The sequence below is a fragment of the Cavia porcellus genome, unplaced genomic scaffold (assembly GCF_034190915.1).
Source record: "Cavia porcellus strain 051 isolate PalLab524CR breed Dunkin Hartley unplaced genomic scaffold, mCavPor4.1 scaffold_16, whole genome shotgun sequence".
In the NCBI taxonomy this organism is placed as follows: Eukaryota; Metazoa; Chordata; class Mammalia; order Rodentia; family Caviidae; genus Cavia; species Cavia porcellus.
In genome coordinates, this window is record NW_026947499.1 from 18,269,385 (window position 1) to 18,411,233 (window position 141,849).

General features: G+C 46.0%; 3 protein-coding genes, 2 long non-coding RNA genes and 1 pseudogene across 10 annotated transcripts; 2 read left to right on the forward strand and 4 right to left on the reverse strand.

The window, feature by feature from the left end:
• Positions 1-3,800: 3,800 nt before the first annotated feature.
• Positions 3,801-10,530, reverse strand: Iscu (iron-sulfur cluster assembly enzyme). Its single transcript, XM_003477828.5, has 5 exons — positions 10,365-10,530; positions 8,614-8,727; positions 7,543-7,653; positions 5,819-5,897; positions 3,801-4,312 (listed from the first exon to the last, which is right to left on the reverse strand). Exons 1-5 carry the CDS (start codon positions 10,476-10,478, stop codon positions 4,230-4,232), a joined length of 501 nt encoding a protein of 166 aa, XP_003477876.1. The 5' UTR covers positions 10,479-10,530; the 3' UTR covers positions 3,801-4,229.
• A 1,129-nt stretch (positions 10,531-11,659) lies between these two features.
• Positions 11,660-42,265, forward strand: Sart3 (spliceosome associated factor 3, U4/U6 recycling protein). 2 transcript variants are annotated; one of them, XM_005007227.4, is made up of 19 exons: positions 11,660-12,197; positions 17,832-17,958; positions 19,350-19,454; positions 20,179-20,363; positions 21,933-22,038; positions 23,234-23,358; positions 27,190-27,345; positions 28,039-28,177; positions 28,665-28,772; positions 29,359-29,436; positions 29,554-29,612; positions 30,548-30,657; positions 33,774-33,886; positions 35,179-35,255; positions 35,951-36,116; positions 38,232-38,686; positions 39,305-39,457; positions 40,407-40,597; positions 41,231-42,265. In XM_005007227.4, the coding sequence occupies exons 1-19, from the start codon at positions 11,886-11,888 to the stop codon at positions 41,403-41,405; spliced, it is 2,940 nt and encodes a 979-aa protein (XP_005007284.1). In that variant the 5' UTR covers positions 11,660-11,885; the 3' UTR covers positions 41,406-42,265. The 2 variants fall into 2 exon arrangements, with proteins under 2 accessions (XP_005007284.1, XP_003477885.1); XM_003477837.5 differs by having other exon boundaries at positions 11,661-12,197; positions 21,987-22,038.
• Positions 42,266-43,519: 1,254 nt separating this feature from the next.
• Ficd (FIC domain protein adenylyltransferase) lies at positions 43,520-48,917 on the reverse strand. Of its 5 annotated transcripts, XM_063225803.1 has the most exons (4): positions 48,764-48,837; positions 47,936-48,078; positions 47,040-47,381; positions 43,520-46,277 (listed from the first exon to the last, which is right to left on the reverse strand). In XM_063225803.1, exons 2-4 carry the CDS (start codon positions 48,000-48,002, stop codon positions 45,202-45,204), a joined length of 1,485 nt encoding a protein of 494 aa, XP_063081873.1. In that variant the 5' UTR covers positions 48,003-48,078; positions 48,764-48,837; the 3' UTR covers positions 43,520-45,201. The 5 variants fall into 5 exon arrangements, with proteins under 5 accessions (XP_063081873.1, XP_003477893.1, XP_012997643.1 ...); XM_003477845.5 differs by lacking the exon at positions 47,936-48,078 and having other exon boundaries at positions 48,764-48,917; XM_013142189.3 differs by lacking the exon at positions 47,936-48,078 and having other exon boundaries at positions 47,040-47,359; positions 48,764-48,897.
• A 26,096-nt stretch (positions 48,918-75,013) lies between these two features.
• LOC106025297 (uncharacterized) lies at positions 75,014-103,350 on the forward strand. The gene is made up of 3 exons (XR_001198868.3): positions 75,014-75,203; positions 75,680-75,763; positions 100,436-103,350. It is a non-coding gene; the product is annotated as an uncharacterized LOC106025297 (long non-coding RNA).
• A 14,981-nt stretch (positions 103,351-118,331) lies between these two features.
• LOC100730957 (BRISC complex subunit Abraxas 2-like) lies at positions 118,332-120,670 on the reverse strand (annotated as a pseudogene).
• Positions 120,671-122,052: 1,382 nt separating this feature from the next.
• LOC134470658 (uncharacterized) lies at positions 122,053-124,529 on the reverse strand. The gene is made up of 3 exons (XR_010039688.1): positions 124,429-124,529; positions 122,940-123,059; positions 122,053-122,647 (listed from the first exon to the last, which is right to left on the reverse strand). It is a non-coding gene; the product is annotated as an uncharacterized LOC134470658 (long non-coding RNA).
• Positions 124,530-141,849: the final 17,320 nt, after the last annotated feature.

Below are 141,849 nucleotides of genomic sequence, written 5' to 3' on the forward strand. Positions count from 1 at the left end.
GGGCTGAAGGGCCCCCCACAAGGACCTTGCCCTCCAGCAGGCCCCCGGGGACGCCTGGAACGCTGGGACTTAGTCATCCATGGTGAGCCTCCCGGGCAGCTCCTCTGCTTGGGAAAGAGTAGGAAGATGGAGTCCCAAACGCAGCCGGGAAGTAGACTGTGAGGGACAGAGGTCCCCATGCAGGACAGCCTGGAGGATGGAGAGCAGTGCTGGGGTGCACTGCTGCCTGTCACCTCCCTCAGCCCAGTCCTGACTCCTCACCCCCTTCCACAGGCCGGGCCCGGGAATGTCCCGAGTGAGGGCCCGCAGGTCCATCTCCATCTCGGGGTCACTTCCTGGAGAACCAGCCTGCCACAACGATGGTGATGTCGGAGGTGGGTGACGATGGTGACAGCGGTGATGGTGACACTGCTGATTATGGTGATGGTGAAGGGCGGACATAACAAAATGCCACAGAGTATGTGGCTCATGCATTGGAAATTTATCTTCTCACCCTTCTGGAAACTGCCACGTCCCAGATCGAGGCTCCTGTGGGTTCTGCCTCTGGTGAGAGCTCCTTTCTGATGTGTGTGGTTGCTGGGTTCTCACTTGTGTTTCTCTGGGTGTGTGTGATCAGGGACCCCTCCTTAGAAGACCACTGAGCCACTTTGTTTTGCCTTAATTTCCTCCTAAAGACTCTATCTCCCAACACAGATGCATGAGGGTTAGGGATTCAACACATGAAGTTTTAGGGGGCCCAGTTCAATGCACAGCAGAGCTCTTGACCACACCAAGCAGCACGGCTGTGTCTGTGTCAGGGTGGCAGTGACCGCTGATGTTTATTGAGCACTTACTACACACCTGGCAGCGCACTCTTTCCATTTCAAATGGGATAATTTAGTTAGTCCTCACAACAATCCTCTGACCAGGGGGCCAGTATTACCCTGGCTTTTCAGAAGGGGAAACCAAGGCTCAGAGAGGGTAAGTACTTGGCTAAGTATCTGCCATGAAAAAATCAGGGCAAGAGCGGGGGCTCAGAACTACATTTCCCAGTTCTCCCTGCTGTTCTCTAAAATCCTGCTCCATGGGACTGTGATTGGGGTTGTGTTTGGGCAGAGGTGGGTCCTGCCCAGCTCACCCACTGGAGCTTCCCTGCCGGCAGGATGGGAGGTGCCAGGGAACTCCTCTACGCAGGCACATCTGGCGTGGCAGGTGTGTCCTCACCCGGGGACTTCTGGAGGTCCTCTGGGAGTTGAGTTTCTCTGAAATGAGGCCAGAGGCCAGAGTCCCAAAGCCAGGTGGGTGGCAGCAGCGCTGGCGGTGCTCAAGAGCGGTGGTGGGGACCGGCTGTGCGGTGGTGGGGCCCGGCTGTGCGGGCTCAGGGCCATGCACAGTGCAGCAGGCATGCTTGGCCAGCTGTGTGTGTCAGAAGCTGCACTGGTGAGTCCCCGCGTGGGTGCGGCCAGGCCACAGCTTTGCATACTTTTGGAGACCTTCTGTGAGTGCTGACACCCTGGGTTGGAAAACTTGAGGTTAATGATTTATACGGCAGTAGTAATGCTAGTTGTAATAGTATAGGCTGCGACAGGAGGATTGGTGTGAGTTTGAGGCTGGTCTGTGCTACAAAGTGAGTTCAAGGCCAGTCTGAACTGCACAGTGAAACCCTGTCTCTCAAGGGCAAAAAAAAAAAAAAGTTAACAAGGGTTGCTATCAGTAAAGCAGTCACAGTAGTACCAATCACAGCAGCAGAGATAACACAGCAATAGCAAACAGTGTGCTGGGGCTGTAGGGTAGTGATGCCTGGGGTCTGCTCCCCCATTTTCTGACTGTGGTCTTCACCTTGGACTTGCTACCCATCCTTTTGTACTTGCTTTGCCTGTAAAGGAAGATCACTGGGGCATTTAGGGTTTTGTGAAGAGTGGGTGAGCATATAGGGCATCGGGTGACAGTGCCTAGTGTCAACTCTATGGGACCAAGTAGGTGCTATCATCATCATCCCCATTTGGTGGATGAATACACTGAGGCTCGGTGGGGGAGGAGGGGCTGTGGTGCCTGGCAGTGAATGCACTGGCCCTTGCTGCCTTGGTTCACTGTCTTGGGGTAAATGTGCAGGGAACGGGAAGCACTGCTGTCCTCTTTGGAGGGAATGGCCAGACACGAGGGCTTAGGTCCCTTAGTACAGGACAGCTGGTCCGAGAGAATCAGTCTCCTGAGCTAGGGGGTTTAACACTGTCCACCTCAGAGGTTTGGTGGAGAATTGCAGGGATCTGACACAGACCATGGGTGCTCAAAGGGTCATTTTATCTGTCAAGACCACCCATGGCAGGGTTTAAAGATGCCAACAACCACTTAGAAATGGAGAAAACAAAAAAGAGCAGGTTACCTAGGGCCCCTGCCTTAGGTGACACTAGACTCTGGGTGTGTTCAATGTGTTGACGGATGTACCTATTTCTTTTAGGGACCCTCCACAGTGAGGTCCGAGGTCCAAGCTGTGCTGTAATACTGTCTGGCTGTTTACTGGCTGCTTCTGACGTGTGGGATTCAGTTTCAATTTTTGGAGGATGTTAACTGGGACAGAAATGTCTCATCTAAAAAGTTGCAGAGAACAGAGCTGGGGAATTGTGGTGTTGCCACATGGAACAGGGGAGAGACAAGCACAGCTTAGCGGCCGGTGAATTACACAGCAGAATGCGCCGCGCAGAATTTGACATGGTCCACCCAGAGTTCTAATTTGAGATTCCAATGAGGCCCTGGTCTGTGGTCTTCTCTACGGGCTGGGCCCTGGAGGGAACAGACTTTGAAGTTCTCCACCAAAGCCTAGACCATTAAAAATATGCGTTTAAAAAAATGCGTTTTTTTTTTTTTAAACAAAGGAGGTATATTTAAGAGGTGACCAGCCTATGCCTGAAAAAACAAAAAACAAAAAAACCCTGAAATCAGAAAAACAAACGTCTTACTCCCCTTTCCTCTATCTCTGAGTCCCCTCATCGATGGGATGGGGGAGCTCACAGTGGGTGGGACAGGGACTGAGTGTGTTATTCACACCTGAGCCAGGCGGCCTGCAGCCACCTTAGGGGCACGGCGCATGTACGGCCGGTTCAGAGGGAGCCAGTGAAGTGCCATCCCTGCACAGGACAGAGGCTCACGAAAGCTGCATCCCCCTGACTCGGCCCATCTGCCACCATACAGAATCCAAGCGGCTCTCAAAGTTGGGGGCGTCAGAGCCCGGGCCTAGAAATCTGCATTTCCACTCATTTCCTCAGTGCTCTTTGCATGTTTGGTCCACAGGCGGATGAGGTGGTCTTAGCCAGCATCTCTCAGATTTCATAAACCACTGACACTGGGAAAACAATTTTCAAGACTCACTTTTTTAGGTATCTTTTTTTTTTAAACTGGTACCGGGGATCAAACTTACGACCGCCGGCTCACAAGGCAGGTGCTTATGCCACGGAGCTAAATCCCCAGCCCCCAAGACTCACTTTTGAGCCATCTCTCGTTTGTAAAGAGCAATGAAAAGCAAGAACCCAGGCTGGGCGAGGCGGCATGTGCCCATTCGCCCAGCTACGTGGGCAGCTGAAGCAGGAGGGCTGTAAGTTTGAGGTCAGTGTGGGTAACTTAACAGCTCTGTCTCAACAAAATGACCGTCTCCTCGCTTCATGAAGCACTTACGGCTGTGGCAGAATCTCTGCTCGTGGCCTTTATCATTCCCTTTGCTAGGAGAGCTGTGCGTGTGTTCGCCATTTCCTCTTCAGGAAACTCGCGGGGCTCTGGGCAACCCTTGGGGGAAGGATCCAAGATACCAGGCTTACTGGAGACAAGCATCATCTCACATTCTTTTATTATAATGTGTATATATATGCAGATCTGTTTTATGTACAGTAATTGGTTCTATCAAGTAATCAGACCAAGGCATTGCCCTGGCAACCTTCCCCAAATAGACTCAGGCAGAGTAAGACACTTAGGCACTTCCTGGGCTATCAAAACTGAGACCTCGCTGATTTCCACTCTGAGGCCATGCATGTAACTCAAAATATACACTAAGTGTGCTAAGGTGGTAAAGGTGAGCTGAAAGAAACCACAGGACGCAGGACAATTAAACGGTGTATTTGGCTTGCATTAAGGGCAGTCTGCATGGGAAATAGTGTGCGTATCTCACAGCTTCTTTTTCAGTAGTGCGAGGAGCTTCTAGAAGTTGAAAGTGTTCGTGCGGCGGCGGGCAGACCCGTGACCTGCTGCAGCTCAGCCAGGGCTCACTTCTCTGCGTCTCCTTTCTTGGATTCTTGCTTCAGTTTGTAATCGGCCAGGGCAGCCTTGATTGCATCTTCTGCCAGCACTGGAAGGGATGGAAGGAGAGCACCTGAGCGCCGCCGGGAGGAACGGCCTGGGAGGAAACTCTGGGCTGCAGGGCGCTGGTGCAGGGGGCCTTGTCGGAGCCACTCAAGTGCAGGGTGGAGGGCTGCACACACGGTGGGTCTCCTGCTTCCTGGGCCGTTACTGTTTGGACTGGGGTTTATATACCTGAGATTCTAGCCTACTTCCTTAGCCTCTCGGATCCATTCTCTCTTTGGAGAACTAGGGTGGTCATATTTTCTAGCCGAGAGAGTGAGGGGATTCCAGAGAGTGGCTGACACTTAGCAGGGGCACGATGAAGGTTAGTTAGTTCTTGTCTACTCTGGTGAGAGTCTGAGCTGAGCACAGAAGATGCTGGTTAAACTAAGTGGCTGACTCTAAGTCCCACGGGGCTGATGGCTGCAGCCTGCCACGTCACCCTCTTCTGATCCCAAGTCTGAAAGCTTCTGTTTAGGAACTGATACAGAATGGGAAGCTATGGGGGAACATAAAAGTTGGGGGAACATAAAAGTTGGGGGAACTGGAATGACTGAAGAAAGTAGCCAATAGTAGAGAACATTAAAGATTTCAGTGCAGTATCTAAGGAGCCTAACAAGAGGCCGAGGTTCTCCTGCAACCCTGTGAAAATGTTTACAAGCCATGACCTTCCCTCATGGGTACTTAAAATTCCAGTTCAAGTGGGAAGAACCGGGCCCCAGCAGATGTCCTGAGGCCGCATCAGTGCGCCCCCGCCCACACCAGCTCTTCAGTATCCGCATGAAGCTGCTCTCTGAGGATCTGCTAACTAATTTGGTTAACAAACCTCCATCTATCGATGTTTACCATTAGGCAACTGTTTCCCGTTTCCTATGACCCTGAGAGGCTAAGAGAGGACAGAAGAGCACTTGATTTAATAGCAGTGACCACAGAGAAGGCCCAGCATCAGCCTCACAGCCCGGCCCGCGGGCTCTGAGGACAGTGCTGTGGGGATGCTGCCAGCAGGCCATGTCCCTCCACGTAGGCAGGTGCAGCCCCCACCAGCCACAGCACCCAGACAGGCAGTGATGGAGGACTCAGAGAACAGATGGTGGCCAAACTGGGTTTTTGCCTCTGCTGGTCCTGACTTGGCTACAGCACCATGCTGGCATCGAAGACTGGGCCTCAAATGCTGGCTCTCCCACTTAGTAACTGTGTGACTCAGGCGCTCTCCCCTGAACCCAGGATTCTCTGCAAGAGGGGTGTGATGATGTCTCCTGTGGACTCAAGGCTGTTTCTGAGCCCGATGAGAGCTCACTGTGGCTCCTAGGGCACTCAGGCCCCTGACGAGGCTCTCTGGAGCCCTGGGCTGGGAGGCTACGGGGTGCTGGCCCTCGGAAGGTAATAAAGCTCCATGAGCTCTGATCCTCTGTGGGTTATACGGATGGCTGTGTGACCTGACAGGACTGTCACCAATGCAGCAGAAATCACTGTCAGTGTCCCCATCAGCTGGCACCCCAGAGGGCAGACTCACTGGAGCAGTGTAGTTTCACGGGCGGAAGGCAGAGCTCCTTGGCAATGTCTGTGTTTTTGATGGTCAAGGCTTCCTCCACCTGAGAGACACAAGTGAAAGATGAACGGTTTTCTAGAAGCTTTATCTTGACAGGGTCGGACAAAGAAGGAAGGCCCAAGAGGACAGGTTGGTGGGGAATGATTCTGCCCAAGAACTGAAAACAAAGCCCTGTTGCCTCTCAGGATTCCCACTCGTGTGCCAAACCGCTGCTAGGATTCTCAAGTGCGAGGTGCACACCTGCAGTGCTGGGCTGGGAGAACGAGAACAGCTGAGCACAGCCACAATCTGCTCACAGCCAGCAACAGAGTCGCTGCTTAAAGGCAATTATCTCTGCTGCGCTGGCAGGTCTCGGGCTGATAGCTCATCCTTTGCCTAACGTAGAGAATCTTCTCTTAGAAAGGCTTCAGAGGATGCTGTTAGTCTGGGTGGAGGCCTTGGGATGATATGAGGCAGGCAGGGTTTTGCTTATGTGGAGCAGAACCCGTTGCATTAAGAAAGGGCAGATCTCCCTAACAGCTGAGGCCCTGGCTAGCTCAGGAGGATTTCAAGGGTAAAGCCGCTCTGCTCCACTTCCGCTCTTGACTCAGACCCTCCTCCAGGCCAGGTCCTGGAAGTGCATCCTATCGTGTTTCCCCAAACACTGAGGCTAGTTCTTGACCTATCACTTCTGAGCCATCTCCTGTTAAAACACATTAGGCCCGTACTTTGGGGGCCTACAGAGCTTGCCAGGCAGCAGGCCCTGAGCCACTTGGAAGCAGATGGCGTGTTGTCTGGCAAAATGCTTTACGAGAGAGCTGGGCACACTCCAAGCATGTGCCTCGGTGACTCAGCTCCCTGAGCTGGCTCCCCAGAGTGCCCTGCAGGCTGGAGTTTCACAGTGGTGTTGCAGCAAGGGGATTTCAGGGTTCAGCTCTTCATAGAGCTTCTCTCCCAGGAGCTGCTGGGGTGAGAAAAAACATGGAAAAGATGTTCTGGCCTTCTTGTTTCCACCCCGGGCCAGCTGACCAGCCACCTGGATTCCTGTTTACTCTACCGTCACTCTTAAAATGTTTTTTATTTCTAGTATCTCTTTTAACATATGCTAGTTTATTTCACCAGTACTTATAAGGTATCAGGGATCCTTCCTGAAAAAACAGGATGGGAGGAAATAAACAGAAAAATAACCATTATACAACACCCCTGACCTGATTTAAGATACCTAAGAAACCTAACAATATCAGTAACCTTAGAGAAAAAGACTTCAATTTCTCTTTTTTGAGAGAGGGTCTCACTACATAGTTCAGGCCAACCTTGAACTCACTACGCAGCCCCTGAGGCTGGTCTCAAACTCACAGCCTTGATCTTCCTGTCTCAGCCTCCAGAGTGCTGGGGTCACTATGCCCAGCTCAACTGCATTTTGTCAGAAGGATAGATGAGAACCTTTTCTTTTCCCTATGTAATTAACAAAAAACTCCCTGAACTCCCAAAGAAAAACGATCAACAAAAATCCCTGCACAATACCTAGCAAAACGGTCTGTAATTTCCAATGTGAGGAATGCAATCAACAGCTGGGAAAGGAAGGGGTTAAAATAAAAATTTTTACACAATATTTGGGAGAAATCATGGCTTTTTTGGGACTCACTAGGCCCTTCAAGAGCCACGAAGTCGCAGAAAGCGCAATGTACCACCCTCGTAAGCAAGCTTACCGTCTTCCCTTTCACCCATTCCGTGGCTAAGGAGCTGGAGGCAATCGCGGACCCGCAGCCAAATGTTTTAAACCTGGCATCTACAATCTTCCCCTTTTCATCCACCTGGATCTAGAAGAGACAGTTAAGTGGTGATTCCCGGAGCTACCTTCTAGAACCTAGGAGCCTGGTACTCTCGGGGGCCTACAGGGTTCTTCTGCAAAAACTCTTGAGTTTTGTCTACACTAGAAATTCAGCCATTCATTATTGATTTTGCTGTTTCAAAGACCTCAGTGATGAAAAATAAGACTTAGCAACTAGACAAGATGAGCTGATGATTATGTCCTTCCACACTAGTTTTTACTTTGTTTGCAATCCTAGCATACTTTTTGGCTATAAAGTTCTATTTGAAGAAGTCTGCTCAAAGCTGCTGGGGCAATTTGTCTCCATAAGCACTGGGAGACTCTATAACCAAGGTCTCTGGTTAATATTTTTTTCTTGGATATCAAACTGCACTCAGGGGTTCCCCTGCCTTGTCTTTTTCAAGATAGCTATGAAGGATGGGGATTTAGCTCAGTGGCCCAAGTGCCTGCCTGACAAGCACAAGGTCATGAGTTCGATCCCTGGTACCAAAAAAAGAGATAACTATGAAGATCTCTGGCAACCTATCTGCCCACCAAGAATAAGACTGTGGCTAAAGTGATGGTTTATCCAAAGTGCAATCCATTACCTTTATGTCACATCAAACTTTGTACAGTTTTAGTTTACTGCATTTTTTTTTCACTGAGGAGTGCTAGCTCACTAGAAGTTTCCTTTGATCAGCAAATTCCACAAACTCTTTCATTTAGCTCAAGGTGAAATTTAAACTGATACAGTGAATTTGGATCCATTTCCTATTTCAGAATAGGACAATATAGTATACTAGCTGGAAATTGAGGCCTGAGTCTCTGCTCTAATCATCTCTGATACTGACTCCATCTCATGCTAATAAAGACAAAATGAGATGCTATATATGCAAATGCTCTGCCCACTAGGAAGCACTGTTTAAGTGAAGGGGGTTCTTCTTATGAGTAAAGATGAACCAGGTGGTACCTGCAATTTCATGACATCACCACATGCTGGAGCACCCACCAGTCCAGTTCCAACATTTTTAGAAGTCTTGTCAAGAGACCCTACATTTCTGGGATTTTCATAGTGATCCACAACCTGAAATGACAGGGTGAGAGAAATCATGATCACTCTGCTGGCAGCAGTCTCCCTTAAGGTCCTCAACCTGAACCAGGCAGTGTAGCAGGTAGGAAGGCCTACGCTTCCCTCAGTGAGAATGATTTGTGATCCAAATTCTTTTTGTATCTCCTAACCACTTTCACGGATTAGAGACACTAAGATAAGGTAAAGAAATCATAAAAGTCTTGTTTTTAGCTCCTTAGGGTTTTCAGCAACAAATAATCACTTGGCTCTTACCCACCTACATCAGATTTGTACTTAAACAATGCTTTCTTTCCCAATAAGACCCACTGGCAAAAGGAGAATGATTATTTAAAAAAATCTAAAAGAGGGGCTGGGGATTTAGCTCAGTGCATAAGCGCCCTATCTTGCAAGCAGGCAGTCGTGAGTTCGATCCCTGGTACCGATAAAAACGAAAAAAAGACAAAAAAAATCTAAAAGAAATATGGTCCAAGGGTGGACGCTTTCTCAGAAGCCTCAAGGTGACTTTTATGGAAAGATGATGTTATGGAACGAATCCCTTTCTGTCTCTGTATTCAGAACACCACTATCCTTGTGCAGGACCCTGAAGCCATCCTGCTGGTGCAGCAGCGCACCCTGGTGTTGAAAGGTTCCAAAAACAAATTCCTTCAAGGGATCACTGTCAACACAACACACCTCCGGGTGGGGCAGAAGTGAAGCTTTGACAGAAGTGCTGAAGTCAGAACGGAGTAAACATTCACTCACGCTGGTACACCGAAGACTTTACTAATCTTGAGGTTTGTTTACCAGTTAGCAGTAAGTATCCTGACCTTCCAGTGGCCCCCTACTTTCCACCTGATCACTGATTTTGACTCCAAGTTCCAAAGACCTACAAAATACCTAATGGGGTCTTTTATTTATTTATTTATTTATTTATTTATTTTTTCGGTACTGGGGATCGAACTCACGACTGCCTGCTTGCAAAGCAGGTGCTTATGCCGCTGAGCTAAATCCCCAGCCCCGGGTCTTTTATTTTTTAAACCTCGTTGATTTATAGAATTCTTTAGTTGTTTCAGGAGTGAGTCTCATGTGAAGACAAGAATCCCCAGAAGCAACTTCCTTCCCTTCCCCCGCCAAGAAACCAAACATTCTTGTTAGGCGTCTAACTCCCGAAGGCCATGCGTCCCTAAAACAGTAACAGCATCGTAAGTGGCCTCAATACGCCAGGCACCATGCAGATAATTCACATATATTCTCTCATGTAGAAGACTGCTGCCCTCTGCTTTCCCAGCCGGGGAATCCTGTTCAGCGAGGGGCCCCGATTTGCCCACTGTCACTTGGCTACAGCAGCGCCCTGAGCTGAAGCCGAATCTCGCGCTGGCCTGTGTCTTGACGCAGAACGATAACTCACAACAGAACCCTCCCGCCTGGGCTGCCGGCGAGTTTAAAGCTGGGACACGCAAAGTGGCGGACAGCAGCGAGGTTACTGGAAGTCGCCGCTGAATCTCTGGCACATCACCGGGGGACAGTATCACTGCCTAGCGGGAGAAAGTGCATGCAAGTGGACATGGGGGCGGGTCGTCCCTTCCGGCCCAGGGACCTGCGTGGTGCCTGGATCCCTGGGGCGGTCCGCGTTCCCCACTGTCCATCCGTACCTTCTTATGATAGAGCCGGGCCGGAGCTGACAGCTCGCGGGCAGGCAGGCGGGGACTCCGAAGGAGAAGGGCGGAAGCGGCCCGCCTCAGGCGACCCGCTCCAGCTGCCGCCATCTTCCCGGTTTGCGCCTGCGCCGGGCCAGAGCGCTAGGCGGGGAGAGGGGCATGTCTGCGAGTCGCTCCGAGGGCGTCGGGTCCTCACGCATGCGCCTTCCGACTCCGCGCACGTGTCCGCCTTTTGGCCCCGCCTTGCCCACACCCCCCTAGGGGCAAGGACTGATTGTGGAGCGGGAAGGTCTGAAGTCGCTGGAGGGTTTGTTCCAGGGTGCTCAATTGTGCACGGGAAAGCGTAGGCTGCTGTACTACGGGATCAAAATTCACATTCGGAAAGTCACTGCTGGAATGCGGTGCCGAGGACCCCCCCAGCTTACTTTTCCTAACCCTATTTTGTAGCGAAGGAAGCTGAAGCGCAGAGCAGTTTAGTAACTTGTCTAAGATCTTTCATGAGTTAGGGATTCGAATTTGGATAATTTTAGGTTAGATTACTGGTTCTGCTCCTTGTTTGTGTAACCATAGACGAAGGACTTTGGCTCACTAATCCTTGATCTTATCCTTTTGTACCAGTCCAAGGACAGTTCATCCATTGAGCAAATACGTGTGGAGTATCTTCCCACCTTACGTGTCAGGATGCACTGGTAAATCTTTTGGATCCTACGGAAAGCAAAATACATACACTTCCTATCTCATTAAAGTTGTTAATGAGGGGAAAAGGCGAGACTTTTCCTACTTCAAAAAAGGGATGGTTAATTAAGCGAACACTATTCCCTTATTCTAATAAATATATACAGTATCCGCCGTTACATATATTCCTGAAACAAAAGCAAATTCTCAAAAATTTTACAACGCAAGGCAATTGAGTTTCAAAAAATGCTCAGAAATGTAATTTATTAATATTGACTTGCAAAATATGATCTTACAAAACCAGAAAGTTCACGTGTATTTAATGCCTACTAGGCATTATATAAGGGGAAGGAATCATTTTGGAAAACAGATTTTTCTTTTGAATGGTGCAATCGATCTTTTCATGAGGACTGAGGATTTGTTCCAAATTTGAGTCTCGGTTCCTGGGAAACTAAACCACGGTTCAGGATGGATTATACTTCAGGGCTTTGAGAATCATTTCGACCTTCTCAAGATGGCGTCAAACACTTTACTATAGGCATCATGCTCACATTATGACTTCCTGTGTGGCCTGCACTTCCGGTTCAAGGCCTAACTTCTGTCCGAGGTTGTGACGGCACGTACGTTATATTAAGAAGTTTTTTTCTCCGACAGAAGGTTTTAGAAATATGTAAAGTGATAATAATTACATGTGTTTCTTGATTTTCCTATTACACGAGGCTTCTAGCTTCCTCTTCGGGGGCAAGAAAATGGGGATGTGATCAGGCGCCCGCCTTGGACGACTATTTCAGCGGGTCTTCATCGGCCGAGGGAAGACCCGGGAATCATTGGAAACGCAAGATGGCGACGGCGGCCGCAACCTCGGCTGCCGAGCCGGAGACCGAACCCAAAGCTGGGGCCAAGGCTGAGGGAGAGGAGGACGAAGTTAAGGTGGCTAGGACGAAGAGAAAAGTGTTATCTCGGCCTGTGGCCACTGCGACGTACAAGACTATGGGACCGGGGTGGGACCAGCAGGAGGAAGGTGTGAGCGACAGCGATGGGGATGAATACGCCATGGCTTCCTCTGCAGAGAGCTCCCCCGGGGAGTACGAGTGGGAGTACGACGAGGAGGAAGAGAAGAACCAGCTGGAGATCGAGCGGCTGGAGGAGCAGGTGGGGCCCCGGGGTGGACAGCAGGCTGCTTCTCTTAGGTCCCCAGGTCTCGGCCCGCCCTCTTGGTCCTCAGCGGCCATAAAGCCGCCAAGGCTACAAACCCACGCTTACCTTGTATCTCCTATTACTTGAGCTCTTAGAGCCTGCAGGGTGCTTTGCCAGGGTGTGTCATTGGATCTTCTCCCCGACCCGTGAAGGAAGTGGTGTTGTTGGCTGGGTTTTACGGGAGGAGCTCTTGTGTTAGCTGTGCTTTAAAGCAACTCCAGAATCCTAATCTTAACCGCACAGTTAAACAGTGCTCGACAGCTGAAACCAAGTTTCATTCATGAAAAGTTGATTTTCCTATCGGGATAACGACAGTGTTAACATAATGGTGTAGGAGGAAAAGTGTTGACCAGGACCATAGTAGAAATAGGTTGAAAATACGGCCGAAGGCTAAGGTCTTTAATCTTAGACATGCCATTCTTTCTGTGCCTTTGGGGGAATTTTTCTCAGCTTGGGCTTCCTTCTCTGTATAGTTGGAGCAGCAATTCCTCTATCATGTAATTGTCCTGACAACCCAGTGTCTGACCCCCAGTAGTATTATAGTTTCTGATCTGTAGCTTTGTGAGGTGGTGACATCTCCAGGACCCGGGGTCCTCTCAGGAAATAGGTGGCGGGTTCAAATTAGAAAAGATCTATAAAGGAATGTCTGTATTTATAAAAGTGTGGGCAGGGGAACTAGGAGTGAAAGTTTAGTATTCCATGGCTATTAACAGTAAGACTTTGTGTCCATGTTTAGGCCAATAAAGGGGCTGATTAGTTATCTGAATAGTTGAACGTAGAGGGCGAGTAAGGCTGTTGAGAACTTTGGTCAGGGCTGGTCATGAGTTTCCTGCTTCCTTCCCGCCACACTTCTGCGGGAGCCTCCTTGTGGGAACCAGGGAACTGGGAAACCCAAACTTGCTGTATGCTTGACAGGAAGGAGAGGGTAGAGTGCATTTCGATCTACAAGACCTAAAAGAGCTTGAGAAGGAAACAAGGTTCAAACCAAACGATGAAATAATTTGTTTAACGACACCCATAGTGGGATTTGTGTTCTTAGAAGTTGGCTATGGACCGCGTGCCCTGTGGGATGTTCATTTACTAGAGGATGTGAAGTTGTGAGGAACCCAGGTTGTTTAACCTTGCTGCTGTCAGTTTCCTTGAAATGCCCCCTCTAGCACTGATGTTTTCTTATGTTCTGAAATGGTGATGCTTAGTTTGTTTCCTTTGTCATCGCATCTGATTGTCAAATGAACCAGTTGGGGGAGGCAGGATTACCATTCTTTTTTTTTGTTTTTTTTTTTGTGGTGCTGGGGATTGAACACAGGGCCTTGTGCATGTGAGGCAAGAGCTCTACCACTGAGCCACATCCCCAGCCCCACCATTTTTACTTTCTGTGAATAAGCAAGTGTTAATGCATTTCAGCAAATACAATATGATATGGGTGCCAGATTGTGTTGCTACCCTCGTTGGAATAATTTCTTCAAATAGCTAGCGCTGAACCTTTTTCTGAGTGTGTATGTTGGGGGGGAGGGGAGATGTGTGTTAAAGGCATAGGATCACTCTTTTTTTTAATTTTTGGTACTGGGGATTGAACTCATGACCTTGAGTTTGCCAGATAGGCGTTTATAACCACTGAGCAAAATCCCTAGACGGATCACTTATTTTAGAAGAGGGTGGGGGAGGTTGGCGCCTGAGACTGAAACCCTTGGTGAAGGAACTCTGCTTCCTGGGCCCCACCAAACAGCTCCCTGCCTCTGGTACCTTGCAGCTGTCTGCTCCTCCTCAGCTCATTGGCCATGCTGGATGAGACTCAAGGTGATCCAGAATCTAAGAGTCTCCTGCCCTGCCCTCTTTGCCCTGGGTTCTAGAGCAGGAATATTTAAATTTTTCTCTACTTCTGTCACAGTTTGTCTTAGTCTCAGACTTCTTGTTCCTGCTCTAAGTACTCTTATGGTGGAGCATAATGTCAAGATAGGTCTGTAAAAAATCTGACCCTGCTGTATTTACAAGTTCTCATTCTCATTTGAATATATTTTATGAAAGCTGGCTTTCATAGTGGTATTAAGCCACATAATGAGCAGGGATTTTTTTCCCCTTTTTTGAGTTTGCTTTAGGTGCAGGATGGGGTACAGCTTTCTGACCTTGTGTGAATGCTAGCCTTCCTGCTGTGGTGGGAAGATTTTATGCAAGTTCCTTCAGCTGTCTGAGCCTACTATGTCCCATTTGGTAAAGTGAGTGTTGGGATAACCTTCTGTCAAAGGGAATGGGGTGTGTAAGTGACACAACGCACAAGGAGCTCCCGAGGTAGTTGGGAACATAGTGGGTGCTACATAAGGGCCTTTTTTCCATCTTGCGTTCCCCCTGTTGACGCCAGCTGTTTCCTTCCAACCTGGCCCGTCTGATATTTCTCAGCCTCATTCCTAGGTAGAGACAGGTATGGTACCTTTTTCAGAGGGAGTTGCGAGTCAGTTTGCACATTATTTTGCGCTTCTCTTTCTTTCAAGTCTCCTCTTTCTTTGAAGCATCTCATGTCATTAATGCTGTTGTGAGCCCAGCGTGGACCGGCAGAGGGACTCACTTGTTGGCATTGGTTGAACAGTACAGTCACGTCTCTGCAGTGCGTGGCAGTATGTGTTTACGAGCACCTCTCTTTACTTCATATCTTCCTTATTTTGGCCCCCAAAGACGTTTAGACCAAAAGCTACTTTTGAGCAGTCTCCCTACCTCAGGACTTTCATGCCCTTTTTTTGGCTAACCTACACTTGGCATTCATGTGAGGGGCGCTTGCATAGACATTTCTGACCCTGACCAACAGGTGTTCTTCCGCTCCCCCGTTTGTAGCAGAAAAGCATATTTGGACTCCGGTGTGTTGACATGGTAGTGTTGGGAAAAACTTTAATGACGAAAGCATAGCTTTCGTTGGCTTCACTTAGCTGCTGTGCTTTTGTGAGACACACTTGATACTCAGTTTTGAAACATCATTGTGTCATAAGCCTCTTGAGAAGCAGAGCTTGACTCCAGATCCTCCATGGTATAGACGACGAAACAGAACCAGAGAGGGTCGGGTCACCAGGGCCGTGATTGGGGGTGGACATGTCAATCCATCACGTGAACGAGGGATGGGTTCAGTTTGTCATGTTTTGTAGAATAAGCAGGAGAAAATTGCTAAAAGTCATAAGGAGTTTTTAAAAATTATTGGTTATGTTCTTAGTTATTACTGTTTCTTCTTTATTCTGCATGTTTTTGCTACAAAGCAGTTTTGTCTCTGTAAAAGTTTCTCTTAATCCTGTTTTTCAAATTAAGGGGGATGGGCCATGGGCTAGCAAATGCAAGCTGTGACACCTCTATTGTGTATTTCCCACTCACTAGCTCTGTTTCTGGGCTCTGTGTCTGTTCTGTTGGTCAGTTTGTCTGTCCAATGCTAATGCTACAGTCTTTTACCGTAGAGGCTTGCTGTCTGATAAGACAGATTTTCCTACTTGATTTTTTTTCCTTGCAATGTGGTTTTTCCATATAAATTTAGAATTACTTTGCCAAGGTTTGTTGGAGTTTGATTGTAACTGCATTGATTGTATAGATTATTTGGGAAAAAATTGACACCCTTGCTATAAATATAGTTACGTGATATGTATATACTTAATTTATGTAGGTCTTTAATATCTTTCAATAAAGTACAAAAATATTTTCATACAGATCTCACATCTTTCATTAGATGTTCCTAGGCATATTTTAGCTTTTGTTTAATATGCTAGCCTATTAATATTCTAAAGCTTGCCAGTTTATAGAAATGATTTTTTATTGAGATAAAATCATACGGCTCTCTTAAACATTTTAAATGTACAGTTTGATAGTGTTAAATGTACTACTGTTGCTGTGAAACAGATCTCCAGAACTTGCAGATCTGCAACACAGAACTTCTTGAGGAAATGCCGCTCCTCTTTCTCAAGCCTCTGGCTGGTTGGTTGGTTGGTTTGTTTGAGGCAGTGTCAGGCTGATTTTGAACTCACTCTCTAGCCTTCTGCCTCAGCCCCGTGTGCTGGGATTACTGATGTGCAGCACCATGCCTGGCTTCCTCAAGGCTCTGGTGAGCACTGTTTTTCTTTCTTTTCTGTTTCTGAGTTTGACTTCTTACTGAGTTTCTTTCCTGTCTAGGCCACCTCAAACCTTAACCTTAAACCTGAATGGAAGGTGATGTTGGAGTCTTCTGTCTTTGTAAAGGGTATCTTCTAGTGTTTCTCTGGTAGAAGTTGTGTTTATTGTAGGTTTTGTAAGTACCTTAAAAAGAAACATTTTAAAAAATGTAATTCACAGGCTATAACATTTACCTTTTCTTTCTTTTTTGCAGTGCTGGGAATTGAATCAAGGGCCTTGTGCATGCTAGGCGAGCACTCTACTACTGAGCTGTATCCTGGCATACTGAGCTATGTGCCAAACATACTCTTACCTGGTTAAGGAGGTTCTTTTCAATTCTTGCTTTGATGGTTTTAAAACTTTTTTTTTTTGGTACCAAGGATCGAACTCAGGACCTTGTGCTTGCCAGGCGGGTGCAGTGCCGCTGAGCCATATCCCTGGCCCTAATTTTAAAAATTTTTAGTCACAAATGGGCATTCTTATCAAATGCCTTTTCTGCATTGAGATCACTTTGTTTTTTCTCCCTGGGTTCTGCTAGTGTGGAAAATTACGGTGACTACTTTTCTGATGCAAAGCCACCTGGCCATTTCAAGGATGTTATATAAACACAGTCATACAGTATGCAACCTTTTGGGAGAATCTTTTTTCACTCAAAATGATTCCCTAGTGATTCATCTGAGGTGTGTGTATTATTAGTTCATTCCCTTTTAGGACCCAGGAGTATTCCCTGGTGTGGATGTTTCACAGCGAGTGTAACCATGTGCCTTTGAGAGGCATCCGGGTTGTTTCCATTTCCGGCTGTTAGGAATAAAGCTGGTAAAGCTGGTGTGAACACTCAGGTACAAGTGTGTGGGTGAGCACACTTTTTATTTCCTGGAAAGTGACCAAGAGTGACCTTATTGAGTGATAGAGCGTGGTGTGTTGCGTTTTATAGGAAACGACTGAACTTTTTTCTGTTTTTACCTAGTGATCTAGTTTTAAGTATCTTCACCAGCATTGGTGTCTCCATTTTTTTATTGTTATTTTCATAGCTGTGTAATGATGTCTTATTGCGGTTTTAATTTACATTTCCTTGATAGCTAATGATGTTGAACACTTGACTCGTGTGTTTATTTGTGATCTGTTTGTCCTCTGGCAAAATACTGTTTTGCTTGTTTTCTAATTGGAGTTTTCTTTTTAACCATTGAGTTTGAAGCTGAATCTTTTAAATACCAGCTTTTAGTTGGTTTACAAATACTCTTCTGTGCTTTGTGTTTTTATCCTTTTAACATCTGTAAAAGAGCAAAAGTTTTTAATTTTGAAGAGGCCCAGTTTATCCATTTTTTTATTTTATGAATTATGTTTTTGGTATCAAGTCTAGGAACTCTGGTCTAGCTGTGGATCCTGAAGATTTTCTATGTGTTCTGAACATGTTGAGGTTTTTGTGTAAAGTGAAGATTAAACTAAAATTTTAGTGTCTGTTCTTTCTCGTTTTAGCTGTCCATCAACATTTATGACTACAACTGTCACGTGGACCTGATCAGGCTGCTCCGACTGGAAGGGGAGCTCACCAAAGTGAGGATGGCCCGCCAGAAGATGAGCGAGATCTTCCCTCTGACCGAAGGTAACGCTTCTGTGGTCGGACTGCTGTTAGGGACGTGGAACTTTGAGGTGTGTGCACTTTTTTCTGACGCTGAAAGTAGGATATTTCCTTGTGGAAAATTTGGAGCAGGTAGCATAGTGGAAAGAAGAAAGCCCATCATTCAAAGTCAAACTATTTTTAGTTTGTTGTTTTACAGTTTTTTGCAAAACATAGTGTGGTCGTACAACAAGGATTCAGTTTTTGTTTTGTCTGTCATGATGGGGTCTTGCTGTGTGGTTCAGGCTGATACTGAATTTAGGTTGTAGCCCAGGCTGACCTCAAACTCACAACAGTCCTCCTACCTCAGCCTCCCGAGAGTGCTGGGATTATAGGCTTGCACCACCATGCCTGACCTGGATTCACATTTTTTTTTTTTTTTTTTGGTCTTTTTTTCTTTTTTATTGGTACCGGGGATTGAACTCACGACCACACCCTTGCAAGGCAGGCACTTATGCCGCTGAGCTAAATCCCCAGCCTCTGGGATTCACATTTTGAACTGTTATTCTTTGTCCTAATACTGTGATGAAATTTTTCTGTGCTTTTAAACTTTACCCTGACCTCTGTTTCCATTCCAGTAGGCATGTGTGTATCCTGTTCTCTCAGAACCAGCAAATTGTTAATATACTTAAACTCACATAGTTTTTAATGCAGATGTTTCATACCTTCATTGTTCCACGATAGTTGCATGATTAGGTTATTTCTACATATGTGCTAATTAGAAATGTGCTAATTGCCTGAATAACTTTGTAGTTAAATGTTTATGAGTATTTATAAGTGATCTTTTGGGCAGGAGTTGTAAAACCTTGGTTGTAGTCAGCTGTCTCCCTCCTGCAAAGCGAAACTGCTAAGTGAAGACAGCTGAAGTCAGATTGCCCAGGTTAGACTTTTTAACTGTAAGCCCTTAAGCAAATGATGGAAACAATCTTAGACTCAGCTTTCTTAGCTGTAAAATCAGTGTAACAGTTGTTTATGACAATAGAAGGATCTAGTCTGTGTGTAGCAGTTAACTCATTCCTGACAGAGCTGAGATCCTTAAATTCCTCCTATTGATGCTATCACCTATCTTTCAAGGTTGAGATACAGATTGAATGAGAAAAAATATTTTGCAAAATATAAAAAATGTATTTCACGAAATATAAAACGTCCAACAGCTGTTTGCTATTATTATTTGAATGACTTTGTCTTATTTTCTTATTTGGAAGCATAAAACCTGTGTGCTTGCTTGACTGAGTGTGTAAGGTTTGAACTTTGTGAACGGGCCTGGGTTGTGTAACTGAAACGTGTGAAGTGCTTGTGTACTGATGTCCGGTAAGGCCTGGCTCAGCTGCCCCCTGGCGGGGAGCTGGTACTACAGGAGGCCCTATTGTCCCTAGAGCTCTGGCTGGAGTGGCTGCACGATGAGATCAGCATGGCCATGGATGGCCTGGACCGTGAGCACGTGTACGACCTCTTTGAGAAAGCTGTGAAGGACTACATCTGTGAGTGCCCTGTGAAAACGTGCGCCCCAGAAAACTTGTCGGGATTCCCAAATTGGCTGCTTTACTTGTTTAGTATTTCTGTTTTAAAAAGTTAATGGTAGGCCCCTAAAATTATTTACTGAGCCCTGAAATGTGACTTATTAGACAAAAATATGCAGTAAGAATGAGGCCTTCACAGTCTACTCAGTACGATCTGGAAGGCTCAGGAGTGAGGAAGAAGGAAGTGAGAGGAAGCAGGCAACTGCGCCGCTTCTCTTTTTGAACATCATTGAAAGGAGAGCTTTAAAATACAGATTTTATTAATAGGATCAAGGCTTTTAATTTTAGTTTTAGACCAGATGACTTAAAAATCAGGGTTTGAAAGTTGAAAAATTTCAGGTTTTTATCATTGAAATCTGTTTCTGGGCTCCTTTAGAGGATTTTTTTCCTTTTTTGTGCTGGAAGTCAAGCTGTATTCTTTACTACTGAGCTATAGCTCTAACTTTCTTTAGTTTACTAAATAAACCTTATAATTGTAATTGTCCTACATATTATCAGTTGGCATATGCTGTTTATGCAGTAAAATCCCAGTGACTACACTTGGTAGCATATTTATTAAGATAAATGAATTGAGATGCTTTGTTGATTATGCTCTTACCTTTTTAGTGGGCACGTTGTCTTACGCATCCATTTTGGTATTTGCGTATTTTATGCCCTGAACTAATAGAACACTTCTCATTTTTAGGTCCTAACATTTGGCTAGAATATGGCCAGTACTCAGTCGGTGGGATTGGCCAGAAAGGTGGCCTGGAGAAAGTTCGCTCTGTCTTTGAAAGGGCTCTTTCCTCCGTGGGTTTGCATATGACCAAAGGACTGGCCATCTGGGAGGCTTACCGAGAGTTTGAAAGCGCCATTGTGGAAGCTGCTCGGGTGAGTCAGGTCTCTGAGTGGTTATGCTGTGTCTCGGAAGTACTCTTTGAAACAAGCATCCACTATGAGTTGCCCGTTAACCAAGTGCTATTTGCCAATTTCCTAGTGGATGGACAGTAAAATGAAATTAGTAGTGTTTTGTGGAATACCAAGAATGATGTATTTTACTTAAAAGTAGGTTCTTCTGTTTTGTTCTTTTAATTTAAAATACTATTGCTTTATTTACATGATTCCAGGTTAATGCACAAGAACAGTCATGTCACTACATATGTAAAAAAATGTATGTATAAACGTGTGTATGTGTAATGTATGTGTATGTTTCAGTTGTAACTAAGGAGAGATTTAATCCCATCATAGTCACAGTTTTTAGCCTATGGTTTATAGAATTTTTTTTTTTTTTTGAGACCGTGTCTCATATTTGGTTCAGGCTGGTCTTGAACTCAATTCTGTGTAGCCCAGGCTGACTTTGAACTTGCAGTGATCCTCCTGCCTCAGCCTCCTGAGTGTTGGAATTACAGGCATGCACCCATGCTCTGCTGATTTATAGAATTATATAGCTATGTCCCCTGTCTGTGTACATATGCGTACAGTTATTGGTAGTAGATAGTGGAGCCTTCTAACAGGTAGGTGATTATAGGTTAAGCATCCCTAATCTGAAAGCATGAAATCTGAAATGCTCCAAAATCCAAAACTTTGTGAGTGCTGCCATGGTACAACCTCTTGATGACAGGTCACAGTCAAAACACAGGTGCTCTAAACTTGTCTTATAACATTACCTTCAGGCTCTGTATATAACATGAATTAAACTGGGTTCTCCTCGCAGATACCCCAAAATTTGAAAAAATCCAAACTTCAAAACACTTGGTCCGTCTCAGCCTGTTGTGATTAAGTAGCCCTGGTACCTTCTTGTTTACAACTCTGTTGAAATCTATTTGAGGCTGTCCAGTGTCAGACATTATCCCTGTGTGGCCCTGCTGCCACTGTCCCCAGAACATTCTGCTTGCTGTAGTACTTTGGTTCAGATGATTCCTTCGGCTGGAAGTTACTGAGCGTGCAGGTGCCTTCCAGGTGCCCATTCCTCTGGGAGCCTTTCCTGATTTCCTCCTTTGTAACAGCTGACCCCTAAAAACCACCTTGCAATCCATGTGATTCTGTGAACCGTACAGTACTTTACTGTTATGATAGCTATGTCCTGCAACATTGTAGACGTTTGGATAGGTTTCTTTCTTCTTTCTTTATTATTTTGAGACAAGATTTCCCTAAGTTAAGTCCCTAAATTGCCCAGGCGGGACTTTAGCTTGTAATCCTCCTGCCTCAGCCTCCCAGAGAGCTGGGATTACAGGACAGACATGTGCCACCACACCTAGCTTGTATGTATTTCTTGTGTTCATTTTTTGCCATTCATAAGCCCTTAGAGGCAGAGATGACACTTAGTTTTGTAATCCAGCATTTAACATGGTAACTCCTGAAAGTCATATAAACTTTTTAGTTGGATTGAAAATCTGTTGAGTTGTCTTTTGAAGGAGAAAGAACTGTAGTTTGTCATTTACTACTAATTTGCTTCTTTAGCCCATAGCTGGCTTCCCTTCCCCTTTTGACTGGGAACAAACCTTTGATTCACAGCTTGAGAAGATCCACAGTCTCTTCCGGCGACAGCTGGCCATCCCACTCTACGGTAAGAGAAACTGACTTGGCAGCAGTTTTAAATGTTTCTGAGTGTGTCCTGTGCTGAGACCTTTTCCAGCATGCCGTGAGGCAGGTGGACCAGTGATCTGTTTTCACTGGACAGTGCCACTTGGACAAGCTCCTTAGTTAAGCCTTTCTTGAGTCACTGAGGGTCAGTGGCAGGACTAGTCATTGGTGGCCAGTTGAGATCCCTTTCCTGCTTCAAGATATAGTTGGAGAGGTGGAGATAACATTCCTGAAAGGAGCAGGGAAACAGACTCCAGTACTTTCTGCAGAAACTGTTAAACAAGAATTCTGTCGGAAGCATTTTCTTTTTCCTTAACAGAGTGCTGATTTTGCACTCTGCGGGGTTGAGTAGGGTGAGAAGTACAGTTGATTAGAAGTACTCATGTGTGCATTTCTTGGGGTTTGGGAAAGTCCCTTTTGGGTGAATATGTTTTTGGCAAGGCCGGCCTTTGCTCTGGAGCCCTGAGCCTGGTTGGTGCTGGGAGGACACTGCCCTCTTGTCTGCCCCAGAGCACGGTTGTCTTTTGTCTACACCCAGAGCTTCTGGATACCCCTGGCTGAGCCCAGCTGTTGTTTTCCTGCTTGGGGTATAAGAAGGCTTCATCAGTTGAGTTTGATTTAATACATTAGAAAATGAATCTCTAATCCAGTTGTTGGATAATCAGACTAAATGAGTTTGTAGATTTCATCTCCCATACTGATGGCTTAGTAATTAGAGTGTGAACTTGGACCAGACTACCTGGTTCAGAGGCTAAGTGGTTTAGCACATCTCTGCTTCAGTTTCTTCAGCTGTAGAATGAGGATTATAATGGCACTTACAGAATTGTGAGGGCTGCGGAGGTGATGGGTGTGAAGTGTTAGAAACATAGGTGTGAACACTAGGCCCCTGCTGGAGAACTTACAGGGCTTCCCACGATAATAAACAGCCTGCTGCGGCATGCGTGCCGTAGACTCACCACCACGGCACAGGCTGTGACGCACTAGGTAAGTTGTTAAAGTGTCCGTGTTGCTGATAGTGTCATTGCCTGTGATTGACATAGCTGTGAGGGTTACAGTTGAGATAGATTTGATTGCCGAAGTCTGGGGTTGGTGGCACTGGATTCTTATATCTCTTTCTGTGTTTGGGTTGATAATACCCAAACAGCAAGACCCTTAGGACCGAATCCATCTTTCAATAGATATGGAGGCAACGTTTGCCGAGTATGAAGAATGGTCGGAAGACCCTGTGCCGGAGTCGGTGATTCAGAGCTATAACAAGGCGCTGCAGCAGCTGGAGAAGTACAAACCCTACGAAGAGGCCTTGGTGAGTCCTGGCTGCTTTCCTAGTGTGCTGCTGTCTGGGGCCTGTCCTGATTGCTAGATATGAGTTAAATAGTTTCCTAAAGTTTGTTTTACTGTGAAATGCATAGAGTGTGTAAGTGTATATGCAGTTTACATCCTAATAATAAAGTGAACATCCATGTACCCACCACCCAGGTTAAGAAATAGAACATTGCCAGTACCTTAGAAGTCTCCTATGTGCCCCTGTCCGATTGCCTCCTCCTCCCTCTCCCGAGAGGTAATCACTTTCCTAACTTTTGTGATAATCATTCCCTTACCTTTCTTTACAGTTTTATAACCTTTGAATATGTCCTTAATTACTATATTGTGTAATTTTGCCTGCTTTTGAACTTTAATATAATGGATTCTTACTGTATCTCTTCTTTTATCCAGCGTGTTTTTGGGTTTTACTCATGTTGATAAGTATCCAGTTCATTCGTATTCACTACTGTAAAGTTGTTTGTGTGTTCTACAGTTTATTTGGGGGGGCTGGATAGTTGGGGTCATTTCTAGGTGTTATAGGAGCAGCAGTGTTGCTCTGAATGTTACTGAGTCTCCAGGTGTATGTTAGTTGTTTTTCTAGAATGTGGCATTTCTGGGCCGCAGGGTGATGCTGAGGCATTTCCCAGGTCGCCAGGTGCATTCCTGCCAGCAGAATCTGCTTTAGCTGGTCTTAATGAAATTGTAGCTTTAGCTGGTTTTAATGAAATTGTAGCTTTAATTTGTATTTTCCTTGGTTGCTAATGCTTTCGAGCAGCTTTTGATGTTTATTGGCTAAGTACATTTCCTTTTTGTGAAATGCTTGTTGAAAGTCTGGCCTTTTTAAAAATTTTGATTTTGTTTTCATTTTCTTTTCTAATTGATTGTTGGGAGTTTTGGGTCTTAATCCTTATTTTTGGTTGCTTTATAAAAATTCCCTCCCAGTTTGTGGTTTATCTTTCCCCCCTTTTTTGGAATGTGTATTTTGATGAATGGGTCTCAATATATATTAAGTGGATTTACCAGTGCTGTTCTTACGTACGTGTTTTTGTGGTATCCAAAAACCTATTGTGCTCAAGTCTTTAATGTATTTAGCTCTGTTTTCTTATGAAAGTTTACGGGTTTTTTTTCATGGTACGTCTGCATGCGCGAGGAAACTGTTTTCGTGTATCGTGTTAGCAGCGTTGGTTTCATTTGCCAATATGGAGAGTCAGAGGTTCTAGTTCTGATTCTGATAGTTGTATCATTCCTTTTTGGTACACAGCACCGCATCTGTCCTAGATTAACATCTATTTTTTTTTTTTTTTCTTTTTTCCGGTACCAGGGATCGGACTTACGACTGCCTGCTTGCAAGGCAGGTGCTTATGCTGCTGAGCTAAATCCCCAGCCCCTAGATTAATATCTATTATGTGCGTGTCTTCTGGGTTCTCTGTTTCACCTTCTGGTTTGTGTTAAACTGTCACAATGATGATAGCTTTATGATGATTGATTTTTGATTGGATGAGTTCTGTCTTCCTTGGTTCTCTTTTAGAGAGTCTTGGCTTTCTTTAGCTGTTACAGGTGCTTCCACCAAAATTTAAATCAGTTTTAAAAAATTCTGTTTTTAGGCTCAGCGTGGTGGCACATGCCTGTAATCCCAGTACTTGGGAGGCCGAGGCAGGAAGATTGTTAAAAGTTAAGGCCAGCCTGGGCTACAAAGTGAGCTTAAGGCCAGACTGAACTGCGTAGTGAAACTTTTGTATCAAAAAGACAAAAAAAAAAAAAAAAAAAAATCTGGCATTTTGCTCAGTTGAAATTACATTAACTCTGTAGATCAATTTGAGGAAGAATTCATATCTTCCTGTCTATGCACATTTATATCTCTGTTATTTAAGTTTTGTCTTTCTGTAAAGTTTCCTAACAATTTTGTAAATTTAGCCAGTGTCTTGAAAAGATTTTTTAAAGATGTATTTCAAAATAGATTTTTATTTTATTTTTATGCAACACGGTTTCCCTGTGTAGTTTAGATAGTTTTGAACTCACCATGAGGCCCATGCTGGCCTCAGATTCATGGCAATCCCCGTTCCAGTCTCCCGAGTGCTGGGATTACAGGGGTTCACTACCATGCTTGGCTATAATACTATTTTTATTTTATTTATTTTTTGATTGATTTTTTTTTTAACAACACTTTTTAAATGGCATCCCAACCTTTTCCTGTCATTAGAACACTTCTATCATTTACCATGTCTCAGACTCAACACTTGTTTTCTTGAATTTTCCTTATGTTTTTGTTTGATCTACCAGGCTCATAGTTAGTATTGTGTGGTACTGCTCCAGTTTGTTGGAATTTACGAGGTGCATTTCCTGCTTGCTTTGCTCTTCCTTCTGTCCTGTATCTTTCATCTGAAATTATTTTTCTTGTTTTGAAGAACAGCTTATAAAGTATCCTACATGGAGATTTGTTGGTAACAGATCTTTAGTTTTATGTGTCTCATAATGCCTTAGCTTTGCTTCTTGAAAGTGATTTTCTCAAGTTATAGAACTGCTCACTGCAGGAATGTTCTCTTAGCAGTTGAATACAGCTTTCTGTCTTTTGCTTTCTGTTGCCCTTGGAAAGTCAGCTGACTGTCTCACCTCTTTGAAGGTTATCATTGTTTTTTCTCTGGCTGATTTTAAGATCTCATTGGCTTTGTTTGATGTTGTATGATTTCATTACCATAGATCCTGAGAAGGTTATCTTTTTATTTATCCTTTTTGAAGTTTATTGGATTTCTCGATTCTGTTTTTCATACCTTTCTGGGTATATTGAGGAAGAGCACAGCCTTTTTGACTTAGTTTTGGACCCTGGCTCTGCCATTTGCTCTTGCTCCAGGCTGGTACTTCACCTCTCTTTGAGTTGGTTTCTTTGAATGTAGGCTGAGGGTGGTGATGAGATCTGTCTCACATAATTGTTGTAAACATCAAATTTTTAATGTATGTTAAGCCAGTAAAGGTTTCATGTTTGCTTAGCTTATTGTCGTCAGATTTTATGTTCAGTATTTGTTTCTTTGCCAGTTTGTTGATAATTTTTAAGATTATTTTTGTTTATTCAAGAAATTTTAGTCTTATCAATGACATAGCATATCTAGATAATTAATTCACCACCATTACTGGAACCAAGGCTCTGAAACATTGTATTCTTATGTACAGAGCATTTATGCTTTTTGGTCAGCCTGCAACCACCCCCGCTTTCTTTTTTCTTTGTAAATGCTTTCTAGGTACTTATGTTCACAGCATCTTTAATGAAGTCCTCAACCATTAAATGTTAAATGTTGTTGTGGCCATAGCAGAAGAGCTGAAGAGAAAATAGTCGAATAAGAGCGTTTTGTCTAAAAGACTTGTGATTGTGCATCTTTGGCTAGTAAACATTCAGCAAGCCCCTTCCGTCTTTTGCCTGTACCTGTACCCTTACAGGACTGATACTTGGAGCAAGCTACTAAAATTGTATAAGACATTGAATTTCCCTGCTCTGATTTCCATCCCTCCACTTTGGAAGGATGATTAGCAGTGGTCATTGGCTGCGATGTTGCGCTTTCCTTCATTTTCTGGTTGGTGCACAGTTTAAATTCTCTGTGGTCGTGGAATGTACTTAGAGAAGAGTTTTAGAGCCTTTGTTACTGCTGCACTGGACCAGGTGAGAAGACTCTGACTTTACTCATCAGAGTATAGAACCTGTTGTGGGGTAGTTTGAGAGGGAGGATTTGATGACTCTGTGTTGCCACTCTCTCCAACATGTATTTTATTTGAAGATGCTTTCTGATTCCTGATGGTGTCAAATAACTAAATTTTATTGTAATGCTGTTTTCCTGTGCTCCAGTTGCAAGCAGAGGCACCGAGGCTGGCAGAATATCAGGCATACATTGATTTCGAGATGAAAATTGGCGACCCTGCTCGCATTCAGTTGATCTTTGAGCGCGCCCTGGTGGAGAACTGCCTGGTCCCAGACTTATGGATCCGCTACAGTCAGTACCTAGTAAGACAACTGTTCTGATTTGGTTTTGCTTTTACCAGTTTAGAACCTGTTTGAAGGTAGTAAGCGCGTCAGGCATTAGTTGCATGCTTTTCCCTTTCTGCTTTTTCTTCCATCTTCCCATTCTCTTCTTCGCCAGCTTGCTTAGGACTTTTTTTCTCAAATAATCACTAGTGGTACTAAAAATTTGCATAAAGCCTTACCATCGAGGGCTTTGTAACAGATTTGGTTTTTTCCTTTTCATTTTTTATTAGGAAAAAAGATAAATACAGATTGGTAAAATGAAGCCTCAGATGCCTGTCTCCCAGTGTCAGCAATAATGAACCGTTATGGCTCTGTCTGATTTTGTGATTTCGTGTCTGTCCTTACCTACTTCTTCCCCCTTCTGAGTTATTTTCAGACAAATCCAGAAATGATATTTCATTGATAAATGTTTTACTATGTATGTATAAAAAATTATATCTAAAAGGATGTGGAAGAGGCCTATTAAGGCTCTGTTAAGGCTGTTTTGACTGTCAAGTTCTTCTGTTTCTCCATGTCTCTTTTCCCCCACTGCAGTGGTAATTACTCTATTGAAGAAACCGTGTCACAGGAGACATTTAATAGACATTTCTTTTGTCGTTTGATTATGCTGGCACTGTCATGGTGAAGCCTTAAGGAGACTTCATTTTCTGACCTTGGCATTCTTTGTCACAGGACCGGCAGCTGAAAGTAAGGGATTTGGTGTTATCCGTGCACAGTCGTGCTGTTAGAAACTGCCCCTGGACAGTGGCCCTGTGGAGCCGGTACCTGTTGGCTATGGAGAGACACGGAGTTGACCAAGGAGAGGTTTCTGGTGCGGATGTTTTTGTGGGAAGATGGCTAAGCTTTTTGTCCCTAGTGAGAAACAGAACTGTGGTGAAGTCATTACACTGGCAGTCTCCAGGTTTTCTCTGGGATACTGAGTATTAGTGACCAAAGGGCTGTCCGTGGGAGATAAATAGGTTGTATTTTGGCTTCTGAGAGCTTTTTCACATGCTGGTCTCATTGTGATGTTCCAGGAAGTTGTGGTCTTTTTTCCCAGACTTACTTGACCCGGGACACTCCTTGCAGGGTGTTCTGTGGTACGGTCCTTTGCAGGGCACAGTCCTTTCTGGAACATGCTTTCAGAAGCCACAGCTTCTCTTTTGAGCATTTTTCTCTTGCTTATTTCACTTTATTATAGCCTATCATCATGACCGTTTTTAAAAATCATATAGTGTTTTATAATAAGTAATTTGATAACTTTATATGAGCTCCCTTTTGAACTGGCAGTGAATCCTGCCTTTTTCCTCCAACTCCAGCTACCTTCGAGAAAGCTTTGAATGCTGGCTTCATCCAGGCCACGGATTACGTGGAGATTTGGCAGGCTTACCTTGATTACCTCAGGAGAAGGGTTGACTTCAGACAAGGTATTTAAGTGCATGTGTTTGTTTCCTCTTTGGTGTTATGTCCCTGTTCCCCAAGATACGGTGCAATTGTTTAAATGGTGACCACTCCCAGTTTTAGTTATTTAGGGCTCACGAGTCAGGCTGTGGACTGAAAAGGAAGAGATTGATGGTTATGTTTCATACTGATTCTTCCAGCCTCTTTAACCTCGTCTCTCATGTATTACTTCTGGCCCTCAATAAAGCCCACCTAATTAAAAAAGACTGCTGTGTTTCTTGTAGAGCTTTGAACCTCTGTAGGCCCCCCTGTCCTCTCCTCCTCTAAGGCATCTAGGACTCTGACTTGTGCTTGTGCACTGCGCCATAGCCTCAGCTGTTCCGCTCTTGGCCCCTGCCACTCCGCTTGGGATACCCCTCTGCACGGGGTACCCCTCCACACCCGCCCTGTGTTCACCTCTGTCACTGTGCTGGCCATCTGTGTGCTGTGTTCCTATTTCATGCTGTGTGATGAAGCAGATGGCAGTTTTATTCCTGTGGCTTTCATTTGGTAGGCAGTGTGGCTTCATAGTCTTGTTTTATTTTTTATTTTATTTTTTGCTGTTTCCAACAGACTCCAGTAAGGAACTGGAAGAGCTGAGGTCTGCATTCACTCGTGCTCTGGAGTATCTGCAGCAGGAGGTTGAAGAACGTAAGTCTTGCCTGACCACTTTGCCTGTTCTCATTGCCTGTTGGGAGTTGGTATAGCCTTTCAACTGAGGGGCATTTCCCTCAGAATTTCTGGTTTTCACTAATTCCGTTTTTGAAGGTTTCAGTGAGAGTGGAGATCCAAGTTGCATGATCATGCAGAACTGGGCAAGGATTGAGGTAAATGTTTTTTATCTGCCTTTGAAGAATCTTTGATTTTTTTCTAAAAAGATGAAATAAAAGTGGGTTGCTACAAGCATTTGTGTGGGAGCATTTGGTTTTGTCTTGATGCCAGTGCTCAGGTACACGTCACCAGCAGCTGTGCTTGTGCAGGACAGTTGGTCCTCACTTGTAACTTCATTCCCGTCCTCGCTGCTGCAGGCTGTGCGCGCTGTTGTCAGCTGTCTGCCAGGTGCCGGGGAGTCAGGTTGACACGGTCTTGCCTGTGAAGGCTTTAGTCTCTTGTAGAAGATGGGGTGAATTGATAAATCATTAAAGTACGTCAAACACAGAATGTCACCACTCACCCAGAGGCTCCCAAATGAGACATGGGACTGCTCTTGATCACTTGCTAGGATTGTAAAATTCCAAGCATGTTTTATGTTTGAGGGACTGCTAAACAGCATTTACCAGGTCATTTCTGCTTGGGGGTTTGTGTTGTAACGACTTTAAGGGTGAGGAAACTAAGGTTCCGAGAGATAGGTTACTTGCCCAAGTCGTGTAGTTTGTAAGCGGTAGGTCTGTCATTTAGTCCTAGATCAGCCCTTTTTTCTCGAGCGGTAGGTCTGTCATTTAGTCCTAGATCAGCCCTTTTTTCTCGTTACTGCTCTCAAACATTTGCAGTAAGCTTGATTAAAAAAAAAAGTGCCCTGTGCTGTCCTGTGAAGGCAAGGTCTCTCATTCTGCTCATAATGAGGGTTAGCCAGGTCTCTGGGTCCCTGTCACTACCGCAGGGCAGGAGATTCCTGGTCTGGGCTGTTAACCTCTAGAGCGAGGTCTGGGTCTGCTCAGAATTCATGGGGCTTCTTGGTGTGTGTGTCTGAAGTGTGTTTTGTGAGGCTCTTGTGTCAGAAGGTTTGGGTCCTTCGCTGACTGATCTTGCTAATGCATTTTAGGCTCGGCTGTGTAACAATATGCAAAAAGCTCGGGAACTCTGGGACAGCATCATGACCAAAGGAAATGCCAAGTATGCTAACATGTGGCTCGAGTATTACAACCTGGAAAGGTAACTGGCCTGGGGGAGGTGGGGTACTGTGCTGGTCCAGAGAACACTTGGTCTCAGTCCTGGCTGACTCCTTGGGCTCAGTCCTTAAAACAGGCTCCTTCTGTCATCCCATCTCTCTTGGATGCACTGTGATCAGGCAAAGCTAGAGAACCAAACAGTATTCTAACCTGGGACTCTCATAACTGTGGATTTAATTTGTTACTATTTTTTGGTTTTATTTTTAGGCATGAATGTTTTAGCTTTTCTGGAGCTAATTATTTTTTTATTTTTATGAGAAAGTAGGAAATTCCACAAAGCCGAGAAGAAAACTCAGATTGCTTGATTGAAATCACTGACCTAGACTACTAGTTTGGAGTATATTGAGACTTTGTGGTGGTTAAATTACTTATAAATGAAAATGTAATAACAGCATACATGTTATATAAGCCTTGAAAACTATTCGGATAAAATAGGATATGCTGAGTAGTATTTATAGCATTAGTAATTTAAAAAGAGTATGGGCATTTGTTTTTTTTTTTTTTTTTTTTGAGATAGGATCTCAGTATGTAGTTAAAGGGTAGCCGTGAGCTCACTGTAGCACAGGCTGGCCTTGAATCTCAGTGATCCTTTTGCCTTAGCCTCCGGAATGCTGGAATTAGAGACACGTGCCACTGTGTCTGGCAAGTATGAACAGCTTTTCTATTCAGTATTTTGAATATTGTATTTCAGTAAATAAATGTCTACTTTTTTGCTTGTGAGTATTTTTTCCTCTACTTAAAAAATAATATATTACCAAATTAAAATAGAACGTTTACAAATACATGCTGATACTGGATTTAGCATATTGGACTATAAAACAAATTTTAAAAATGTTATTCATTTAAAAAAATGAATCCACTTTATTTAGTATAAATAACACTTCTTTTTGAGATATGACTGTGTTTTCTAAACCCTAAAGTAACTTAGTGAAAAAAATAGCATACTTTTTGCAAATATCTTTGGTCTGGCTTAGTTTAAAAGACAACTGAGTTCTCATGTCCGATGTGATACATCGTTTTTATTGAAGCATAATGAATAAATTTGGCCTCACATGTATGAGGTTAGAAAAGAAAGGTATATATTAATAACCTTTCAAATAATTGCAAATATTCTCCTATACTGCAGCAAAATTCAACAAGTGGTAGTTTCTTAAAGGGCACGTAGAAAGAAGGGCCTGAAACCATATTTATGACGTTTCCCTTCTGTACATTATTGTCCGTCCGTTTTGCGCTTTACTTTTTACCTGATGTTAATAATTCTGGACATCATGCATTGTTTGTTTGGAAAATCCTGACTCCCAGGCCATATGCTGACACATTTTATTCTACAGTTTAAAAAAGTTGTATTTGTGGCTGGGCTTTAGCTCAGGTGGTGCAGTGCTGCCTGGCATGCATGCGGCCCTGAGTTCTATCTCATGTACCAGGTATACACACAGATGTACTCCTAGCCTCACAGATTTTAGTAGAAAGGTCTTTCAAGTGGGACTATGTCGAGCTCACAGTGACAGAAACAAATTTTCCAAATTTCTAATTTTCACTGGGAAGCACTGATTTTATCACTTGCCATGATCAGTGGCTTTTCTTGTTAGGTCTGAGAGAAGGAGGAGGAGAGGAGAAGTCCGTGGGAGGAATGGAGCGGAGTGGACGGCCGTGAAAGTAGTGGGCAGCGGTGACTTTATTCCGGGAATGCGGGGAGGGGGCCCCCCGCCTCCGGGAACACGGGGAGTGGAGACTGGCGCGCTGGCCGGCGCTGGCCGCTGGAATCCGGTGGTCTCTCTCGGACACGTGGCGTGGCGTGGGGGAATCTAAATAGCCTAAGCTTGGGGCAATGCCCTAAGGCCATTAGAGATGCACAGGTATCTCATTGGCGCACAGGTCCTTAAGGATGGGATATAGGGTTACAATCAAGTCAATAGGGGGCAGGGCGGGGAGGAGTTTAGCTGCAGCCTTTTCTGGTTACAGTGTTTTATCTGGGCCAGCAACTCTTTCATATCCCGTCTTATGGTTATTAGGAAAAGGGGCGAAGATCTCTCTCTGTAACTACTTCCTGCTGGCTGAGGGCGCTGTATTGGGGGTCTAGGGGAGTTTGACGGGATGAAGGTTGATGCCCAGGTAGACACTGATGCTTCATTAATATTCAGAGTATTTGCCAAATGCATAGATCTGTGGAGCTGTAGTTTGTCACTTAGCTTTCTTCCAGTGAAGAGCAGTGTTCTTGAAAACAGTGACTCAGCTGGCAATTCAGACAGTAACGTTTTGCTTTGCAACAACTGCTGCCCTTCGTTCAGTGTGCATCAGATGTTTTTTATGCCTACTGTACTTCCCATTTGTCACATAGTCCTACAGAGGTGTGTGGTACCTTACTTTGTGGTAAGGGCCACCACTGCTTTTATATTGTCCTTGCAAGGGTCAACACAGTGGAAAAATCCAGTAGTGTTTTGGTACCATTGTAGAAGAGACAGAGAGAGAGAGAGAGAGAGAGAGAGAGAGAGAGACAGACAGACAGACAGACGGACGGACGGACAGACAGACAGAGACAGACCAGAGGCTTCAGGGGCAAGTGAATTGTCCTTTGAGGACCACCATGAGTTTTTAACAATATTTCTGTATGTTTATACCTCCTTAAAAACACTCATAATTGTTGTGATTAATAGCATACCCATGACAGTACAAAGAGTTAACTCTAGGCATGAATTTGATGACTGCCTGGATTATTGATTCTCTTCGCTGATAGGACTGCATAGAATTTCTTGAGGGCCTTCATCAAATGCCACAGAGCTGCTGGACCACCCTCTCTGGACATGTTGTGCATGTGTGGGGGCCGTGGAGGCTGGAAGTCCCGCTTCAGGTCACTCCCCTGGGTGGTTTTCCAGTGTCCTCTACCTGACTGGAGCAGAGAATGGCTTAGTGGCCACCTTCCTTTCAATAGGGTGACTGTGGAGGCTCGTGGAAAGGAGGGGAAGTGTCACAGGTGGTTCTGAAAGCTGGCTTCCCCGACGAGCACCGCAGAGAGAGTCCACCTGTGTGAAAACAGCCCCTCCCTCCCTGTGCCTTTTGCTTTGTGTCCTGGTGGCTACAGCTGCTTGTTTTCTGTCCTAGGGCGCATGGGGACACGCAGCACTGCCGGAAGGCACTGCATCGGGCCGTCCAGTGCACCAGTGACTACCCCGAGCACGTCTGTGAGGTGTTGCTCACCATGGAGAGGACAGAAGGTGGGACCCTCACCTTCAGCTTCATGCTTGGACCTCACCTGCTTGCACTTGGCCTCCAGCAGGAGCGTCTGGTCACAGTCTGTGAGGACACACTGTGGTCATGGTATCACCTTGCAAATGCACATTCTGATTAGACTATCCCGAGGCCCTCACCATGGGGCCGGAACCTCCTGTGGCTGTTCTCAGAGTCTCCAGCTAGCAGGACTGTGTGAAGTGGCTCCGATGTAGGCTTCTCATAATTCTTTATGGTAGGGACTGTCCCGTACACTGCAGGACATTCAGCCACAGTTGTGGCTTCTGCCTGTTAGATGCCAGTACTAGCCCTCCCATCCCTCCAGACTTGGCAAGCAGAAATGTCTGTGGACATGGCCAAGTGAATGTCCCTGGATGAGAAGGTGCCCAGTAGAGAACCACTGCACCAGTGCACACCCACATCCTTGAAGAGTGTCAGAGCCGTCAGTATTAAGCTGTAGACCTAAAACAACAGAAAAATACTTCAAATTCATCTGTGGGCATGGGTCTGGATTAGGAGTCTGAGCCCTGGAGGTCAGGTAACCTCAGCATTTGAGGAGCTCAGCATAACTGTCTTGTGCCTTCTGCATCAGAGTATTTTCAAGATCTTGGCCACTGAGAGACCATAGTCCTTGAGGAGTTACTCAGTCACTGTCCCATCACTGGGACAAAATACCTGATACCCACAACTTGGAGGAGGAAGAGGAGAGCTTTTGCTTGTCTTACGTTTTTAGGGGATTCAGTATAGTCAGCTGACTATAAGCAGAAAAGACATGGTGGAAGGATTGGTGGAGGACAGCTGTTCGTTGCAGGGTAGCCAGGAAAGAGAGAGACAGAGACAGCCAGCCAGAGGAGCCCAGTCAGGAATATGTCCTCCCAGGTCACGCACCTGGTGACCCACTTCTAACCAGGCGCCATGTCCTAGTAGTACCAGTAGTAAGTCTCCTGTGGTGACCCCTGATCTGATCTGATGACCTTCCACACACAGGAGACTTGGGACATTTTAGATGTAAACTGTGACACTATGGTCCTGTTCTGATTTTAAATCTTTTCCGTCCGTGCCCCCACCGTCTCTTCTGAAAGAGCAGAGACATGACACACCTAGAAGGACTGTTTGAATTCCAGCCTTCAAGCCTACATACATTTTCTTAACAGGGGAGCTCACGCTGCAGTTCCTACTGTGTGACGGGAGAACTCTCGTGAGGTGCGGGAGAGTAAGAAAATGATGTTTACACCCTTGTGGAACCTGAAGAGGGACAGTCCCGTTTCTTTCTGTCTAGGTACTTTAGAAGACTGGGACGTAGCTGTTCAGAAAACCGAAACCCGATTAGCACGCGTCAAAGAGCAGAGAATGAAGGTAATGAGGGCAGCTGCCTGGAGGCTCGGAACCTCTCCTGGTGCTCATGGCTGTTCGGTACGGTGTTTTGGCAAATGCCAGGAGGTTGTAGGTCTTCATGAGAAATCTCTCTGACTCATAGAGCATTATAAAATAATTGAGTTGGTGGCTAGGCCTGGTGGGAGAGGCCTGTAGTTCCAGCACTCAGGAGGCTGAGCAGGAGGACTGCTATGAGTTTGAAGCCAGCCTGGGTTACAGAGTAGGTTCAAGGACATCTGGAATTGCATAGCGAAATCCTGTCTCAGAAAGACAAAAAGATTAAAAAAAGAAAGTGGAATAAGTATTTGAATTTGTATCATCTTTTTAAGTTAGTTTAAAAAGTGACAATAAATACTTTTTCATATAGTAGGAATTTGGGGTCTAAAATGTACTGGAATGAATGAGGAAGAGTAAAGAGGAGCCTTTCTAGACCTGTGAGTGGAACACAGCTTGCTTAGGGCCCCAGTTTTATAGACTTTCCTTCTCTTGGTGGATCATGATGGAGGATGCTGTGAACCTGCCACACCTGGCGGTGAGAGGCCCGAGGAAGCCCAGCAGTGGGCCGGCTGTGGGCAGCCTCCCAGGGGGTGGTGAATCTGTCTCTCATCTCATCCCAAGCCCGACAGGGATTGTAAACCTCACCACGCCCAGCGACCCGTCGTGTTCCCACTTTCTAGGCTGCTGAGAAGGAAGCAGCCCTGGCGCAGCAGGAAGAGGAGAAGGCGGAACAGCGGAAGAGGGTGCGGGCTGAGAAGAAGGCGCTGAAAAAGAAGAAAAAGCCCAGAGGTGCAGACAGGCCCAGAGAGGAGGAGGAGGAGAAGGAGTGGGGTGACGGTGACGGAGGTAGGCGGCTTTGGGGGAACGGTACTGATGTAGGAAGAGGCTGCACACACAGTCCAGAGGACTTTGTGTTTCTGACCCACTGGAGAGCGATCTGCCAGCCTGGTGCCCCTCACGCCTGACATCTGCCAGGCGCGTGCTTGTGATGCCCGTTCAGCCGGGTTAGCCCTGGTCCATTCCCACTGCCGAATCCCCAGAGCCTACCCACTGCCTGCCGTTTCCCTGGGGTGGTGCCCTTTGGGGTCAGTCAGTTCAGGATCAAGGATGTGTTGATGTGTTTAGCTGTTGTGCCTGATTCTCCTTCAGTCTGGAGTGTTTTTTACTCTTGTAAGTTGGACAGTCTTGAAGGAGACAGGCCTACCTGTAGAATGTCCCTCCATGTAGGTTTGGTGGTCTCACACCTTGTGATTAGATTTTGGTCGTGCTCTTTGGCAGCTGTGGTGTGAGTCATGCTGTGTTCTTACTGCATTGCGTTGCATGACGTGCAGTTTCAGAGTGTCCTTTACTGTGAGGGCCAGTTAGGTCGTGACTGAGGTGGTAGCTGCCTTGTTCCCCTACTACAAAGTTACTTTTTTTACTGTTGGCTAAGTATTTAACCAAAGTATGTATTTCTCATCAGGCTTCTAGATTGTTATGTTTTCAGTGTCGTGGGATGTGGATTGCTGCCCGATGCACATCTGTACTGTCAGCACAGTTGTGTAGGTTGGCCCTTTACCTCTGCAGTCCGGCTGGCAGGGCCTCCACACGGGCACGTGTGTCCTCTGAGCTGCTGACTGATGGTTGGTTGGTTGCTTAGTCTCAGACACGCGGCGGCCCAGACTCGTTTTGTACTTCCTGGGACTCAGCCCTGTGCTTTGCTGTTCTCTCCAAGGCTCCTGGAGTGGCGTGTGGTACCCAGTGGGCCCTGGGCATGCTTTTCATGGCAGGATATTGTGCTCCAGCCCTCTGACTGTGGAGCTAGGGCATGTGTGCTCCGGTGTGTGGAAGACCACAAGGTGTTGCTGGGACCTGCATTCCAGCTACCCCCGCGGGGTTTGGGCTGGGCTTTCCCTTTTTGTACTTCTAGTACGCTCCTCTGACTTTGAGGCTCTGTTGTCTCAGCAGAGTCACTTCTGCAAGTCCCCTGGGGACAGAACCAGCCTGGCCCTGCCTTTGCTTCTGAGTAGGCGCCCTCCTCACCCTCAGGTGTCTCAGGGCCTGGCGCTGGCCGCTGTGCTGCACCACTCCCCTTGCCCCTCTGCCAGGCCATCACGCCATGGCTGTCCTGCCTGGTCCTTCTCTCCCGCTCAGGTCGCCTCCCGTACCCCATGGTAGGCTTCTTTCTCTACTGCAGCTGCACAGTGCCTGGGGCACAGCACCTGGGTCTGGGCTCCAGTCACTGCCCACTGCTCAGCCCACCCGGCGTGGGCATCTGCCTCACTGGCCCATTGAGTGATCTCATTGGGTTGCATTTGCCAGCTTGTCATCCACATACTTTTCAGGGATGGGCAGCCCTGCGTCAGGTTTTCTCAGTAAAGTCGGTCAGGACGAAGAGTTATTTTAAGACATTAAAGGACTCAGAACATTTCCCTTGTCTGCTGTGTCAGCAGAGGGAGCGGCAGCAAAATCATTTAATTGCCTGTCCTTGTGTGCTGTGTTTGGGGCCTTCGAATGGCCCTGGTGACTAGTTCCCCCAGAGTCCTGGGGTCAGCATGGTGGGGCGAGTGAGTGAGACTTGGGAGCACAGTGGTGTGCAGTCAGAGCTGTGGGAGATGCTGTGGGTTGTGGTGGGGGCAAGGAAGGCACAGGGCTCGACTCCTTGCCATCTGGGTGCTGGTTTCCGTGCAGGCCCTGCCCTGTGCTGACCTGGCCTTAGCAGGAGAAGGGCCTGGGTCTGAGACCTCTGACCTTCCGCACGATGGAGAGTGGGCAAGGGGGATTTATGCTGTTACTTCCCCTTCATGTAGCCCACTACTGGAGTGTAGCCGGGGCCCAGAAAGTGGTGTGCAGCTTGGGAGAGGCGTGAAAGGTCTCCCTGAGGCGTGTGGCACCTGCCCCCCTGTGCCTGTCCTCCTGACTCCCGCACACCAGTGGTGGGAGGAGCTTTCACCATTGTTGCTTCTCACTTGAAACCCACAGAGCAGCCTGCTAAGCGCAGAAGGGTGGAGAACAGTGTGGCACCAGCAGGAGCAGCTGCAGGCCCGGAAGGGGAACCAGAGCTCACTGGGAAACACACAGCCATGGACGTTGAGACCCCTTCCAAGCAGAAGGAGAAGGCGGCTTCCCTGAAGCGGGACATGCCCAAGGTGCCCCACGACAGCAGTAAGGACAGCATCACTGTCTTTGTCAGCAACCTGGCCTACAGCATGGGGGAGCCGGAGGTGAAGCTCAGGCCACTCTTCGAGGCCTGTGGGGAGGTGGCGGAAATCCGCCCCATCTTCAACAACCGTGGCGACTTCCGGGGCTACTGCTATGTGGAGTTTAAGGACGAGAAGTCGGCCCTTCAGGCCCTGGAGCTGGATCGGAAAAGTGTGGAAGGGCGGCCGATGTTTGTTTCCCCCTGTGTGGATAAGAGCAAAAATCCTGATTTTAAGGTATGTCATGGGGCAAGGCCTGCCTTTCTTGGGGCTGGAAGAAGCTGCTGCTCACAGCGCTTCCCCTGCAGCACCCAGATTCACGCAGGGCACAGCTTGGAGCTGCACTTGCCTCTGAGCCCAGGTTTAACTCATGGCTCTGCCCTTCGAGGTCGCACTGGCTAAGTACTGATAATAAAGCTAGGAATTGTAATGACGGTTACTTCCTATGGACTATTAGGTAGGAAGAAACACACTCATGATAAATGTGTTACATTTGGCCTGAGTGACTCCTTGCCAGAATTCTCTGAATGAATGAATCCCCTGGTACTGGAGACTGAACCCAAGGCCTTTGCACTGAGCTACTTCCCCAGGCTTTTAAATTTTTACTTTGAGACAGGGTCACATTAAATTGCCCAGGGTGGGCTCAGACTGGCCTCAGCCTCCCAGAGTCCTGGAATTACAGGAATGTACCTCCACACCTGGCTTCTCATGTCTGCTTTAATCTTTGCCATTTCAAGGGCCTGGACAGGCTAAATGATTTGCCCATGCGATTGGCTAACAGATGTCAGGGCCCAGGCATGGCCATGGCTGCCCAGCGAGGTGAGTCCAAATGGTGGGTTCCTGCCTCTCCTGCAGGTGTTCCGGTACAGCACCGCTCTGGAGAAGCACAAGCTGTTCATCTCGGGCTTGCCCTTCTCCTGTACAAAGGAGGAGCTAGAGGACATCTGCAAGGCGCATGGCACTGTGAAGGACCTCAGGCTGGTCACCAACCGGGCTGGCAAACCAAAGGTCAGCACTTGCTGGGTCTCCTGAGGGCCCAGGCGGAGGGGTCGTTTCTATGTTGTTCAGGGATTATTTCCTGCTAGGGTGGGTTCCAAGTTTTCTAAGAAACCAATGGTAATTAGTGGAAAAATAAGCACATTGTTCCACTTCCATTTTGAATCAGGTTTATCTTTTGTAGCTAATTGTACTAAAAAAGAATAAGGTGTTTGGAAAGTTGCCAACATTTACAGGGACCACAGTGTGGCTTCCTGATGGTCAGCACTGTGGCCAGAGGTGGGGGGCATTTGGGGTTGCCCTGCACTGCAGTCATTTTTACTGTCCCCAGACTCCTCCTTGCTAGGCTTGTAGCCTGTTTCCTAAGGTCCCTCTACCTGATTCCTCCTTCTCAAATCCCCCCTCCCCAATGTCCTGTTAAATCCTTTTTGTACCACATTGTTTTATATTAGCTTTGAAGCAGGGCTCACTCTTGCCTAGGCTGACCGCAGACAGTGCTGCCTTGGCCTCTGAGCGGCTGGGACTGTAGTTATGCCCACTGTGTCTGGCTTTATTGTTACGTTTTGAGTAGTGCCTGTCACCCTGTTCTTCACATAGGTTGATGGCGAGTTGAAGAGTGTAAAGCAGGGGCCAAAGGGACAGGAGACATTGGGCCTCCCAGGCCACTTACCTTCTTTGCAGGCCACCACCTAAGGTGTTGCTGCATGCAGATGGGTCTTCCATCTCGCTCTTTCCCTGGAGCAGACACAGGCTGCTGACCTAGAAGGGTTTGGGATGTTAGAAACAGCCTTAGGGAACAGGGAGTAAACCTGTTTAAGCAGAGCGTGGCAGTGGTAGGCCGGTCACTGGGTGGTGGGTGCCAGGTTGGCTGCTTTCCGAGAAGCTGGGCCTCCTGCCCTGTGTGAGGAGGTGACATCCTGGCTGGGGCTACAGCGTGAGTGGCTCTGGATCTCCCTCTCAGGGCCTGGCCTATGTGGAGTACGAAAATGAATCCCAGGCATCACAGGCTGTGATAAAGATGGACGGCATGACTATTAAGGAGAATGTCATCAAAGTGGCAATCAGCAATCCCCCACAGAGGAAAGTCCCAGAGAAGCCAGAGGCCAGGAAAGCACCAGGTGGACTCATGGTGCCGAGACAGATGTATGGAGCGTAAGTATTTGCGTGCCAGTCTTGGGCCAGCCCTGGCTGTGGAGGGGTTGTCCAGGGCGGAGTAGTTTCCCGGCGGGGCTGTGAGTGAGGACAGGAAAGCTGCACCTCACGTGACGTCTGTCCACGATCCTGGGGCCCAGAACAAGTCCAGGAGGGCGGACGCCAGTTTACACTTGTCATTTACATAAGGGAACTTTTTACAGGCAGTAATTACTTTAAATTCTTCTTGGCTGATTAATCTGTGTGTTTAGTGTAAAACCTGACAATTGCACGTTTGGCATGCTATAGCTGGAGCTGTAATCCCTATGAAGCCTTTGCGTTTCACTTGATAGGATGAGAAGAAAGTGCATGGTCACTTGGGGCGGAAAGATGCCAGCCTTTGTTGCCCACACTCTGTGTGACTGTTGCACCGGGTTGGTCCATGCCAAGACAGTGAACCAGGCAAAGTTCGCTGAAGTGTTTCTCACTTGCTAGCTGGGGCCAAGGACAGAGGGACTGTCTCAGTGCTTGTGGCTTTTATTCTTCATCTCTCAACTTGGGATAATTTGAAACTGCCTTGGCTCATTTTCACAGTGAAGCCGCGGCCACCAGTGCTTGCTGGGAAAGGTACTTTCAGTGTTTGCTGTTTTCCAGGCGCGGGAAGGGGAGGACCCAGCTCTCTCTGCTGCCTCGAGCCCTGCAACGCCCTGCCACTGGCTCTGCACAGGCGGAGAACGGCCCTGCCTCACACCCAGCAGCCACTTCTGCAGCCAGTGAGGCGCCCAAGATGTCCAATGCTGACTTTGCCAAGTTGCTTCTGAAAAAGTGAATGGCACGGTGGGACAGGAAATGCCTTACTTCATGCTGGGCAGGCAGGCCACCCACTACCCAGCTGCACTCTGGGGGCAGAAGGGCTGGTACAGCATCTGAAGGCTCCTAGGGACTCTCCTGTGGCTCAGACAGAAGAGGCAGAGAGAGAGAAGCCTGTTCAAGGACAGAGAAGTTGAGTGCTCCCTCACATTGAGGGCAGGTGGAGAGGGTGCGTGCTCCCCAGGCTGGCCCAGGTGGCTGTGTCTCGAAGAGGAGCAGAAGTGACCCTGGAACACGGCTTCTGAGATGCACTTGTTCCGACGCTTCCAGCCCTTTTTATAAGACACTTCTTCTCTCACACCCTGCGCAGCACCTGTGCCCGTCACTTTTAATTTTTAAAAGACAAAAAAGATGAGATAGCAGATGCTAGTGACTCACCAGAATGGCCTCATTTGTTTGGGGAGGTCACATTAAAAAAAAAATCAGTGGATTTTTGTTCAAGGAAGTTGTGCGTGTTTTCTATTATGTATTTGTAAATGACACATCTGCGCTTGTTTTATGTTTCTTACAAGCAGGACGTTTGACGACACTTGTTTTCTGTAGGACTTGGGCGTCCCTGGCTGTGGACCGCTCTCTTTCCTAGTGATTAGTGATCTGTGTTCTTTGTCCAAATGTTGAGTTTCTGCCTTTTGGTTTTGTTTAAATGCCATGTCAACTGCAAACTTTAGTTCTCAAAATATTTAGCTTCGTTTATTAAACTCAAGTTCTCTTAGAAACGTCTTGCCCTGTGGTACTCAGGCATTCACAAGTGGGTGTATTTTGAAATGGGTGTATTTGGTTTACCTAACAGTCGTGTAAATAGAAGTTTTGTAAGTCAAATCCTGTGTCACTTTGGTTTAAATGATTTCATTAGTGATGCGCCGTCAGCTTTAAACTTGAATTTACAGCAGCTGACACTTCAGCTTTTTAAGCTTTTTTTTACCTCTTTGATCACATATTTGTTGCTTTGAAAGCAGCACTGCCAGGTCAGTAGGGAAACTATAAAGACACTTCACAGAAAAACATCAGGGAATCTTTTTATGTCATGGAAATTATCTCATTTGTCTATGTTGTAAGCTTCAGTTTCTTTGCATCAGTCAGCTTCCTAAATTTTTAACTATTTTCTAATGGAAAAGTTTACATACATAACAAAGTAGACACAACCATAAAATAAGCTTGTGCGTGCCTGTCACCGAGCCTTGGCCACCTCACTCCTGGCCACCTCACTGTTTCTGCCCGCCCGTCTCCTTCCCGTTAGGGCATGAAGCATGTGTCCCCAGGAGGTAAGGACTGCAGGCTGTGGGGTGTAGGCCCGTCAGCAGTAGACCTCCCCATCTTCAGCTCCTCAAGTCTGATTCGCTGTGCTCTGATAAATGCCAGTTTACCTTCCCTCTCAATGATCACTGTTTCTAACTTTAACATGTAGGTTCCTTTCCTCCATCTCTCTTTATCATACAGCATTTTTTTAGGCCTTACTGTTGGATTATGCCTTGGCAGTGACTGTTGGCAAGGTCCCTCTGCGGCCCCGGTGGCCCTAGCTGGGTCTCTGGGGGCCACTCCGAAGCCTGTTCTGTTGGCTGCTGATTGGGTGGCTTGGAGGGTGCCTGTGGCCTGTGCACAGCCCGTCCCTGAAGGGCTGTATTTCCCCAGTGCAGTTTTGTAGCTTTCCTTTCCTACACCCCGGAACTCTCTTTTCGTTGAATTTTTGGCCAGTGACTATGTCCTCAGTGTGGGCTTGTGACAAAGGCGAGGCTTTTCAGACTCGAGCAGGACCCTAAATTTAGGTATAAGGTTCTGACTTCCATACGTGTGGTTTTAGTTTTTTTTTTTTTTTCCGCAGAAAATCAAGAGCTTATGATTAACATGAAAACACTTTGTTTGCATCTTTGTAAGAAAAAAAAAAAATCAGTAATTCATCCCCATTAACTTCGGCCAGCAGGTCAGGCAGCTATATCTGTCCTGCTTGTCGTGATTATCTTGGGTCTGTTGTTCCTCTGAACTCTATGCAGTAGGGTGCGTGACAGTTCAAAATTTCCCTGTAACTCGTGACAAATGGAAACACCTCTTGAATAAGAGACCAAAATCTCAAACATCTTTGTGATAAAATGCTTTATTAGAATCAGTAATTTGTTAAAATAATACCCTTCATGTACAGCTAAAGTGCAGATTCTCTCACCAGTGGACAAAGTGAGCAGGCCTGTCGGCCGTCCTTGCTCTGCTTCAGAACCAGGACAGCAGAAGAGCTTGGGTTTAAGACGCTTCACGGCGGCAGCTACTGTAAGAACACTTTTTTTAATTTAAGTCCAGGTTTCAGTAACTATCCTTGGAGCTGTTCCAGACAACTTTTCACTTATTTTTCTTAATCTTTCAGAAAGTGACTCTGAATTTACCATTTAAATAACTGTAAATACATTTGAGTAGAGACTTGATGGCCATCAGGAACTGTATGCAAAAATCAAAATCACCACTGTGTATACACCATCATTCAGACATCGCCAAGGGGCTGTTCAGGGTTCAGCCTTGCAGGCTGTGTCACTGGGAAAGGGACCTAGTGACCTGCGGCCTGCCTGACGCTGAATAGCAGCAGCAGCAGTTGAATTGGCCCTTGTGCCATACATGATTGAAAGATCTGACCACTTAGAAACCGGGCCATATTATATATGACGTTTTGTCATTCTACAAGTTGCTAAAAAATAAGGCCACTCAGACAATCTTGCCTCCCCAAGGGGGACGCTGAACTGTGTAAAGCTGCTCTTGCAGTGGGCAGTGAGTGGATGCAGCTGAACTGTAAAAGGGACAGGCTGGCGGCGGTCAGAGGTTTTACTTGGTTCTGTTCGTCATCGGGAAATGCCTGTGGGGTGATGAGGCATCGTTCCCAGCTGATCCACCCATAGAGAACAGTGGGAGCTGAGGGCAGACGGCCCTCACAGCGTGATGTAGGTGTTGAGTGATGAACCCAGAGAACTTTTAGATCAGCGGTGGTGAACCCATGGCACGCATGCCGCAGTGGGCTGTTACTGAAAGCGCCAAAAGGTTCGCCATCACTGTTCTAGAGGCAAACATCTGGTCTGCATTGCTGCGTATGACGTGCAAGGACGACACTGCTACACAGAGCAAACCGAGCTGGCTGCGGTCCTCGCCTTAATTAGAAAAACAGTCTCATGAAAAGACACCCTCGGGCACTCGAGCCTGCAAGGTAGGGTTCAAGGGCAGTCTGGAGATAAGGTCATGTCAGAGCTTGAAAATGCGCGATACCAGTAAAAGCCACCACACTAATTCAGTGGTAGGGGTGCAAAGACCTGAGCCGGCAGCTTGCAGTCATTCCCAGACTGCAGTTTCCCCAGAGGTGGTGGCTTCCCAGTACAGTGGCACCACGAAGACCTGAGTAACTTTCAGTGGCCCTGGGCTTCATCCCACTGCTCTGGTCTTTTTTCCCCCATCTTGGTGCAAATTCTGCTCCAGAACCTCGGTTCTGGTCTCATAGGAGCACTGGTGCCCCTAAAGTGCGGGGCTGCCACTCACACAGCGGCCACCCGTACTGCCACAGTGGACACACTATGTAACTTGCTCAAAAGAAAATAAATATCTTTGCTAGATTATAAGTTAGATACAAGGCTTAATAATTTAGTTTTTTTCTTTTTAACTAAAAGTTTTTTTGGAGGTAAAGAATGTTTAAAGGTTTCCTTTTGCTTTTGGAGATGATTAGCTTCCTAGCATGGTTAAGTTTCTTTGATCCCATCCCCCTGGCTGCCCTTGCTGCACAGAGATGGACAGGGCTAAGGTTTCACCGGAAGTGTCTCCTTGAACTCAGAATGGTTGGGGTTGGCTTCCGGCAGTGCCACCGAGTACTCAGTCGTGGCAAAAAGCAGGGTGTCCAGAGTGGTCTCGGTGCACTTGGCGATGAAGCGGATGAAAGGCCTCACGTCACCCTCGTTGGCGACCTCCAGCACGTGGTAATACTCAGCCCTCTGCTCCTTGCGGATGGTGATGGGCGGGTAGCCTGCCTGCATCAGGATGAGGTTCATGAGCAGGCGTGAGGTCCTCCCATTGCCGTCGATGAAAGGGTGGATGTAGACGAGTTTGTAATGCGCTAGGGCCGCAAACTCCACCGGGTGCAGGTTCATGGCGTCCTCAGAGTTGAGCCACTGTATGAACTCCTGCATCTGCTTCTCCACGTCTTGGGGATGGGGAGGGACGTGGTGTCCCACCAGGACCTGGGTCGTGCGAAACCTGCCAGCTTCCACTGGATCCACGTAGCCCAGCACCCGCCTGTGGATCTCCATCACGTCGTCGATGGTGACGGAGCCTACTCGTGAGACCAGGGTGGTGTTGACGTACTTCATGGCTGCGTGCATGCCAAGGACCTCGTTCTGTTCCTCCAGGCTCTTCCCCGGCACGGCATAGCGCGTCTCCAGGATGTGCCTGATCTCGGACAGCGTGAGGGTGTTGCCCTCGATGGCCACCGTGTGGTAGATGTGGTGGTAGTAGGTCTCCTCCATGACGCGGCGCAGCGCCGAGTTCCCCTTGGGGATGGACATCACCTTCCTCACCTTGCTGTCGATGATGCTGAAGTACCTCTGGTCGATCTCCTCCACGAGCGGCAGCGTCCGGTCCCGGTTGACCAGGGCTTTCTCATGGAAGGGCGAGATGGTCAGCGCTCTGGTGTACAGGTAATCTGCCTGGATGATGTCCTTGTCTTCTTCGGAGAAGATGCCAAACTCATTGAGCGCGTCCACGTAGTCCGGGTCCATCTTGAGCGCGTACAGGAAGAGCTTGTGGGCTTTCTCCCGCTTGCCCTGGCGCTTCATTTCCAGGGCTTGGTTCAGCGCTGCTCTGGCTTCCAGCTTGCCTGCTAGAGCGGTGACAAAGGACATTCAGGGTGCTGTCTAGGACGAGCCCACCCCCCTCAGCCACGCTGTGCTCACACCGTGACTGGTGCCTCTCTGCCCTGCAGCCCTGTGGTGTGGAACGCCGGTCCCCTTCTTTGTGTCCCAGGCTACTCTGTACCCTTGCCACTCAGGAAGGCCGACATTCCCTGTCCCTGTGCCTTCCCGACTGTGCTGCTGTCATGGGTGGCCTGCCTTGCTGGTCGCACCGGTGCCCCCTGCTTGTGCTGGTACTGTGACTTTTAACCCAGTGGTTCAATGTTGCCACCAGGGGACATCTAGCCATGTCTGCACCTGTGTCTGCTGTCACAAGTGGGGGACGCATGCGCCACTGGGATTGCGGCTGCTGCTCCCCATCTTGCTGTGCACATGAGTGGCTCCAGAGGAGGTGGCAGGTCCTGCACTGGGTCCAGCCCTCTTGTCCCAGCCCCATTCTCCTGGCAGCCACATACACCCAACTCTTGAGTTCCACAGCGTCCCCAGACCCTCCCTCCCCTTCCTCTCCTGCCCTTCTCCCTGGGTCACACCTGCTTACAATCAGGGCTCAGCTTGGTGGCGTGTTCCTGCAGTGCTCTGCTTTCCTGTCACACCTGTGACACTGTCTGGTCACCTGCCGGCCTGTGTAGACGGACCTCAGGGCTGACTTTTCACCACTGTACCCCCAGGACAAAGCAGGCCAGACATCCGTCCAGTCAGCGAGCAGCGAGGAGGAGGCCAGCCTGTCTTACCTGGAGATGCCTTGGTCTTGACCACCAGCAGCCCAGCGTCCCTGGAGGTGACGCTGAGCTCCGTGGAGGGGCTGGTGCGCCTGGTGACAGCATGCTGTGCTCTGTCTAGTTGGCTCCTGAGCAGGTAGAAGCCTTTGAGTATGGCCAAACACTGTTCCTCCACGGCTCCCAGTGGCAGCAGCAGGGCCAGCAGCGACCCCATGGCCATGCTCACCAGCATCAGCCACAAGAAGCGGCCCCAGACCGAGACCCATTTCGGTTCAGTCACTGCCATCACCGAAGCCACTGGCACGAACATCATCTGGACTCGGGGCTGGGCCCTGCACACATGTCCACATTTAGCTGAGGAAGACAGGACCCGAAGGAAGAAAGAACGTTGCGGTTCAGGCAGGGAAGAGGACACCCTCCCCAGCCTTAATCAGCAGGGACCAGGCAGTAGGGAAGACAAGGAGTGGCCAGCCTGGAGGGCCCCAGGCCCCTTGCACAGCAGCTACTTGTTATGCCATCAGGGCTGCCCAGGATTTATTGAGCACTTACTGCATGTGAGGCCCCACACTGAACATCCCACACGTGTGATCTTTAACAGCTGCCTGAGCTGATGTTTTCATTCCACTATGCCAGCGGGGAAACTGAGGCTCACAAAAGTGAAGTCCCTTGCCAAAGTCACCAGAAAGGAGGAAATTCTTAAGACCTGAACTCAGGAACCCCACGGCACTCTAAAGCACATTCCTTCACCAGAAATCCCTGTGGCCTGTGAACACCTGGTGTTTGGGACATAAAATAGTAACACAAACACTCTCCCTTGGGGGACTCGGGGTCTGAGGCCCACCCTTTGATAAGAACAAGTGCTCAGCTGCCAGTTACAACTGCAAGGTGGCTGCCTGCTCCGCCCTCACCGTGGTAAGGCTGCTCACTGTGGCCTTCTGGCCAGGGACCTTGATAAGAGGTTAGGCAGCCAAGCATCTCCAAAGGAAGTCAGGGCCTGGCCAGAGTGGGCGGCTGCTCCACGTCAGTGTCAGTGTCCATGTGCTGGGGCTGCCTGTGGGAGTGCAGAGCCGGCTGTGTGAGCACCGTGATGCCAACAATAAGCATTTATTGGGCACCTGTGGTGTGCTGGGCACTGAGCTGGTGCTAGTCTCACAGTAACTCATTTAATCCTCACACCACCCTACGAAGGAAAAACTACTTATGGTCCTGTTTTATAGTTCTACTTATAGTTCTGATGAGGGAAACCGAGGCACTGGCAGGGAAGATTAAATTCCAGAAGGCCCACAGCTGATAAAAGCAAGGAATCTGAAACCAGAGACAGGAGGTCTAAATCTATCTTGATAATTACTAAATGGGGCTGTGCACCTGCTCTGGGTTGCTGTAGTCCAAAAATGCTTGACTAATGACAGGGCTCGAAAGCGAGCCCGGCCGGTGGCCACAGGACATTTGAAATGGTTTGGTAAGCTGTGGGAGTACAGGTGGCCTGGGGGCTTCCTGAAGAACAGGATGCTCGAGCGAGCTGTAAAGGCAAGGACTTGGCCGGTGCCAGGCAAGTGAGCTCCGGAAGGTGCCAATCTCTCACCCTTCACTTTCCCAGAAGGGGGTAAACCGAGGCCCCGGAGAGGCAAAAGGACCGCTCTAAGGTCAATCGGCAGAACCGGCTCTTTCCGAACCCCTCCCAGGGCTCGCAGTCCCGCCGCACCCTCTAGAGCCCCTCGGGTTCGCTCCCTCCTCACCGCGCGGATGCCGGATCTTCCCGCCACCTTCTAGGCGCTGGCCGACTTTGTGGCGGCAGCCTCCCGGGACCACCGCCTCCTGTCTGCCTCCTGGCTCCGCCCTCCAAGACTCTCTATTGGACGGTGCAACATCATTTTCGCAGCGAATTGGCTGTTTTGACCTGTCAGTCACTTTCATTTCCGGGTTCCCGCGTTGACCTCAGTTACCTCGAGGTAGCCGCGCCGTGGGTCACTCTCATTGGCTGTCTCTTGTGTCGGTCTCTTAGCTACCACAGCCAATAAGTAACGGAGGGGCGGGGCCTAGGTTACAAGTGGGAGGAGTGCGTTCGGAAAACTGGGTGTGTATGCTGAATTAGGGGTGGGAGGTATAATATCGCACCTCCAAACAACAGAACTGCTACGTCAGGTCTGCTGGTCCCGGGACTGCTTTCGTGTGCCTCAGTTTCTCCGGGTGTAAAACGAGGACCCTGGTCTCCACCTCGCCCCTATTTGGTCTTGACGTCGTAGTCTTGGTTTTAGAATCTATCCTATCCTGTCAGGTTCGCTCCGTCTTTCCCTTTCTCTCCCCGTCTGTTTCATGTGCTCCACTGCATATGTATCTTTTTTCCTTTTTGCAGTACTGAGGATTGAACTGGGCCTTTCCAGTAAGCTACTAGCCCTATTATTATTGTTATTATTAATTATTATTACGTTTTGAGACAGGGTCTTAATAAGTTGCCTAGGTTGGGCTCCGACTTGTGATCCTCTTGCCTCTAAACTTGAACTTGAGATGCACCTGCCTCTGACTCCCAAAGTGCTGGACCACAGCATGAGGCGCCTCGCCTGCCAATTCGTGTCCTCTTGAGAAGGACGTGGCTGGTTCTCTTGGTTTCCAGAGAGAAGGCTTTTTCTTGAACCAGAGTTAAAACCTCCATCTTAAGCCACAAGTATGTAATGAAACATGTAGAGACACACTCCGGAAATGCTAAGTCTGTTAAAATATTAGAACAGATTCCAGGGTCAGAATCTGAGCTTGGATTCGGATTCTGCCATTTGCACTCTGTTCTCAAGCTAGTTACTCTGGCCCTGTTACTACATCAGCTTTTGTCTTCAAGTTTGGGATTTGCAGAGGGCCTAATGCCTTTGGATGTGACCTTAACACATGGAGCCTCACAGCCTGGGTTCACATCCCGGGTTCCACACTTGCTGACAGTTACATTTAGCAGGTGATCCAGCCTTACTTGGTTTTCTGTAAACTGGGGATAATGTGATCTCAGCGCCTCTTTGCAGGAGTTTGTGTGAGTCTGCATCTGGCCCAGAGTGCATGTTTGAGGAGTGTCACCTGCTGCAGTTATTTCTAGATGAGGCCAACTCATTGCTGCTTTATTTCTCCTTTGCAGAAGAAAGCACTAGAGCTCCCAGGTGGCTCCGATCACTGGGGAGAGACCCCCCACATCCTGCATGGGTCTCATCCTGATTCTAGTTCAGTGAAGCACAAGATGCAGTGTCTGGGCCAGGCTGGAGTCAGAGGCATGCCGTCCTGAAGAACACTGAGGAGCCCTTCAAAGTGAGGGAGGACACAACTCCCACTCCTGCCTGTTGGGTGCCCTTGAGACTGGGCTCATTTCCCTCAGCACCCAGCAGAGAACATGCCTTGCTCAAGGAATTTCGTTTGACTTGAATTTGAAACACAGAATGCAGGACAAGCTTTAGAGTTCTTAAGAAATAACATCAGGGTGGTAGCTATCTTGATGGCTTGTTTTGCATTGTTTGAACAAAGATCTTGTGCATGGTTGCTCTGGAGTCGTCTGAATTTCACGTTTGATGGTTCCCAGTGTAAACTCTTTAAGGAGCTTGGGCCGCTGGTAGCAAATCCAGAAGCTACAAAGGAACTGCTCATAAGCAGGGACAGGAGGTAGCGCAGTGAATTTGAGGATGCAGCCCTGTCCAAGGTGGACAGCAGCGTCTCTGCTTTAGCCCACAGTTCTAATGCTGGGTTGCAGCCCCATCTGGAGTGGACAGCTTTTTCCTGTTTTTCAAAAGAAAGTCCAGGCTTGGATTTTTTTTAGAAGAATCTTCAGATTTTTAAACAGTGGGCATATCTGCCTGCTGGCTTTGGGGCTGCCAGATTGCCAACCCTGTTTCAGGCTTTTAAAATGGGTGGCGATCATACAGGAAAAAACACAGATGATCGCAGCCACGGGTCGCGCTACTGTTTCTGGACACCAGAGGGCGCTAATTCTCCTGGCTTCGCATCTCTCCTCCAATCGCCTTCTCAGAGACTACATTCAATTTTTTTTCTTGACTTTGTCTGCATTCAGCTGTGTTAAATGCACAAAATATGGTCCCTGAAGCGATATTGAAAAGTTGGCTTTCTCCATCTTAAGCATTCTGTATTGGCAGGAATTTACCTACCTGTGGTCTATGGAGGAGTTTTCTAAAAGCTTACCTTGACACATGACAAAGAACCTAGAAAGTGGCTGCGTGGGAAATGTGTCCATTATGCAAAACAAAACACAGCACAGCAACTTTCCGCAGCTTCAAGAAACCATAGTCAAGCTCTTCTTGCACGCAGAGGCGAATGCTATGGCTTAGCAGAAACCAAATTCCCCAGCATGGGGCGGAATTTTCTGGGGTTGGCTTCAGAATGTTGCAACTTCATTAAAAATAAACCACGCCTGTGCCTTCGGTCCTCTCTCATACCCCAGCCGGCCGGAATCTTTTTCCTCCTTTCATTTTAATCCTGCTGTGGAAGAAAAGACACCCCCCATCTCTGCTTGACAGATTCTCCTTGTATCTATCGGCATCCCACCCAGTTTCTGAGGCATCCTAAGGGACAGGGTCTTGGGGCCCCCAATGAACACCCCTGGTCTCATGGCTTTTGCACTGGCCTCAGAATGCTTTGTATTGAATTCATTTTAACTAGGATTTGCAAACACAGAGAAGCAAATAACTTGTTTTTAGAGCAGGTCATTTGGGGAAACAGTACTTCCAGAAAAAAGATGCATAAATACTTTTTTGTTCTTAAATAACCTACTTTATTTCTTAACAGCAAGATGAGATTATAGATATACAAGGAGGTGCATGCACACATGCACACACACACACACACACACACACACACACACACACTCTTAATGAGAAGAAAGAATCCCAATCTATGATTCTTCCAGAAGTTTTATCTTCTCTCTCCCTCCCTTCCCCCTGTTGTGGTGCTGGGAATGGAACCCATAGCCCCAATATGCCCTATATTCTATGTGTCCATCTGTATGTATACTCTGTGTACTCCATGAATACTCTTTATCTCCATCTGTATCCTGTGTGTATATCCCACATATCCTTCTGCATTTTTTGGTTTAGAACTATATTTTATAGGTTTATGTGCATGTTGATACACAGAATGCCTATTTTACACTGCTGTGTAGTATTTCATTTGCAGTTAATTTCCTGCTTAGTTGGTGGTTGGCATTTGGATGATTTCTTATCTTTTTCTATTACAAGCAGCATTATAGTGCGCAGCTGGATAATTTTAAGGCACATATGTGGAAGTTTTTCTAGGACAGATTATCTCAAAGGATTATCTGGAGATTTTAAAAAAGACCCACATACCTAGGCTTTGATCTAGACTAATGGAACCCTCTCTGATCCTCCTGTGTCTGAGTATACATAGAAATCACCATATCCCTATCCTATGTCATTATTGACCATTTATTGTGTGCTAAGTCATTGATAGATATAACTGTATTGATTTTTTGGTAACAGTGCTGGAAGTAGATATTATTAAACCTACTTCATGGAAGATGATACTGAGGTTCAGAGAAATTAGGTAAATAATTTGCGGTCACACAGCAAGCCAGTGGGTGGAGTTGTCAATTCACAACCAGTCTTCCTGATTCAAGACTAAAAGTCTTAACCATCATTAAACCCTAAGATTATAGAGTTAGCAGATTATATTTTTAATTTTTCAATGAAAAATAGGGAAACTAAGGCCGACAGAGGCTAAGAATTGAGCCTGGTTACAAGTATAAGTCTCTAGACTCCTTGTCCATTGACATTTTCTTATGTCATAATGCTTTGAGAGAAGGGAAAACACTAATAAGTCATTTTGTCTTCTGGAGACGATTTCTGGCCATCCTAGAATCATCGACATCACTCTGTTAGTCATCCATTGCTATGCAACAAATGATCCCAACTTTAGTGCCTTAAGACAGCAATAAACATTAGCTTACATATGTTATTTGAATCAAGAATCTAAGAGCAACATAGACAGATGGTTATAGTGTGCAATCTCTTTTAAGATTATAGTCAAGACAGTGTGTGGGCTTGTGGCATCTGAAGGCCCAGGACTGGTTCACTCCGCAGGCTGGTGGCCAGGTGACTCCGTCCCTCCCCATGGGGCGGTCCCTCCGTAGAGGCTCTTGGGTGTCCTCACAATATGGCTGCCAGCTCCTCCTAGCAAAAGTAACCTAGGAATGTTAGGTCTTCTATGATCGAGCATTGAGTCACACACTGTCACCTTTTCCCCATTCTGTTGGTGAAGTTTTAGCTTTCTGCTTGCTGGACAAAGAACCCAACAGGGCAGCTTAAAAAGAGGGCCGATTTCTTTTTGGCTCATGGCAGAACCCAGCTTTACCTGCTCCCCACGTCCTGACAGCACATTCAACAATGACCATCGGAGGGTTAATTCACTGGTATGTATCATGCCTTGTGATGCGGTCACTCTGCCAGGAGTCTCTTAAATCCAGTCAAGCTGACAATCAGGGTTGACAGGCACAGGCCACCACATGAATCAGCACTGGCACGGTGGAACAGGGGCTCCTTGAGGCTCATCAGGAGACGAGTCTGCCATCTAGAAGGCTCCTGTCCGACGCTCTGGCCCCTTCCCTTCTCAGTCCCAGGGATGGTGCCTAACTACCTGCAGCAAGGACTTCAGGCCCTCTAGGCCTCGTGTGGCTGAGTCTTCAGGGACCTCGAGGCAGGGGCCCTCTGCAGGGGAGAGGCTGCTACTTGTCCACTGCCTTTCCCCAGCTGTGTGGCTATCATTTCCAACCAAACTACTCTCATTGGCCGAAAAGCCTCCTACTCCTGCCTAAAAATAAGGTCCTGTTGACATGGAGACCAACGCAGGTGCCCAGTGCTGATGCTGCTTTGGCTCACAGCCTCTGAGAGATGTGACTAACACTTTCTCCTCTTCCCCAAGGGGCCAGTGACTCAGGTTAGTCCCTGGGCCAGGATGGGGTGGCGTCCAGCAAGAGCCTCTCCCTCTAATATCCCCTCTCCAGTTCCTCTGCTTCATCCGACATGGGTCGCCGGGGTCTGGGGGGCTGCTGGGCCGAGGCTCGGACCTCCCTGGGTCCAGACGACTTGGTTCCTCTGATGCATTCCAAGAGCTCTCCTGGAAGCTCTCTGTTGTCATAGTAACGTGGAACTGTGGAAATTAACATGGGTGCCTGGCTGGCCAAGAAAGCCAAGCTTTTAATACTCATTTTCCTCTTTTAAAGAGATAAGAATTCCTAGGAGGGCTTTGGCCGGACATCAAACAGTCTATTTCAGGTGTTAAGGAAATGCTCTTTAAAAAAACTACAGTGGGATGAGCACAGCTGTAATGAGAGAGATGGGGGCGACTTCGGAGATTTTAGAGGAACCAGAGAAATAAATGCAGAGCCAAGGCAACTTTTTTTAAAATAATAGTTTTATTGAGATATGTAATTCACATGCTACATCATTCAGCCATTTAAAGCATACGATGCAATGGTTTTTAGTCACTGAATTGCAAACCATCACAACAATTTTAGAATATTTTCATTGCCCACAGAAGAAACCATTCCCCTCTAGCTGGCCCCCGCCACTTCCTTCCCCAAACCCTGGCCGGCTACTCTTTCTATAGATTTCTCTATTCTGGATGTTTGCTATAAATGGAATCATGGGATTTGTGGTCTTTTGTGACCGGCTCCTTGCACAAGTTTTATTCTGTGCGCCCTTAAAGCTCGAGGTAGTTTCTCACCAAAGCTCTTTCATGCCCTTGGAGAACAATTCATGGCTGGGGGAGAAGCCATCGGATCAGTGCGTGGGTTCGAGATGGATGGGAGGGCACAAGCTCATCTGCAGCCGCCCGCCTGGCTTCCTGGTTTCTTCTTAAGCCTTCCTGGCTGCCCTGAGGCTTTGTGGAGAGAAGCGGCCTCCTAGGAGTGTGGCCGCTGGTTATCACGCTGGTGTCCGGCTGGACGCTTCTCCAACTTATAGTCAGGACCAGGGAAGCTTTCAGCAGGTGCGGGCTCCGTGTTGTGAGCCTCCTGTGGAGTTTTTAACGCATTCTTACGGACCTGTTTCTTTTTTCTTTTTTTTTTCTATTTATAGGATTCTCAGTGCCACCTCTTTGACCTCATGCAAATGTTCTGCAGCAACTGTAACTTGGATCAGTTTTCTATTTTTCAGCCATAAACAACACATTTAGAAATATTTCACTCTTTCAGTGATTTTAAATATTTTACTTCTTTATTTATTCCTTTTATTTCTTTTTTTGCAATGTTTACTTATTTTGCTGTTATGGATTAAAAACTTGTCATCAGTTTAATGCCAGTTGAATTAAATCAGCATGGTGCTAAGCGTAGATGTCCCACTGGAGGCAAGTTGCCAGCGTAAATGGAGACATGGAGAACATGAGTGAGGCATTGTGGGTTCTCCTATGTGTTGTTGCTTGAGCCGTTGGCTCTCCTGGAGGAGCTGTCATGACTCGCTTCCCCAGTGTGAGTTCGACCATTGTCATCAGAGGAGCTGGACCTTGTTGGTGAGAGTGGTCGTGGTTCACTTTGGGGGAGCTCTGGTCCTTACATCGAGCATCACTTCCTGGCTCCAGAGGGGAAGATGTGTACTGTTTAATCTCCAGGACAAACTCGTCACGCTGGCTTTCTGGCATGTACTTGACTGTTCTTATCGTCAGAGGAGCTCGGGGCCTCTGTGTTGCGGGGGATGGCTGTGGTGCTTTTCAGGACAGCCCTGCTCTTTGTTGTGAGTGTGACTTCTAGGCTCCAATATAGAACCCTCAACCTACCAGCACAGCTCCTTCACCCCACTGGCATAGACTTTCTAGCTTCCACCGCTGACCTTTGGGCCTTCCCAGCACGGATCCATAAAACAGACTGGCGTGAGTCCTTCTTGTGGGCTCTAGATTTCCAGTTGGACTGAGGGGAGGCATTGTCATGGCCTTTAGGCCTTTGTCTGGACTCATGCAGGACATTGCTGTGGGATTCAGGCCCTTTGCTGAATATTCTGTTTTTAGTGTTGTAGCTAGATTTCCTGTACTTTCTTGTGTTTAACTCTGGGTGAGCATCATAAAATAATATTATAAAGTCTGTGTCCTGATTGTAATTGTCCTCCTCACAACCCTTCACTACAATTGCCCAGACTGGGCTTAAATTCCTATGTTCAGGGGATCCCCCTGCCTCAGCCCCCAGAGTGCTGGGACTGTAGATGTGTATCATCATGCCTGGTTTACATTTTTTTGGTTTGTTTAACATAAAATGTCTGCAGCTCCTTTCCCTTTAAATCTGAGGGCAGTTGACCTGTGCCTTGCCCAAAGGGTGGTGGGCATAGCTCACTTATAAAACTATTGACTAACATGTGCGAGGCCCTGGGTCCATCCCCAGCACTGCCAGAACAATAATAAATAAATAAAAATTAAAATGAGATTGTGTGGGATGCAGTTATGCCTTGCTCCTATCTTTGCTGAGCACAGCAGGCCACAAGGGGGCCGAGGGTCCAGAATGCTCACAGCTGGGCCAGAGCACATGTAACCATATTGGTGAGCATTTGGGAGCAGAGTTTGCTAACCAGAAGAGGCAGAAGCAAACCAGCCTCGTTGCTTAGCTGTGCAGCCAGAATGGTGTGTGTGTGTGTGTGTGTGTGTGTGTGTGTGTGTGTGTGTTGTTCTTAGCCAGTTCTACATCTTATTTTTCCCTTTGAGACAGGGTCTTGCTATGTAGTTCAGACTGACCAGTTCTGCACTCTGAAGAGCAAGGGTAGGTGGGAAATCCATGTCCTGCGGCTCAGGCTTGGCCTTGATCTTGTTTCCCCTGGTGAGGCTGAGACATGCCCCTTCATGCTGTGGGAGGTGCTGGGAGCCTTGGGTGGAGGAACAGAAGCGGGGGGGGGTCCCCTCTCTGCGGGGTGATTTCTGCGTTCCTGAGGCCACAGCCAACCCGAGGAGCGCATGGTGTGTGATGGAAACACACAGTGTGCATTTAAATTAAAACAAAATGTGTTACAGCAGAGAGCAGAGCTGTTAAACTCTCTCCAAATTCGCCTCAGTTTAACACACATGCCCCACCGTGGTGCCCCTTCCACGTTTGGAAGCAGTTCTGGACGTCCGCTTAGTGTCTTTACAGGTGTGATAAATTCAGTGACGCTGCTGCCGGTGCCACTGCCTTGTAAACCTCACTGTGTCCCCCTTTACCTTATTCACCGACCTGGCGTTCGGGCTGTTCCCCAAAGCCTAAGTGACCACGAGAGGCAAATGTTTTGAATTGATTCAGGGATCCAGGCAGCCACAACAATGCGAGTAAAGACTCAAGAAAGACCCCCAGAATTGCTTCAGAAAGCACAAGGATGCTGGGGTGAGTGTGCTCGGAGTGAGGGGGGATTCATGACAATGAGTCTTTTACCATAATAAATTTTGTAGAAAATTCCACGTTCACCGTACATTCTGATCCCTCCTCACACAGTATACACAGAAGAGTTTGCTAACTGTACAGAGGCAACTTTTTCGAGTTTTCTTTTTCTCCTTACATCGCTTTCTTGAAGCTAAAAAATAAAGCTCGCATTCAGGGCGATGCATTTGGGAGGCTGAGGCAGGTAGTTTGGGATCAGTCTGGGCTAACCAGTGAGTTCAAATCCAGGCTGAACTACATAGCAAGACCCTCTCTCAGAAAGCAAAAAACCAAACCAAAACAAAACAAAAAACCCAAACAAGCAAAAAAAAAAAAAAAAAAGGGAAGCTTTCATTTGTCCATGAACTCAGCCAATATATTAATATGCTACTATCTATGGGGCACCATGATATGCTGGAAGTCTATGGATATGCAGGCTTGGTGCTAGTGTGTCTTTTCAAGGTAAGTGGTAGCTTTACCATAGTTTTAAAATTATTCATGTGGGGCCAGGGATTTAGCTCAACAGCATAAGCACCTGCCTGGCAAGTGTGAGGTCGTGAGTTCGATCCCCGGTACAAAAACAAAAACAAAAAAATTATTCATGTAAGCCCAAGAGAGGCATTTGAATGAAAGGGAGAAATGACAGAAAAAAAAGCAGTTGTGAAATGAAACAAAACCACCTCCCACCATTCTTTTGGAAGATGTTTTCTTTTACACTGCAAGACAACTAGAGACCAAGTCAGTGGTAACAGTGTGGGAAGGAGGGTGAGGTTGGGCATTATTTTAAAGCATGCAGGGCTCACTTAAAAAAAATTTTTTTTTTATTGTAGGAAAATACACCTGACATATGGTTTATCATCATGACTGCTTCTGAGTGCACATGACATGAAACCCACTGGCGTGAAACCCGTTGCGATACCATCGCCACCAGCCATCTCTGGGACTCTGAACGCTGTCCCCCTGAAACAACTGCACCTCATTCTCCTCTAGGCCAGGCCCTGGCAACCACCACTCCATTTCTGTCTCTGTGACCCTAAGTGACCTCGTGCAATATTTCAGCTTTTGTGACTGGCTCATTTCACCTAGCACTATGTTCACAGGGTCACACAGATTGTAGCAAATGTCAGCATTCTCCTCCTTTTTAAGGCTGCGTCATATTCCTGGAGCTCACTTAATGTGCCCTTGTGTGTGGCACAGCTGGATGTCATTTGCCCACTGTTACGTCTGGCGGAAAAGTCGGGAGTTTGTTATAATTGTGAAACAGGAAACTTTATGTCCTAGAACTTTTAAATTTAATTTAATATACTTACAGACTGCATATTGATTTGGGTAGTACATATCAACTTTTCAATGTCAGTATTGAGATAATCAAAACCAGTGCCAATAGTAGACTAATTAATGATTAATAATGGATTAATTAAAGTCTTCTCTCTTTCCTGCACAAATCAAAGGACTTCCTCTTTTGGTTTACTTTAAATGTAATGAAAATTTAAAGACCCTGACAAAGCAGAATACAGAACTGTTCCAGATTTTGACAGGCCACCTCTCTTTTTCATCTTTTGCTTTTACGACTAACTCCTCGTCAGTTGCTCTTTAGGAACTTGCTTTTCACAGGGCTCTGTCAAACAGTTGTTAGAGAAACAGCTTTCTTTTTCTCTCACATTTTAATCACTAATACTGCTTACTTAAAATACATAATTACAAGGTCAAGTGTAACCAGCATAAACAGACTTGGGGACAATCATCTACCTGATTTTGGGAAGCACACAGTCCTGCAGATGGTGGCTGGTGGAGGGCTTATCCCCGGGGTTGGGTATGCAGGGGCTCAGTCTACTCATGAGAGAACACCAGGCAAATCCAAGTGGAATGAAATTCTACAAATGAATGGACCAGTACTTTCCAAATATCTTTTGCTTTTGATCACTATCTTTTTAAAGCTTTATTTAAAATATTTTATTAGTACATGCGTGCAGTACATAATGGTTGCATTCATCGTGGGGAGTTCATGCACGTGCATAACTTTTTAAATGTCAAATCCTAATGCAGGAGGAAAGGCTGAGCAGGGTCACATAGTAGAGGACCCTGAGGCGCTCTGACAGGAGGACGCCTGGCTGATCGTGAATTGTAGTCTTTTGCTACAAAGGACTTTTACTGGGCTCATTGATGAGGCTTTTAAAAAGGGGCTGAGAATTACATCGTAATAATATGTCAGTGCTGTTTCCTGGGTTAGATGGCTTTATTGTGAATTCTGTAGGAGGATTACATGTAATGTGGAATCCTGGGCCAGAAAATGGACATTGGTGTAAAAGCTGGTGAAATTTATGTCTGGTGGAATGTATGTCTGCAGAGTTTGGATTTCTTCTGGGTTTGAATAATTATACTATTTTTTATAAGATATTAACACCAGGGGAATTGGGTAAAAGACCTAGGGAGACTGTATACTCAATTTCTCTTGGTCTTGTTTTTGAGACAAGACCGTGTAGTTCAGGCTGGCCTTGAACTCTTGGTGATCCTCCTGCTTCAGCCTCCTGAGTACTAGAATTATAGGCACGAGCTACCATGCCTGATTCATGTGTTGGATTTTAAAGTCTGAATTATTTCAAATATTGATTTTTAAGTCAAATTATTTCAAAATTAAAAGTTTCTCAAAATACAGAAAAGTGTGAAGCCTCAACCCTGTGACATTCAGCTTCAGTAGCTCAGGGCCTGAGGCTCTGCATTTCCAGTGAGCTCAGGGCATGGAGCTGGGGCTGCGGAACCCCACCCCTGCCCCACAATGGTGCTTCGGAACTCGGCACCTTGGCTGATGTTGGTTAGTGCAGTGTTGTAGTCAGGGGTTGTACACAGAGAACAACTAGGATTAGGACATGGAGTTTATAATATTTTTATAATGGTCACCGAGAGTTAACACAGGAAAGTGCAGGAAATCTATCCGCAACACCAAAGACATAGATTATTTAGTCAAGAGCCGAAACCCCACAGCAATGTCCCACATGAGTCCAGATAAAAATCCAGAGCTCAGGACAATGCCTCCACGAGTCCAACTGGAGGCCCAGAGCCCTCAAGAAGGACTCACGCCAGTCTCTTTTACGGATCCGTGCCGGGAAGACCCAAGGGTCAGCGGTGGAAGCCAGAAAGTCTGTGCCAGCAGGATGAAGGAGCTGTGCTAGTGGGATGAGGGTTCTACGCTAGAGCAGAGAAGTCACACTCACGACAAAGACCAGGGCTATCCTGAAAGGTACCACAGCCGTCCTCAGTGACACGGAGGCCCTGAGCTCCTCCGATGACAAGCACAGTCGGGTACGTGCCAGGAAGCAGCGTGACGAGTTCATCCTGGAGACCAAGCAGCACATGTCTTCCCCTCCAGACCCAGGAAGCAATGGTTGATGTGAAGACCAAAGCTTCTCCGGGAGAACCAACAGCTCAGACAGCAACTCGTAGGAGAACCCACAATGCCTCCTTAACACCTCACCCCCTCCACACCTCTCTTCTTCTCCACCTATTTATCCTGGCAACTTTCCTCACGTGGAGCATCTTCACTCAATGCCATGCTGATGTAATCCAGCTGGTGTTAAGCTGACCACCAGTTCTTAATCCATAACATGCAGTGTTCATTTTCTGGATTTGGAGATGTCCCAGGCCTCCGTGAGGAGCAAAGCAGCCTGCTGATGCTCCTAAAGGTTCTGGGGCGCTCACCGTGGGGACCCCTGTGGTGGTGCAGGGTCACAGTGGCGGCCTGGGCCTTCAGTTCTGGGCCAGACAGACATCTGTGGATCACAGTTCAGCTGTCACAGCGGTGGCCTGGGAGGGAGCGCCCTTCCCTTGAGTGCTGAGATCATTCCAGGCCCATCTCATCTGCAGTGGACACGTGGGTTTTCACTGGATGATAAGTACTAATGTAGGAGGCGTGGGACTGGCATCCCACGTTCAGGGGTCTTCCCTGGGGTAAGATGAAGTGTTGGGACCATCTGTCCTGGTGGTGGCCTTGAGCTGGGTCCCCCCATACTTTTCCTTATTCCATTTGGCTTTCTGGTTCTGGCTTCTGACCCAGCTGTCCAGAAATCTCTGGGTGTCCAGATTTTTAACCAACAATCCATTCCTGTTCTTCCCTGGTGTTGCTTTAGATTTTGTGATGTTTCCGAACACTGCAATGGGGCCCATTCATTTAACAGCCTTCTTTTCTCCAAAATTGCACTGTATTTTTTCCCACATTTTTAATTAGCTCATATTGGTTATGTAGACGGATGTGTTTCACTGTTTCATTGTGGCGATTTGTACATACACAAATCATTTTCCCCCTCTGCCACCCCCTACCCCAGGTCCACGTGTTGCTTTGGAAGGCATTTCAATGTGTAAAACGTATTTATATCATGGGACCCTACTGTCCCTGGCCCTGGAGACGGCAGTGAATGAAACAATCCATTTCTGTCTCGTGAAACTTACTTTCCAGTGCTGGGGCAGGTGGCACACACAGTCAGGCAGCTTGATGGTGTCTTGGGGTGACAAATGGGAAACAGTAAACTGGGCAAGGGGGCTGGCGGTTGGCAGTGTGAGCGGGTGAGAGACGCAGGTGGCTGCAGGGAAGGGGGTTGCCTGCACAGGGACAGCCCTGCAGAAGCCTGGGTGGGACGCACTGTGTGTTTACAGAGTGGGGAGGAGAAAGGGGGGAGGAGTCAGAGATGCAGCGGCCAGATGAGGGCAGGCCCCCCGAGGGACAATGGTAAGCAGGTGACCGTAGCCAGATCTCATGGCACTTTATGGAGAAGGCACAGAGGCTGATGTCAGGGATGCGGCAGAACCTCTCAGCTTCCTGGCCCTATGGCCTCATGCAGAAGTTGTCGTCTCTCTGGGTTCAGCCTTCCCCGAAGCGGAGATGATGATGAGATTCTCTCTTGTTCTCCAGTCACCCGCTCCTCAGCCTTTAGCAAGCTCACAGTGGTCATCCAGACTGGTCTTTACCTCATGGCTCGTGCTGTCTTCCGAGCTCAGCTAGGGGAAGAGCAGGAGACAGCTGCCCGGAATGCAGCTGACCTCACGCATGCTCAGTGCACCCCGGGATGCTACCAGGTGGCGGTAACGTTCACACGAGGCGTCAGGGCTGTGTACGTCCAGGACAGCCCAGCTTTTTTATGCCACTGGACAGACCGTTCCCCTGGCAGAGGTCTCCTGTCATCCTTGCTCCATGTGCCGAGGTTCTCATCTCCCAGGACTCTGCTCTTTGGCTGGGTGCTGCCCAACCTTGCCCAGGGCGCCTCTGTGTGGTCAGCGCACCGGCCTGGCCCTGATTCCTCCTGTACAGAATTCTTTGTCTTCTCCCTTCATGGCCCACCATTGGCTCAGGAGGGCGACTCTTGTCTGCAGATCCCAGCATGGTGCCAGCTCACAGCCCCAATCCCCAGATAAATGTTTCACAGATGAGCAGAACATTCTCTCATGTATGAAGAGCACCTCTGCCTTTGTTTAGGAATGATCTGATTCTTTTAGAGCCTTTCAGTCTCCATTTATAAAAGTCCTCCCCAAACTGGCCCGTGTTGAATATTCTAGCACTCTGAGTGGCTGAGGCAGGAGGACTGCAAGTCTGAGCCCAACCTAGGCCACTTAGCATCATAGTAAGACCCTGGCTCAAAATTAAAAATGAAAAGGGACTGAACATGTAGCTCAGTGTGAAGGTCCTGGGTTCAATCCCCGGTACCACGTGTGTGCACGTGTACACACACACACGCACACGCAGGCGCATGCACACGCAGTCCTCTCCATGGTCACCCTCACTGTTCTTATGTATTTCTCATAGCACTGAGACCCCCGCCCCTTGGGTTCTTCTAATAGTACATGGAGGGCGGCAGAGAGAACAGAAGCTTCCAGATGCCGATAATCGGCTGCATCACAGCTGGACCCTCTCAGGCCGCTGGCCATGCTTCCGGGTGCTGCAGAGGGAGTTGTCTAAAATTCCACCCCAGTGACTCAGGCGCTGAGGGCTGGCCTGAGGACTTTCCAGGAAGGGAGCGGAAAGCTCAGGTGGGTCCCACGTGGAGGGCAAATGAGACTTCACAGATGTGACCAGAGGGGAGTAAAGGCAACCTCAGAAATCCCAGAGAATACTACAGAGCAGTCACAATGTGTGTGGCTGCTAGTGCGGTAACTAGGAGCCCCAGAAAGAGTAATAACAGCAATGCCAGCCTTTGCACGAGAATCACACTGTTGGTTCCCCTGCATGCCCATCTCAGACTGTCATGGTCGCCCCTCGAGTATGCGAGTGTGGGTGTTTGCTTTCCTGTCCGAGTGTCAGGCAGGCAGTATTTCTGTTTCATAGAGGAGAAAAGTGAGAATGAGGGGGTCACAGATCACCCCAAGGCCCTAGAGCTTCACTCCCAAACCCCATGCACCATATATTATGGGCCTTTGGTAGCTAATGGCAGGGGCCCAACTATTAGAATGAAATGGGGCACCTTGTGTGCCAGGACTGCCCTGGGGTCAGCCTGGTGGTTAAAGCCCTGAATTTGAAGGGAGACCTGGTTCACCATGTTGTGTGACTTCAGGCATAAGACTTTACCTCTCTGAACCTCAGTGTCCCTAGCTGTAAAATGGGATTAACAGTAATATCTATAGCAGGGTTGTATGAGAGAAGAAATCCTTCCTGCTTTTAGTCCGTTGGAGAATCACTGGATCAACTTTTAAGCGTGGAGCTTCATCCTAAGGCAATAATGGTGGTAACCTAGGTACAAAATGACATTCCTAGCATTTACACCATAACTGTGCTTAAAATGTGGGTCCCACCAGAGAGCAAACTTCAGGAGGCCCAGGACTTTTTCGTGTGTTCTGTTTGCTCCTGTAGTCTCAGTATAATAGCCTGAATAATAAAGCTTCACTTATGTTTGTTGAGTGAATGAATAGGAAACGCTGAGATAGTGCGCAGAGAGTGATGCCCTTGGCTTCCGGCCATCCCGAACATTTGGTATCATTTGCTAATGTAATTACTAGCTTGGGCAGGCCAAGGGACCTGCCCAACCCTAACCTTAGGTAGGGTAAACCCTGTACACCCAGCCAGCAGTCAGCTTCCCACTCCTTTGGCTCTGGGTGGGGGGCCCAAAGCTGGAAGCCTGGGGTGCCTTTGACTGTTTCTGAGCTCCTGGCCCATGGCTGGACCAAGCCGATGTTGACAACTAGAAAAACGCGCCCAGGGGAGATGTTCAGAGCACAGGGAGGACCAGGCCACAAGACAGCCAAATTGTCCTCAGTCTCCATGTGTTATGGCTGAAGGCACTTTTGGAGGAGATGCCAGGCGGGGACACAGCCCTTCCAGGCTGTCTGCCAGAAACTCCTTGCACTTGCTGGTTCCGAGGAGCACCGCACCCCGCATCCATGGACTGGCCCGGTGCCCACATGGGAGTGTCTCCTGTTCCTGTTTAGTGATTATATCAAGCAAGTCTCCTGTGATTACAGAGCCAACAGCTGGTGTGGATTTGCATATGGCATGAAATTCAGTGAGTTCATTTTAATGTCTGTACTGAGCGGGGCACGGATGAGTTTGTGGGAACCCTGTCACCCTTATCTTTGTTTGCACATCTGCTTTTGGCACTTGCTTCCAAAGTCTTGAAGTTTGTTTCCTCCCCACTTCACCCAGCGAAGAGAGACATGGTTCCTGCCTCTAGAATTCCAGGAGGGACTCTGTCCTCGGGCTTGCAATGTGTTGCCCGGGCAAGTCACTTTCCCTCTCTGGGCCTCAGTTTCTTCATCTGTTAAGTGAGGCTTTGCAAGTGGATCATTGCTCTTCTTTAGGGGTGTTTTTGGCACTTGGGGTGGGACAGTGTTTCTTGGGTGGCACTTGTACCACGTTAAACATCCCTGGTTCTTGGGCACCACGCGGTCAACATCTCTGGTTCGTGACAATCTCTGCACAGTTCCAAAGGGCTCTGTAGCAAACACAGTCAGCGCCCACTTCCGTCCCTGCATCCCTTCACCATTTTTATTTGTACCATCCCCTTGTACATGTCCCCTCCTCAACGTCCAGCACCTGAGTGTCTTCTTTGGTGACTGTCTCCGGTCCCAGACCCCACCCACTGTGTTGGACTGGTTCCCTGCCTGGTGACAGTTCACACCCATGGCTGGGTGCACATGTGGGGATAAACAGCTCCTTTGCCTCCAGCCTGCTCAGTCCTAAGATGAGATCTGCCGGGCACCCAGAGCTTCCTCCTGGGGCAGGGAGCCTGGGTTCTCTCGGTGTGACTTCGCCTACTTTGTCGAGGGAATCCATGGTAGTAACACCCTTACACACTTTTTTGGTGGTCCTGGGGAATGAGCCAGGGCTTTGTGTGTGCTCCACCACCGAGCTGCATCCCCACCCCTTCTGGCCTTTGAAGCGGGATCTCATTGCCAAGGCTGACCTTGAACTTGTGAACCACTTGCCTCGACCTAAGATCACAGGTATGTGTCACTTTCATGCAAACTTTATCTCAGGGTTTGTTTCTAGAGAACCCAGCCCAAGACAGCCATTGTGCCCTGCATGTGACTCCCCAATGGTGGCTGCCAACCAGATGGCCTTCCTGATTACTCACTGGATGCATATTTCTTGGTGTCTAGTATGTGCCAGTCCTGGGCTGCGTGTGACAGCTAATTTTAGGTGTCAACTCCAGTGGATTAAAGGATGCCCAGACAGCTGGCGAGACATTATTTTCTGAGTGTCCCTGAGGACGTTTCTGGAACAGACAAGCATTTGAATCTGCAGACTGAGTAAGGAAGATATTTCCTTCCCAGGTAGCATTCAATCCGTGAGGGCCTGGCCAGAATAAGGAAGGAGAGAAGAAATCCTTTTTCTCCATATTAGTGATTAAATATAAAGTGTTTGCACTGAGCTGTATCCTAGTCCTTAAAAAAATTTTTTTTTGAGACAGGGTCTTGCTAAATCACCAAGTTTCCCAGGGTAGACTCCAAATTAAGACCCTCCTGCCTCAGCCTCCCAGAGTGCTGGAATTACAGGAATGTATCTCCACACCTAGCTTCTTTCTTTCTTCTTGAGTTTGTACACTGTTCTTTTCCTACCCTTCGATATCAGAGCTCCTGGTTCTTGGGTCTTTGGACTCTGGGACTCACCCCAGATCCACTCTTTCCCCCTTTTCTCTTTTCTCTATTTCTTTGGGGATTACACCATCCAGCTATCCTGGATTTTAGGCCTTCAGTTTGCACTGCATGGTGCCATGGGCATTCCTGGTGCTCCAGACTATAGGTGGCAGACATCAGATCCTCTTGAGCTTTGTAATTGCATGAAACAATTGCCTTAATGTTTCCCATTCATGCTATTTCTCTGGAGGACTCTGATTAAACTAAACTCATGACATGCAATGGAAACACAGTGTGGATCTGTTCCGTGGAGCTGGTAGAGAGGCCAGCAGATGACTGTGGGTGACTTCAGAGGGTGTCATAGCACTTCTGGGGTGCTGTGGAAGCGTGAGAAGTGGTGAGGGGCTCTCTGTGTTGGATAATCGGGGGTGAAGGTATAGGCTTTACCCCCTTTCCATGGTAAATGCTTATGTTTAAAATAATTATTACAGTAAAAGACACATTGTTGTTAATCCTGCTCAAAACACTTGTACTTCCTCTGAGCACTACCCAGCATTCCTGCCACTTTCTGAAGCAGTTTCGGAAGTCCTCTCTAGGTCTTTATGAAACTTGATAAAAAATACAGTGAATGCTGTTTCTGTAGCAAAAAAGTTCACCCCCACTCTCCCCAGGGGGCACACTTCAGTTTGTTAGCTGCCCAGGTAATGGTTCCTGTTACAGTTCCTGTGACTGTTGTTTCTTAGAAACAACTGGTCACTGTGATGCATATTGTAAGAGCCAGGCCCTGATTGAAAAGCCATTCTGCCTCTGTATTTTCTGCTTGCTGATCGCATATAAGCTCTCGACCCCCAGAGATCAGGGCTGGTTATTTTGCCAATGACCACAATCAGTGCACATCGACATAAAATAAATGACTCCAAATCCTGGGTGTCATTTTGGTGTTTCTGCTTGCCATTACACTGCTGGGCATCATCCAGTGGAAAGGCAGGCTCCTAAAACATTATGCTGTTTCCTCATCCACACTGTTTACCAGCTCTGGCACTATGTAGCTTCTGGCTCTTCTCCACAGTCAAAGTGAGGATGAAAGGTTAATGTTTTAAATCAGTTCAGAACACAGAGGCAGCCATAACAGGACGACGGAAGGCACACGAACGCTTCCAGAAGTTGGCAAGAATGATGGGTTAAGTGTGGCGGGAGTGAGGGGAAATATTCTGAGGGCGATTAGTGGCAATGTGTCTTTTAGTGTAGTAATTTAAAAACTCAAACATTCACTGTCATTTTCAGTCACACCTCTTAGATGTTGCCAAGCAGGTGGAACAGCACATGCAAAGTCCGGAGGAGGAACAGAGCTTAATGTTGGACGACTGAGCGAGGGCCAGATGCACTGGACAGTAGGGAAAAAGGTTTGAGATGAGGTGGGCAGGTAAGCAGGGGAGAAGTTTGTAGCCTATAGTGAAGAACTTGAATTCTCAGCAATATATGCACACATATATTTATAGCAGCACAGTTTATATTAGCCAAATCTTGGAAACAACCCACCAAGTGGTGAATGGGTACAGAAGATGTGTGGTTTCTTAATACAGCAGTGTACTCCTCTGCCATGAAGGATACTCAAGACATTTCTAGGAAAATGGACACACCTTGAGTTCATACTCTTACGTGAAATAAATCAGACACACGTGTAAATTCTGCAGTGTTTCTCTGGTGTGAGAAACCAAAAGTGTAAATAAGGTCTAAAATGTATAATATTGTGAAATAGGAACAAAGCATTCAAATGGGGACAGGACAAAGGCGAGGGAAAGAGGAAATGTAAGAAGGGAAACTTTTTAAAAAATGAGAAAAGAAGCAAAACACAGAAATGGAGCTTTTGTAAATGGGGAGGGGAGGAGAGATTGAAGGGAAGGGAAGGCAACGGGACAAAACCAAGTTATACAAATTCTCTGTGATGAATGTGATCACTGTGCATATCTAAAATTATGCAATAAAATTTGATAAAAAAAAGAACTTGAATTCTATTCGAAGGATTATGGGAAGCCATTCTAGGGTTTTAGGCAGGGATAACTTGATTTAATCAACATTTGAAAAAATCGCTCAGGTGTACAGAAGATGGATTGGAGAGGAGTTGTCTCAGTCAGGCCCTGTTTCAAACAAGGTACTTAATGTGGAGAATTGGCTACGTACGTGTTGGAACAGCTGAGAAGTCAAATAGGGGACAATGAGGTGACCCAGAAATGACCAGTAGCAGGAAATTTCTTTGTAATTATATGCAAATGGACCATAATTACAAAGAACCCAGGGACCGGAACCATCTGGTAGGGAGGGGGAGGGTGACCCTGCTGGGCTTGGGATATGAGACCATGATGTCACCCAAAGCAGGCTGAGGGTCAGAAATACCCAGATCTGTCCCTTTGCCCATCCTCTAAGGCTTCCACTGGGGCCTCCTCCAGGTTGAATTTACCCAGAAACCAGAGAGCAAAGGGGCCTGAGAAACAGCACCCCGCGATTCAGAGCAGGCTGGGAGGGACAGGTTTGGGATGTGAACTCAGACAGGGACAGGGACCCAGGGGAGCCCCTGCAGGAGCAGCAGGGAGGGGTGAAGGATGCCCAGGCTCCACACGGAGGTCAGATAGAGAAACGGGGCCAGGGCGAGGTCCACTTTGGATCTGGAACCAACTGGGCTGGGGCATGGTGGTGAAGGGGAGGGAGGAATCACTGATGATTCTAGAGCGTTTCTGCCTTCAGCAACTGGCACAAGAGGGTGGCTTTAGGTCGGAGAAATGGCCCTTTATCCTACCCTGCTCATACACAATTTAATAAAGCATTTTACAAACTTTGGATAATTTGGGCAAAATTTTGTCATTTGCGACTAAAAGAGCTAAACAGAAAAAGACTAAGGGGGGGGAGCAGTGAGAAGGAGGATTAGTGAGAGCCCTGGGGGGTTCTTGGAATCCCTCCTGGTTAGCAAGAGCTTTCCTTTGTTCTTCCTAACAAAGTATATATACTCAGTCCGTTCCCCACTGCTGTGCCTGTGGGCTTTGTACTTCATCATCCTTGGGACAAGAACCCACAAGGGGGAGAAACTGGCTACAAGCTTGTCTCAAAGAAAGAAAAAGGGAAAGAAGAGAGAAAGGAAAGAAAGAAAATAAGAAGGAAAAAAAATTGCAACTTCCAAGAGAGAAAAAGAAAGCATACAGAAGCTATGTAAATTTCCCAAAATCGCATGGCTCGGATGGGATTTAAACCTGATTTCTGTGACTCTGTTCACACTTCATTCTTAGAAGACTGCAGAAGGAACCTGGCTTACACAGATTCATTCAGAATTGCTGATGTGAACCCCGGCATCTGCTCAGATCATCACAAACGTAAGAATTTGGGTCATCTTGTGGGGCTGCTCATGAAGGATGTTTACAGTGGCACCATGTCAATAAGAATTCATCCACAGGGTAAGGTTTCCACCAAAAAGTAAAAAGAGGCTCTGGAGCCCTCAAGACTTTTGCTCATTGGGTTCATGAGCCAGGGAAGCTTCTGAGGGAACCTTGGGGGAACCAACACTCAAGCTCTGATGAAGCCATGAATCAAGCAATATTCTTGGGACTCTTTCTCCACGTCTGGGCTCTGTTTTTCTTTATTTGATGATTTTTATTCCTTCAGTTTTCTTTTAAGTGGCAGAAATATTTGACTGGAAGTTCTAAAAAAAATCTGGTACAGTTACTCCAGAGGTTGGACTACATACAGTCTTTTCCCGAACTCTAGAAGATTACCATGAAGAATTCTGATTGGCTCTGCTTGAGTCACATGACTACCCCTCAACCAACCTGATCTATGGAGATATCTATTAGATCATGCCTGCTGCTATGGAAACAGTGATTGACAGCTCCAGCAGACACACATAGAATATAAGAGGGATGTTCTAAAAGAAAGAACCTGCTGGGAAGACCAAGGCTATAGTACCCACTACAATTCCTTCCAGTGTTAGCAAGGGCAAAGGGTTTAAGAAGGCACAAAGGTTTTTGTGCTTGTGGAGGAAGCAAGAATAAACCCTAAGACTGCATCTCATTCCCCAGTAGTCCAAAGAAATGAGAGAAAACTAGTGGAAGGGGTGATAGTATCAGAGAGGAAAAAAGAAGAAACAACATGGTGATAGTCTTCAGAATCCTGGCCACTCAGACCAGCGGTCACAGTGGACCTCAGTGCAGAGGAAAAAGCAGCTGACTTTAGGTGGAGGAGAGCTACCATCCGCTGTGTTTTTGGCTGAGTAAGCGCACATCCCCTCCAAAACAAAGGCCTTGAAGGTTACTTCTTCCTTGATAAATCTTCAGAGAGAGGAAAGGCCAACCTCGAACACATACCCAGCCTCTGCCTCAAGGGCAATGCATGAACCACTAGACCACTCCAGAGTGGTCATCACTCCAGCATGGCTGCACCGCACTGTCCTTAGCAGGCTTCCGCCCACGCTGTGCAGGTGTCCTCAGCATGGGGCTTCTCCAGGCTGCTGTGTGAGGCTCATTTGGAAACTCTGTCCAAAGTCTCGCACTGCTGCTTGAGGCTGGAGGAAGTCAATGCCCTGTGGGTGGTTCGGACCCGGGAGAAGACCAGAAAGGACAGATCAGTGCCTTCCCTCTTCTTTTCCCAGGGGGGCAGTGCTGGTTACAGACTCCTACGCCGATGCCAGCGGTTGAGCATCCCACACAGTGGCTCAGTAGCGGGGGACCCTCATTCCTCCCGCTGACCCTCGTTCCCTGTTCACCCCTTCTCACCTCCCTCCTGAGACCACATCCTGCCAGCTCAGAATGCACTGCTGTCAGTGACGCCGCTTCCAAAGTTCACTTTTACGCACAGGACTGCAATGAACATCTTTGTACTGAAACCTTTTTAGATTGGGGAAATAATTCTGGAGAATAAATCTCCTGAAGTATAAATCGTTGGGTTAAAGGGTTTGCTCATTTACTAGTTTGATAGCTATCGCTAAATTGGCCTCTCCAGGCACTTCGGGAATTTGCATTTCATGGCTTTCCTGATGTTGAATATTATTAACCTTTAAAATTTTTGACAAGTGAATGTGGGAAAAATTTATGAATCTCTAATTATTAGCTTAGAAGCCATTTGTATATTTCTGCAATGGACTGTGTTTAAGTCTTTTCTCCAATGCCTTTTCTTGTTAGATTTGTAAATTTTTTCTTATGGATTGCAAGAGTTCATCTGTTTTTTTCCTTTTAAATATCTCTTTGTCATGTATGTTGTAGATTTTTATTCTGCTTATACATAATGCAAATGCATTATGTTTCTTTTATTTTGCTGGGGAATTTGCTAGAAATTTAAATTTTGATGTGGTTAACTAGGTCAACATTTTTCTTTGTCATTTTGGACTTCATATACTTACAAAGTTCTTCGTGATTATAAAAATATTCTTTTGGGTTGTCTTTTAGGATTGTTATAGCTTTTATTTGTACTTATTCATTTTTATCTGTTTGATTTTCTGCAGCAGTGGGTGTAGAATCCAGCACATGATAACTGCCCTACCACTGAGCTACATTTCTGGTTCTTTTCACTTTTTATTTTGAGGCAAGTTCTCCTGACATTGCCCAGGGTTGTCTTGAACTTGGGATTCAACTGCGTCAGTCTCCCAAGTAGCCTACCTCGCCCAGCTATAGATTTTTTTGGGTCTTTTTCCTTTTTATCGGTACCAGGGATCGAACTCACGACTGCCTGCATTCAAGGCAGGCGCTTATGCCGCTGAGCTAAACCCCAGCCCCCAGCTATAGATTCTTAAAAAAATTTTAACTGTAATTTATTTTAGATATTATTTATTCAACTCTCACAATAACCTGGCCCATTTGGGCCAAAGACATGGACTTTTGCCTCTCTTTGTTTGAAGAGAAATGGAAATCTGTGAGACATGCCCTGGGCCATTTGATGAGTTGGGGACATGAATTTGATTATTGTATGATTCGAGAGCACTAAATTTGAGGCCCGTGAAATGCCCTTGGTGCCGTAATAGCGTTTTTTATGCTTTAATATCCTCCCAGGGTTGAGGATGCAGCTCAGTGGCAGAGTGCTTGCCTAACATGCTTAAGGCTCTAGGCTCCATCCACACACACACACACACACACACACACACACACACACACACACACACCCAACCTGCTATTACAGAAGAGAGCAGTAACTACATTAGGGAAACAACTTTGCTGATGACTTGATGCCCTTGGGTCCTTCCCACATGATCGATCGCCCAGCTTGGCACCCACTTTTTCTTGGCCCATTCTCATCCTAAAACCTTCTAGCTGTGGGTGTCTGCAGCATTGCAGCTCCTGTCCTCCCTGCAACCTTTTTCCATCGCCCAAGGTGGAAGGTCGGGGATGTTCATCACAGCGTTGTTTATCATGGGAAATTCGAACAGGCTCAGTGTTCCACTGTGAGAAGCTGGTCAGGTAAGTCATGGTGGAGACACATCAGAATGTGGAGGAGACATCAAGACACGGTGCAGATGATCTGTGCGCAGCGTGTGTCACTGTGTCCTCTTCCCCAACCTCTTTTCTTCTTTCCACTGTACTTTATGTGTGGGGTGGCCCTATTTTTGTTGAAACACATGGAACCTTCTGGTTGTACATATCCCAGTGTGCTGATTTGCATATTTTACCTTCAGGTGATTTTTTAAAATGTGTGCATTGAAATGTTTTTGTACACTAAACGCAATAAAGTAATAAGCATCACTAAAGGCCAGAGAGCTGCATTCTCTCTTCCTGTCCCCCACTACAATAGGGGTGTCCATTTCCACTCCTACCACCATCTACCTCTGAGTCCAGCATCAGAGTTGTGAACCTCAAATCTCCCATTGCACCAGGATTTGGGGCTAAAAAGCAGCTTCATGGTGACGCAGGGGTCTTCAAGGACACCTGGTTCTGGGCTGGGTTTCCCAGAAGAAGACTCCAGAGAGGACTAAAGAAGTGTCCAAAAGAAGATGATAAGGGGATGGAGGAGCAGGCATGGCAAGGGAAGGGGCTGAGAAGGGTGTGTTTTTGGCTAAAGCCCGGGCAGAGGGGCCTTAGCTACATCCCAGGGAACTACATCTCTGGGCAATTCCAAGCCTGGGAAGGCAGCTGGGCTTGGGCACAGGTGCAGCTGTCACTCATCCATCAGTGAATGCCTGGAGGAAACACACAGACACTCCTGGATCTCTTCTGGGGCCCGTGGGGAGCCCCTAGCAGGCAAGGGAAAGTGTAGCCAAGCAAGAGACTGAGAAGCTGGCTGCCGCGGGTGAACACACAGAAGCTGGGCTGGTGGTGCAATGTGCAGAAGAGCTCCCGCAGGTCGTGGGCAGAGCCTTGCTGCTACCTGGGGGTGACCTGCGTAGGCAGGAGGTGCTGGGATCTCCTGGACAGATGGCGCTCAGGTTCAGGGATTGACTTGGTGCTTTCTTGCCACTGTGTGACTTTGGGCAAGTCTTTGCCTCTCTGAAACAGTCTTTCTATCTGAAAAATGGAAGCAACAATTTGTTCTGTACCAGGGTTCTGAAAAACAATACACAAATACAGGGCACGAACCTTTCTCTGGGCTTAAAAAACAGAACTGTAAACTCTGGAGGCTGAGAGTGCAAGTCCTGCTTGCCAGGGTTGGCTTCTGGTGAGGCCTCTGTCCTCGGGCTGCAGATCGCCGCCTTCTCCACGTCCTCCCCCGCCCTCCCCTGTGCAGCAGGAGAGACGCTGGCTGGCGTCTCTTTCATAAGGACACCAGGCCTTTTGGATCAGGGGCTGGTCCTTTCGACCTCATTTAACCTTTCTGCCCTTGAAAGCTCCGCCTCCAAAAGCGATCCTGTTGGGGTTAACGCTTTCACATATGAATTATTTAGAGGGCAGGGATGTAATTCGGTCTGTAACGTGTATGTAAACTGAAAAACACTTGTATAATGCATAACAGATGTTCCATAAATGCGTCGGCGGTGTCTCATGGGTGTATTTTGGGGGGCCCAGATTGTGCCTATTTATTATGATTATTTTTAAAATGTTTTCCCTTAACAACGTCCATCTGCAGCATCTCTTAGACACTCTCCTGAGCTGGCAGCCCTGGGCCTGCATCCCAGGGAGCCGCCACCCTGGGGACAGAGGCGGGGTTTTCTGGAACAATCCGCTCTGAGCCTGGTCTGATTCAGTAATTTATGACCCGCCTGTCCCCTGTAGGTATTGAGATTTGTGACAGCTGGTTTAAATAAGTGTGACTGTAATTGAAGAGCCTGATTTTGGACTCTCGTTTTTTACCGTAGGGAACCAGGTCAAAACATCAAATTTCTATTCTTTTTCCGTGGGCTTTAGATAATTGTAAAAGTGAGTTCAAGGGTGAGGAGAGGCGGGGAAGAAGTGGAATGGCTATTGTGGTCAGCTGGCTGTATCTGCAGGCCGGGTCACCGTCACCGTCCTTCTCTGTATTGATGCCCTTTGTTCTGTAAGTCTTAGTCCCTCCCCAGCCTGGTTTAGGGCAGGGTCACGTGACTTGTTCTAGCCAATGGAATTTGGCAAACACACAGCAAGTAAAGGTTAGGAAGGATGCTCGCATATTTCCACTGGCTGGCTTATAATCCTGCAATCTTTAGGAGAATGTGCCCCGACTAGCTGGAGAATGTTCCCAGACCAGCCTCCTGAGGTAACATGAACGACTTGTCCATGTGCACGAGAAAGAGGGACAAGCAGGGGAGAACTCAGTTGTCCCCCCGGAGGCCATTACCCATCAGCCAATAGCCAACAGCCAGCTGCCCAGCAGATATGTGGGTGAGTTCAGCTGGGGCCAGAACTGCCTGCCAGACTGCAAGCTGTGGGCGACAATATAAAGGGGAGTTTTAAATCACTGTTTCTGGGGTGTCTGTTCCACAGCAACACCGGGACAGTAGATAACTGATACATTTACATTCTATGCAGACTCCTTTCCCTTCCCCTCCCTTTCCTATCCTCTTTCCTTTCTTTTCCTCCTTCTCTCCCTCTTCAATCCATATTTACTTGGCACCTACTATGTGCCAGGGGTAAAATTATGAGTGAAACTACTTACTGGTAGATACAATTCTTGACCTTAGGCTTTTAACAGTGTTGTGCGTGGGGCCATCACACGTCTTGAAAGACAACATCTAATAAGGTGACTAACATTGCGATGAACACAACACATTTGGCTTTAGGCTGAGCTGGGACAGCTTGCCTTCCCCCAGACTGCTTTGTTGCGATTTCTCTCTTTCCCATTTTAATTGTTCCCTCAGACACCACAAAAATTGCCGTTGGTAGAAACAGCTCTTCCCAGTAATGGAGATCCTTTCAAAATGATGTGTAAACCCGAGCTGTCCGTAAGTAATTTATGTAAAGAGCAAGCCATTCTTTGTGTGTTTTTATAAGGTACAGAGAGTTTTATGTACTGTAAAGTTTGATATATTGTTATAAATGATGCTTTGGTCTCAGTCCTACGCAAAGAAAAGTGCAGTATTTCTCTGAGTTCTGGGAAATATGCTGTAAATAAAGCTGGTGGTTTATTTCTTGGCTGGGGATGTTCTCTAGTAATGTAAAGTGATGTCAACACTCATATCTTAAGGGCAAAATATGAAGTTCTTCCTCTATCCCACAGGGCAAGAGTAAACAGGGCAGGCTAGGCTCGCTAGACTCCCTCATAAGCCAGGCCTGGTCTTGGGTCTGTGTTCTGATGGAGTTTGTGATCCCGTGTTCTGATGGGGTTTGTGATCCACATGCTGCTAGCTGGCCCATCTGAGTGCAGATGAATTAGAGAAATCAGCATCAGTTGACCCTGGGATCCACCCGGTTCTTTCTGACCCTTGAGTGTTATCCCTAAATATTTGTATCTGAAGTCAGTCTGTTTAATTAAGACCAGCCAACCAACCAACCAGCCAGCCAACCCAGAGACCAGGTGGCGTATCAGCTATAAAGAAAGGTACTGCTTAGAATTCTGTAGGCCAGAAGTTCAAGATCAGGTCACCTGCAGATTGTGTGTCTGGCTAGGACCTATTTTGTCATTCATAGATGACATCCTTCAGCCATGTGTGTGTTGATGGCGAGAGTCAGGGGTCTCTCTCCATCCTTTTTTTAAAAAGCTCATTCATAAGAGTTCTATTTGCATGCTTCATAGCTTCCTAAATGCTCCTCCACAACCTGGCACCACTGCAGCAGCAAGCAGAAACACTGAAATGACACTAAGCATTTGGAGACAGATTTATTTTACATAGATGAGCACTGATCAAGATCACTCCCAAAATATGAAGCCCTGATCTCTGGTGGGCTAGGACTTATATGGGATAAGCAAGCAGGAAGTGCAGAGGCAGAATGGCTTGTTAATCGGAGATTGGTTCTTACAATAAGCATCATACTGACCAAGTATGCATCCCAGTGATCAGCTGTTTCTAACAAACAAAAGTAACAGGAACTGTAACGGGAACTGTTACCTGGGAAGCTAACAAACTGAAGTGTGTTGGCTGGCAGCGGTGGGGTGCATCTTCGGCTGTGCCATCACCATGGCAGTAATGGGAGGAGCTGGCTGTGACAGCTGCCTGTGTGTGGGTGGAGGGAGGAGCTCTGAGCTGCCCTCCAAGGCCTGGCTCTGCCACTGAACCTCACTGTTACGGGAAAGTCCTTTCCCCGACCTCTGGTTCTTCTTGCATACAGTAAGGTAGCTCTTGTAGCTCTGACATTCTGGAATTTACTGAAGCCAATAATGACCTTGCCTATGTGTCTGAGAGTGAAAGGACATTTTATTTCAATTCCTCACCCTCGTTGTGGAGGTAGAATATACAGTATATGCATCAGGACTCTTCTGATTGAAAGCTCTAGGATCTCAGCTCAAATTGGCTGAAATAAGGTCAATTTTCTGACTCACAAGACTGGAAAACAGACAGAGTTCTGGCTTCAGACATGGCTGAATCCAGGTGTCCATCAGATGGCCCTGTCACTCAGTCTCTTTATCTTCCATCTCTGCTACCTTCTCAGCTGACAATGTTCTTAAGCAGCTTTGCCCCCCACATCGTGGTGATAATGACCAGCACTACTAGATCTTTATCTTTCCAGTTTATAATGCCTGGTAGATGTTTTAGAAAAAGCACAGTGGCTGGATTTCAATGGCTTTGTTGAACACGCGTTCATCTTTGAAGCACTCTGGCTCAGTCTGGGTCATGTGCTCACCATGAAGTTGGAGTAGTGTCAGCCCCTCCCACCTCAACCAATAGAGTGAGGTCGAGGTTCTCCAAGGGAAGGTCAGGCCCCAAAGGCTGAGGAATAGTGAGTGGGTGCTGAGCGGATACCAACAGTGAGTGTCTATCTCAGGGCCAGGCGAGATCTTACAGGAGAATCTTACGAAGCCACTATTTATATCTTTCATTCCTGGAGTCCTGGGATGTTAGCATTGCATGAAAGCTCAGATATAAACAGCTCATGCCTCTTCCTCCCAGCCCTGCATCTTACAGATTAGAACATGGAGAGTGGAGAAGGAGCCATTTGCTAACCATCCCTAAGCATGAAGCGTTGGCAGATGGGCACTGGGTTCTGCTTATCTCTGCTTCAATACTCTCCTCTGAGTGGCTCAAACTCAGTGCCCCCTGGGAAGGACCCTAACCCAAGGAGGAGCCTGCTTAGCCGTAGCATCCTGCTGCAGGCTGCCTATCGCTTCTCAGCAAATGAGGCCCCCAGAGGAATCCCTTCGCATGGGGTAGGAACTGGTGACAGATGAAGCATTTCGTGCTCTTACCTGGACCTACTGGCCAGGGACTGGTCTGCACTGTGGACAGCGGGATGTCAGGTGGCTCTTGCCAAGCCACTGTGAGCCGAGTTCCTTGCTCTGAAACCTTGCAGAAGGGGACAGTGCAGTCTACAGCCCATCACAAGAGGGTTGAGAGTGTTGTCAGATGTCAACAGTCTTCCTGGAACTTGCAGTCAGCATTGCAGGGTCCTTTCCATTTCTGCCACCAGGGGTCCTGAGACTTGGGTCCAGGCCCAAGACACTTTTATGAGCCGCCTGACTTGGGCAAGAACTATCCTTTCTGAGCTTCACTATTTTTCAATATTAAATGGAGTTAGTGAATTTATTTTTTGAGGCAGGGTCTCTCTATTCAGTAAACGCTGGCCTAGCACTCCATATGTACCTCTCAGGCTGGTTTCAAATTTATGATCCTCTTGTCTCAGCTTCCTGAGTGCCTGGGTTGTAGGCTTTCTGCCACCTTGGTGAGTTGGCTTTTTTTTTTTAGTACTGAAGATTGAACCCAGGGCCTTTACACTGAGTTGCATTCCTAACATCCTTAAAATATTTTTTAGTTTATTTTGAGATAGGGTCTTGCTAGGTCACTAAATTGCTAAGCTGAGCTAAGTTTGCAATCTTCCTGTCTCAGCTGTCTGAGAAGCTGGGATTACAGATGCGAACCACCGTGCCCAGCTGGGAGTTAGCATTTTATTTTGTTCTCCACACAGATTCAATGCGAGGTCAGGGAGCTCTGGGATGTGGCCGTGGAATGAGAAGCTGGGAGCACCACACAAACACACAGCTGTGTTTCTTTACCCCACAGCGTGTTTGAAGGTGGAAGCTGAGATCCTTCTGTGTGTTTTCCTCTCTGGACTGGACCCATCAGCATACTGGCTGGGTGAATGCCAGTGTTATTGATACGGCCATTAAACTCGGTTGAATGTTAATTACAGCACTCAGTAAACATCTACTAGGGGCCGGATGTTGCTTCTTCTTGGCCTCAAAAACCATTTCTAGGGAACGGGAAGCCACATGGTGTTTTATCAAACGTTTATGGCTATTGGTTTAGGGAGGTGAGTTTACACGGCTGTGCAGGCTGCGCACTGGGAAATTAAATCGCTTGCATTTGGACTCAGTTCTAATCGTGCTGCCAGCCATGGGATTTATGGGGCCATAAAGAGTTGAGTACATCGCTTGCTGGAGACCTTGTGCTTATGGCTGCTGCCGGTGCCCTCGACAGGAAGCATGTTCTAGGAGCTCCGGGTTCAGCTGATGGTTTGATCGATACACGCATCAGGTGCCTACTGAGTGTGGGCAGCTGGGATACAGGGGTGAGCAGTGCAGACATGGAGTCTGCTGTCATTTTTTCCATGGTTCTGGTGATTGAACCCAAAACCTTTGCACTGAGCTACATCCCTAGCCCTTTTGTAACTTTTTATTTTGAGACAGAGTCTCACTAATTTACTAAGCTACCCAGGCTGGACCTGAGCTTGTGAAACCCCTGCCTTGTCCCCCAGATCGTAGAAGTTACAGGGGTGTGCTGCCTCGTTATCGTCCACAGCATCTTGAGGAAATAGTTGTTGCCAAATAATTTCACCAACAAACATGGAATTGCTAGCTAAGGCTGAGGTGAGGGAAAGGTTCAAGATGCTTTAAGAAAGAATAGGGGGCTGAATGGTGCACCTTCTCCATAAAAAGGGATAGGTCCATGTCCTAACTCCAAAACCTGTGACTACAATGTTGTTTATAGAAAAAAAAGTCTTTGCAGATGTGGTTAAGTCAAAGATGTCCCAATATGATCATCGTGGTTTATGCAAGCAGGCTTAAAATGCAACAAGCAGTCTTTTTTTTTTTTTTCGTCTTTTTCTTTTTCTGTCAGTACCGGGGATTGAACTCACGACCACACACTTGCAAGGCAGGCAACAAGCACTCTTTTTAAGTGAGCACAGAAGGACAAGTGAAAACAGAGGCGACTAGAGTGACACAGCCATAAGCCAAAGCCCACTTGGAGCCACCCACCGGAGCTGGCAGGGCTGAGAAGGAATATTTCCTAGGGTCTCCAGAGGGAGCACAACCCTGCCGCCGTGGTGATTTTGGACTTTTGTGTTCCAGAATGCAGAGAGAATGACACTCGTTGTTTAAAGCCATGGAATTTGCAGTGATTTGGTGTGGCAGTTATAGAAATCGATACAGAAGGTTTGATGAGGAGTTACAGCCTTCCCGGGAAGTCAGGGAAGGCTTTCCTGAGGAAGCAATTTCTGAGCTGGCAAATGTAGGATAAATAGGAGTTTGGTTGGCAAAGTGGACCAGGCTGGAGGGGAGGCTGGGAACAGGGAGAGGCACTGAGGTGGGGACACTGGCCTTGCTTCAGCCACAGCCCCTCCTGACCGTTCTCATTGTCATCTTCAGAAGCACTGAGCGCGGTCCCAGCTCAGGACCTGCTGCTGTTCCCAGAGCCTGCGGTGCTCTCCCCCAGCTCTTCCCCCTGCCTGGCTCCTGCTGGTTCTTCAGGTCCCAGCTGACATGGAATTGTTTGGAGATTTTTACAGCTGCCTTCAATATGCTTCACCTCTCATTCTTTATCCTTCTAAAGTCTTTCCAGAGTCTTTAGAATAGTAACAATGAGAATAGCTAAGATTTGGTCAAGTCCTTGCTTAAACTCATGTAATCTTAATACACATGCAATGGGATGAAAGATAGTTCATTGGTGACAAATCTCTGTTCTAATCAGCTTTCTGCTGTAAGGACAGAATAGCTGCCATGCTATATATTTGTTGAGTTTTCATCACTGTGACAAAATACCTAACACCTACAATTTAAAGGAGGAGAGGTTTATTGTGACTTACAGTTTTGAGAGAGAGAGAGAGAGAGAGAGAGAGAGAGAGAGAGAGAGCGCTACATCTTCAAGAGCACGCCCCCAGCCCCCCGTGGCCTTCTTCCCCAGCTCTGCTCCACCTCTCTAGAGCCCCTTCCTTAGTGAACTCTATGCATTTGAGCCCCACGTGAGCCTTCCACTCCAACCTCCTACCCTCTTGTTCTGGCCAGTGACGCGTGAGTAGAAATAATGGACATCCCTTCCGGGCTGGAACAGAGAGCTGCTGATCCGGAATGCGCTGGAGCTCTTTCCCTCCCACCTGGGCCACGGACACTGCCCCCGTGGGAGGTGGTGGCTGAATCCTGCAGATGGGAGCTGGGAGCAGGTGACTTAGTTGAAGGCAACACAAAGAAGACATAAACCCAGGTTGTTATGTCACTAACCTCTTGGGATTGTTATTGTATCCTGTGGCTTGTTCTGCCCCAAACAGTTGTTCTGAGTGGTGTGTGTATTAGGGGGAGTTTGGTGGGTTAGAGGAAGCAAAGGGATTTCCAAAAAGTCACACTTATTGCTCCAAGCAAGACATGGCAGGCTGGAGGTTAGGCAGCAGGCGTAGCCCCAGGCGGCCACTGACACCAGGAGCTAAGGGGACTGTGCCTGACATCAGGAATGAGAGATGAAAGTTACCCTGGATTTATCTCTTGAACTTCCAGACTACAGTTGGGCTGAAAGCTCTTCATATAATTTGATGTCAAACAATAAATTCTACTCATCTTCTCTCACAGTCTGGACCCCTTTTCACTTTTCAGGACAAAAGAAAGTTCACATAAGGGAAGCAAAGAACCTGGGCCTGCCTCTCTCATGGCCGGTGACGTCCTCAGTGATCGCTGGCCTTGGCAAATGGTGGTCAGCTGGCTTCACAGCAGGCATTAGGGAGACGGGCTTTGGCTTGATTATATTACCTGGCTGTCCCTAAAGAGGGAAGAAAATAGACCTAAATCCCTCTGGCTTTGTGCTTCATGCTCTCCTACCTGCCTGGTGTAGTCTCTGCTCAATCAGAAGATGGTTTTTCAGAACAGCCGCGGGAAAATGGGTTAGCCGGGGGAAATCTTATTAATGGAAAATAGTGTCAGAAGAGATGAAAGAGAGAAATGCAATTTAGCACCGTGTTCTCATTAGAATGATTGTGCACCTTTAGAAAGGAGCGGCACTGTATAGATAAGGTGGAGGGTACTGAGACTTGCAGATGGATTCTGGGGCCCAGCGGGAAGGTGCAGAGGGCAAAGGTCAGCAGCACTGATGCGGGTTTAGTGCTCTCTCTGGCTACCTTTTACCAGGGAGCTGAGAAGCTGGGTGCGTTGTGTCCCAGAGTTTTGTCTCCAGCACCCAATGTGGTAGCAATTACCCATACAGGGTTATTTACATTTAAATTCATAAACAAGTAAAGTAAAAATTCTGTCCTTCAGCCCCACAAACCACACTCGAGCTCATGCGGCCCCATCTGATCAGTGGCTACCACGTGGGCAGCACACACAGTGGGTTCTGCTAGGAGGGGGTGGCATAGCCACAAAGCAGAAGGAATTCGGACAAAAAAGTAGGATCTTTACTGTCTCTAGTTAAGGAGTCTGCTTCTTGTCTGCCTGCCATGGAGTAGCAGGACTGAGCTGAGCCCCTAAATTTCACTGAATCCCAGAGCTGCACTCCCTTCCCTGCAATTTCGGAGCAATGTGGAATCCTTGAAGCTGCACATTTTACTAAATATCTCCTGAGCAATGGGAAAGTGTCCCAGCAACCCTTGGTCTTTGTCCACCAGATCTGGCCAGTCATCACTTGAAGGATGCCTTCCAGGTGGCAAAGGCAGCATTTGTGCCAGGTGCTGGGGTGATGTGGAGGGCTGGGAGTGTGTTCCCAAGGAACCTGATGAGTGGCAGGAGAGTAGGTCAGAGAGTTGGAGTGGGGCACACGGACTCTACCACAGACTATCTCTAAACTGACTTTGTGCTCCCTGTCGGTGATATTTTGAGCACCCTTTGCTTTCCAGTATAAGAAAAGGGTGCCCACATTTTCTCTTGTATCTTAAAGTCCTCTCCATAGCTAGGGAGTTCCTATAAAATATGGACCAGGTCATGTCACTCTCCTGAGTATATCATGTCCATGATTTGCCACTGCTTTTTCCTTTTGATCGTACTGGGGATCAAACTCACGACTGCCTGCTTGCAAGGCAGGCGCTTATGCCGTTGAGCTAAACCTCCAGCCCCAATTTGGCACTGCTTGAAAATAAAGTTAAAATTGTACTAAGGGCTTAGTACATAACTTAGCTCAGCTTCTCCTCCCCATCACTTTCTTATTTGTACCTCCATGGCTCTCACACCAGCTGGACCACTTTTTGGTTTTGTTTTTGCTTTCCTGGCTATTGCCTATAGCCCTCCTGGACTGTCAGCCTTGTGAAGGCATGGCATGCCTATTTTATTTTCCGCTCTGTACCCAGTGTCTGGCACAGTCTCCGGAGATGCAATAAATCTTTGCAGAACAAAAGAACAGTGACCTTGTGTGTAATGCTTAACTTTTTTTTTCAACCTCAGGTTCCTGATCCTTAAAAGGGAGTAAATTACAATGACTTTGTAAGGTTAACATAAGATAGAAATAGTTATGAAAAGAGCATAGCACATAATTAACATTCAAATTGGCAGCTATTACTATTGCCAAGTAGCAAGTTCAATACAAGCAACTTTTCCCCCTCCAGAAACAATAGGAGGTAAGTTGCCCATCGGATGTCCCACCACCCCTAAATACAGTAATATGATTGCTTAAAAGCAGGAGATGTTGCTGGATAGTGACAGCAAAACTTTCAGGGTCAGGATATTAAACCTTCCTACACCTGAGTCTACAGACTCCATTTAAGTTTCTTCATCTGTTCCAAAAATTCTTCGCAGTATAAAGACCCAGAATAGGATCACCTGTTATGTGTCTTGTCTCTTACGTTTCCTTCAGTCTGGGACATCTCTCAGCAGGGGCTTCTACTTACAGAATCTTGTTCGGGCTGGGTTTGTACAGTGTCCCCTCCTCCTTAGATTCAGATCGTTTTTCTTTGGCAGGAATGACATGTGAGTGACTCTGTGTCCTTGCTGCGTTCCAGCAGGTGTCATGGGATTTTAGTTTGCTCCATTCCTGGAGAGAGTCACTTGAGCATTTGATTAAGGGGCATCTACTTACAGGGGACACCTTTCCACTGTGTAGCTACTCTTCCTCTTTGTCATTTGTATTTTTGTGGAAGTTTCGTTAAAACTATGTATCTTGTTCAATCTCAAACATTTACTTTATTTCTTTATTTATATCAGTATGGATCATCCTTTGCTATTTTTTGAGTGAGTTAAAATCCATTACTTTGGTCAGTTATTCTTTATACTAATACTTAGATTGCCTTATTTTGGCATTGGGGATTTAGCTCAGCGGCCCAAGTGCCTGCCTGGCAAGCGTGAGGTTGTGAGTTTGATCCTCAGTACAAAAAGAAATTGCTTTATTTTGGTCCATTAAGGGTCGCTCTGAGCTGACTTCATGCCCTTCTCTGTGATATTTTGAGCACCTCTTGCTTTCTGGTATAAGATATTTCAGGCTCCTCTTGTCTCTTCCCTGACATTTTGGGATTCTGATCTATTCAGTGGAGAGTGTCTGGAAACTAAGAATGGTGGAATGGTCATGGCTGACCTAACCGGAAGATCAGTCATATGAGGAGATAAGATGGTGGCCCTGACTGAGATAACAACAACCGCCTGATGGAAAAGTGTGGATGGGACTTGGAGCTCAAAAGGAGTAAACCCAGGTAGGCAGCTACTTTGGCAACAGACCAAGTTACCAACAGCTATTTTTCCCAAAAGAGTGAGAAAGCTGAGCAAAGTGTCACAGCAAACAACAGAAACATGGCATCAAAAAGCCATACCAAAATCTAGGTTGCACGCATGGTGCCTAAACCATGTATTCTGCAGCTTGGTTGCTAACAAGCTTCAGGCTGTGTTTTTAAAAATTTTTATTTTTTATTGACTTTAAACAATAATGACTGACCAAAAATGAGACAGAGAAGAAAAGGGAAGATAAGCTTGAGGTAAGTCTATGGGCCTTTTATTGTCCACAACACAGATTTTAGAAATAGAAAAACAAAACAAAACAAAACAAATGAGCCCAAAGGGACTTAGCTGCTTTCCTGGCTGGTTAAAATGACCAGATTTTTTGGGTGCTTGAGTTTCCTGCTGAAGGTGGCTTTAGGTTATTTCTGTTCTGGGCTAAAATTGGTCAAGACAAGGACAAAGAGTGGTAAAGTTTTATTAAAGGTAAGAAAAGAAACATGTTCTGCAGAGCAAGTTCGGGCCAAATAAAAGAAGGTAAGGAAGTGTCCACTCCCACACAAGGGAGGGCCACCTTGTAAAAGGGAGCACAATGGCCAGGACTCAGTGTGGGGTCTTTTTTTGTATCACACACTGGCCAGGCTGAAGTCAGGTATAGCCTGTGCTACTGCAAATCAGCTTCATTTCTCATGAGATGTCCCCATGCAAGCCTTTGGGAAATGTTCTAACTGAAAACTTCATTTAAAAGTGCAGAAAAGAATCTTTGATATGAGTTAGACTTCTAAGCTAGAGTTCATGTTAGCCATGACCCTAAACCTGTCCTTAGCCTAACTCTAACCTTAAGCCTAGCTCTAACCCTATCCTTAGCTGTAAAGTAACTCAATGCCAACCTTAACGCTAACCCTAGCTCTAGCCTAACTCTAATCCTAAAACGAGCCCGAATTTAGCACTAACCCTAGCTCTAGCCCTAGCCCTAAATCTAACCCAAACTCTAGCCCTAACCCTAAACCTAACTCTAGCACTGACCCTTGTCATCCTACCTGTGGCCTCTCAGTCCATCTCTTGGGTACATCCTCATCCCTTATCCTGCTTTGATTCGAACTGGGCTGTTGCTATGGTTACTGTGTTGTGATTATTGCTGTCCTTGGGGGTGAGGCACAGAGGGTGGAAAGGATGCTTTTCTCATTTAGATGACCTGCCTTGCTCCATCCAGGGGGCTGGTCCAGAAACTCATGAGCGGATGTGTGTGTTTTTTTTAAATATTCATAAGATGCTTCTACCCAAGCCCTCTCTGAGAGGTCAAAGCAATTAAAATATCCTTGATTACTGCTCAAACTTTAGAAATGGATGGCTGATTCCAAGTGCAGACTTTCATTCTCTTTCACCTCCCCCACAGAAATCCAGGGGAGGAAGAGTAAGTAGCAGCTGAGACGATCCCCCACTCACTTTCTATAAAGAGGAAAATTAGCTGCTCTAATAATCATGAATATTAATGTATAGCCAATTTCACTCAATTAAAATGATGATCTATAATTTTGCCTCAGAGCTTCATGGGGGCCACTGTGATGACTGCTGAGCAGAGTTGGGTGCTTTTCAGCATTTGTGGGTTTGTTTTAACCCCCTCACCCCCATCACTGCTTCTGCTCAGGGGGGGGGCCCCTAGACCGTCCCTGACATCTCAGCCCCTAAAGGATGCACTTCTTAGTTTAGAGCCCAGGATATGCCATCACCGTGAGGAGTGGGTGAGATTCTGCCTAGCTTCCCTGAATTCCTCTTTCTTGAAAACTGTTCCACTGCATTCTGATGCACAGGGTCCCTGGGGTGTGTACTCGGTGCTGTATATGTCCAGCGAAATTCCACTTCCACTTCCAGGCTAAAAGGGTAAGCCTCTCCCTAGTTAGAGTCTTTTCCCTGGAAATTTGTAATTTGGACTAAGTATGGCCAATGTCAGAAGGATGTTTAGAACAAAAGTGTGAGACACAGGACAGCGGGCAGATCTCTTGTCTCCTGTTGTATAAGCTGGGCAGGCCATACTCAGAGAGAAGCTGACAGAGCTTGCAGACATACACAGGAAGCCGGAGTCCTGAAGGCCTTCTGTGAGCTTGTTCGGGTGTTTCCTGGGCTCTGGGTTCCTTGAAACACTCCTGTATCCTGACAACAAAGCCCCTTTTATTTATGATGTTAGTTTAGGGAGGTTTCTGTTACCCACCTCTGGAGAGTCCCAGCTAACACAGTTGTCAGTGGACTGGCCTCTGTTTTTATTCCTGAGACCTGATGGGGCCTCTCTGCCAGGCTCCTCTGTTCCCAGCAGGGCAGTCTTACCAGGAGAGAAGCCCAAGCTGTGCCAGCAAGTGGGAGCTTCAGTAACAGCTTCCAGTCCCCAGGCAGCAGTCTCTGTCCACCCATGGACAGTCTGTCAAAAAAGATAAAACAAGATAGCCTAAGGTCACTCCAGTGGAGAAAATCACTCAGAAGTTTAGGTTGTTTTAATGCCACACAGAGTGTTGCCTGACATGTTATTTTTCCGTCAGTTTTTTGGGATCCTGGGAGCATGGACACTGTGTGTCAGTGACTGTCTTCGCTGTCTTCTGACATGCCTGGCTCACTCTACCTCTCTGCCCCTGCTGTGCTCTTCTTTTTCTTTTTCTTCTTCTTCTTCTTTTTTTGTTTTGTCTTTTTGTCTCTATTTAGTTCAGTTGAGCTCACTTTGTAGCCCAGGCTGGTCTCGAACTTGCAACGATCCTCCTGCCTCCACTCAGTATTGAGTATTTGTGCATGTTAGATTCCAGCAATGTTAATAAGGTAAGACAACTTGACATTCCCAAGAGAACTTTTGTCATAGAGAGAACTCAGAAAGATGATCATGATGATTTCACGAGCTCTCCAAAGTCACCAGCCCAAGTCCTTTGGACAGGGTTTGAGATGGGTCCACTGAAGTGCTGGATGGCTTAGGGAAACTGTGGAGTTGGGATATTTGAGTTTTGTCTCCAGCTTGCTGTGTGAACTTGGAAGGTGTGCTACACTCCTATGAGCCCACATTCCCACCTGAACAATGTGGGTATGACAATAAGCCAGGTAACAATAAGCCAGATTTATTTGGGGAAACGTCTTCAAATGAGTGAGCCAGGACTCTGTCTTGCTGTGATTCAGCGGATGTCAGAAGGATTGATGCTAGGACTCTGACGTCAGCTACTGGAACACAATTTGTAGAATACGAGCTAAATGTTGAAAATTTCCTTTCTTGTTCTGAAACTCCTAAACACAGACCGATCTCCATCTTTAATCCTCTGCCCTCTGTTGAAGCCAAGTAGGCAGTGTGGTCACTTTTCCTCCTGTCACAGCCTTTAGCTTTGGAGGGAGCTCTCCATGGTGCTGAAGCCACTCCTGCTGGCATCTTCCTGTACCTATTTACAAAGGGAAATCAAATAGACTGTAAGCTCTCCTCTCCCTGCCCCAAATTCTCCCAGCCTTTCCTCTGCGAGGCGGAGGAAGAAGACCATGTTCTTTTTCGAGTTGCCAACACACTTGTTTCCATGACAGCAGAGAGGGAGAATGAAAGCCAGGCTCTTACCTACAGCGGAATTAAAAGCCACCCACTTAGAGAACAAATAACGGTTCCAGGGGGACCTTGGGACCTGGAGAGCACTGGGTTTTCATTCATTCAGATGCTTAGTATAAGGTTTCAGGAAGGAGAAGATATGGCGGGTCTGGGGGCTCCTGTAAAGGCTGTTCACAGGAGAAGAGCGCTTAATGATGGTGACAATAGACTAACACTGCACAAGGCCACCACCCTTTAAAATGTGTGGCTCTTAGGTACTCAGTATATGCTATGGCTTCCAGAGAAACCAAGGCCTCAAGTGGAAAAGTGATTCACTGTCACTTCCGTGCTGACACTTTGATGCCCAAGGCTCCTCCTTGTCACCTAACTGGGGACTCCACAAGCAATTCCAAAATCATGGTTCTCCTCTTTTGTCATCAAAATTTTACTAGCTCTCTGTTCCATTCCCTCCCACCACTGATCACAGTGACACATCTGAGAGACAAATATTGGCTCAATATTCAATAGTGAACTGAAGGACTGGTCTCTTGTGCCAGCTCTTCTGGGGATGGTAATCTGGACCAAAGTGATGATTCCAGAGGCAAAGAAGTGGATGCTTTGCCAGAGGAAAGAAAAGAATGTTTGAAAACAGGTGCTTCCCCTGCCATTCTGCTTACAGGAAAGGCTGTTCTTACGCACACACCCTGGGAATAACTAGTTTTATGCTTTCTATACCCTCAAATCAACTCTACGAAGTAGATGTTACTATACATATTTTACAAATGTAGAATATGAAGCCCAGAGAGGCTAGGTAACCCATCAGAGTTCACGCTGCTAGGATATGTTAGAGGTGGGATTTGATCCCAGGTCATCTGCTGCTTCAGATGGGCATGAAATATCAAGTTCACATGAACAAGAGCCTTGATTAACCCCTCCCCCAGGTACTCAGCTTGCTTGAAGCCAAAGGCAGGGCACTTCTGGGTTGCTGCTATAGTTAATTTGAAATCTGTTTTCTTATCCAAGAGAATTTTTGGATCATGGAAAGGCTCTTGGAGAGAAGGGTTTTGGTTGGATTTATTGTGCAACTGTTGCTCAGAAGGGGGAGAAATGCAGTAGGAGGAATAAATATAGAACAGTGTAGTGAGAGCACAAACTCAGCTCCTTGCTTTGTGGTTCTGGGAGGGCTGGCAGCTTTCTTCAGGCCTCTCCCCTCACACTCCAGAGGGACTCGTGGCAATGTCAGGTTGACATTTTATCTTTGTAGAGCCTGTTCTGAAGAAAGAATAAGGGTCATGCTATTATAAGAGCTTAGGATCGTTAAACCTCAGAATTGAACAGGATCTTAAAAATAGTCACGTCTAGGGGCTGGGATTAGCTCAGTGGCATAAGCGCTTGCCTTGCAAGTGCGCAGTCGTGAGTTCGATCCCTGATACTGATAAAAAAAAAAAAGTCAAGTCTAGTGTATCCTGAAGTGTGTGTACCATCAACGAGTATACATTGACATAGATATTGTATTAGTCGGGGTAATCTCATTTATGATGCTATAACAACAAGACCCAGAAATATTTTTGACCTCTTAAAAAAGTTTTAATTCTACACAAATTTCAAAGGTCACTTGGCCATAGGGATTCAGGGACTTAGGGTATTTTGATTTTTTGCAATCTTGCCACATTATTGTGTCTTTCCCAGGTCACAGTGGCAGGAGAAGAGTTGGAGGGATGCTCATGTTGAAAAAAAATTAGTGATCAGATACAGAATTAAAAAAAAAACATTGCTCTATGATTCACTTTTTAGCTTTTGTTTTTGAATGGATTGTAAAATATAAATATTTGGAAGACTTAAAAATTAAATTTTATTTTACAGAATTGAAAGATGCAGTTGTTGTTAGACACATTAGCACATGCCTGTAGTCCCAACTACTCAGGAGGCACAAAAGTTTGAGTCCAACCTGTGAAATTTGGCAAGAACTTGTCTGAAAATCAAAACATGCACGCACACACTCATGCACACACACACACACACACACACACAGACACACACACACAAAGGGGCTTGGGATGTGACCCCTTTGGGGTTCAATGCTAGTACTCAAAATAACAAAGAAGATGTCACTATTGTGAGAATCATATGTTGAAAGGGGTAACTACTGCATAAAATATGTAACTTGGAAAAATATTTTGCAGCACTAAAAGGACTATTTCTCTAAATTTGAACTGACTTACCAAAAGAAAGAAGGAGGGAATTCCCTGTGAAATACTGGGAGGGACCCCTCATTTTGTTAGTATATCACCATTATAGACTTTTATTTATCCCCAAGAATAAGCTAAAACCACCCCAAGATTTGCTTTAAAGTGAGCGGAGCTGGTGAGGGAGGGAAGTTGATCTTGCAGAAAATCCCTGAAAAAAGTCCTAAAAAGCTATTTGAAAGAGACCCTATTATCGTACATTTGAAAGATGTAGACAGAAATTCAGGCATAGCCACGCACAAGGACACACACATCAAGGCAGATACACAGTGACACACATGTCCAAGCACACACAAGTACACCCAAGAAGGTAATGCTCACTCACCTCTGTGCATGTGATGAACCTCCCGCTGCCCTGGCTAGGAGGAGGGCTTGAGGCCCCTGGGATCAGGGAACTAGGCCTTCCATGTGTAAATTGGGTGGGCGGTATGCCGGGCTAAACCTCACCTGTTTCTCCCCCACCAACACCCATAAACATCTCCTTGCTCTGCTCCACTACCAGGCAGCAATCCTCCCTGCCATCTCCCACAGGTTTATTAGATTTATGTGCCTTGCTGGTTTGGTTTTTTTTTCAGCCCAATAGTGCCCACCCAACAGGGGCAAATTTCCTTCCAGGGTGGCCACAGCATGGTAGGGTCACAGAGGGGTTGGGGGGAATGGGCCTTGGTTGCCTGGAATCAGGACCTTGTACCTTATTGACAAAGGAAAAAGGTCCCGATGCAGGGGCCTGGCCCAGTCAGAAATATTAAGGCAGAAAGCATCTGGTAGGCATTTTGAAGACAACATTCATCCCAGTGCCAGGTTTCCAGAGTGGTCTCTGCTCTCAGTTTGCCTGGGTGTGAATCTCAGCTCAGCGACTGAACAGCTCTGTGACTCTGAGTTACTTACTGAACCTCTCTGGGCCTCAGTTTTTCCGTCTGTAAGATGCAGATGGTATCGATACTTCCCTCATTGGGCTGTCGTGGATTTAGGCCATGTAAAGCATTTTAGTATGGGGCCGGACCTGGAAGGCTGAGTCCCACAGTGTTGGCTATTATTCCCAGACGTATTATAACGCCATGAGAGTCAGGTGAGAGACGCAAACCTGACTCAAAGAGAAGACTTTACAAAGATGTGACAACTTCATAGAAAGAGAGGAGGGCCACTGAGTCCCAGCCACCTCATTAGAAGCCCTGGTTGTTCTGGAAATGTCATGGGCAGTCTCACTGGGGGCTCCTGCCCAGCAGCGGGAGATGGGCATCTTCTAGCCTGCTGGTTCTTCAGCTATTGGCTCTTATTTGGTGCCTTCTGGAGGCTGTGGTCGTGGATGTTGCTGGAAGGAGTCCACGCCAGTCCCTCTTTCTTACTGTTTTCTTCCCCCCTTTCCTGTCCTCCTTTTCCTTTGTCTCAGAGATTTACTGAACACTTACTATGTTGTGGGTGCTCGCACAGACTACATCTGTTCTCTGTCCTGGTGGAGTTGGTATCACAGTTGGGAAAAGACAATCAGCAAATACACAGAGAGGTGAACAAGATCGTTTCTGATGGCAGTTAGTTCTTGGAAAGCGTAAGGCCAGCTTGATGAGGCGGAAGTGACAGGTGGGAATCTGAGCTCTCCAGGGAGCTGACATATGAGGAGACACCTGAGGAGGAGATGGAGACAGCTGTTACACATCTGGAGGCTCCAGCAAAGAGGGCACAAGGGAGGAGAGCGTGGAATCTGAAGTCTTTCAGGGACAGGAAGAAGCACGGGGCAAGTGGGGGAGGGGACGGCTGCCAGGCATGGAGTTGGCAGTGTAGACAGATCATGTGCTGCCTCATCAACCACGGCCAGAAATGAAGATTTTATTTTAAGTGTGACCAGAAGACATTCCCTGGAGGTGGCAGGCTGGGGAGAGATACACGATCTAATTTATATTTTAAAAGAAGGACCTTGGCTGCTTTGTGATAGTGACCAGTGGATGGGCAGGGGCTGCAGCTGGTGGAGCACGGAGCTGCAGGAATCCTGGTGTCTTGGACAGAGCTGGCACAGGAGAACGGAGAAGCTGGCTCCCCAGGTGTGTTGGAGCCAGAGACAGAGGGTTTCCTGACAGATTGAATTAGACCTGGGTAAGGGCGACGGATGTGAACTTGTCTGTATCAATTTAGGCCCTATTCTATTTTAATATTAACCTTCCTGTGATGATTAATGTTCCCGCTCCTCTGGGAGAGCAGGTGCAGGAAGCTGCGATGGAGACCCCTGTCTCCTCCACTCAGAAAGAAGCATGGCAGAGACTTGGGGTGTCACCCTGTCTCTCCTACCCACTTGTTAAGTGATGTTGGGTGAATCATGCCACCCTGCCCACCCCAGCCTGCCCCCAGTGTGTTCACTGTAAAACCTGAGTGATCACAGGGTCCGAGCAGAGGGAGGCTCTGAAGACCACTTGAGCCAGCCCCACACTCACTCAGGATGCAGTCAGGTTGTGTCCCCAAGTGTTTGTCTCTCTGCTGGCTGATGTGTCCTTTCTCTTTCGTTGTTGCTGTTGGAGGACTCTGTCTCCTCAGCCAGGTGATACCAAAGACAGTGAGGGATGGAAAGGTGCAGGTGTCTCTGGCCCTGTCCCCCACCTCCAATCTCAGACCATTGGTGAGACTGGATCAGGGGAAAGAGGAGGAGGACTCAGAGGGCGACAGTGGTGAGGGAGGGTTGACTGGAGGTCATTGGGAAGGGGGAGCATGGGGAGGGCTTCTATCTTGGTCATCAGAAAGAGAAGGCCGGCCGAATGCTGGCTTGTCCTGGAGGGGACCTACTTCCTGACCCATCTTTAGTGAAGCACTCACCATCTAAGCCTTCTGGCGGCTCTCCGGAGGAGGTAGGGGTGTGGGGGGATGTGAACACAGCTGGGGAGAGAAAGATGGGGTAACCTGGTTCTTCAACTAGGGGGGAATCTGGCTATAACTACTGGGAGCTTTCTCATGAGCTGGGACAGCAAGGGACCTTCTGTCACTGTTACATTCTACACCTTGAGATACAGTGGATCCACCTAGAGAGTCCTTTTTCAGACTTCCATGAATCATGGCTATGTAAAAGGACATTTAATGAGACTGCTTTGCCTCTGGAGGCAACTTTGCCCCTAACTTCCCATCAGTCTGGAACTTGTTGAATAAACTGTCACACATCCACACAATGGAATATCATGCAGCCAGGAGGAAGGACAAACTCAATCTCTGTGTCACCCTAACAAAGTGTCCTCAAAACATAACACAGTGAAGTACAGAGAAGGAATTCTGATCTGTAACCAACCTCAGGAGGGCAGACTGGAGAAGTGAACAGGGAGATTTTTAATTTTTTTCTTTATGATCTGTTATTTAGCATCTAGTTAAACAATTTCCATTTTGGGAGAATGTTCATGAGTTGAATTCATCAAGTCAGACAAAATGAATCTTATACATCTTTGACACAAATATACATTATAAAGCATGAAAAAACAAGCACACACACAGACTTCACATGTTTCATGATCTTTTCCTTTTCCTTTAGAATAGGCCAGTGGCTGAACGATTCATGTTAAGACGATAAACGATGTCTACCATCTCTTCACTTCAGACAAACCCTCAAATATTTTCCCTCTTGTTTCTGTGGTTACTGCTTTGCCCCTCCCGGCCTTTTTTTTTTATCTCCAGTGATGAATTTTTCTTGTGCCTCTTGCTTCTGGACACCCTGGGTTCTGATTGATCCCTGCACTCCTGCACACTATCACTCTGTACATGAGCACACAGCAGCGCGGCTGTGACAATGTCCAGCAGACACAGGAGCTACTGCCACGATTTGTTTATGTCTGTGAATATTCCAGAGTGAGGTCCATTCAGATCTGTAAGTTTGCAACTTGAATATTCCTAAGTTGGGGACTTAGTGTACTACAGTGAGCGTATGGCACTTTTTGTGGTGGATAATCTTGATTGTCAGCTTAATTGTCATCTTCAGAGATGACTAAGAGATTAGTAAAACACACTTCTTTGTGTGTCTGGCAGGCTCATGGGGGTGTAACCTTGGGGATGATGTCAGGCCTGGGCTTGTCTCTGGGCTTCTCTCCCTCTGTTTCCTGTAGGCCATGACATGAGCAACCTTCCTCTACCACACCTTCCCACCACGAAGTTTTTACCTGGGAATCAGATGGCCTTGGACTGAAACCCTGAAACTGTGAGGTAAACTGAACCTCTGCAGGTAGAAGGTATTTTGTTCCGGCAGTGGAAAGCTTGCCAATACACTTTTACAAAGACTCTAACGCGTGTTTAAAAAAAAAAAAACAAGTTGTTCTCAGATTGCTTAAGCCTAAAAGAATCTTGCATCTGAATGGACCCCAGTGCCCCAGCTCAAAGTAAGTATCTGAAAAAAATGTTGGATGAAGGCCTGAGAGAAGAGTGCGGTGTTTAGTTCAATATCTCACTTCTTGCATAGTTTGTAAATTTAAATAAAATAGAAGGTGTCAGTAATAGTGAGAAATTCATCACTGGAGGAGAAGAGTGAGTGGACATGGTCTCACCACTGGACATGGTCCAACCACTGTCCCAGTGTAGTTTGAGGGTTGGTCTGACAATCTGGAGACAAGTGACTGTCATATTTCACCATGTGATCATCTTATTCCTATGTATTCCTACTACAAGGAGAGAGAGAGAGAGAGAGAGAGAGAGAGAGAGAGAGAGAGACAGAGACAGAGAGACAGAGAGGGAGACAAAGAGACAGAGAGAGAGACAAAGAGAGGAGCACTGTTGTTTGGGTGCCCCATGATGTTCGGCTCTGTCACTGTGACGGGAGAGTGACACTACTCTTCATATAGCACATCTAAAGACTTGGACAGAGCAGTCCTCTATGGACGCGATTTCTTACAACAGCTCCCCTCTCCCCTCTTCTGAACAGGTTGCTCAGGAGCTCTTTGACGGCTCTGCCTGGGCTGCATGGCGGCTGCTGCATGCTGGGACGCTGAGTGGGGGTGATTCTTCTCTCCTCCGTTTTCGTCACCCCCCTCCACTGCATGGCAAGTGTGGAGAGCTCATGAGCCACTGACGTCCTTCCTGCGTGGACTTTCCCCATTGCCTTTCCTGTCCATCTGTGTTTCATTGACCCAGATGCAGCGCCCTCCCCAACCCCTACTCCCCAAAGAGAATTCATTATCAGGTTCCCTGGTCCATATTTCTACCTCACGAGTAACAAGAGGCCAGGGTGTCATCCTTCCAAACATTTCACAGGCGCCTCCTTGAGCATATATTTGATCACTGGCTGGCTATGATGGGGAAATGCTAAGTATTCTGGTGACCAAGGGGCAGACTAACTTAGGAGCAGGCACACAGTTTCTGTTGTTAAATATTGTTTCCTCCATTTAAAAAAAACTTTGTGTGCCGAAGGCAAAACACATGGAAAATACAGAAAAACACAAAAGAAAGTTCAATAACAAATTGCCCTGTAATTCCCACAGTTAAAATTATCGAAGTATGTATAAAATAGTATACTTTACATATTCTCATGCAGTTATCTTCTCATGTGACACTATGTTGTCAATGTACTTTCATAACTATAAATAATCGTTTGTACTATAATTTGTCACCAAGTGGAAAAATGTATAACACACACACAGATCCCTGTGATAGTTCATTTTCTGTTGCTTTAACTGAATATCACAGACTGAGACATCATGAAGGGTAAAGGTTTATTCAGCTCATCATCCTGCAGACTCGGACGTTCTAGAGCCGTCTGTGGCGAGAGTCTTCTTGTTCTATCGTAACCTGGTGGAGGCATCGCATGGTGAGACACAGCAAGCACGTGAGCCCGAGTCTCTTTCACTTTTTATTAAGCCTTTGATGCCGGCAGAAAAGCCCCACCCCCATGTCCTCACCTAACCACCGTCATCTCCTGAAAACTGCCTTTGGTCCCACCTCGCAATACCTACATAACCTTAATCTACAAGGGTTAAGTTTCAACAGGACTTTTGCTCAAACCCTAGCAATCACTTATCACAATTCTCAGAGATAACTGTTGCCACTTCAAAAATAATTTTTAGGCTTTCTCCCCACGCACACGCATGCTAGAATATAATCCCAAGTAGGTCTTGGCTTGCTGTGTCTACCCTGGTGTTCTCAGTATCTGGAAGAATGGCCTAGAGAAAGTGTGTTATGGTTTAGACCTAAAGTGTCCCCCAGAAGTCTCTGGTTTGGAGGTGGAGGCTGGTTGGAGGGGGTGGGTCACTGGGAGAGTGACCTGGAAGGATGGTTCTTTCTGTCTGTGTTTCCTGGCTGCCATGAGGTGAGCGCTCCACCATGGTGTGTCTTCCCTAGAATGACACACCAACAATGAACGGAACCCGCTAAAAACTGTGGCCCCAAATCCCTCTCCTTGAAGTTGTGGGTGGTGGCTATGGTGTCCAGCAATGGGAAATCTGACTAATACAAGACGCCCCCAGTGATTACTCCTGGGATCCACACCTGATGGGCAGAGATGAGGTAGACTCATTAAACATCCCTAGATATAGTTGTGCTTCATGGAAGTTGAAGGAAGAGACTGTCCAGGTGACAGTGGTGGCCCCAGGTGTAGACATCTAATAATGACAGAGGGTCCCTTTCTTCCCCACTGTGTGCATGCACAAACATGCAACTGATTTTTACAAGGGGGTTTGTTTCACGTGTTTTATATGTATGAAACAAGCAACCCAATGACCATAGTCTGGTGTCACTTGGTTATCTGTGCAGGTCCTGGGTGGATTGGGGAGCAGCACTCTGCCTCCTGGGCTGGGGAGGTGGGGAGCTGTCCCTGCAGAGCACAGGAGTGAGAGAGTAGGAAGCCAGGGCCAGAGGGATCTGTGGGAACTCAGGACAGCACATTCCTGGGAGATTTCAGAAACAGCCGTGGTGACTTCCAACCAAGTAGACTGCTGAGGGTTTGTGCGTCAATGATTTGGGAGATGAAGTCCTTTAAGGAACATAGGTTGAGAAGGCTGGGCATGAAGAATTATATAGTTTACAAATAGGATTGTAATATACTGCTTTTTCGTGAAATACTGTACAGACATTGGAAAAAGAGAAGGTGTCTGCTCTTTGCATTTTGGTGCATCCTGTGGGTGGATTATAATTTGCATCTCTGAGTTTCCAGGGAGACTCCAGTGGCCCTAACTAAATAATGCTGCAGGAATGTCTTTGGCCTACAGTGGCTTCCAGACTTACATGTGTGTTCCATTTGCCCAGGGAGCTCATAAACATGCAGATTCTGGGCTCCATGCTTTGTAAACAGTTACCCCCTAAACCTAGCCATTTAATACAACAATGAACATCTATTGCTTCTTGTGGTTTTTGAGAGCCAGGAGTCAGGGAATATTCTAGTTGGTTATTCTAGGTAATGATCTCTTAGGTGGTAGTCAAGATGTGTGTCAGAGATTGACTGGGGCTGGAGGAGTTGTTTCCAAGCTGGTCATCAAGTCTGTGCTGGCAGATAGCAGACTTCAGTTCTTGAGTATGTAGAATTCTCCATACATCTGCTTGTGTGTCCTCGTACGTAACATGGTAGCTGACTTGACCCAGGATGGGTGGAGAGCAAGCCAGAAGCCACACATTTTTACCACACTGGCTTCATCCGTCATCCTGGGGCCTCTGAAGTATTTCATTGGTTACACAGGTTGGGCCTCTTTGAGGTGAGAGGAAACTCATTGTGGGTCTCACTGATGGTCACTGGGGTCTTGGATGCTGGGACACCAGATAGTCTGGTCTCACACATATAGGGTAGAGATCAGGGATTTTCCTTTACTTGAGATTGAACCCAGGGTCAACACACTCATGTACATCCAGCCCCTGATTTTAAAATTTTAATTTTGAAGTAGGGTCTTGCTAAGGCACTAAATTGTTCAGGTAGGGCTCATCTTATTATTTTCCTGCTTCAGCCTCCCAGAGAGCTGAGATTATGGACAAGTGGCTCGGACCACAACTGGCTCAGACTCTCCCTCAGGACTTTCCTCAGGAGATTCTGTCGTGGGCATTCCGAGCTGCACACTTCAGAAGACACCAGCATACTGACCATTGCGTATGTCTGTGAGGACTATTGCCCAGAAATGCTTCTCCTCAGTGAGGGAAAACCAAGCTTAAGATTGGTGGCCTGACTATCACACTGCTCCCCGGACAGGAGCCTTGGTCTTTGCTCTAGCTATGGAGCTTTGGCTTTACTGGGTGATGACTGTTTCTTCTGCTTATTGGTGGGGTGCACACTGACCAGGAAAGGTTGGTTAGGATAATGTGGGGCCAATGGATGTTGCGCTTTTTCCCTAACATCATCCAAACACCACGGCCAGTGATGGTGATGGGGATTTTTGGTACTGGGAATCAAACTCAGGACCTTGTGCTTACCAGGTAGGTACAGTGCCACTGAGCTATATCCCGGACCAGTGGTGTAGATTTTTAATAGCCAGAAAAACCCATTATTCCAGCGCTGAATCACTGGCTAGTAATAATCAGCACACACACTCTCTCTCTGTCTCTCTCTCTCACACACACACAGACACACACATACAGACATACGGGGTGGGGAGAGAGGTAGAAGAGTTTGAAGTTTTGTAAGAAAGACACTGGACAGAGCTGTTAAGGACCCCTGACTTGGAAGTCATAGACGATTTGGAAACTTCTTGTTCCTCTTTGCTTGTGAAAACTTAGGTGTTACTTTATCTTTCTGAGTTTCAATCAGTTTAGTAATTATTGCAATGCATGTACATAAGTCTGAGATTGAAAAAGAGGTTAAAACTCTAAATAATCACCTTGGGGGGCATTTTGAGAATAAGGGGAGAGCTGGGGATCTTCTGGCACTACAGACTGTGTGTGCCACGCAGCACATCTTTCCCTCCTAGTAATGTCACTCAGGTTTATTGTGGGGCTGTATCTTACCTACCCTGAGTGTGGAGTGGGTAGAGCTATTCCTAGATCTCTGGCTAGGCAGTGTAAGCTCTGGCCAATGGGAACACTTATTGCAACTCCCTGCCACAATGATTGGTCCAGAGAATGCATATGACCCCTACTAGTCCAATCAGGGTGAATTCCAGGACTCCTGAAATAGACTAACAAAGAAGCATTCCCCCCACCCCGGAGGTCTTGAACTGATGGGTTGTAAACCAGGAGCTGCTGCCAGTCATTTTATTATGCTGGCAGAAACACCTCCGTAAGGGTAGAGTCAATCTCAAGACAAAAAGTAGAGAAAAACCAAGTCTTCATGCTGTCCTTTGAGCATCTGGGTCAAGCCACGCTTGAGTTTCCAAATTACACCGGTCAGTAATCTTCCCTTCAGGCTTACAGCAGTCTGGCTGGCTTTCTGACATGTGCAGTCTAGTGTAATTTAAATATCCCAGGTACAATGATTTTGGAATATGAAAAGCCCCATATAGCTGAAATTATCTGTATTAAATTTTCACACATTTGATATATTTGATGAGGGTGAGCCAATGTTACATTTTAATGAGACTCTCTGTCATTCACTTGGGAAAAATAATTGTTCGTTATGTGAACCCAGACATCTGATCACTCCCATAGAAATAAATTCTTTTTTTTTCAAAGCAGAGACTCATTTTTAGAACAGCATGTCTGCTGTGCTGGACTGCGCATGCATTGAGCACTTACTGTGTACCAGACATTGTCTTCCAAAATTAACTTATTTCTAGTACATGAGAGGGAAAAAGCAATCAACCAAACTCCAAATTAATAGAATGGATAGTGCTGGCTTTCTCTTCCATTCTTTTCCCACTAGGCCATTGACTCTTGCTTCTGGTTTATATTAGAATTTGGTATGAGATTATAGTTGATTTAGCATGAAATTTCATGTGACAGGATAATTCATTGAGGTATTAATTTGTGTTTTGTTTTGCTACAGGAAAATATCAGAATGGATGGGAGCTATTTGTAAATGCTCCTCTGCACTGAATGTGGTTAAGAAAGAGGAGGGTGAGGAGAAGCTGGGTAGGCATGCACTGCCTGCTACAACTGGTGCTCCCCAAGTGTTCTTTCTGTCTCCTGTCTGGTGGGACATGATGACAAGCTAGACGAGCAATCATCTGCAGCAGCATGATGCACTTAGAGGCCATCAAAATGCAGTCCATGGCCAGGGACCTGAACGCAAAGCCTGGGGATTCATAGCAGGTGAAGGGATGGGTTTATGACCACTTTTAAGGTTGCTGCAGAGTATATGAGCTGTGGTCAAAATATATGTGAATATTTAAGTAGAAAAATTCCAACAAAGGGGCTGGGGATTTAGCTCAGCAGCATAAGCACCTGCCTTGCAAGCAGGCAGTCGTGAGTTCGATCCCTGGTACCGATAAAAAAGAAAAAGACAAAAAAAAAAAAAAATTCCAACAAAAGGCATGCCATTAATGCCTTTCAAAATACCCTACTAGAGAGCAAAGTAAAAATGGCAGATAGATAAGAACAGATTACAGAGGCTCCCTGAGGCAGACTCAGATGCCAAAATAACACAGCATGGGGAATCCCAGACAGAGGGAGATGGATCCTCTCGACCTAGGAAGAAACTAAAGCAAAAAGAACCAGTCAAACATGCAGTGCTGGGGCTGGGGATTTAGCTCAGTGGCTTAAGCGCCTTCCTGGCAAGCCCAAGGTCATGAGTTTGATCCCCAGTACCAAAAAAACAAAAACAAAAACAAACAAACAAACAAACATTCAGTGCCAGGGCTACTATTGAGGCAGCTAAGATTCTGTGCTCTCACGGGCCCTAATTCCTGCCACTTCGACTTGTGGGAACTACAGTTGCACCAAAGTTGGAGGTTGGCGAGCCCAACAGAGAACAGAGCTGGCAAGGGACCTGCATCAACCTGCAGTGAGTACTGGGAATACAACCTTTCCACAGGAAAGGGGCACCAATGGGATGAATCCGGTAAGACTGGCAAGAACAAGGAACGTCAGTGACTTCAGTCAGTTGTTCCCTTCCCAGACGAGATTAGTGGGGTATGCTTGGTGTGGGTCACACCCCTGGCTGAGACCCAATAAGCTGTCCCAAACCAGTTCCCTACACGCGGTGTATACTAAGGCAGTGAAGGCCTCAGCAGGTTGACTGACCCGGAGGGGAAGAACCAGTATATGCCGCCCCTGTTTGCACCTCAATAACACACTGGAATGGGCAGGATCACCTAGCCAGTGTGCTTCAGAAGAACCATAACCAACAAGCAAAGGGACTGGGATCTCCTCTATATGCCTGTATGGAAGAAACAAAAACTATGAGAAGAGGAAGCAACAAGAAAAAGTCCCCAGCCCCTAACCCTGAGAACACTAATCCAGGAGAGGTAAATACAAAAGAGACTGAGGACAGCAAACATGCAATATCAGATATGGCATCAGTGGACACAAAGAGATATCTTCGGGACCTCATAGACGAGTTTAAAAGTGAAATATTTAACCAAGTAAAGCAAGATATAAGTAGATTTAAAAAAGAAATGCTAAGCATCTCTCAAGAAGACACAGATGGAAGAATGGAGGAGCACAAAAAAAGGAGAGAAATGTTTGATGAAGAATATAAAGAAAACATGAATTAGGTTCAAAGAGATTACCAGGAAATAAAAAACTCCATTGAAAGCTGGCAAAACTGCTTGAAAGAAACTAAGGATAGATTATCTGAACTAGAAGATAGGTTTGCAATGTGTGATCATGAAAGGAAAGATTTCTTAAAAATAACAAGGAAACAGGCAGTAACAATACAAAGACTAGAAGACGACAAGAGGATCTATAACTTAAGAATAAAGAATGTGAATGAAGAAGCAGGAGTACAAACAAAGAAACTATAAAGGCTACTCACAGAAATAATTAAGGAAAACTTCCCAAGCATAGGAAAAGGAAATGATATTCAGATGTATGAGGCATACAGAACTCTAGCCACCTACAACCAAAACAGAGCTATACCCAGGCATACAGTAATAAAGATCCCAGAAATTCAGTATAAGAACAGAATATTAAAAGCCATCAGACAAAAGAAATAGATCACCTATAAAGGAAAATCTATCAAAATCACAGCAGACTTCTCGACACAGACCACCAAATCAAGAAGCGCTTGGAGCAAAGTATTCCAAGCCCTGAAAGAAAATAACCTCCAGCCCAGATTGATTTAACCTGAAAAACTGTCTCTAGAAATTAATAGAGAAACAAGATACTTCCAAGACAAAGAGGAACCAGGGGGAATTCATGATTACCAATCCAACTCTACAGAGACTACTGAAGGACATTATATATAGAGAGAAAAGTACCAGGATTCCAGGAACAGTGGCAGAGAGGCCTCAATGAAAGGAACAGAAAGTGGAATGAAGGAGAAAAGCAGACAACTAATGGCAGAAAAAGAGCACAACAGAAATGAGGCAGAGAAAGGTTGGCTATAATGTCTAATACAGATGGCCTTTGATACACTAAAAAAAAGAGAGAAACATAGGCAGAGTAGATCAGGAGGTAGGGTCCACCGAGATGCTCGTTATAGAAAATATAAGTAAACTGAAAAAGGGTTTATGGACTGAAAATAAAATATGAGAAAACAATGCTCTATGTGACAGGGAACCAGAAAGTAATAGGGGCAACTAGACCAGAATTTGAGGATAGGTTGGAAAGACAAGTTTTAAATAGGTAAAGGAATACAACTAGAGACCAAGTCCAGGAGGGAGAAGGTTTGGAACCACTTAGGTAAATAGCAGGTTCCCTCGCCAATCTAAAAACTGAGGGTGTTGGTGAGACCCAAAAATGCACAGTGCACCCTGGGGGAGTGAAAGAGGAGGAATAGTCTTAAAAAAGATGGCAAAAGATATTGTTAATAGTGTATCAGGATTTAAAACCCACATTACTCACACCACTCTGCTTAGATAGATTTTATTCTGTCCCAGTGTGTCTACTTGCACTAGATCTGAGGGCACAGACAGCTATCCCAAAAACATCAGGATATAGCACAGTAATCATCTTTAATTTCCTATTAACTTAATCTGGAGCTCTGTATGACGTATACTGTTTTATGATTGATCTTAGTTAAATCTGGTTTGTTCGATTGCTGTTTGGTATTGACAGATTTTATTCAAAACTATTGTGACTGATAGTATCAAGTCTGAGAGTATAGGCAACTACACTGAAGATGACAAGACTCACTACAATACCCATTCTGGTTTGATTACTACCTGTTTTTGAAGTTTTACACTATGTACAAAGTTGTATTTTTATTAATATTGTTATGTACTGCTATATTCAATTATACTATGTCTGATGATATAGCCAATTCTATTGAAGATAACAAGAGACAACACAGTAACCATGGTAGAACCCCTTGTACAGTGGTTTTATATGTCTTTTTCATTTCATGTGTTTATAGGGATATGTTTTGTTTTGTCTTGCTTTGTTTTGTTTCTCCCTCTAATATAGAAAGGATAGAAATACATGTTAAGACTCATGCATGTGTAGAACCTATAAACAGTTTATGAGAACTGGTCTTATGACACATGATGAACTGAACAAATACTTTGAAGAAAAAGAGACACTACAGTACCCAGTGCTGATCCTGTAGTGTCATGATGTGAAATCCAGCAATACTATTATTCTTTGTTCAGAGTGATTTTAGCCTGCTTTGGTTTGTTTAAACTCAACATAAATGAAGATATGGATAACTGCATCTATGTTTAAGAGTATAGGATTGATAACCATATTACTAAGTTTTTGTTGGATAGTTGAACAGAGCTGTTTGCAGTCTCGCTGTTTAAATCCCCACTTGGTATGTTTCACTTTTGTATCTTGAACAACTATTTGTAAGAGGACAATCTGTAATCATCAACTAGTGATTTCTTACTGTTTATTTTTTCTTTGAAGGTATGTATTATTTCTACCAGTTTTCTGTTTAGTCTTTCTTTAAATAAAATTTAAAAAATACCCTACTGGTTTGACTTTCTCTCTTTCTTTGTTTTTTTCTTTCTTTCCTCTCTCTCTCTTTTCTTTCTTATTTTAATAAAACATTTGTTTTATTGAGAAAAAAAGATCCTATGTGGGTTATGGAAGAGGAACTAGGAAACATTTAAAACATCTGGAAATACAAGTTGACACAGTCATTCAAGGGACTCCTGAGGCTGGGTCTGTTTGCCTCTGAGATGGCATTTTCTCTTTGGTGTCCACTGATAGTAACTCCTGCTGGTTTCAGGGGCTCTGTCTTCCTCGTGTAGTGAAAAATGAATTTTAGGATTCTTTTGGTGGAATTTTTTTTGGGTCTTCTATGTAGTGGACTGTGTCATCTGCAAATAATGATAATTTGACTTCTTCTTTTCTTAAACATATCCCTTTTATTTCTTCCTCTTGCCTGAGTGCTTTGACTAAAATTTCCAGAACTGTACTGAACAGTAGTGGTGAAAGTGGGTATTTTTGTCATTTTCCTGATTTTAGAGGGAATGCTTTCAGTTTTTCTCCATTTAATATTATGTTGGCGGTAGATTTGCCATCAATGGATTTTATCAAGTTGAGATAAAATCTTTCTACATCTATTTTCTTCAAGTTTTATTTTTTATCATGAATGGGCTTGGGATTTTGTCAAAGGCTTTTCCTGTGTCACTTGAGATTATCATGTGATTTTCATCTTTGCTTTTGTTTATATGATGTATTAAATTTATTGATTTGCATAGGTTGAAGCATCTCTACATTCCTGGGACGAATCCTGCTTTGTCACGATGTATGATGTTTTTGATAAATTGCCGCGTTGCTTGTTGTATCTTATTGAGAGTTTTTGCATCATGTTCATTAGAAAGGTTGGCCTATAGGTCTCTTCATTGGCCGGGTCCCTTTCTGGTCCTGGAATCAGGGTAATGCTAACATCCAGGAATAATGTTGGAAGTATATTTTCCTTTTCAGTTTCATTAAAGAGTTTGAGGAATCTTAACATTAGAGCTTCTTTGAAGTTCCGAAAGAACTTGGGAGTGAATTCGTTAAGACCTGGACTTCCTTACTCGGTAAGTTTCCTTTATCACTTCTTCAGTCTCATTGCCTGATTTGGATTGTTCAAGGTTTTATATCTTCTTTGTCCAGCTTTGATAGTTTTAAATGTACCTAGGAATCTATTCATTTCCTCTGAGTTCTCTATGTTACAGCTTCTTAAAGTAATTCTTATGAATTTCAGCAGAGTCCACTCTGATTTTACCTTTTCATTTCTAATTGGAATGATTTGGGTCTTTTCTTTCCTTTTTTGGTAAAATTTGCTATCGGTTTGTCTTTGGTGTTTATTCTTTAAAAGAACACAGTGCAATGATTCATTTAGTCTTTATATTTTATTTCTTACTTTCAGGTTCATTAATTTTTGCTCTGGTCTTTATAATTTCCTTCCCTATACTAGCTTTATAGTAGATGATTCTGGTTTTCTAGGACCCTGAGGTGCATCATCAGATTATTTGAACTTGCTCTGTTTTTCTGATGTGGGCATTTACAGCTATTCACTTCTCTCTGAGGACTGTTCCCATTCTGCCCTGTAGGTTCTAATACATCATACTGGCATTCTCTTGTGATTCTAGGATCTGTCTGATTTTGTCCTTGATTTCCTCTGTGACCCAAGGGTTACTCAAGAGGATATTATTTAATTTCCATGTGTTTGCATAGTTTCTGAGGTTTGTTTTGCCACTGATTTCTAGTTTCACTGTACTATGACGTGATAATATGCATAGTACAATTTCAATGCTTTCCATTTACTCAAGTTTGTTTTATGGGCTACCAAGTGGTCTAGTTTGGAGAAAGTCTTTTGAGAAGAATGTGTATCTTGTGATTGTTGGATGGAATACTGTGTTGACATCTATCAAGTCCATTTGTTCAAAGATTTGGTTCAATTTTGATGTTTTTATTGACAGTTAGTGTAGTGCATCTATTTTTGACAGTGAATTATTGAGACCCCCATTTTAGTTGTGTTGGTGTTACCTGATTATGTATTTGCTTTATGAAGTTGAGCATGTTGGTGTTGGTGCATATAACTGTTACCTCTTCCAGTTGAATTGTTCCCTTAACCAGTATACAGTGACTCTCTTCGCCTCTTTTGATCAGTTGTAGCTTGAAATCCACTTTGTTTGAAATTAGGAAAGTTAATCTTGCTTTTTTTCTGAGTTTTTATTATATGGAACATAGTTTTCTGTCGATGTCCGCTCCCGGCCGGCAGGAAGGACACACGACACAGTCTGGTAGTGGACAACCTTTTCTTTTTATTTTTCTTCTCCGTACAGCCTGCCCTGGGTTCTCCCAGCTGAAGCCTCCTTTGGTCCGCTCCCCGCGGCTCCTTTTGTGCTTCAGTCTGCCCCAAAGCCTCTACCGGTCCGCTCTCCGCGGCTCCTTTTGGGCTTTTACTTCCGGGCTTTTATCTGGCTTCTACCTGGCTTCTACTTCCTCCCAGGGGTGGCACCGGTATATATACGGATACAGTGTCCAATCATGTTAAAGTAAGCAAGGCAAGCTGATTGGCTAACATCATCAGTTGCTAGGCAGACTATATTGTTGAGCGGGTTGTTTACGCGGTAAGCAGGAAACTAACATATTCGATGGGAGGGGTAATCTACCTCAGGCTTCACTCTTTACTACAGGCCGCACGTCCGCCAAGTAAGGCGAACTATCACAGACGCGGCTCCCAACATCTCCCCCTATTTTATTTTTTATGAATGTGCGCATCGTAGCCCTTCCTGGACTGGGTGCAGAGGCTTATGCCCTATGCGTAGGCCCACCGTAGGTCCTTGGCTTAGACCCTGGTCGGCCGTCCCATGGTCTGCCAAGGCCCTGAGGCCCTCGTCCTTTTTCTAGGGCCAGGCACAAACTGGACGGAACCTGGATGCACACAAGCTTGCACTCATTTCCTCTCCGTAAAGAAATCCCCTCGGAGAGAAATTTAGACCTGGGCAGCATCTAACAGTCCAGCGGCTTACGTGCAGGATGGGGTAGGGCCTGGCTTAGGTCGAGTCATGCTGGGGAGGCACGCTCTTACCCGTCATTGACTCATCTACCCTGCTGTGTATTGTCACCTTATGGAGGAGAATGAAGGATGCCCGCCATATCTAGACTCGGTCGTGGGCCAATCGAGCAAGCCATGCATATGCCTGAGGATCTTTTTGTCCATTTCGGGCTACCGCTATTTCTATTCATCTTGTTGGTTGGTCTGTGATGGATCTCCAGTAGGGCAGGTCTGATCTTCAGTCGAGGGCTTTGTTGCCCGTGTCAGTCTCTCCGGTATCCACAGTGGTTCTCGTCCCGGTTCCTGTGGGAAAACACAAACCGCGCCTCGGTTCCAGCTGATTACCGGATCCGGGCCCATCCATTGTCCTGTCAGGACATCTTTCCACTTCACCCACCCTTTATGGTTGGGGGAAGGGTTGCAGTGCTCCACAGCTGGGGAGCGATTATCATTATTTAAATTTAAAAAATTGTGTGTGAATAGTGCCATGGATAATCGTGCCTTTGGGGCCAGGCCTTGGCCTACTCCCCCTTTTTGTTTTTGTAAAATTTCTTTGAGGCTTCTATGAGCCCTCTCAATGATTCCTTGACCTTGGGGATTGTATGGGATACCATGTTTTAATTGAACCTCCATCATTTTGCAGAACTCATTGAAGGCTTTGCCTATATAGGCTGGTCCATTATCAGTTTTTAATATTTTTGGTTTGCCCCATGCGGCCCAAGCCGCCAGGCAATGATTGATCACATTAGACACTTTTTCACCTGTTTCTGCTGTTGCAAATATGACGCGAGAACAGGTGTCTGTGGAAACATGAACATATTTAAGAGTCCCAAACTCCTGTATATGTGTGATGTCCATCTGCCAAACATCACCAGGGATCAAACCTCGAGGGTTTACTCCCCCTTTTTGTTTTTTATTTTTTATTTTTATCTTTTTCGTTTTTTTTTTTTTTTTTTATTGGTACCAGGGATCGAACTAACAACTGCCTGCTTGTAAGGCAGGCGCTTATGCCGCTGAGCTAAATCCCCAGCCCCCTTTTTCCTCGACCGGCGTTTTTCTCAGCCTGCTCGGCAGAGTAGCCGCCCATGAAAATACCGTCTGCCCAGCGGCGCGACGTCATAAGACTGCGGTCGCGACAGAGTGAAACGGGGCGTCACTTCCTGTGCCGGCTGAGGGAAGGGAGGGTTTCCTGTGGCGGCCTCTCGGCGGGGAGCCGCTTTTAGAAAAGAGCTCCAGGGCGGAGCGGATGGCTCTCTATCTCCTCCCCGCCAGAGAGCGCCGGGGAACCGAGTCTGACCATCAGCGCGCCGACCCTCTCCCACAAGCATTCTCTTGTTCCACCCCCGGTCTCCCCGATTGGCGTTTCTCTCAGCCTGCTCGGCAGAGAACTCTGCATACCAGGCTCGCCAATCCAGGTAACTACCCGAGGGCAGACAGGCCTTTGCCAGCTGAATCCAGTCCGCGGGGGTGAGGGGCCCAGAAGACAGATTCTCCAGCATGGCAATGGTGTAAGGCGCAGTCGGCCCAAAGGTTGTAACTGCATTTTTAAGTTCTCTAATCTGCTTTATCTCAAAAGGCTCCCATACATTGCGTCCCTGGCCCATAGCTACTTGTACAGGAAATATCTCGTAGGGGCCACTATCTATCCCAGGTGGATGTACCTCATGAGACAAGCGTCCCCCCTGCCAAAGCCGCCTGTAAAAATACCGACCTGCCGGCGGCGGAGCATAAGACAGCGGCCGTGATTGGGCGGAAAATGGGGGCCCGTGCATCACTTCCTGTTCTGGCGAAGAGGAAGGGAGCTCCCGGGCGGCCGCCCCGCGGCGAGGGATCGCCTCCGGAAACGGCCCCCAAGGTGGGGCGGAAGGCTTCGCCTCCCTCTCGCGCCGGGGAGCGCTCAGGAGCTCTCTACTCCTCCGCAGACCAGGTTGAGCAGAGCGCAATTCGCGGGGCAACGCTGGAAAAGAACCCTGCGACTCCTTATTGAGCGATTTAGGCTCCTGACAGCTGGTCTCTTTGGCCTCCTTGCCATTCAACTTTCCCTCGTCCTCGGAGTCAGACGACTCCGAGGCTAGAGCCCCGTCCTCCTCCTTAGCATCCTTGTTCCCCTTGACAGACACCTCTCGGGAGCTCCCTGACTGGGCCTGCTCAGATACCCTGCATACTTTTGTAAGCTCTTGAGAGCTTTCTCCACAACCACCCTCGCTCTTAGTGCCGCTACCTAGCATGTTTCCCATTTTTTAATATGTTACTCACCGCGTGAGGCCCAAGGAATCCGCCACTTACGCGTGAGCCTGAGGGGAGTCTAAAAGCCCTGTAGGTGCGCGCCACCCAGAGCCCAGGCTTATCCCCAACTCACCTGTCTCGCAGCTCTGTACTGGAGCGTTGTCCACTTCCACGTCTCGGGGGTGATCAGTCCCCGGGCGGGCCTCCAAATGTCGATGTCCGCTCCCGGCCGGCAGGAAGGACACACGACACAGTCTGGTAGTGGACAACCTTTTCTTTTTATTCTTCTTCTCCGTACAGCCTGCCCTGGGTTCTCCCAGCTGAAGCCTCCTTTGGTCCGCTCCCCGCGGCTCCTTTTGTGCTTCAGTCTGCCCCAAAGCCTCTACCGGTCCGCTCTCCGCGGCTCCTTTTGGGCTTTTACTTCCGGGCTTTTATCTGGCTTCTACCTGGCTTCTACTTCCTCCCAGGGGTGGCACCGGTATATATACGGATACAGTGTCCAATCATGTTAAAGTAAGCAAGGCAAGCTGATTGGCTAACATCATCAGTTGCTAGGCAGACTATATTGTTGAGCGGGTTGTTTACGCGGTAAGCAGGAAACTAACATATTCGATGGGAGGGGTAATCTACCTCAGGCTTCACTCTTTACTACAGGCCGCACGTCCGCCAAGTAAGGCGAACTATCACAGACGCGGCTCCCAACAGTTTTCCATCCTTTGATTTTTAAGTCTCATATTTCCTTTTTGGATCAAAGGTGTTTCTTTACTCAAGACCAAGGTTTTGATCCAAACACCTTTGGATCAAAGGTGTTCCTTTACTCAATCTTAGCCAAAAGACCAAGAAGTAATCAAATGTGTTTCTCGCATACTACATATCATTGGGTTTTATTTCTTGATTCATTGTGCTAGTCTGTGTCTTTTGATAGGGGGATTGACATCATTCACACTGAGAGTTATTACTAAAAGGCATGGATTCCTTGGATTCTTTTCCTCTTGCTGGTTTCCTCCGCTGTCTGCTTAACTGCTCCCTCTGCCTGGTGTTACTGTGTTCATTCTATTACATGTTTTGGGGCATTGTTGGCATCATCATTTCTTTACAGGATATCATTGAGAATTATTTCTTATAATGGTGCTTTGGTGGTCATAAATTTTGTGAGGTACTCTTTGCCATGAAAATATTTCTGAATCAATTTTTAAAGAAAGTTTTGCAGGATATGTAAATCTATGTTGGAAGTTGTTATTTTTTAAGGCTTGAACACTTGACTGCAAGTTCTCCAGCTCTTTAAGGTTTGTGTTGGGACGTGTGTTGTATTTCTAATGGGTTTACCTTTTTAAGTGGTTTGTTCTCTTTCTTTAACAGCTTTAAGATTGTGTTCCTGTGTTGAATTTCAGGTATTTTGACTATAATACAATGCGAATAGATTTTCTTTTGACTGTGGCTATTTGGGATTCTATATGTATCACCTATTTGTGAGTTTAATTCTCCACAGTATTTGGAAAGTTTTCTCCTGTTATTTCTGTAAATGGGAATTTTTAAGTGCCCTTGAGCTATCTCCTGATTTTTCACTTATTCTGATTAATCTTAAATTAGTCTTCTGTCATCTAGTGGTTGTTGAATCCATTTTCATATGTTCTGAGTGACTGGTTTTTGAAGTCATCTCTGTCTTCTAATTTTGATATTCTTTCCTCACATATGTGCCTTCTGCCACCCATATTTACACTCTAGTTTTTGATCCCTTGTATTTCTGCATGGAACATTTGCGTTGACTCTGGTTCTTTACTACATTGATCACTTTGAATAATTTTGTCTAGCTCAGATAGCTTTTTATTTTCCGTGAACTCCCTGATTTGTCATTACCTCCGTTCCCTGACTAGCTATACTTTCTGTAAGCTCGCCAAGCACCTCCCTGATCTCGTCTGCTGTCTATTTGAATAATTCAGCTGTGTAGTGTAGTTTTTCTCTTCCTCAATGCACCATGGATTGGCTTCAGGGCACTTAGGAGTTTCGGGAGGAATTTTGTCACCTTGTCTTCCCATGTTTCTATTGTCTTTTGTTTATTTTATTTTGTGTTTAGGTATTTGGTTACTGATAGTGAAAAGACTTTGTTGCTAGTGTGGAGAGCTCCTTGGTCTGCTTTTCACCATGCCCTCAGGGATTGTCTAACCAAAGTCCTTTGCTTCTGTCCCACATCTGATCATTTCTGTTAATATGAGGGTGGGGAGTGGGGGAGTAGTGTAGTTGGCCAGCCAGCACCCAGTTCTCCAAGAATGGACTACAGTACTGTTAATGTCACAGAGGTAGTCTGTGTATTGGTGTACAGAGAGAACCTATTAATAGCAAAAGCTATGCAACCCTGGCTATATCAAGTAAATCAGCAACAGTAATAATATTCAAGGCAAAGTACATATCAGAGGAACACAAGATAATATAAGAACCCAAAATGTAATGCTTTTAACCTTAGCAAAGAAATCTGCAATTATATTATAAGCCCTAAGAGAAACAAAATATTAGTACGTATTAAATATTTACTCTATCTTCATTAATGGTAGAAAAGAATTCATCAGTAGTAACATGAAATAACAGATTAATAAAGCTTCAGTGTTATACTATTAAAGATAAAGAGGGTTGGAAATGGGAGAATGTAAAAAGAAACATTGAAAAATTAAACAACAGGAGATGAGAAGGAAGACAGAAAAGTGAGACAAAGGATCCTATTGTGAAAAATGTAGCTATTTATAGAATTAGATAGAAGTAATGGAAAAAATTAGAAGTGGAAGATTAAAAGCAAAAAGTGGAAAAAAGAAACAGGGAACAAACAACAGAAGAAATGAAAAGGAATAAACAAAGAAATAAGGAAAGGAGTAATAAGAAAGAATTAAAGAAAACAGCATCAAAGACAGAAAAATTCTTTTCTCTGTACTATTTTTAGTTTTGCTAATTTTCATTGAGTTTTTTCCTTTTTTCTGTATATTGTTGAATTCATTTTTTTGGTAATTTTTATTTCAAAGAGAAAAAAAATCAAGCAAAATAAAACAGGATAAAGCCAATCAAAATAAAACAGTGTAAGTGATATAAGACTTCAAAACTAGATAACAGGAAATCAACAATGGTCACCATAATGCCTGTTCTTGTCTTCAACATAGCTGCCCATAACTTCAGACATAATAAAAATCGGACAGACAGAACAGAAGAAAACTAATAAAAATGAAACATGAATGCAATAAAGGACTTCAAATCAAGATAACAGTAAATCCAAAATGGGTACCATAACGTATCTCATTATCTTTGAAATAGCTGCCCATGCCATCAGATATAATAAACAAGACAAAACAGAATAAAACCTAACCAAACAAAATAGTGAAAATGATACAGGACTTTAAAACAGGATAATAGGGAATTACCAATTGCTACCACTTTCAGAAAGAGGACCCCATAGATGCTACATTGCATATTGTTTATCCTCTGAACAGGTGATCAGACTGCGGCTTTAGGCCTGCAAAGTCAGCGAAACCCTAAACACTACAAGCATTAAATTGGGTTGTACCTCAGTAGCTATCATTGTAGCCTGTGCTTCTCCAGATCAGCTGGTTGCTTACAGGGAGTGAGGAGGGGGCACCTTGGCTCTTCTTTTCTCCTAGTCCACATGCTAGAAGGTGCTGGCATCTGGTCCCCCCCAGCAGCCCACACATGGTGTTGACTCACAAAGAGAGTTTGTTTTCTAGCTGGCTTCTTATTCTTCTCCACAGTCCGTGAATCTTCTCTGTATTTTTGAATGAATGATTTCTTCTTACAATCTACAGTTTTGAAGTCTGGCAAGTGTTGATTTTCTCCACCTAGTCTTATGGTGTGTGGGTTTGAGGTGCTCCCATCCCCGAAACCCCATTTACCCAGGCTTGTGGCAACGGTCCCTTTCAGTTGCCTTGGATAGGGAAGGCAATCGGACCTCAGCAGGTACTCAGGGCAAGGGTTCAAGTACTTAATGCTGGCGAACACTTTTAGATCTAGCTCTTTCTGAGCACAACTCAAGTCAACATTGGCTTCTCAGTGTGGGACTAGGGATGGGGCTGGTGTCTTTCCTGGTCTGAGTTTAAACTTCTCAGGTATCTCGTTCTAGCCCACTTCCTGTCTACAGCTGTGTCCTGTGGCTCTCTCTCTCCCAGTCTTACCCAGACACGGTGGGAGGGTAACACTGGGAATCCTGAAGTGAAGTTGTTTCTGAGCCTCAAATTTAAACAATCAGTCCTTTCCCAAACGGTGTATGGTAAGCACTCTGGGGATGTGGTGGCCATGTATGGTTGATCTCTCTTCATCTATCACCTGCCATACAAAAGGAGTCTCCTCAGTCCCCTATTCTGTTTTTACATTTCACAAAGGCAGTAGCTCTGTGGCTGTTTTCTCTACATCTCCCAGTCCAAGGCTCTTATGTTGCTCCTGGGGAACCAAGCTCCCTTCTCCATGAACCCTGAGACTTGGGCAGAGAGTCCAAATTGTTTTCTTCTTTTCTCTGCATTGTGGACCATCTTTCCGAGTTCTCTGTAGATTCTAATTTTTTCTTGTCAGCTCCTTTAGGATTTCTTTTTTCTACTTTTCTCTTTTTCCCCAACAAGTTGTTATTTTCCATTGTCTAGATTCTAGATTTCAGAGGGGCTGAATTTTGCTTTCAATCACCACTCTGCTATTTTCTTTCTCTCTTGTCACTTTCTGAAGCACTTCGGAAAGTCCTCTTTTGTCTTTACGAGATGTGATAAACAGAAATGTGGCGAAAGCTGCTGCTGAGTACCATCCCACAGAAAGGCAGGCTCATAAAACATCACACCCACCTTATTCACCGAACCTGGCACTGTGAGACTTCTGGCTCTTCCCCAAAGTCAAAATGACCATAGAAGGTAAATATTTTGAATTGATTCAGGACATCAAGGCAGCCACAATGCTACAGCTAAAGACAGGAAGCAGGACTCCCACGACTGCTTCAGAAAGTGGCAAGAATGATTGACAAGTGTGTTCTCAGCAAGGTCTCTTTTGTGTAGTAAATGTTTTTAAAGTTCAACACTCACCCAATATTTTGAGTGGTCTCCTTATGGTTTTGATCACATACCTTGTCGAGGACTACTCCATTGCCCCACTACAGGACATCACCACTTAAAGATCTGTGACTGCAGTCCAGATGATGCTGACATGCAGAAGCCACACAGCCCCACTCTATAGAGGTATCTCTCTTCTCAGTCATCTTGTGTAATTTGCTTTACCCTATACCTGTCCCTCCCTCCCCCGCTGTCTCCAGCTTGTAATCCTTGGCTGATGGCTCAGAGGAGAAGAAAGGAAGACACGTGATTCTGAGACACAGAGAAAACGATATGAGACAGGATTATTCAATGCCAGAGGGGCTGGAGCTTCGCAGCTGCCTTGATCCTGTTTATGGCAAAGGGTCCTGGGATGATGGTTCCACCGTCAGTGATGCTCAGGGACAGGAAATGGCTGGGGAACCCTGGAAGAAGCTGGATGCTGGACATTGGGAACCTAAGCCTCCACAAGGATACCTTCAGCTAAACCAGGATTCTGCAGAGGTAAATGGTGACTCACCAGTGAGGTGAGGCCAAAGGCCAGACTCCACCCCCCTCTTTTGTTTCTCAGCCTCTCAGATTCTGATGTGACTTTAGAGAAGCAGACGGATGCCCCAAACATACTGAACTTCTTGCCAACTCCATAGGATGGAGGCTCAGAGTTGATTTTAAAAAATGAGCATCATATGTATTACAAATTTCATTTTGCAGACTGCATCTTTTAAGTATATTATCATTTGTTGAATCTTAATACCAGTCACTGGGCCAAACATTTCCACTTAGTGTTGCCTTTACCCTTCAAAGCAACTTCATTATATTAGGATATTTTATAAGTGGAGAAACCGAGACTTAGAAACCATATTGTTGTTGGTCCTCCAGATGTCTCACCTTGCCCTCTTGGGTATTATCACTTCAGTGTCCATGGGTTGGATTTCCAATTCTTTGCATCTGTTCCCTCTATCTGTTGGGGTCCCTATACACTATAGGCTATAAGTGCCAGGGAGTTAATGTGCCTGGCAGTAGTACCCCAATAATAATAGTATTCATACCCAGTCTCTTGTGCTGTAGATGTTACTTCTGAGGCAATGACCAACACTGGCCTCATAGCAGCAGTAGCCCAGGTGACCAACTCCTTCATACCCACCTGTGTTGGTTCTTTCTTTCTCTACTCTCTGCTGATGCCTCTTGGGGTTGCCATCTGCAGCATCAGCTACTTGCCCTGGAATCCTTGTCTTATAGGATGTTCCTGAGGGCTATCAATTAAGACCCTTGCTCATGTTAAGAAACAAATTGCACAGCTGGATCATGAAGCCTAACCTGCCCATCCTGGACCTGTGCATTTAGCTACTGCACTGAAGTTTCTTTTAAACTTGATAAATGAGCATTTTGGGTGTGTGCAAGGATACCATGATGCGCAAATCCTCTGCCATGTGACAAACTTATGAGGGGACTGTAAAGCATGCAGCCTCCAGATCTTCTCTGCAATGGAGCTGCAGGGAGAGCAGCTTCCATGGGGACCATCTGAGGTCCGAGTTCTGCTCTTTGGAGGCAAGGATGAGGGAGGACTGTGTCATCCTGAGCAAAGTCCTATGTGCTACATTGAGCTTAGTTAACATGCAGGCTGAGTACATCTCCTCCCAGCTGGCCATCTCTCAGCCAGGCAATAAAGTAATTTAACTAGGGCTGTCTTCCAGGCTAGAGCTCCTGGAGGTTGCTCTCCATTTATCACCAAGGAAAAATCGGGATTTGCAGCCCTTGGCCGGCCAGCAGCTTCCAGGCTGCATGTCATTGATCACTGAACGGGGGAGCTCTGTAATGGTAATAGAGTCAGGCCCTGTATGCTCCAGCAGCCGTGAAAGCTCATCTCCAACCAGTCCTGAGCTGATGTGAATCCACAGGCATTATGTTTACTCTTTGGTAGTGAGATATGCCACGATAGGCCCTGGGGAAATTCTTTTGCCTGCAAACACCTGCTCTGCTGGTTTGTCATGGTGTCTGCCAACAGAGAAGAAATACAATAAAAGAAGTAGGTTTTTTGAGCATTACTGCCATGGAAATTGTGCATTTTCTTACATGCACGGGATCTGCAAACTTTTTCTCTAAAGGCTTTGATAGTAAATATTTCCAGGTTTGTAAACCATGTAGGCTCTGTTACAACAATTCAAGCCTGCCATTGTAAACCTTCAGCATCCGTAAGCAACCTACACAGGCCAATGAGTGAGGCCGTGTTCCAGGGCCTTTATTTACAAATAGGCAAAGGGCTGAGTTTGGCAGGCCAGCTGGCCCTGGCCCGCAGGATCCATTCTCTTTTTCCTTCTTACAGAGCCTAATTTTTATTTCACTCTACCACCAGCCACCAAAGGTGGATTTGCATTGGCTTAAGGCAATCAACAATTTCCATTTCTTGGGAGATCAAGACTGGTTCAAGGGTGAGCATGTGACCTAAATCATCCAACGCTGAGTCGACTTAAGTATTCTTTCTTATAATATTAGGAGGAAGCTGTTCTTATTTCTAGGTTGTGTGGGTTTCAAACATGGGCCTGGCTCCTTTCTGTCATAGGGAAAGTCTGTGGATGAAACCAGCCTCTGTGAGGAAGTAAGGATCAAGTGAATTAGGAGTGAAGAGTGAGCCTTGAGATTGGCTTTGAAACTACTTTCCAGAAATGCCCATTTGAGGTGAACTCTATGTATCTTTAGCAGTAAGGATATTAATAGACTTTCAAGAGACTAAACATTGTGGTTTACAGATGACATCTAATTTAGTAGTCATAACAACTCTATGCAGAAGATATTGTAATCTCATTTTAGTGAAGGTTGAAATAAAGTCATAAAAAGAGTAAGTGGCATGTTTAAAGGCACCAAATAGATATTTTCATGCAGGACCACCTGGGACTCCATCCCCCCTTCCCTCTCTGCAGTGATTAGTGATTCTGGATGAGAACATGTGATGCAAGCTGAGCCAATCAGAATTCTTCCCTGGGGTTTTCCTTCCTGGTGATGGGGGAAAAGAGTTCTTTCTTCCCTAGTTGTGAAGCTCCTCTTTCTGGAAATTTCTTTTTGACCATACTCACAAGATTATAGGGGAGGCAGCCATGTTACGATGTGACCTAGTCTTTTGTTATGGTTGAGTGCTTTAATGGTGATAACTTGACCCACTCCCTACAAATCTCAGTCAGTCATGGGTGGCTTAAAAATATATCCACAAGTTCTTTCAAAAGGTGAAAGCTTAAATTCCCTCAGCTTGAAAGTGGACTGGACTTGTGATTTACTGTTAACGCAAATGAAATTCCAAGGTTGGTCATAAATAGATGATTATTGCTGAAAGTTCTCTACCTTGGGTGAGTCATTGCAGAGGAAGTCAAGTCCAAGTATGAGGACTCTCCAGCAGCCTGTGGGGGATATGCTGGGTGGAGCCCTGTAGCAAACAGTACTAACTTGTGCCACACTGGAGCATACTTTTTGAAAACAGGTTCTCCAAGCCCAAGGAAACCTTCTGATGATTTCTGGCATGACAGAGTCATGATAATTCAAAAAAGCTATCTTCAGAAATTATGTGACATCATAATAAACACTAATATTCCGTAGTTATCCCCTAAATGGCAACTTAAAACAATAAGTATGGTTATTCAGATTTCAAACAAATCTTTTTCATCAAGATTCCAAAATGGTTTATTAGATGTATTTCCTTTACAAATAAAACTAACACTAGGATTTGTCAGAAGATTTAAGTGAGTTATATCCCTTATATATATGAATTCAACGGAATCATCACTGTGTCTGGAATCTGTTCATCACAAACTTGGGTCTGGTACATAATTCTTTTTTGTTATCCACTGCTGTGTGTCCCTTCTCTACGACTCCAGAACAGAAACTGTGATGTGCCAGTGCAAGATGGCAGTCACTGTCATCCACCAAAAGGAAAGTAACTTATTTGATGACATACTTATTACTAATTACTGGTAATTAGTATTTCTACTTTTTTTAAAAGGCAACCATTTTAAATGACAATACATATCAGGCTAGTAGAAAAAGCTTGAAACAAAGCCCTCTCTTTTGATCTCACAAAGTCATGCAGACAAGAGAAGGTAAGTATATCTGATTTGTTCTAATCAGGCTTCTTGGAATTAATAAAATTTTTTTAGGTAATTATATATGATTTGTTCTAATCAGGCTTCTTGGAGTTAACAAAATTTCTTTTCTCACAAAGATAAATTTGGCTCATCAGAGAAAGTTCTTTGAAGGCTGCTGCTGAACTTGGTTCCCTTTGAAAAAGTAAATTTCAAGGCATGATAGTGCAAGAGGTAAGTTTTTGATTTATAGAACATTTATAGACTAATTGTGCTTAGTCTCTAATTTCCAATTTGTTTTAAAGACTAGAAACTACACTGTTAAAGTTTTGTTTTTCCTAAATTTACCAGTACATCCATGAATCGCACCAGAAGTTGGACAATTTGATTATCTTAATGATTCTTTGTGAAACCTGCGCAGTCTGATGTGAGACCCACCGGACGGAGGCTCTAACATGTTCTGTGCAGAAAGACTCTCCTCTTGGGAGTCAAGGTATCTGAGAAAGCAGTTCTCCCCAGAGATTGAGTCCTTCACAAACTTTCGATAAGCAATTATGAAAAACAGTCCAAGGTGGACAGTTTCTTTTGTTCAGTTAAATCTGGGAGGTCTGAGTGTTCCTGGGATCCTCATCTGGATGTGTCATGGGTTGTGAATCCTTTGAATGTGAGAATTCACTATTAGAGGGCTCTGAAGGGTCAATCAAATTTTCATAATCGCTGTCATCTGAATCCCCGCCACTGTCTCCAGCTGCTGTTTGGGAAGGAAGGTCTGCTCCACTTCCAGTATGCTTGAGTCCGGCACTGGTGGAAGCGTAACTAGACCTGCGCATGGCTTGAGGTTGAGGCATAAAGACACTCCTTTCCATGTGAGAATGGCTCAGAGTACTTTCTTGATTGTTTGGGTGAAAATCAGAGTAAGGAGGTGGGGGTCAGAAGGTTCTGCATCTGCAAATGTACTTTACCCTCAGCTGCAAACCCAGAATAGGGCATCCGAGGACTGAACACAAGTTCCAGACTTTCAGATGGCATCTGTCTGCTTAACATAGCCTGTTGCAATCTTCTTTCTTGTTCTTTTTCATTTTGCCTCTGAGTGATTTGTCTTCTTAATTTATTTACTTCTGCCTGACAAGATTCAACAGCCCGTTTACTCTTTTTTACATCTGCACACACTGCCTGTACTTTCTCCTGAAGTGATAGATTGCCCTGATGTCTTACATTACTCCATCCTTGTCAAAAAAGTCAGCACCATGTTCTTTAATCACTTTGGCATAACTCTGAGAAGTATTTGGCACTGAAGATACTTCGTACTCTTGTTGGCCAATATTGCCTAGATTGGGAATTGTAAGTGATATCCTTTGATTATACCTGCGATTCGGTCTAAAGAGAACATATTCTAAAGCATGTGTGGAATTGTTGGCGGTGGACATGAAGCTGAAGAGAAGGGAGACGAGGTCAGGCACACCAAGGATGCGAGTGAGCTGCTCGTGGATAGCCTGCTCTCTGTATGACATTTGTTGCTGTGTGTTTCGCCTGAATCTGTACCATCCAATAACTTTCTTTCTTCGATCTTTAAGAATTCTGTCCAGACCCTCTTCATTAACTTTACTTGCACAGTCATAAAAACTAAAAAGTTTTGAACAAGGCTGATGGTTATGGATTTCAATTACTTGCAGAAATTCTGTGGCGCTAATTTGTGAGTCACTGATGCTAAAGGTTTCCTCTTGTCTTACCTCTCCTAGCAAAAATCCTTCATGGTCCGTGTTGCTGTTGGCGCTGTGGAAACATACAGCGCTGGAGGTGTATCCCGAAATGGAAGCCGCCATGATGGAAATCTCAGTTTTTTTTTTTTTTATAGAATTCAGAGTACAAGTCCTATTTTCCCTCTCTCCAGGAGTCCACTTTTTACCATCTTGTAGGGCACCTTTGTGGGGTTTTTCCTATGCATTTGGACACCTGACTATAAACGTGTGTCTATACACAGCTTTGATTTCTTTGCCTTTTGATAACACTGACTCTATTATGAATAGATCTTGTGCACACAAGGCCATGTAATTCATTTGTATTATTGCAGTGGAGTAGTATCCATTCTCCTGTTGTGGATATTTGACTGTTTCTAGCTTTTTGTGTGTTGTATATTTGTGCACACGTTTGTGCACACACATGTTTCCGTAGGAAAGTGGATCCCAGGATTAAATCAGAAGCTCACGCAGGTGTGGAAGTGGGCTGGAGCCTGTGAGGTCCTCAGATAAGGCTGGTCTTGAATTTGCAGTGATCCTCCTGCCTCAGCCTACTGAGTGCTGGGATTATAGGCATGTACCACCATGCCTGGCTTTCCAGGGTGGTTCTGAGTACCCTTTGCCCTCTGCCTTGTCCACAAAGGGCAATTTGTTTTTGCTAATTTGATTGGCCAAAGGGTACCCTTTCTTTGCTTTAATCTAAATGTCCTTAATTTTTTCAACTCTCAACTCCCCCTCCCCCCACCATTCTCTCACTTCTTCCCACGCTGACCACTGAGCACTTACTGTAGGCCTGTGCTGAGCCAGCCAGTCCAGCATGCGTGCAGCCCTGGACATCTGAGGGCATCCCAGACCCGTTATTGCTTAGTCTCAGGTGGCTGAATGCCACTTGTCCCTCTAAGAAGTTGGGGGACCCTGACCACCAGAAGAGGCTATTATGTAGTTGGCAGAGTTGTTTCCTTTCTTCTCCTGTGCTGAGCTGGCTGCCAGAATTTCTTTCACGCTCTGGGCCTCGAGACCAGACTCCCCGAGGGTGTAATTAGCACAGTCTAATCAGTGGGTGGATGTGCTGTGTGTAAGGAGCTAGGAAGATGGCTTTGATCGGCTTTATGAAGTGGTGGTGTTCTAGAACTTTCCTCTTTGAGATGTCCCTGTGGGATCAGCTGCCAGTGGAGTTGGCAGAGCTTTCGGAGGCAGAGGGGCTCTGGGGCAATCAGGGCATCTTGAGCCAATGGTGATGTTGCAATAAAAACCCAAACCCAGATTCAAAAGTCAGGGTGAGGGGGGTTAGCCATTCTGGAGTAGGAGCCGGGGTGGTGTAAGGGAGGCGATACAGACGTGGTTTAAAGGGAGCAAGACGGTAGGAACTGCAGGCCCAGCTCAGCCACTGCCAGCTACAGAACAGATAATAAATGAAACACAAAATATACAGTATTATTGCAAAACAGTTTTTGAACTTTTTCTTTAGGGTTTTTATTTATTTTTAAATTTTTCATGAGTACACATTTGCAACACATTCATCATGGGGAGCTGGCCCATGCGCATTACACATCTCAGTGCTTTTGACATTCCCTTCTGCTCTCCTCCCAACTTTTTTTGGTTGAATGCCTAAGAAATTTATTACAATAAAGTATACATTGCCATTAACCCCTCCAAATATCCCCGACCATGAGGACTTGTTGTTCTTGACATTTTCTGAAGCAGTTAGAAGTCCTCTTTCATGAGGGTCTTGGCGATGTGTGATAAAACAAAAACAAAACACAACACAAAACCCATAAATGCTGCAGTCTGGTGCCATCTAACAAAAAAACAGGCCCATTAAAAGCATTATGACGTGTCCTCATCCACCTTATTCACGAGATTTTGTATCATATGTGTGCGGTTCTTCCCCAAAGTCAAAATAACCATGAAAGGGTAGGTTTTGCCTTGAGTCAGGACACCGAGGCAGCCACAACGGCGAAACTGAAGAGCCTCATGAAAGAGGATTTCCAAAGTGCTTCAGAAAGTGGCGAGAAAGTGCTTCGAGTGAGGGGGAGCCTCTGAAGGCGGTTGACGGCCATGTGTCTTTTACTGTAATAGATTTTTAAAATGTAAACATTCCCATGCAGTTAGGTCACCACTTGTAGCTGGCACTGGCTGAGCTGGGACTGCAGTTCCTGCTGTCTTTTAACTATTTCAAATGAACAGTCTCATGGTGCACACAAACTCCTATCACCTCACTTTACACAGACACCCCGGGAGAGAGGTTTATTGTTCCCATCTTGCAGTGGAGGAAACTGAGTCTCAGGAAAGGTAAGTGGTGGGAGAGGGGCTTGAACTCAGGCTTTCAGAGTCTGGCTCAGTTGTTTTGATCTTCTCTCACCTGAATAAACTGCACATCCTCAGGGTCCGTCTTTTTCTTCTTGAGTGTTCATCTCAGCCTTGTAAAAAGCACAGGCTGCGTACCAGCCAGCATATTCCTCCACTGGGAGACACATGAAAACTTTGCAAAGAAACAAAACAACGATTATTTTTGTGTGTGTGAGAAAGAAGCAATATATGTCTGCTACTGGAAAATTAGTAAATAGGAACAACATGGAAATGATCTGTGTGGTGGCTGATTTCGTGTGGCTGAGCCACATGCTCTGGTAGTCTGGGTGTGTTTGTGAGGTTGGGGACCCGACTAGAAAAAAAGGTGGAGTCACGGGAAATTCCCCCTGCCTGACTGCGTGAACACACATCCGTCTCCTGCCTTGGTGTAGAATTTACACCCTGATTCTCCTGGGGGTCCAGCTTGTTGGCTGCAGGGCTCGGGACTCCTCAGCCTCCATAACTGCATGAGCCAACTCCTTATGATAATCTCTCTGTCATTGTCCCTCTCTGTCTCTCTTTCCACACACATTATTGATTCTGACTAATACAGTCAGCAATCCTACTCTTTAGATATGAGATTTTTTTAATTCCTTAGCTCTATAATATTTCAGATTTTTTCTGTGTGTTCAAATACCCACAGTGCTTTTGTATCTAGTAAGATGCAGTATAACGAATATATTTAAATAATTAATATTCTTTTCAATTTTCCAGAAACAATTTCTCTTATGTGTTTACTGTGATCTTTCTTTCTTTCTTTCTTTCTTTCTTTCTTTCTTTTGAGACAGACTCTCACTATGTAGTTCAGGTTGGCCTTGAACTCACTATGTAGCACAGGCTGGCCTCAAACGTCTGCCTCAGCCTCCCGAGTGCTGGGACTCCAGGCATGCACCATCGAGTCTGGCAGTTTTCCTGTGAATCTTGCACTTTCTGGGTGCTCAGCACAAGAGAAGAGACTGCATCACAGTGCTTATGGTCTTGCTAATAAAGCAATTTCTCCCACTTTCTTAACATATTTGTGATAAACATGACAAAGCACAAGAAAAAATATAGAAATCTTGAAGAATATCTATCATAAACTTAGCAGAGTTAGCCAAGGGGGGTCAGGGAAGTTAGGGATGATAAAGCAGAGTCGGAAAGAATGAGACATGACTTCGTAAGGAACAGGGTGTGCGGCTGCAGAGCAGTGAGCAGGGGTGACAGACCACTCAGCTCGGACAGGAACCAGGGTGGGCACCAGACCTCTTTACAGAGTAGAAGGAATTTTTCCTTGATTGCAAATCAATGGGAAACCATTGAAGGATTTAAAAACAGGTGCAGGACACCATCAGCTGTGTGGTATAGGAAGACTACTCAGGCGTGGGGAGGCAAGAGTGGGGTGGGGTGACCAGTTAGGATGTGGTCCTGGCATTGTGAGGAAGAGCTGGCCTGGTGTGGGGTGGTGCGGATGGAACCCGGTACCTCGTAGGCATGGTGGAGATGGGAGCTCCAGGGGGGCTTACATGCAACCGAGGAGGAGGGATGGGCTGGGCGGAAGAGGAGGTGGGAGTCCTGTTCAGCTCCACAGCTTCGTGAAGCCTGCAGAAAGGGAAGGACATTTGGGGGAAGGACGTCAGGGACAGGGTGCAGATGCCCCGTGGGGTTTGCACAAATTGAGTTTAAGGCATCTTTGAAATACCGGAACATCTAGGTCCTGCCACCAGCTGACAGGTGATTTTTCTCCCTGTTAGGTAGAAACTTAATTTCTAAAGCTGACTTTATTCCCATAACCAGGAAGCCAATATGGATGGAGATGGATAGAGAGAAGCAACTCATTCTTCATCATGGAAAGCCAACCAAAATTTTGTTCAACTCTCACAGGCACAGCCAAGACTTGTCAGACAAAGGAGGTTTGGAGGGGGACAGAAAGGAATTCTGCAAACCCCGCCCCCCAGCATTCTGGAAAAATCCTAGAATAGCAGTCATTCTGTTCCGAGCAGTTCAATCAAAACCCACCTTTACCCAGTACTGAATTCTAGCTTCCCTGAAAAGGTGCAGAGGGCCTTGGTAGGTATCCTGGAGTGGGGAGACCTTCCATTTGAATAGAGGCAAAGACAAAAAGAAAATTAATCAAGACAAGTAATCAAAGCTGAATTAAGCCCACATGCTAAGCACAGGCTCCACTGCATGATTAGGAGTAAATAGAAATATCTGTTTTCTTTCCTCCTGCTCTCCAGTCTTTACCTAGTGTTGTTTTTCCCATCTAAAGGTAAAGAGCAGTCTTAACAACCATCTCCATGAATGATGTGGACTTCTCTTGGAGTTTTCAATTTGGCTGTATTGATTTATAAGGTCTTTTCAATTACTGAATTCTTCTTGGTGGCAGCAGGTAGGGCCCGAGTACGTGAGGACCGTGCTCTATTGATCCTAGGTACTTGGGAAGGAGCTTTTGTGTGTCTGCTGTAGATTGATGGAGTTGCAAATAATGAAGCTTCCCACGCAACATTTATTAAATGAAAATCTAGAATTCATTAACACAGGAACTTGTCTCGTGTTAGAGAAGAAGGGAGAGGGCTTGAGGAAAGAAAGAGGAGCTACAGTAGTTATCATGAACATAATATATGAAGCAATTTGAATTCAAGGGGAGGCAATTTGGAATCTTATTAAATTTTGGTCTCTCCTTTTATTGTGTGAGCACGGTTGGGTGGCTTCTGGGGAGCCATCCATCAAAACACAGGTGCGTGGGGAAGACGGGGCCTGGAAAAAGAGCCCAGCTCCCAAATTCTCGCTCTCGTTGAAATGAGACGATTAGCCAGGATTGAGCATCTGGTAGGAGCTCAATAAAACGGAAAGAGAAATAATGAATGGATGCATGAATAAATGAATGAATGAATGAATGAATGGAGAGGCCATCGAACATTAGATCTGGATGTCAAGAGAGGCGGGTGCGGCTGAGCCCCAGCAGGTGCCATTCTGGAGTCACTTCTTTATCCTCTCACTTTCTACCTCGCCACACATTTATTGAGAATGGGCCGCGCACACACTACTACTTAAGCACTGTATTAGTTTCCTGGAGCTGTCTTAACAAATTACCTCCAGCTGGGTGGCTTCTGACACCAGCGATCTATTGGCTCACAGTTCTGGAGGAGAGAAGTCCAGCATCAAGGTGGTAACTGGACCTTGCTTCCCCCTGGGAGAATCTTACCTGGACTCTCCCAGCTTCTGGGGCCCAGGTGCTCCTTGATTTGTACCAGTGTGACTCCAACTTCTGCCTCTGTGGCATCTCTGCTGAGTGTCAATGTCTCAATCTTTCTTTCCTTAGAAGGATACCAGTCCCGATGTGGCATCCACTGGTAGCATCTCTGAAGACTCCATTTCCTAATAAGGGAGACGTGGCACTTTCTGGGAGGGGGAGCACACAATTTGGCACCCACTTCTGGGAACTAACCGTGAAGAAGGGGAGACGAACACGTGTATGCCAGAGAGCTCCCGGCTTAGGGTGACTGGTAACCAGCTTATCCCTCTTCATCCTGCCTGCAACTCGGAGAAACAGAACCGACGATGCCGATTTTTAGAGCTCAAGAGGCAGAGGTTCAGGAGTTGAAGTGACAAGGTAGTAAAGTGTCACTGCCTGATTCCTTTTACACGCTGATTGCAGGGAAGTTAGCAAATGGCAGAGAAAATCCACCCGCACATAGGTGAGTACTGAAATCGTGGTGCACAACCCTTCTTGAGCTGCAGTGGATACACTTTTAATTTGTGGAGCCTCTGATCCCTATCTCTGGCCAACTTCCCATCCATCTCTTTCTGCCAGGCTCCGGGAGGCAGGCTTGGCCTCCACCACACAATCCTGGCTACAGTACCCAGCCCACACCCAGGCCATCGGCCCCTTTCCTGGGGACTGGAAATAGAGACCAGGGACTCTGGAACAGGCCACGCTGGAGCACAGGCAGCTTCAGGAGCTGAGAGAGTGGTCAGCAGTTGGGAAGGAGAGAGAGAAGCCAGCTGCAAGCCAGTTTCAGGGATGATCCTTGCAATCCAGCCATATCTTACCCCTGAGTTCTCTGCACATCTCCTAGACAAACCTCCCTTTTCCAAATCGACTAAGATCTTTGATATCTTGCTGTTGCCTCCTGGTGCTCCCTTCCCCGCTGTACACCCACTGCAAGCTGAAGCTATCATAAGTCAAAAACGCATTTGATACACTTCACCTAGTGCACATCCCAGAGGAGCCATGGGCAGCCTGTGGAGTATCCATCGCTTCCCCTCGGGACCTCCAGGTCCATTGGAAACGGTGGTTTCCTGCCGATGCTCAGCCTCTGAGGGAGGGTTGGATAACGTATTGTTAGCCTGGGGGGAAAGACCAAAATTCACAGTGTGAAATAGGGTTTCTCCCCAATGTGTATGACTTTTGTCACATTGTAAGACGAACAGCTGTACCTAAGGAACTGTCAGTAGTTTGACAGAGTTTCTGCTACTTTCAAACAAAACAGTCCTAGAGCTAGTGGCATGGAAGAAAAGCTCAAAAGTAGTGTAAGCCAGAAAGACATTTATGTATTTATTTATTTACCAAGATGCCCAACACAAAGCGGTTCTGGAACGGTTATTGACTGTCTTTTGGTTATGCCTTCTCTGACGGGTAGGCAATGACTTCTTGCACGGTAACCAAATGGCCGCTGCAGCTCCAAGTATCACACCTCACAAGATAGTATCCAAGGAAAGGGAAACAGCTAGAGAAGATAGGCGTTTTTAAAAATATATATACCTCTATCTTTTTTGGAGGATGTGGGAAATCTACGTCCTGAAAAATCTCTGAGAAAATTTTCCAAGTGTCTTTTTGGTCAGGTCTGTGTTACATGCCCTGCTTCTAGACAAGAGGGAAGTCTAATGAATTATGGTTAGTTTAGTTAAGTTTGAATGTGTTCTCCAGAGCTAAACATGTTTATTCAATGGAGCGAAATCAGAGCCCTATGAGTCAGGGCGGAGTGCAGAATGCTACTTGGGAGGTAACCCAGATACCATGAACCCTAACTAATAAACTGCCTGTAATATTTTCCATCCTGGTATACTCACTTAAAATGCTGTGACCATGTTTGTTTCGATAACCCACAAAGTACATAGTCTCTTCCATTACACTACAGAACAGTGATGCTCAGCATAGATGCTGCAGTCAGTGATGGCTGCTCTCCCACTGCCCCTTGCCTCTTCTGTTGCCCTGGCAACAATACATTACTCTGACCCGATTATCAGGGTCACTTGTGTCTGTGCCTGCCTTTCCCATTTCTTTGTTAGAGACCATGTATTCCTCTCCATCAGGTAAGACTTAGGTTTCCAGAGAGGATGGTGAGCGTCCTCTCTCTACATCATCCTACCTGCCCACCCCTGGAGGGCGGACATTCAACACCAAGAGCTTGACCAGGAGGCTGCAGGTCCAAGAAGAGGGGGTTGCAGCGAGTGTGAGGGAGGAGCCAGCCCCCTCTCCCAAGTGCAGGGTACTGACGAAGGGGTCTGCGATTGGAATTTTTTGTCTCGGGGGCCTCACTAAGTCCTCGCACAAACAGTGTCTTTGCACTTTGAGATCCCAGCAGCTGCAGGAAGGGAGGGCAGAGGCAAAGTGGTATCGTGGTTCAGCACATGGGCTTTGGACTTGGGCTAGACTGGGTTTGAATCCTGGCTGTGCAAGACTGAGGCGAGACACTTAACCTTCAGGACTCTCGAGACTCTCCTTTGTTCACCCTGCGCCTGGAGTGTGGACCCGAGACGGTGCAGGTGGTGAACCTGGCATGTAGGAGACACTGACAGGACAGCTGCCGCGGGGGCTGCGGGAGGGTGTTCTCAGGGGCTGGTTCCTCTCCTGGCTCCCGGTTCTATATGGAGGAAGGAGGAAGGACAGTTGTGCTCCCCAATGTCCTCATCTGCAGAGAGGCAAAGTAATCAAATGAGATGTTTGGAAAGCATCCAGCACACCCTCGGGACTTGCTTAACGTGAGCCGTGATAATTACTAGCACTATTACTTGTACTAGTCTGACGTTTACTTATGCATTTAACAATTCTGAGTCCAGGGCTTTCCGGGAGCTGAGTCCTGTGCTTGGTTCTGGGGAACTCGGCTGTCCTGGAGAGGAACAGTATGAACCTTGCGGCTGAGACGCTCACCTTTGGGAGTGGATGCCTGGGTGCGGACCCTCTGACCCTCTCTTTGCTAGCTCACTCCCTTTGGCGCTCCTGGGAATCCTAGAGTTGGGAAGGCAGCAGAGATGGAGGGGGAGAGTGATCAGGAATACTGATTCTGTCAGGAAGAAGCGAGAACCAGCAAATGAGAGGAGACGCTGAGAACCCACTATGGAGGCTTCGAGGGACATTCTTTCTGAAGCCCCAAGGATCATTTGAATGCATCTAATTCAGTAGCAAAATAAACTCAGGCCTGTAGTGAGAATCAGGCTCTGTTGGGCCAGGAAACATGAGGTATATTCAGAGATCCTGGCAGCAAAGGCTCATGAGTCTCCTTGCCTGCCAACCTGAGTAAATAGATGGGCCAGGCTGGAAGGATGTTTGGAAAATTTGGGAAAAGGGAGTACTGGCTTCTGTTTGTGGTTGATTTCAGCTTGGAGTGGCCACATGCAAGGGCTCTGAGCCAGAATGCTTGAGTTTGACTTCACATTCTTTTCCTTGCCAGCTGTTCAACCTCAGGAATTCCATTGTACCTCTCTGAGCCTCAGTTTCTTATCCATGAAATGGGGATGAAAGTTGTGCCACAAGAATAAAGTGAGGCGGCACCTCTGCGGTGTTAATTATCCCAATTGTTCTGCACTACAATTTTGCAGAGGATGTGAGTCTTTGTGCCCATTTGACAGATGGGGAAACTGAGATTTAGAGAATTTCTCAAGGCTAGGTGCTGGGCCTAAGGTCATCCATCTGGTAGAGTCAGAGCTGGGATTCCCACCTGGGTTGGTCTGACTCTGATGGGAGCACTTGTCTAAACTACATTGCCCAGCGGAGGTGAGTGATTCATTCAGTCATGTAGTGAGTGGAGATGGAGCTGGAGAAGCACTAAATACCATCTGTATTTTTTTAGATCTTTTACCCCCTTTGTGCTCCCTCCCAGGTCAAGTTTCTGCAGACTGAAGCCCACTTCACTGTTCCCAGGATCCTTTCAAATCCCTCAGGAAGGGAAGACAGCAGGAGCCTGGGTGGAGTGGGGGATGATGGGGTGTTCAGCTGCTCCTTTGAGTTGCTGCTGTGGTCCAGTGACTTTCCAGATTGGATCAGATTTCCAGCCGGAGCTGAAATGCATCAGATGTTCCTCAGCAACAAGCCGAATGAGGGTGTGCATGTCAGCCATGGAGGAGGCTAATGATTTGTCAGTGGCTTCCAATTACCAGCCTGTTATCGGAACATGCCAGCCTGGGAAGGCAGCGTCAAGATGGTGCCGTATCTGGGCCAGAGACCTGAGCCAGGGAGGGTTGGGAAGTGGCTAGGGCCATTCCCTGCACCTGCCCCGAGGGGCCCCCCACATCTTTGTCATCTGTCTCTAAGGCACCACAAGAAACGAGTGGAAGAAAGCCAAGATGCTTTTGGCGTATGCGGGCTTGTGGTCCATGGCACCCGGGGACAGCACTGCTGGTTCTTGCTTCTCTAATATGAGTGCAAAGCAGGACAAGGTCATAGCTAGGGTCAGGGCTCTGGAGGAAGAACTGGCTAGGTATGACCTTGAGTCTTATTTATAAAGTAAGAACTTATTTCTTTATAGAAAAGAATAATGCTACCTGTCTCGGAAACTTCTCAAGTGACTTAGATGTGTGAACACTGATAAAAGTGTTACAAAAGTGACCAGAACCTAGTAAACGGTCAACACGTTAACCCTGAGTCATTTCTACCCTCTTCGGGACTCCTGTTCTTCATCCCTGATCCCCGGTCCTGGCCATCTGACACACGCTTGTCCCTTGGTACTCAGGCATATGTCGACGTCTTCTATAACCCTGTATGTCGAAGGCTTTCTCTTCCACCTCTCGTGGGGTCTTGGAATCCTCAGCTCATGGAGAGAACTGCAGGGTGGCCAACCCGCAGCTCTTGAAGAGGTGGGACACAGGCAGGATTAGGCGTTTGGACCCTAAGTATGTTAACTTTGTTTCTTTGGCTATTTCTCTGGATATGGGGTTTGAACCTCCTCTAAGGGACATTCGAGTCCCCTTTAACAGATATCTATTACCTCATTTCATCAGTCTTCCCTTTTTCAGACAGAACTTTTTGCACTGTCAGCTCTCATTCTACCCACCAATAAAAGAAAGTCACATTCTTTAGTATTCAACAGTGATTGGCTGGGGGTGGACACGTGACTCAAATTGGCCAATCAGAGCTCTCCCTAGGGTACTGGGTGTGGGTTAGGGAGAACCGTAAAATCCTTTCTCTCTGCTGTAGAGTTAAATGGCCGCGTGTCCAGGTGCTGCTGGCAGCCATACTGTAATCCTCACGGAGGCAGCCAGTCGGAGAGCATGCAGCCAACGTGCAGAGAGCATCAGAGATGAAAGGTGGAGAGAATAGCCACGGGGACTGCTGATTCTCTGCTGTATTCCTGAGGCCAGTCCCACCCTGACCCTTGCTCTGTAGGTTTCTGTGAGCCAGACAGTTCCTTTCCAGCTATGCTGGCTTGGTTGTTTGCACACAGTGGCCCTAACCTGCATTATCTCTTAGGAACTTTTCTCTTGAACCCTTAAAGAGAGGGGAGAGAGTATAGGTCTCTTCCTTCCCAGCTTGTGGCCTAGATACAGTGTTATATACCCAAGAAGAAATAGGGTTTTGCCTCTTTCCCTAGGAAGGAAACTGGACCAACCACTTGCCAGCCAGTCTTCATTTAGTCCTTTCAAGTGCCAAGTGTGATCATTCCAAAGCTCAGATTGAACCAGTGGCTCCCTGCATCTCTAGGGACTACCTGGACTGACTTCCTGAGACTTCCAGGGTAGCTCACAGTGGCTTCTTTACTTCCTTTTCCTTAATGGCTGTGTCCCAGCCACACAGCTGCCACATACAGGCCAGGGTTCATGTTCAACTCAACCTGATTTCTCTGGGCCAGGTGGGAAGTCCTCTCGCATTGAACTATGAGTGACTGGCCCCTTGTAGATGCTGGGTGGCTCCCAGATAGCTTTTCTCCAAATTGTAATTCTCCCTGGATTTTGGCCCCAAGTCTTGAATGTACTTCTAGGTCAGTAGCTCTGCCTCCTCTCTCCTCCTCCCTCAGTGGTGAGGGGATAGCTTGTTCTCTAGCCCCCACCCAAGGAAGCTTCAAGGAAACAGCAGAAGGCAAGGACCAGTCTTCAGGGAAGCTGATCACAGAGCATCAGTAAAGCTCATTTAACCTTGGCCACCTCCCAGTTTCCCTTGGGATTATTAACGAGCTCTTCCACACTTTACAATTCTGTCACCCCAGAGCATGCACTTTGGCCCAAGGAATTGCTACCTGGGTTTGAATAAGTCTCAGGTGAGCTCTGCTGATGTGGCCATGAGATTAACTTTGGTGGAGAGGAAGAAAGGCATTCTGGAGGTTGGGCTGTCATCACAGACATCTCCAGGAGATGAAAGATTTCTCCCAACAAGGGAGGTGCCATGATGGTAAATCAAGTCTTCCATTACTTGAGTGCCAGGCTCAGGTCCGTGACAGGTCACAAAACCCTTAAGCAGTGTGCATTGCTATAATTTTTATTTCACGGAGGAGGTAACTGAGGTACACAACCAAGGTTGATGGAGCTGGGAGTTGAACCCAGGGCCATTTGCTTCCTGAGCTCAGTTCTTAACTCTCAGGTATAGCGTGTCCTCAGAACTGGCCCCGAGCTCTTTGGACCCACCAGTTAGGGCAAAGAGAAGATGAGGGACCAGCTAAGACTGTCAGTCACCTTGGTTTCTGGCTACAGCACTGAACTAGGTACAGGGTTCCTTGGATTGCAGTTCTGGTTCTGCTCTTTTTCAGCTCTGTATCTTGAAGCCAGTGACACTTTCTCTCAGTTTCCCTGTTTGTACATATTGTGATAATAGTATATGCTTTGGTGTTTTCTGCAGTTTTTTGAGTCTCATATAAGGTAATACTCATGAAATGTGCGTTCTTTTCTTGAACTTGTTTTATAGCCTTATTGATGTGCAATTAAATTGCCAATGTTTATAGTTTAGGATTTCATGAATTTTGACCAATGGCCATGAGACTGTCACCACAACTGAGATAGTGAACTCACCTATCCTTGGGTTTTTTTTCTTTTGATTGTCTTTTGTGTCTCTTTTTATCTTCTCCAGATGACACACTGATTTGTTTTTTGCCCGTTTTCACTTTTTAAGAATTTTGTGTAAATGGAAGAATATAGTGTGCGCTGGGTTCATTTGCCTTCTTGGATGGAGTGTAATTACACCGAGGCCCTCCAGGCCGTTGTGTGAAATAACAAACCCTCTTCTGACTCCTCCACAGATTTTATTTTTGTGAGGCTCAGACAAGGTGTGGAAAATAATTTTTAAGTAATAAAAAGCTATGTAGTCCTTGTAGGAGATGATGCTTAAGCCATATTCTGTCTGAAATAGCTGTCTACTCTTCCCGTTTCTTTGCGTTTCTTTTCTCCACCCCTCTTGTTGTGAGCTGGGAGTGTGAGAGCTCAGGGCTCTTTCCTGCTCCACTGAAATACTTATGTGGATGAGAGCTGCTTCTCTGGGAACCAGAATAATTCTTGGAATGAATTTCATATTCCTTGCTTCTAGGCGGTGTCTCTTTACTGTGAAATTCATGCTCCTGAGCTCCTTGTAGGACTGGGCCAGAGCTAGTCTCTAGATGAAGCCGTATCCTTGATTAGTTTTGCTCTTCCTCCTGCCCTGTCTTCTGTGAATGTTCATAAAAATACTCTCTCTCTCTCTCTCTCTCTCTCTCTCTCTTAATTGGCATGGTTTGGTCTGTATTAGTTTTCTATCACTGCTTAACAAATTACCATCAATTCATAAATGAACTTCTAATTGTGGAAGTCAGAAGTTGGCTGTGGGTATTAATGAGCTAAAATCAAGATGTCAGCCAGGAAGTTCCTTTGCAGAGTGTCTGGGTGAATTTGTTTCTCTGTGTTTTCCTCCTTAAGGCCGTTCATCTTCTTGGGACATGGTCATCTTCTCCCTTCCCAAGTCAGCAACCTCTCATGTCCCTGGCTTTTCTTTTGTAGTCATATCTGTTTCTGACATAAAAGATTGTATACTTTGAAAGACTGATGTGGCCCCACCTAGATGATCCTGAATGAGGCCCCTGTCAGCATACTTAGCCTTAACCATGCATGCAAAGCCCCCCTTTGTCATTGGCAACATGTTCACAGGCCCCAGGGTTTAGGGCATGGACATGTTCTGATGCTGTTTTTCTGTCTACCATAGGATGCCAATAAAGTTCCTGCAGTGCATTAGACTGATAATGCTTTTTAAATCTGTAGTTTCCCTTATAACTCTTTTTGTCCTTGAAGTATATTGTTGAAGAGACAGGGTCGTTTTCCCCAGAGGACTTTCCTGGTCTGTATTTTATATTCTTTTGGTTCTGTTAACGTATTCTAACTTTGGTTTTCACTGCACATTTGTACCTGGGGGCTCTGTCAGACTTACGTTCCTTTCTCCTTGTACGACTGTGTCATGGCAGGTAGTATAGTTTTTGTGATATTCACAGCCACTGATGCTCAGTGCATAAATCTATTAATTGTATAAGTGGTTCAGAAGGGTGACATTCTAATTCTCTAACTCTGTATTCAATTTTTGCCTGGAATATATTTCTAAGTGTTATCTACTGTTTGGCTAGCCTGAGGCTCAGTTCTTTAAGAAGAGCAGGATAAATGCTTGCTTTTCTCTTTTTTATTTATGAGTTTTGTCTCATAAATAAAAACTTGTAAATACAAGGAAACAGTTGGCTCACAGCATCTTCCATGATTGATTATAATGAAATCAGAGACTTCAGCACATTTGATGCTAAGCCCGGATCTTCTGTATTCTGGTTTTACAACAATGACACCCAAGTTTCCTGTCACTAAGAGCCCCATTATTGTATCCCCAGGACTCCTTAATTGAAAATGCTTTACTCACTAAATCTACTGCATAAAATAAGAATTGATTAGTTGCCCAAACTTTAATAAATTAAAGACACAATTGAGTGTCAAATTTGGGTATAGTCAGGAGAATCCCAAGGCCACTGGTTGCTAGCATTCATAGCAAGAGAAGGACTTTTGGTCAACTTAGTCTTATCACATGCAGTTAACCCCTCTTTATGACAAAAACTTGAATACTTGTGTCCCTATTTTTTTTTTTGCTTCAAGAATCTTCTTCTCCCAACCACTGACTTAATAATATTAGCTAACAATTATTAAGTTCTTATTATAATTAATGTTCTAAGTACTTCAATGGGTAATTCATTTAATTTCCACTCCTACCTGCAACATAGGCATTATTATCGTTATTTTCATTTTACAGAGGAGGAAATCAAGTGGCAGAGAAGTTAAGTGGCTTAATCAAAGTCACACACCTGGTAATTGATGGATGTGGGATGGGAAACCCTGGATCACCTCCCATGTGGCAACTACTGTTTGGTAATAAGTCAGAGATTTCTCCTGACTGAGTCTGTGTCCCTCAGGTCCTCACCGTGCCCACCATCCCTCTCCCTGCAGTGGCATGACTTCCTGGCTCTGTGACAAATGAGTTTGCAATGTCTGGTATGCCTCATCACCCCTTTCCAAGTCTGCCATTCCAGAGAACTTTAATTATGCTGGGAATAAGACAGATGCCTCATTCAAACCTGTCCAGGGAACACAGTTGTATCTGCCTTGGATGGGATTTATAAATGTGGAACCCCACACCAAACTCATCAGAGTGAGTTATTCTGTTTCCCAAATGTAGGGTGTATCATCTCATTTGAGTCCTGTCTCAGTAACTGTGTGTGCAATTACTCATCGAGGTACTGGGTGATGGACATATTCAAGATGGAATCTGGGAGCACTGGACCAGATTTCTTCTTTCCTTCGTCCTGCCACAAGAAACAATTTTCTGTCCTGTTGAGCATCTTGGTGGCCTCAATTCTGCTTTTAGATCCTGGTGACAGCATTGAAAGTGGGGATCAAAGTTCTTCCAGTTGGCAAGAGATTGATGACTCTCAAGCCCTGCATAGTGGGTATCAGTGGTGCCACTCTGGGTGACTTGTTGAGGTGCCTGGGCCTATTTTCTTAGGAACATGTAGACCCCGAGGGGTCTCTCTTGTCAAAGACCTTGGGTTGTGTGGAATGAGGAGACTGGCTTTGAGCAACTTTGCTTCCATATACACTATGGTGACTGTTTATGATCCATTGAGCACTTGCAGTGGGGTGTACACGTGTCAGGTGTTTAATATACATCATCACTTAGAACATGCATGGAAACATACACATGCCAAGGTGCAGAGAAGTTCCCTTATCTGCCCATGATTACACACCTTGGAGATGTCAGTGCTGGTCAAAACTCATGGAGGCAGTTTCACTGGCAGGCAGAGGACATCCCGCTGGAAGGTGGTCAGTGGCTGGACAGTGACTGCAAGGGTTTGTCCAGCAGGGCAGGAGATGATCATCTAAGTCCCCTCTCATTAATACAGTCTATGAGTGCTTACATCCTGTGATGATGGGATCCAGATATTTTTGGGCTGCTTAATAAACCTTGAGCTTAGGAAAAATGGGACACTGAGTCATCAAGGTCCTGGCTTATTGGAGCAAGACAGTTGGTGGGAACATCTCATAGAATCAAAGAATATCTGGACAATGGGTCTAGAAATGAAAAGAGCTAGGGTGAAATTGAGGGACCAGCTCCCCTACTTCTACTCTGTCTATCCTGTGGCTAAGACTTGATTCCCAGGGCAGAGCTGAGACGTCTAGATGAATGCATTCACTAGTGTGTGGGACTTGACAAGAACCAGCAGAGTGGGACAGAAGACTCCTCAGTACCTGGGAAAATGATGTTTTAGAAGCAAAGAACAAGGTACTCAGGAGATTTCTGTGAATGGGTAAAGGATCTTTCTGTGAATTGGTGAAGGATCTTTTAAAATACGAGCTACTCCTTGACTGGTGATGGTGCTACATACTGATAAACCCATTGTTTATCAGAACATACTTAGAAAATGCATTTCATACCCCCAATCTGCCAAACCTCATAGCTCAGTCTAATCTATCTTGAATAAACTCAGAATACTTATACCAGCCTATCATTGGGCAAAATTGCCTAACACAAAGCCCTTTTTATAATAAAGTATTGAGAATCACATGTAACTTATTGCATATCTGTATCCAAAAAAGTGCTGGAAATGCAGTCCCCGCAGGGCATCCGTTGTTTGTCCTGATGATTGTGGGGTGCCTGATTGACCAGGGGAAGGATCAAAATTCAGAATTTGGAATACGGTTTCTCTTGAGTTCATGTTGGTTTTGCACCATTGCAAAGTCAAACTGTTGGTGGAAATACTGTAAGTGTGGGACTCACCTGTGTATAGTGAGTGACCCCAGCTTTCACCGAAGGGGCTACAATTATTTGACTCATGAGAAAATTAAGGGACTTGGGCTGAGAGAGAAATCATCTCTCCACATTAGATGAAAACAGTGCGAAAACGTTGCCAATCATGTTTAGGTGGTTGAAGGAGCTGGGAGGTATGCGGAATGGTGCAGGACATTCGCAGGGATGATCCCGAGTGAAGTGATGAAACAGGTGGGTCTTGGTGATAGTGACGCTGAGCTCAGCGGTGAGCTCGTATTGAGAGCTACTTCATGCTGGGCATCATGCAAGTTCTTGGCAAGTGCCATGGCACTGACCCATGTATCATTCACTACAGCAGCCAATAGCCACATGCAGTTTTGCAAATTTAGGTCTGTCTTAAGTACAATTAAACTTTACTGTCACATGTCAAGTTTTTATAGCCACATGCTACTATATTGGACACTGAAGACATAAAACTTTCTTATATTGCACAAATTCCTATTGGACTGTATTGATTTAGACCAGATCCGTTCAAAGTTTGGTCTGTCTGTACTATATAGAAGTTTGTCATAAGGGAAGAATCTCAACCCTCCCTCTAATCTATTAAATCCTCAGCTTGGGAAAGTTATGAACATTATTTCTTCAAATACATTTTCCTGCCTCTCTCTGTCTCTATCACTTTGTCTCTGTGTCTCTCTTTCTCTGAGCTCCAGCTGCCTTTTGAATATCATTCCAGAGGTTCTTGAGTGTCTGTTCATTTTATTTCACAATCTTTTTCTTTCTTCTTAAGAATCACTTATCTTCCTCTATCTTTAAGTTTGCTGACCTTTCTTTTTGTATTTTCCAGTTTAAAATTTTCCTTTTGATTTTTTACATATTTTCTGTTTGTCTGCTGAGATTATCTTATCATTGATTGAGAGCATATTTTTCTTTATGTAACCGGAATAGTTGCAGTAATTGCTTTAAGTCCTTATCTGATAATTCCTACATCTGGGTTATCTCCGACTTTGCGTCTGTTATTTGTCTTTTCTTTTGAAAATGGAAGATGATAATGTGTTCTATCTTTCTGGTTCTTTACGTGTTAAGAAATTTTCAGTTTTTTTCTGGATGTTGCAGATGGTTTGTTGTGGAGATTATGAATTCTGTTATGTTGTTCCAAAGAGTGTTGATCTTTGTGTTTTAGCAAGCAGTTAAATTTGTTCATTGTAAATTCTATCTCATCTCTGTGGATGGTAGTTAAAAAGCTTAGTTTAACTCTTTAAACCTTATGTGTAACCAGCTCTGAATCTCTTCTATGATGCACAGTCAGGGAGTTAGCTAGGGGTTTGGACTGTCTGTCCCCGAAGTTTGGGGTGTGCCTTCTTTTCTCTCTCCTCTCTGTAATTGTCCCTCACTATGGCCATGGTTTCCCTGGGCTCCGTTCTGTGATTCTGCAGGCCAGAAAGTTGAAAGGCTTTCTGTGAAGGTTTAGCTGCTCTGCTCATCACAGCCATGGCTCACATGAGAGCAGCAAAAATGAGAGCTCATGCCATGGTGGGGCTTCCTCCCTGTCCCCAGAATCCCTGTCCCCATCTCGTTCTCACTTCAGGGACATAAAGTAACTGAGTTTTGCAGTTTGTACATTGCTCATTGTTCATAGTTTGAAGTTCTTTTTTTTTCATTTTAAAAATTATTTTGAAGGTAGTAAAATACAACAGAACAAAGCCAATCGGGACAATGCAGTGAAATTGGTACAGAACTCACAGCAGGTTACCAGGATAACAGTAACAGGTGCCATAGTATATCTCATTATCTTCACAATAGTTGTCCTTTCAATCAGGTATAGCAAAATCACACCAAATACAGAACATCATAACACCTATCAAAACAGTATTTAATAGAGTGATACAATTAATCAAAACAAAGCAAAACAGTGATAAGAATATTTGCCTTCAAAGACATGGTAGGAGGAAATCCCCGCTATTTGCTACGTTGCATATGGTCATCCTCCCAAGAGATGCTCAGCTCTCTGGCCCCCATTGGCTAACGGGTGGAGGATGGGATGTTTGATTCTCAGCCCACATGCCGGTAGGCTCACGGCTGCTTACCAGAGAGGTGAGCAGGTTGCTTTGTTTCCCAGCACATTAAGTTCCAACATGGCGTGGATCTCAGGAGATGCTGGCTGGTTCTCCCTCAGGACACTCGCACAGTTCTTGTACTGGGATGATTAGTCTGTTAAGATCTTGCTCTGCCATGTAAGAAATAGAGCCAAGTCTTTCTGGGCAGAATTTTCTTTTTAACAGGAGCTCAAAATGATTCATAGGGAATTGAGAAGCACTGTCCTAATGCACCTGAGAGGAAAGTACTTCTGTTATGCTCCTTTCACAGATGGGGACATTGAGGCCTGAGAAAGACACAGGATGAATAACGTGAGCCAGACCCATCAGAGATCTGGCTGCGGAGGTTAAACACAGTGCTGTGTCTCCTGCCCTGCCACCATGGACATAGGTGGGCTTCGTACTGCTCTGAAATTTGGAGAAACCAAGAGGTCATAGGTACAATGACAAGGTTGTGAGTTGCTGTCTTTAGAGAGAGAGAGAGAGAGAGAGAGAGAGAGAGAGACAGAGACAGAGAGAGACAGAGAGAGAGAGACAGAGAGAGAGCACCCAGCCACAAGGTGGAACTGTACTGACCTCCTTAATCTCCTTCATCCATCAATCTTTGCTTGGTCTTGGATCATTAGGATTTAATATTTTTTGAGTCACAATGCCTTGTGTGAGGTGAAATCAACCCTGGGAGTGAGCCTGGTCTCTTGAAACCCTTGAGTTGGAGAGCTATTTCATTTTTTATTTGATGTAAGTGAATTACTCACCATAAAGACTAGACATTAAGCATCAATTGAATTTGAAAATTAAATCTCATGCTCATCATTGCAAGGAACTCTAACATGACTCTCACCTTCTGAGTTTAGAATGCTTTAGGGTTCTAAATGATCACCCTCTTCCTCTGCATTCCACATCCTGTCAACCGTAAAGTGAGTTTGTGGTGTTCAGTATCCTCTGGAGTGGGCCTATGCATCAGCCAAAGAAATATTTAGAAGATAGGAATTTTAGCAGTCATGTGATCTCCCTTGTCCAGCTAGACTCTAAGGTTTCTAGGTAAATGCCTCTTTCCAGGCCATCTGGGTTCACGTGTGCATAGCATCTGTAGAGATGGGGAGAAGAGGAGAGTAGAGTCTATGGAGAAGATAAACATAAGAGCTGGCCCAGGAAAGACTTTAGAAGATATCTGCTCCAGTCTCGCCCTGTTTTATGGAAGTGGAGGCCAAGAGAAGGTACATACCATATCCCAGGCTACCAGCTATTATGAGGTAGAGGCAGATGCTTAGTCCTGGTCTTTGATAGATGGATGGACTAGGACTTGGGAGAAGACTTGTTTGGGTGGAGGTCAGAATGAGTACTGTGCTCCCAGGGATTTTGGAGTAAGTGATGCACAGGGGTGGGAAATAAGCACCTGGCTGATACTGTGGCCACTGAGGAAAACTCAAGGGTAGCTGGTAAAGCCCAGGAATGCTCCCAACCCACTGAACTCTGGGACATGTGGATCCACACCATGGGTAGTGCAAGAAGGAGCTGTTGGGGCCACCAAAGAGCTTCAGGCTTGTTCTAACAGATGGGGTATGAATGTTCCAGAACTGTTAAAACACACCAATAGCCCTAGTGTCAGTGGTCCTGGTGTGATGGCTGTGGTGAATACCACATCCTGTAGGTCACCTCAAGGGGCCCCAGTTTCTCCTGATCTCCTTGTTGAGGTCACGTCCTCAGGTCTGGGGCTTCCTCCTGACTTCTGTTTGTCTTTGAGGTTTTTGCACAGTGCTGGGTTGCCCGTGGAGAATTTGTCAGTTGGTAGAACAGTGTAGTGGTTGGTGTGAGTGTTTATATCCCCAAGCCAAGTGCTCCCTTGACCGTAGCCTGTCCACTGTGGCCTTGGAAAACTCATGAGCCTCAGTTCCTCTTTTATTGCAAGATAAGAAAATAATGTTATCTTCCTAGTTAAGAAGGTTGTAGCATAATGAAATGGGTTGATTTATGTCATGAGCAGTCCATTCTCCTTATTTTTCATAGTAAGTCTGTCATAGTCACTTTTTTGTCAATGAGACAGAATATATGACACCCACAACTTAAAGGAGGAGAGATTTATTTTTGCTGTACAATTTCAGAAGTTTCTGTTCATGGTTAGCAGTCTCGGTCACAGAAACAGCATGGTGGAAGGACATGAGCAGAGGCAAGCTGTTGTTTTATGGTGGACAGGAAGCAGGGGGAAGGGAGGAGCTGGGGAGGGAGATGTGCCTTTCCAGGGCCGCCTCTTCTAGCCAGACCCCACCTCTAAGTAGCACATTCAGCTGTGAACTCAGGAGTGGGTTCATCTACTGATGAGAACCGCATCCCCGTGATTGGATCCCTTTCCACACATATGGGGTTTTGGGGGTACATTCTAG

Bases quoted from the DNA above. Each gene is read 5' to 3' on its own strand.
- Iscu (XM_003477828.5), bottom strand. From the start codon at position 10,478: ATGGCGGCAGCTGGAGCGGGTCGCCTGAGGCGGGCCGCTTCCGCCCTT. The intron at 7,654-8,613 runs GTACCACCTGGT...TGTCTCTTCTAG, and splicing joins GTGATGTCATGAAATTGCAG to ATCCAGGTGGATGAAAAGGG. The intron at 4,313-5,818 runs GTGAGTCTGCCC...CATCCCTTCCAG, and splicing joins CGTGAAACTACACTGCTCCA to TGCTGGCAGAAGATGCAATC.
- Sart3 (XM_005007227.4), top strand. From the start codon at position 11,886: ATGGCGACGGCGGCCGCAACCTCGGCTGCCGAGCCGGAGACCGAACCC. The intron at 12,198-17,831 runs GTGGGGCCCCGG...TTCTCGTTTTAG, and splicing joins TCGAGCGGCTGGAGGAGCAG to CTGTCCATCAACATTTATGA. The intron at 27,346-28,038 runs GTAAGACAACTG...TCTTTGTCACAG, and splicing joins TCCGCTACAGTCAGTACCTA to GACCGGCAGCTGAAAGTAAG.
- Ficd (XM_063225803.1), bottom strand. From the start codon at position 48,002: ATGCTTGGCTGCCTAACCTCTTATCAAGGTCCCTGGCCAGAAGGCCAC. The intron at 47,382-47,935 runs GTGAGGGCGGAG...TGTCTTCCTCAG, and splicing joins CAGTGAGCAGCCTTACCACG to CTAAATGTGGACATGTGTGC. The intron at 46,278-47,039 runs GTAAGACAGGCT...TCACCGCTCTAG, and splicing joins CAAGACCAAGGCATCTCCAG to CAGGCAAGCTGGAAGCCAGA.